The sequence below is a fragment of the Gallinula chloropus genome, assembly GCF_964237585.1.
Source record: "Gallinula chloropus genome assembly, chromosome: 3".
NCBI classification, from domain to species: domain Eukaryota; kingdom Metazoa; phylum Chordata; class Aves; order Gruiformes; family Rallidae; genus Gallinula; species Gallinula chloropus.
Window position 1 is genome coordinate 59,949,724 of NC_140087.1, and position 144,179 is coordinate 60,093,902.

The following is a 144,179-nucleotide window of genomic DNA, read 5'->3' on the forward strand; positions in this document are numbered from 1 at the left end:
CCAGCATTGCAACGAATACCAGCTTAATAGTAGGCTATTGAGTTCTGATTTTGGCTGTTAATGGCATCAGAGCTCAGTGGCCTAATGGCTTTTACAGCAAGCCTGGCCAGCATCTGATGCATTAGAAAATCGGAAGGGCCAAGCTTCAAAGTCCCTGACTTCAGGAAACACTTCTTTCCAAGGGCGAAACCTTGCCCAGACTTGAAACCTACTCAGCATCACTGGCCTTGGAGAATGCTGCTTGGGAACTCCTGAGCTGGAGAGACACCACACGCGGTCTTCTGATTTGGTTAACAGGAAGGAACTTTGCTTCAGAGTTTATGAGGCAGAATATCTGATCAGTCTATTATTATTATTCTCCCAGTCCTACAGAAACCACAAATAGGAAGTAGGCAATACAAAGAAGTAAGAGGAGGAAGGAGGGCAAATGACTTTCAACAGAATCCCTTTACCATGAGAAACACAAGGAAGCCTATGTAAATTGTCCACGATTGTACCATAACTTACATTTATTTCCCCTGAAGGATGTTTCAAAGCAACATCGGCAATAACCTTGCTAAGCAGCGACAGTACAAAACTGGAAGGAGAGCTAACATCTCTACAGTGAAACACCCTGAAGCGACTGGATTTCTCCAGACCTAGACAAGTCAGTGAGTTTAAGAAGGAAAACCCTTTACATTGTCACCAAGTGTACAAAATAAAACCAGAAGAACGCATTGTACCCTCCACAGAAGTAAATTTGCATATATTTCTATATTCACCATATCTGTTCAGAAACAAAACTGGCTCAGGTAGAAAGAGTTAAGAAAAAAGAATTGGATGTGACTTTATAGGTCAGATTGAAGTATGCACTTAAAGCAAAATTAATGTTACCTTTAATACTAGGAAATCTGAATGCAGCCTTCAGCTGTAGTGTTATCATTTTCTGGTGTACTACAGAATTTTTCTAGACCATATTTCTAAAGAAATACTGCTTTTTGCCATGAGGTGCTCATGCTTTTTTAAGATGATCACATGGTATTTCTGAACTGAGTATCATTGCCCCAGGAGGCCTCCCTCCTCCCCACTGCCTTACTGCATTAACACAAAAGAAACTAGTATGTCAAAATTCTTCTACCCCAAGGTCACCTGCCCAGAGCTGTCATCCTTAGAGTACTATTCTCCGTATTACATACAATGCACATCCAGTTGCTGTCTCTCCTTAGTTACCTCAATCACATTCATTCATTTTCTCATTCATTTTCCCATAGCAGCCTCAGAAGGAGTAAGGGGAAGTAAGAATGGGAAGCGAGGCAAGACCAGTGTCAAAAAGGAAAATGAGAAATATTTAGAAGACACTGGTGTCATAACTCTTAAGTACAGCTACTGGGAACATCCTCTCCACCCATCACACAACATAGTACTTGGCTATATTTTGACATCATCTGTCAAATTGTGACCATGCTATTTAACAGCTACCAGTCTTTATAGGTGTGCGAAGACAGCAAATGACATCTGGAGTGAGCTGAGATACAGAGCCCTGAAATGACAGATTGTGCAGCCGTGAAATCTAGGCTCAGATATGGAGTGAGAAAGTAAAGGGGTACAAAACATCCTCCCCATTCACTCTGTCTCCAGGTTTCTCCTAGATCAAATCACTTCATTGTTATCCAGACCATTTTTCCAGGTTTGCATCACAAGCATTCCAATCCTTGTGCAATGATAATTAGTATCCCATAAGAAGATCAAGCAGCAGCAGGTTCATGAGAGAATTTAAAGAATAAGATATCTGCATTAAAGAAATGAATTCCACAGTCATGCAAAGATTCTTACATGAATAGTCGTTTTGTAACCTCAAATCACTGCATCCTCTCAGAGGTATATTGACTGGAAAAGAATGCCATTTAGTCCCTGCAGCCTTGCTTTCCTCAGACTGAGCGCTTCTAGGTCTAGAGATGCCACTTCTTCCTCACAAAGTTCTTTACCTCCCATGGTTTAACCCAACAGGCACCTAAACCAACCACACGGCCATCTGCTCACTCACCCACCCAGTGGGATGGGTGGGGAGAGAAGCCGGGGTGGGGGAAGGGAGGCAGAGAAGTAAAACTCATGAGTTTATGTGACAGAAGAGAGTAATAATGAGAAACAAATATACAAAACAAGCAACGCACAGCGCCATTGCTCACCACCCACAGACCACTGTTGACACCCGTCTGGTTCCTGAGCTGCAGCATGAAACCCTGTCCAGCTTCCCCTCTAGTTATATACTGAATATGACATCATATGGTACAGAATAACCCTTTAGCCAGTTTGGGTCAGCTGTCTTGGCTGTGCTCCCAGCTTCTTGGGAACCCCCAGCCCCCTCACCAGTGGAGCAGTATAAGAAGCTGAGAAGTCCCTGACTTGATCTCAAGATTGACTAACAATGAAGTCTTTGTGTGTTAACATTATTCTCATCCTAAAGTCAAACATGGGACTATACCTGTTATAAGGATGAAAATTAACTCTATCTCGACCAACACCAGGATGCAGGTTTCCTGTGTCAGCTCAGCACCAGACACACCATTTATCCAACTACATACTGCTTTATTCATTACTAGTTTAGGTAAGAATAAATAACTCTAAACTTGAAGGCACAGAAACAAATAGGTCACCATTAAAAGATACAAGCAATAGAAAGGTAGAGGTTACAACACTTGAAAAGTAGGGCACTCAAATCCAGTGGCATGCAGGGACACAAGAACTTTATATTGGAACGTAAATGCAATATACCACAAGAAAAACTCTGATATCCATCTGAGCTGACAAATTTTCAGTAGTTGCCACTGATTCTTATATGACCCATCAGGAAAAAAAAATCCTAAACATTACAAATTTCAGCTAGATACTGTATCTTACACAAAACAGTACATACAAGACCAGGAGAATAACTGCATGGTGGAACTTATAAAGCTATATGACTCCACTATCAATCATCATACCAAATACAGGACTAACCAACCAATCCATATCTTAAGTAGTGATCAGTTAGGATGCAGGTGGTAAGAGAAGGCAACTAAGAATGAACCTCAGAAGAAAAAAATTGCACCAATACAAGAAGATAGACAGATTTCTATTGACTTGAGATGGTGTGAAGGTCAACAGAGCTGTTCTGTGATGAACAGATTTTAGAGAACTATGCTGCTAGGATACTCCCATGACATCCTGATAGCAAAGCTCAGAGAGCATGGGATAGATGAGTGGACAGTGAGGTGGGCTGAGAATTGGCTGTCGGACCGAGCTCAGAGAGTGGTGATCAGTGGAGCAGAGTCTGGCTGGAGACCTGTGACCAATGGTGTTCTCCAGGTCTCAGTGTTGAGTCCAGTCCTGTTTAATATCTTCATTGACGACCTTGATGAGGGAAGAGCATCCACCCTCAGCAAGTGCTGATGATACAAAGCTGGGAGGAGTGGCTGACACGCAGGAACACTGTGCTGCCATCCAGCGAGACCTGGACAGGCTGGAGAGCTGGGCAGGGAGAAACCAGATGAAATTCAAGAAAAGCAAGTGTAGAGTCTTGCACCTGGGAAGGAATAACCACTTGTATCAGTACAGGCTGGGGGATGACCTGCTGGAGAAGAGCTCAGTGGAGAAGGACCTGGGGGTCCTGGTTGATGACCGGTTGGCCATGAGCCAGCAGTGTGCCCTGGTGGCCAAGAGAGCCAATGGGATCCTGGGATGCATCAGGAGGAGCATGGCCAGCAGGTCCAAGGAGGTGATCCTCCCCCTCTACTCTGCCCTGGTCAGGCCCCACCTGGAGTATTGTGTCCAGTTCTGGGCTCCCTGGTATAAAAAAAGACAGGGATCTCCTGGAGAGAGTCCAGAGAAGGGCCACAAAGATGATTAAGGGCCTGGAGCATCTCCCCTATGAGGAAAGGCTGAGTAAGTTGGGACTGTTCAGCCTTGAGAAAAGACGACTGAGGGGGGACCTAATTAATGTTTATAAATATCTTAAGTATGGGATGCAGGGGGAATTGGCCAGCCCCTTTTCAGTGGTCTGTGGAGACAGGACAAGGGGCAATGGCTGCAAGTTGGGGCACAGGAAGTTCCGCACCAACATGCGGAAGAACTTTTTCACAGTGAGGGTGACAGAGCCCTGGGACAGGCTGCCCAGGGAGGTGGTGGAGTCTCCTTCTCTGGAGATATTCAAGACCCGTCTGGACACCTATCTGAGTGATATGTCCTAGGGAGCTGCTTTGGCAGGGGGGTTGGACCCGATGATCTCTCGAGGTCCCTTCCAACCCCTGTGATTCTGTGATTCTATGTGGTTCCGATGTATAAAAGACAAGTAAAACCAGAGAAAAATGTGGTGACTGGACCTCCCACAAACAAATGACCATGCAAAATTACTACTGGAACATCAGTTCAAGAATAACTGTGTCATATTCTTCAGCTTAGGGTACCTTAAAAAGGAGATTTAAGTTGGAAAGTTTAGTGTCTCTCACTTCCAACTTAGAATAACATTAAGATATTCAGCCTCTGGAAGAAAAACACCTCTGGAGACAGAACTTTACTACCGTATCTGGAGAAATAATTTTCAACTACCACCAACAAAATTTGTAGAATAAATTTAAGCTAAAAATTATGGCAGGAATTGGCTATAGTTTGTCTACAACTCATGGTATAGATATGCAGGAAAAAAATCAGGTAAGTAAGGATACAGAAATACATCAGAGCATATTAATAAGTAGATGCTTAAAAAATAAAGTAGTAATTAAACACAGCAGCCAGGCAATGAAGCTAACAAAAGGTCCATTCTGAATACAGCTGAGGGGCTGTGGATGATTAAAAAAATGAAATATTCATAGAGGGAACTGAAAGGGACATTATGAACAAAGCATCATCTAAGTCACAACTTTTGAGAAAGAATGGTTTTATTTGGGTATCTCTGGGCCCCTCCTAGAAACCAACTGAGTAAGATTTGGGTATGAATAAAGACTGCTGTACGGTAAGCCTTAATACTATCACTAGAAAGTGTATCAATATGAACAGAACAAATGCTAATAACAGGAGGCAGTCCTCCCTCAAATGATAACTGACAAGAGTTTTTTCATAGGATGAATAAAAGGCAATGTCGTGGGTTTGTGTGGGAAGGTTTTGAATGCAGAATGATCTCTCCCTGTCCTTATCTCGACCCCTAAGCCTCTCAATATATATATTCTCCCATGTCCAGCTGAAAAGAGGAGCAATAGAGTGACTTTGGTGGGCATCTGGCCTCCAGCCAAGGTCAAACCACCACAGGCAAAAAGAATACAAGTCTAGTTTTGTTAACTAATGAATATACAGGAAAGCTATCAGGGAGTCAGTAAACTTGGATTCAGTGACTTCAAATTAATCCTATTTACATTACTGAGACAATAAATGGAACATGCTTGTGAATTAAGATTCACACTTTCAAAACGGAAAACCCTGATATGCTATTAAACCTAGGTAGCCCACTGAACTAGCTAGTCCAATAACAGAGTTTTCTGAAATGCCTCAGAATAAGTTAAAAAAAAAAGGTAAAAGCATCCAAAGTCTAAAATGAAGCACTGAAAAAACCCAAAAACACCAATCTCATAGGAACTCCAGAACTAATAGAATAACTACCTCAAAGGGAGAGTCCATAAGACAGCAGCTGTAGTTTAAATACTTGTTCTTTGGAATTTAACTCATGTCAATTAGCAAGGTAGGATTCTAAATATCATGTAGCAGCTAGGCCTGGACCCAACTTAAGTACTCTTCTGGTTTTGAGCTTTTTGTGTTTGGCATATTTGGGCCTTGCTTTGTTAATCTTGAAGCGCCTCTTGTCATAAAATGTTATTATGCTTTGAAGTCTGTTGCTGATTTTGGAGGATAACTCATTTTCATAGAAATTAATTTTTCCTTCCACCTTTGGCATTGGGAATGCCTCAGAAGGGACCAGCTCAGACTTGCTTCAAAACAAGTGCACCTTGACTGGTTGGAATATAATTAGTGTCTTAAGCATTCCCAAGGATTACATTTCAAAGCTTCCACATTACTCACAGCAATTAAGGTGCACCAAGTAAGTTTTATAGTTTTAGGTCTCTCTAATTAGTGATTTAAAAGCATACAGATTTTACATTGCCTTGCCTTTCCATATGGCCAATGGAAAAATTATTAACTGCACAACATTTTACTCAAAACAAAAGCTTTTTTTTTAAAGAAATCAGTATGTCAAACATAATGTTAAAGGAATTCGTGGGGGTATTTTCCCAGAGAAGAACACAGAGATACAGTGACTCGACAGTCCATTTAACTGAAACACCCATCCCACTGTGAAAACTCTACAGTCTACAGTATCTTAAATGAATCATAATAAAGCTTACATCTTCAATGCTTGATCACAATGCCAGAGGAGTTCAAAGAGGCTTTCCTAAAACCGGCAGTAGAATAAGATGGCTGCACAAGCCACTGAAGCACATACTCTGCAGCCAGAAGTAATTATGTTCATCTGCTAATCTCTTCTGGAGAAACTCAAATCTAACAGGCAGAGATCACATCTATCAGATAAGAACTTCATGCAAGACATAAGGGCAGCTGCTTTTCTTGAAAACACAGATAAAATACAAAATTGCATATTTGTGCGTGTGACGGTGTATCACACCCCTCTGAATAAAAAAGTCAGTGTTGGGAAGGCATACCAACGATAAGGAATAACTCTATTTACTTCCCTACTCTGCTTCAGAGAGCGCAAACCTACACCTCAAGATCACACCACAAGTGAGGTTCTTGACTCTCACAAGCTCGAGAACCTCAAGTTTAAGAATTCTTTATTATGAGGCCAGACATCCAGTTTCCTCTGTGGATCCCCCTTTTACTTCCCTGTCCTCTTAAAACAGCGATGAGACAGAATCTTGAACCTTCACCCGAGCCATGCAATACATCTCACTTCAAAAGGTTATGAGTGTGTTGTTGAGCTGGATGCAGTCAGTACAAAACATCTCAGGTAGATATAGCATTCAAGAGCTATAACCACGTGATACAGACTGAAACCTAAAAGCATCCACAACGGAGCTCACATGTTGGAGTTTCACAGCGCTCAATTCAAGTAAGCATGTGCAACCTGCAACTTGGTGTAAGACAAGTAACACTGTATTGTCCCAGCAACAATGAAAGGCCTTACTGCAATGACTACATCTACTTTCAAACCAGAGAGAAAATAAACTCACACAGCTAAACTGCTTACCAAAATGAGTCCAAGACTGAGCTAGAAGGTTTGTATTTTACTCAGGTGGTTACTGTTTGGGAGATCGTAAGCCCTCTGTTCTCTATGGGTTGTAATGAGCATGCTAAGCAGCCTTAAAGCTTAGAGGTGGTTGCCAGGAAAACCAGGGAGAAAATTGTCAGTCTTTGTATTACCACAACAAAAATATACATACCAGTATCAGTTATACTAAAACCTCAAAGTTTAAGCGTGTGAAGTAAATTTGGAACATTAAGATGATATGGTTAGAAGAACTCTACTGCTCCCTTTTTGATTTTTCATCATGGTCATATGATTCATCTCCTTGTACCTGGGTCATTTTGCTTCTAGACCCAAAATAATTTCTGCACGTTAGCCAGGTGAAAAGATTCGTCTCTCCCAGAAGCTCCTACGCATATTTGTTCTTCAGTAGTTTAAACCTCAAATCACCTCTAGAAAATCAATTTAGAATGCCTAGCTAAGACCTCAGATGTAATAAAAAGTAATCATTAGACCGCAGCACAAAATATTTCATATTTATTTTGAGCTGTATGCATTAGTGTATTACCCACACTGGTGGGAGCATAGGGCAAAAAACCCTGCTATGTAAAATAAAACTTATGTATCTTTCTCATGAAAGAGGATGGAAACAAGGATTATATTTTTTCTTGAAGTGGACTAATTGCACCACATTCGTGCCTAATGGAACATTACAGTAGGAGTGGATTGCACCTATTAGCAAAAATGCCTAGGACTTAATGCATCATTTAAACACATTGGCATGGAAAAACAATAAACAAGTGATAGCCTTTCAAGATTTCCTTCTCTTTTTCTTCGCCAAGCACTCTCCCTTTCTACAGGACAACAGTTTTCCCTTTTTAAGGCTCAAATCTCATTTTTCAGAAACAAAACTTTGGACACATTAACACTGCAGTGTTGCGACAGTTAAAGGCTGTAATGCATTAATCACTACGTTACCCATCCTGCTGCCCCTCATACAACCCGTTCCACAATGCTAGTGTTATGCAACAATTTCTTGCTACCCCTTGATGTTATATTTTAACAACAGTAAGGAAAGAATGTTCTCTGTTGTAGTGCAAGTCCTTGATGCATTACAATGCATTTTTCAGCTTTTTCTTCTATCATCCTAAGCAGGCTGACATTATTTTATCAGGTCTAGGTATTCCCTACCTTCTATGTTGGGTCTAACACAAAAATTAAACCATGTTTCTCCGGAAACAGAAAACTAGAACTATTTTCAGGCTAAGACTACTTTCAAACAGCACAATTATCACAAAAATCTATATTCCCTAACCAGGAGCACTAGACAAAAAACCCTCACCTTTTCACCAAGTACAGGTCAGTAAATTCAGAATATTCTGGGTTTACATTTTTGTTTTAATGGGTAGCTTGAGAGCCTATGCTAGCTTAGTAGAGGTAACTTTGAAGTACAAAAGGGCAGGGGATATTTGTAAAACCAGACTGGAGTTCAGTTTATTTTCGTATGTTTCTAGAAGAATGCTTTGTGCTAACTTACGTTGCAAAAAAACCCCAACATTCCATGAAACAGAAATGCATTTCTCAAAAGAATACATCAGAACGATGGCCACTTTTCTACTGTGATCCCAGGTGTACTCCAGTCCCAGTTCCTGCTGCAAGTTCACGTAAAACACATCCCCCAGTTACAGAACACCGAGTTTTCCTTGCCACATTTCTGCGTGGGGCCCGGTGAGTTTCACACCCAGACCTCCCTGTAGGGCACGGCAATCTACAGGCAACCACTCTCACCTTCTCCTTCAAGAACTGAGCTCTCTTCTCCAACGCTCAAGAAATCGAATCAGCAGCTAAGAGGCAGGCCGTTTGGCAGCCCCTCTGCAGCTACCTGCAAGCCGTTAACAGCCGCTTGCGTAACTACCTCACTGCCGAAGAGGAAACGGCAGGGACGGCTCGTTACCCCACTGCTTACAGAGCCTCCCAAAACCAGCGGCCCCGCGAAGCAGCCAGCCCACCCCGGGCCCGTGGCTCCGCGCCCACAGGGCGCAGGGAACGCTCCCGCCAGGTACCGCACTCGGCCACAGGCCGGCCTGGCACCTACCAAAACCCCCCCACGACCGGCCCAGCCAAGCCCGGAGCGGCCAGCGCGGCCTGACTTTATTCTTAACGGCAGGTGGAGAGCCGCCGCCGCAGGCAGCGCGGATGAGGCCCTCAGCCACCCTGCCCGCCCCTCCCGGGCCCCGCAGCGGAGCTGCCCTCCCCCGAGCCCCGCGGCAGGGAGAAGACGCCCCCGTCCCCCTCCGCCGCCCGCAGGAAGGGCCGCGGGGTACCAGCAGCCGGGGCCGCCCCCGCGCCAAAGGCCGCCGGCCCAACGGCCGCCGCGCTCCGTGTCGCGGGCGCGGCCTGGGAAGGGGAAGCGCAGCTGGGGGAGGCAGGGTGGGAAGGAGCGGGCACTTACACGCGCGCGCACAGAGGGGGAGGGCAGAGGGTTATTTATAGCCCGGCTGCTAATTTGGGAAGCGGGATAACGCGCCCCGCGGAGCGCGGCACCTGCCGCCAGGACTCACCCCATCCCGCAGAGAGGCGCCGGCCCCTTTAAAACCACAGGAGACCCCTCCCTCTCGCCCTCCTCTCCTCCCGTCGGGAGCTTTCCGGTCCGCCAATCAGCGGCGGCAGCGCAAGCGAGGCTGTGGGCAGCCAATCAGCGGGCCGCTTGGTGACCGGAGGGAAGGCGAAGAGGCAAGATGGAGGCAGTGGGAGCGGGTGCGGCGGTGTCTGATGAGGAGCTGCGGGCCCCGGCTGCCTTCATGGCTTCCCTGCAGCCTGAGGTGGCCGCTGCCACTGCCGTGGTGCTGCCGGAGCGGCTGCAGCGGCGGGAAGCGGAGCGGCAGCAAGGCGTGGAGCGGCAGCGGCAGAAGAAGGAGGCGCAAGTGGTGAAGGAGGAGCAGAGCGAGTTCTTCGTGGCCGCTTTCGCCCGGGAGCGAGAGGCCGTGGAGGCGCTCCTGGCGGCGGGGCCGCTGGAGGAGGCGGCCGTCCGCCTGCAGGGGCTGCAGAAGCTGCTGACCGAGAGCGTGCGGTTCCTGGCGCCCTACGAGGTGCGGCAGGGGCAGGAGGCCGTGTCGCGGCTCCAGGGGGACCTGGCGGCCCGGCGCCAGCAGCTGCAGCCCAAGAAGAAATTCGCTTTCCGGACCCTCAAGAAAGAAGCGGCTCCGGGTAGCGAACCGCGCCCAGCGGAGCCCTCCCGGCCTGCGGCCGCCCCGCCGGCCCCCGGCCACGGCCCCGCCGAAGGGGAGTCGAGCGGCCCACCGCTGTGTGGGTTTAGCGGCGCTGAGGACGAGGAGCTGGAGCTCGGGCCAGCGGAGCTGCTGCAGCGCGACGTGGTGCTGTCCGAGCTGCGCGGCTGCCGGGTGCGGCTCCGCGGCAATGCCAACACGTTGCGGGTGAGGGACTGCCGGGGCTGCACCGTGCTCTGCGGGCCCGTTTCCACCTCCGTGCTGGTGGATGGCTGCAGCGATTGCCTCCTCGTGCTGGCCTGCCAGCAGCTCCGCACGCATCGCACCCGTGACAGCCGGTTCTATGTGCAGGTGACCAGCCGAGCTGTAATAGAGGACTGCGCTAAAGTCTTCTTTGCCCCCTATACCTGGAGCTACCCCGGTGTCGAGAGAGATTTTGAGTCCTCTGGGCTGGACAGAAACAGAAACAACTGGAACCTGGTGGACGACTTTGACTGGCTGGCAACTGACAAGCCTTCACCCAACTGGAGCCTGATCCCTGAGCAAGAAAGAATCACCTGCTGGGACTGACTGCAGAAGCAGCTCAGTGCTGAACAACAAATGCTAGTGTAAATGCATCTATTCAAACTGTGGGGCTTCATCCCTGTTATGCCATTAAATGATTCCATTTGGTATTTAAATTGTGAGTTGTAGTGTATGACTGGATTGCTTTTTTTTTTTTTTGGCTGAAGAATACCAGTCAAATATAGTTTACTGTTCTTGCACAAGTTGCTGCTATAATCTTCATGTATCACTGTGGAATACTGCCAACTACTGCAGTACCTCATGCCTTGAGTTTCTAGTTGAGATGAGGCGGTGAGCCTCTCTTAGAGCTGTTGTGCAGATTTTGCTCACCCAGACAGAAGCTAGATTATCTGCAAGTAGTACAAGCTGTACTGGAAGGGAAAGCTCACATACTAGTTTTTTCATGGTTTGTGGCTCTCAAGTTGCAGACATTACACTATCTCTTACAGGGACTATGGGAGAAGTTAGGGGAACAAGAGATTAATTTGAAGGAAGAGCTTGTAACTTGAGTTGTAGCAGATGAAGATAAATCCTAGGCTATGATAGGTTCTGTTGATGTAGTTGAAATGTGTAGGTCATCTTTATGCTTTTTTTCAAGTGAGATAAGTCAAAAGGAAAAGAATCTTATAATGCACGTTAATGCTTTCCTAATACATTAATGATGGCTTGAAAATTACAAACCTAGAGACACTGTATAAACACTAAGTCTTCACAATCTGAAAATACTATGTGAAAGAATGTTCTTGTAAACAGTTTCAACCTGAAATGGATAAAATTAATTCTTTGAATGCCTTTTTGGGGGCATGCGGCATGTGCTGATTATCATAACAGAAGCTAAACTGCTCTGCTACAGGTGGAAACATGAAGGGAGAGATGTTCAGGTATTGTCCTATGAGTTGTTTCATCTGCCTACCAGATGATGGGCTTTCTGGTACTGTAAGCCTAATTTACAGCACCCTGCTACTGCATAAGCACAGTGTAATAGAGGAAGTCTAAAAGATGATGTGCTATAGTCTAGTTCCAAAATTGCATGTTATCATGCATAAAGTGCATGGTAACTCAGTCCCATTTCTTCATTCCTGCTAAATAAAACATAGGAGCATTATGGAATACATTTTTTTATAATGCACTGTTAGTGGTGAAGTTACCACTATCCCTACATAAAGTATAGTAGCTCTAGTTTTGTAAAGTCACTCCTTACGGCATTTCATAAGAAATAGGTTTGTTATGTCTAACAGTCAACTTAGAGTTGTATTTAAAAACCTCAGTTATGCTGCCCTACTGTCATATATGTGCCTCTAACAAAATGAGTGCTAGCTGAACCATCACAAGGTGCATCATTGCAATGGGTTGATTGAGTGCAATTGAGTATTTGACTAGTTTTGGTCAGAGAACCTTTTTCTTGCAGTAGTTTTCAGCATATTTAAAGGGGAGGGTGAAAAAAGGGATTTTTATATATTTTTCACAACTTCAATTTTTGTTAACCTGTAATATATACTTTTTTCACTGAATTGGATTTTGCATTTCAAATATATTTAGATCTGCTGTTTTCAGTTGTCGCTTTACTAATGGTTCTTTGCGTAGACAGCATCATAAAATGATCTAAAGAAAACTCCCTTGGCCTTGCTTTAGTGTATGTAATGTTTAATGTCTGTTGTTAAAGGGATGTGGGCAGATGAGACACTCAAGTATCTTAATTTTAACGCATCCATCTTAGCGTGGAGCCTGATTTTACAGTTAAATCTTTCTTCCCCACACATTCTCAAAGTACCAAATCAGTCCCCTTAACACCTTCTAGCCCAGGGACTACAAATTGGCCTGAAGAACTACAGAACTGCATTTGCTCTGCTAGCCAGAAGCAATAAGCATTTGCACTTCCTTACTGTGTTGATGGACACTGTCAAATACAGAAATGGCAGGAGTACCCCTGGGTTGTAGCAGGTCCTGGAGATGTGCCCTTCTCAGTACACGTCGAACAGCCGTGTAAGTGTGTTCCTGTGTTAGCTGTTGGTCCACAGCATGCAGTATTACCTGAATAAACAGCACAAGTCAAAACAAGGAAACTTAAAGGCTTCAGTTGTAGTCTGACAAGGTTTGCTTCGTGACATTTGCCAGAGGTTGGTTAATTGACATCCTCATTCCTAACATTTTTCTTTCCTCCAAGAACTTAAGTTTTGTCAAACCAAAATTGGTAGTAGTCCTCTTCAGGAACATGTGTTTGGAGGTGGGAGCTAATGACACTCCAGGCAATTACTTAGAGTTAAAGATCTAGCTTCACCATCATAACACAAAGCAAGTAACTGAAATCTTGGTCTCAAGCATGACATGAAACAAGAAAATTAAATTTGAGAACAGTGAGTCTGAAAAAATCTGGTCAGGCAAATACTTTGATGTAATTTATAGTCCTAAGTATGTCCCTTTGTGTATAGACACACAGACTTAGACGTTTCCATGCACCTTTTTTAAAGTTTCCTAAGAATGATATGAGGAGAAACTGGGAACTATTTGGAACCAGAAGTGTGTCACATTAATAGTAATGTAGTGTGCAAGCACAAGGGTTGCTAGCGTATCCATCAGCCTGTCAGTATGGAAATTGCAACTTTTTCAGGTTTGGAAGAAAATGAAACAACTGAGCATTTCTATCTAGTTATTTTAACTTTTTTTAAAATTAAAACTACATAAGGAAAAGGAAGTCACAGTTAGCATAAGCACTAGCAGGCTGTCATCTGTGTGTCCCAGCGTAATGCCCGACAACACTAGTGCAGACAGGGCAGGTGTGTTACCTGCACTGTAAGTCCCAGCATTCTGCAAGCCCTGGCAGGTAGGAAAAACAGTAAAATGCCCCCCCAAGTGAGAGTACTAGCTGGTATCCCAGAATCTGAGCCTCCATTCAAATCTAGTGGAAAGCGGTAACTCAGACATATTGAGAATTATATACTCATTACATTTTTACAAAAGTACTTAAAAGTGTGTTAGGAGTAAGTAAGTGCATGTATATATAAAATTTTTAACTGGTTATATGTATATAATCTAGTTAAAATTTCAGCTATTAACTAACTTCTTAACATCTATTTGCTTAGATGGAAAATAAATCTTTTTATGTTAACACTGAAAATGATGTGGAAATAAGACCTTGTTGATACTTTGGCAGGTCTAGACTACAGAATTACCTGGATTATTTTATTGGAACTATTTACAGAGTAAATCCTAAACACAGAAAGACTAAATTCTCATCCACAGTGTTTGTAGCTTCATTGTATTTCTTCACTTTTTGCCTCAATCAGGAAAATACTCTTCTCTATGGAAGCCCTGGAACAAGTCACCCAGAGAAGTTGTAGATACCCTCCTCCTGGACGTGTTCAAGACCAGGCTGGATGGGGCTTTGACCAGCCTGATCCAATCCGGTCTAGTGGAGGGTGTCCCTGTGTTGGAACTCAAAGATCTTTAATGTCCATTCCAACCCAAACCATTCTATGATTCAATGAACTGAGAAGGCATCAGAAAAAGTGCTTCCCGTCTGCCGGTATGCCTTAAGTTTGTTCAAGAGGTTAAAACCATAGCTTAAGGATGGCAGCGATGAAATAGGTACGCTGAGAGTGCCTAGTTTCCAGGAGTGAGGAATTCTGTGCTATCCTTAGTATTTTTGTGGCGCATCTCTTACATCACACTGAAGCAAGCCTTCTTCAAAGAGAGAAAGGACTGTGTCATGACAAGCCCTGGGCTGCCAGCAGCAAGTGGCCAGGCTCCTGAGCTTCCCTTCTTGCAGCTAAGAAATATTGGGAAGGCAGGGTGGGCAGAGTTTGTGCAGCAGCTGGTTCGAGGAGATGTGCTAGGCTGTCTTCATTCTCCTGGGTCAAGGAGACTCACGATGCCAGCCTTAGTCAGAGCCGCTTTGTCTCTCTGCTAATCGCAGCTTGGAGAAAGGAGGGCGGCACACGCTCAGTTTCAGAGCGATAAGCAATGCTGACATGAAGAAAATGCCTGGCAGCCTCTGCGAGGCTGGAAGCCAGAACTGCTTTGTGTCTAACCCACTAGGGAGAGCTCGCGAAATTCCCCTTCCCCGGATCCCCACAGGGGGAAAAGAGGTACTTTGTTCATGAGGCTTTGTGCAAGCTGAGCAACGTTCCGTGGCTGAGCAGACAGCAGGTAGCATCAGGCTCACAGCTGTGCTACGGGGAGGGCAGCAGCAGTCGGAACTGCTGTGAAAACAAGCTGTTTTCAAGCTACATTGCCTAGTAGGAAGGTAGAAGGCTAAAAACGTTGTGCAAGGGAGAAAACTGTTCAAAGGAGTCCGTTGAACAAGCATGCTCAGGGATGGTGATGCCCCCACCAGCCAAGAGCAGCACCTGCACTGCTGCTTTGCCCCTGTCTGCAGCCGTTTGTCAGCATGACCCACACCATAAGGCAAAACTGAAGCAAGGAAAGCCTCCTCCAGAACACAAGAGGTTGAAAATTGCCTGCCAGGGGCACGGCTGAGAAGAGGGTAATAGAAACATCAGCACCATCAGCTAGGTGTAATGGGCCCTGAGCAGAGTGCTAACTGACAGAAAGCTTACAGAAACAGTGCAGGGAGTTGAGGTGCAGAACCCTTTCCCCATAGGGAGTCCGGAGAGCAAACTCTTGGTTTTAACATTTTTAGAAAGACAGCCTGGTTGTACAGCCCACTTCCAGTCTGAATCTTTGAAGCCAGTGAAATATCCTTTGCTCACCACAGCACTGCTACTCAACTTTTTAAAGCTCATACGGGTCTGTAATTGAAATAAACTAATTCTATGCAAAAATACACAACAACGAGCCTATAGAAGAAAGCTGAGACTGTTTTTCAGTACCACACAGAGCTCCAAGTATTAGCATTTGTTGAGGCTGTGAGAGCTCAAGCTTACCTCCAGAGAAGCATCAGGGAACTGGTGCCGCTTCCAGCAAGGCACCTGGAGGTCCGTGCCAGGAGGGGCAGGCCCACTTAGTTCCTGATGGACTCCAGGCATTTCCCTCTGTCTGCACCTGCTTCTCCAGATACCAGGAACAAAGTTATCCACATTCTCTCCTTCTCCAGCCCTCATTTGTTTAAATAGGTTCTGCTGTGAGCTCTGATGCAAAAAGGCAAAACAACCCAACCAAACAACAACAACAACAAACCCCAACAAAAAAAAAACCACTGACAAAAAAAGTAAGAAATTTGTGCATAAAACCATGTCTTACACACTTTTCTGCATTATATTTTTGAGAACTTGGATTATTTATTTTTTGGGGGTTTTAGGTTTCATCCTATTTCAGCAATAGCTATGTGTAGGATCAAACCCCAGTGGCTTTACGTGGAATTGCTTCAGGTGTTACAAAATGCTTAGCAATTCCTCAGTAGAAGTTTTTGTGCAAACACAGAATCCTTCCTTCCCTACCCACCCTTCATCTACATCCTACTTCTTTCAAAGTGGACTTCTCCTGGTGAATAGGAGTGGTATCTGAGGGCAGACTTGTTGCATTTAAGAACTGTATGCAGACATGGACGTTTCTTTACCCTCTCCACGCGTCGCCCTTTTGCTGCTCAGCTCTCCCCCCTCACCTCCTCCTTCCCACCCAGCTCTTCCAGCCTCTTGTGACTGTGGCATCTCTTCCATGCAGCTTTCCAGCTATGGCCATCAGATCTGCACAAGGGAGCTCATAGCCTGTACTGTACCAAAAAAGCCAATTTCTTCAAGTGCAAGGGAAGATACCAAAAAAACCCCTATACGACTTGTGGAATTTCGGCATTTCCATCCAATTTATCTGACTAACTTGAGGATCCATCTGTTGTGCTGAGATGTTTTCCAGCAGTAATGACTATCATGAGCCTTTTGTAAGCTTCTTTCGCTTCCCCACATGTTTCTCTCCCATTTCTGCAAGTGCAAACATCGATTTGTAACTCCTTTCAGCAGTGAGCACCGCACCCTGGGCATCATCTAGTGCGAATAAATATTTGTAATGAGCATCTCGGGGTGCAAAGAAAAACCTTTGTGTTTTCTGAATGTTACCCACATTGTGGGTAAGGGCAGCCAAAATGTGTCCCTCTACATACCACAGTTACAAATGGAAGCCAAACCCTAAACTACACTGCGTAAAGCAACCTCTTATCTCCACACAGTACCGTTCTGTCATAGGTAAAAACAGGCATCTTCATGCTGGCAATGGAATCTAACCACTTCTGAGGGAAGAAAATGAAAAAAACACTCCAAGAAAGCCACATGCTTCATGTCACAGAGGAGCGTGAAAGAAAGATTGGGACAGGAAATTATTATTGTCACCAAGAGTATTCCCATAGTTTAGGCACATGAGATATACCTATATAAAGGGAATTTTATAGAATTATATCATAAAATGGGGGGGACACACCCTCCACTAGACCAGGCTGCCAAAAGACCCATCCAGCCTGGCCTTGAACACTGCCAGGGAGGGGGCAGCTACAGCTTCTCTGGGCAGCCTGTGCCAGAGCCTCACCACCCTCACAGGGAAGGTGAACACAGTACTTAAATTCCTGAAGGCGGAAGGAGCACAGTTGGTCCAGGATTGGGCAGCAGACTGTATAGTAAATACCAGATTGAATTGTCTGCATTTAAAACCAACTTTTCCCTCGCTCCTGGAATTAGCTGGTAAATTTGTGGCTTATATTTAGGTTAGCAGACAGCCTTTTGGAAAGATATCAATATTGTTTGTTATCCATGGAGACTGTAATTTTAAAAAATATTTTGAATCTGAACACATTCCTTTTGAGGTCTAGCAGATCAATATCCATTTGAATGTTTTATCCTACCAGTTGGGGTTTTTTTTTCCAAAATGGCGTATCAGTCATACATTTGAGATTATATGCAATATTTGAGGGTACCATTAACTCAGATATCCTCACTGCAATTAGTTTTTATCTGCTATGGATCAGTTTCAATATTTTCTGTTTGGATTAACAAGCAGCAGTAAGCCTGCCCAATTAAAGGCGAATCCCAGCCAAGGTAAAGATTTGTAAGAAAAGCACGTGCCAGGCAAAAACTGGGTTTGCTGGGGTTTTTTTTTTTTGGTACTATCCACACACCAAAACACTTCTCTGTGATCCCCTGTAACCTTCCTCTTCCTCAGATCGCTTTGCTTGAGGCATCCCTCAGCCAATCAGTTTGCCCCAAAGCTCGGGCAGGGTTTGGCAAGCTCTGTGTCTGGGGTAAGTGGGAACCACTAACATCCCACTTTTTAAAAAGCATCAGAATACATAGCACACAATCTACTGTCACTAATCCCTTTTAACTCTTCCAAGCATGGCGAGTTAACTTGATAGGTGGGGAGTTTTTGCCGCTGCAAGTCCCCAGCTGAACTACTGAAACTGATTAAACACACAGCAGATTCCTCATCTGGGTTGTTTTGCCTTTGCTCCTTGCTCTCTGCAAGGATTTTAAAGGTACCTCCTGAAGTCTTACAGATCTAGTTAGTACACGGGCGTCCCTTCCTGAGCATGAAAGGCCAGCTTGGGTGGGATTTGGAGCAACCTGCTGTAGTGGATGGTGTCCCTGCCCATGGCAGGGGTGGGAGGAGTGGAACTGTTTGATCTTTAAATGTTCCTTCAAATATAAACCATTCTGTGATGGTGAACCACTGATCATTTCCCAAAAAACACTATTTAGGAGTTGTTTGGCAGGACCCCTCCTGTTGCCTTTGTTTAAGGAGAAGAGTAGGTTTGGAGGGATCAGTGAGCCCTGAAGCATATACCACATGTTCCACTTCACTGTTTTTATTCCTAAGTAACAGGAAACACCCGTGTGTATACAGTGACATGGTTCTGCTGCATCACATTTATCACGGGCATACGAATGTTAAATTATTAAAGTAGTTGGTATTCAGATTGTCATCTGTGCTCCTGAATACAAACTTCCCCATACCCAGAGCAGCACCAGGCTTACATCTCCTGTGGGCAGGCTTACAGCTTAGTGTCCTGTTAACTGCGCTGCAGAACATAAAGGATAGGATATGGGTTCAAGTCCATCTAGCTAGAGCTAGCTTCAGGCTGTCAGATGAATACATCCTCCAAACAATCCGGTGTTTCCTACCTGAGCCCAGGAGGGATCAGTGAAACATTCTAACACACACTGCACGGTTATGGGATGTTTCACCAAGAAGCCAGGAGAGATGTTACTTCAGTGGTGTGGCTTATTGCACAAAAATATTTAACAGTCTCTCCCCAGAAGCAGAGCCTTTCACTCACTTTGTGGCAGTAGCCCCGATGAATAATTGCTGCCTTCCTTTCCCCTTACAACCCCCGCCCCCTTTACCTGCAAGGGCAGCAGCAATACCAAAACCCAGGGCTGCTTTAGGAAGACCCCAGCTAACAGCTGCTCTCCAGATCACTGCAATAGCACCTGCATGGGCCAGCAAAGATCCATCACAAAAACCTCCTATCAGCACAGGAGAAAGTAGCAGCTCCATAGCCTTTGTTCTCACTGGAGAGACTTCCAGCCTGCTAGGATCTCAGATGGGAACTGAGCAGCACCCACGGTCCCACACAGGAGCAGACTACCAAAATGCTACCTTTCAGAGCGGGGCTTGGTTGGGGTTTTTTTAAATTATTGTTACTTTTTTTCACACTTGCCTTCCTCCTGGGCAGGTCCCTTATCCCATCCCTCCAGGCCAGCAGGCCATGCTGCTGGCAGCCACTAGAGGCTGTCCCCAGGGCACAGGGTTGGCAGCGGGCCTGATTGGCTGGGTCAGAGCAGAACCTCCTCACCCCTCTCCCAGGGCTGCTCCTTTCTCACCTGTGGCGTTAGCGCCCACACTCCCACACACCTGTAGTTAATTTTGCATTGCATGTGGTTCCCTGAGGTTAATTTTACTTCTCCATGGCAGGCGGTGAGTGAATGTAGGAGTTTTCCAATAGCTCTGAACCTCTCTGGATCAAGGGGGGAGCAGAGGGGCTATTTCAAAGCAAGTAAAACTCCTAAAGCACCAGAAGGAGCAAAAGCTCAGCATCTGTGCTTCCCTGAAATGGCTCTGAGGCATGAGGAGGAAGGCCATGAGGAGGAATGCCACTGCTGAAGGAAAGGGTTGCGTGAAAACAGAGTCAGTCAGGCTGCAAGTCCCTTGGCAGACCCTGTGGAACCCCCGGGGGTTCCCCCTCTCCTGCACTGGCTAGTGGCAATGACCCAAAGGTCCCTCCCCAGCCTCTGGGTCAAATTCCTCTCTGGGGTGAGCTCCCGGGTCTCCTTGGGCAGTCCTGCTCCCTTCCTGGCCCAGTGATTATCCAGTAAGCCACCTGTGTCAGCTCACCTTTTATAAAAGCACCTCTAGATTTCAGGCTGGGGCTTATTTATTGAGTTTCTCTGAACTTTTCCTTTCTCTGTCCCTCCTGCCAAGGCCCAGAGATGGTACAAGCCATGGAAGTAAATAGAAAATGCCAAGCTTAGGTTTTTTAGGTCACTGTAAACTACACACTTATCTGCTTCCAGAACACATAAGCCATAGGATGTCATCTTGGGTCAATGCAGAAGGATAAGGACTAGAAAGGTGGGTTTGGCTGTAGATATGAATAAATCAGGATCACGTAGGGGAAGTATATATTTTTTATAAAAGCAGCCTTTTTTTTTTTAATCTCAGAGCCCTCTTCATTTTTCCTCAAAGGATCCATATTCCTCTGGCAACAAAGTTCTTTTTATATCTCTGGGTTTTCACGTTCTGCCCAGCAGCCTATCGTAAGAAAGCACAAATCTACTAAATAGTAAAATGAGGGATTATTTCCACTCATCTGTTGACAGACATTTCTCCAAATTGGATCAAACGATTAAAGGCATTAGAATGACGTCTTGCAGATCCAGATCAAATCATTCGAAACCTTGAGACCGTTTCTCCTTTGCTTGGGAGGAACCACCAGAAATAGTTGTAGGTGCTAATTGCCCATTATTCTCACTAATGTGAAACTGTTAATTTGGATCTTTGAACATTTTACTTGCTTGAGTCCTAACCAGGGGAGCTTAAGATGGAAGGACCGTGCAGTGTCCCGCTTCCCACCGTGCCGTTCGGGGTTTCTTCCAACGCCTGAATGGTTCTTCCTCGAGTCGCTTACACCGAGAAGAGGGGTGCAGGCTGCAAAACCTTCCCACATCTCACGTTGCGAAGATGGCACTGCTGAAAGTCAAATTCAACCAGAAGAAACGGGTAAAACTAGCGCAGGGACTATGGCTCATGAACTGGTTTTCAGTGTTTGCCGGAATCCTTGTTTTTAGCATGGGGTTGTTCCTCAAAATTGAACTCCGGAAGCGAAGCGAAGTGATGGACAATTCTGAAAGCCACTTTGTGCCCAATTCTTTGATACTGATGGGTATATTATCCTGCGCCTTCAATGGTTTTGCTGGAAAAATTTGTTACGATTCTCTGGATCCCGCTAAATTTGCCAGGTGGAAGCCTTTGCTGAAACCTTACCTGGCACTATGTTTCTTCTTTAACATACTAATTTTTTTCGTTGCTCTGATTTGCTTTCTCATGCGGGGCTCTCTGGACAGCACACTGGCCCAGGGGCTCAAGAACGGCATGAAGTTCTACCGGGACACAGACACCCCGGGAAGATGCTTCATGAAGAAGACCATCGACATGCTCCAAATTGAGTTCAAATGCTGTGGGAACAATGGCTTCAAAGATTGGTTCGAAATCCAGTGGATCAGCAACAGATACCTGGACTTCAGCTCCAAAGAAGTGAAAGAGTAAGTGACTTTGTGGGGTTTTTATCATGCAGTATAGTTCTTTGATCAGTATTGTATTAAAGAAATGAACATCACAACAGGTGCTGTCTGGAGAGGGCTTTGCATGGAAAGGGTATTTTCTCTGCTCTTGCTCAATAAGCATCCCAGATGTTCAGCTAGATTGCTCTTCCCCTGACAAATTCCTCCAATGTTATCCAGAATATAAAATACGAAGGACCAGAATACATTTCTCAGTGCCATGTAAACAAGCTAAAAATACTATTTTGGATGTCTTTTACCTCTTTATAAACCCGTTTACTACTCCACACAGACCCACTCCCAAAATCAACGGGGAAGTATTGGAATTTTGCTTTTTCTAAAGCAGATTTCAGTGCGACTTCCAAAAAAAAGACTTCCCTGGATAGATACTGCCAACGCCACTTTTAAAGCCCCACTTTGGATATTGGCTACTAATCAATCTCATGGGAAGATATAGAAACAGTAACGGTTTACTGATAACTCCTGTATGTGTTTTAAATCCTTAAGATGTGGGATTTTAATTTCACATTCCCTCAGTGGGGGACTTCTTCGGGACTGTGACAATATTGAGCTGTCGACACCCACTGACTCCCTGGCTTTACACAGTGCCCCTTGTAGCCAAATGCATTTTAAATTCTCTCCTGCATACAAGCATGTTCGAGGGATAGATACAGATGTGGAAACCTCACATGAAAACAGCGCTAGTTTCCCCTGTGCAAACCTGAACAGACTGTTGACCAGAAACACCTTAATGGCTCTGATGTCAGTGTCCAAAGAGGCGGTAATCTCACAATCAGGTTAGGCACACTAAGCGCGGTTTAAAAACCGGCATAAGAGCAAGTGAACTTTTGAAATGAAAAAAACGAGCATTGAGCATAAATACCCACAACCCTTTAAACAATTGTTGGGAATTTGGTTATTTGGAGTCCTTTAGAGACGTCCCTTGTAAACGTTGATGCTCTGGGGTTGCACGTAAGGCCTTGTAGACTGGAAGCAATCTGCCCTTTAAATATACTGCCTGACCATGTAAGCAGCGTTTCACTCCTGTGTGTCCCTGTGTATGGATTTGACTCTGTGGGTTGTCGGGTCCTTTTTGCAGTTAGTTAGGAATTAGGCCTTCGTAGTGGGAAACGTTACAGGCTTTACCCATTGCACTGCTTGGTGACAGTAAATGCACCCATTGTTGAATGAGGGGGTGTTTGCGTTGCAAAGGTATGCCCAAGGGTATAAATAACTACTTGAAAATGTAACAAGTTCACCTTGCCAGTATTATATGGAGATTTGGGAGCTGTAACTTAATCCAGCAGTGGAAGGGCAAAGCACAACGGGAAAGCAAGGTTATATTGTCCTTAATAAACACTGTCTTGTTTGGGCCTGAGACTCAGAGCAATTTCTTTGCTGCTACTAAGGCAAGAAATAGGCCATTAAAATCCCACAAGTGGATGTTTATGAGTGAATTTGAGTTTTGAACTATGTGGTGGTATGCAATCTCTGCTCACACGGTGGGATATTCTGGACCCTTTGAAGCCAATAGCAAAGTTCTAAATTCCAGGGAAGGTGAGAGTCCCTCCCCTGCAATGGGATTTTTATATTATTTGTAAAATGAAGGCCTGATCCAATCTCTCTGGAGCTGGAGGAGCATTTCCACCTTGGTGGGAATTAGACCCAAGGCAGAGCATGCTTTATATCTAGAGATAAATCCCAAACTGTATGTGGTGTTCAGATGTATTTAGGTCGTGACTGCAAAGTGGAATTTTGCTTCACCAGGCTGTTGCAATCACCTCTCTCTGTGACACAACTTTAAAATATCCACAGAGAAAGCTACAAGCAACTCTCAGTTTTTGGGTTGTTTTTTTTTTTCAGCTCTCTAGATGGCTGGGGCTCTCCATTCTGTCATTTTCTATGCACAGTGCCATTTGTTAGAGCTGCAGTCCTTTTATTATAGTCATCTTCTGCAGTGCCAGAAGAACAATCCTTCCTCTAAGTCTCTGTCATCTAAACGTCTCGTAGGGCACCAGACTAAATGTCTGTTTATGGAGACCAACCACAGTCTCAGATGGAGAGTGGCTGGGGAGATCCTTCAGAAACTTTCCAACACCTTTCTGCTGAAGCATATTTCGTGTTCTAAATACTGTCTGCCTTCCCAAGCCAGAAATAAATGCATGACCCCTTCCTTGAGCTATTATCATCAAAGAGAAGCTATCAGGCTTGCTGGACCAGATTTGCTGGTCTAGCTGGATATGGTGGGTCCTAAGGCTGTTGTGGGTCCTTTTTCAAGCTCAGGACACCTCCGACATCTCCCTTCTGCCCTAACTATGCTGAGTACTCTTTTTTGACTGCCCCTCCTGAAATCTCTCTCTGCCACCATTTACTTTTATTTAAAATTAATTTCTTTGAAGAAGTGACCCAAGAGGGCGCATTTCCATCATGGAGAGTTAATTATAGACTCAGTGTAGCCTTGATATAGGAGAGAATTTTAGAGAGGAAACACACACAGAACAAACACCGCTGCATGAACTGGGAATGCGAAGAAATGGCATGGCCAGGAAGCACCCTGGAACGTCTGCATTGCTTTAGCTTTCCCTTCTCGTGCAAGTTTGCTCTACTCTGTGTGTGTTTGTGTGTATGTGTGTGTGTGTGTGTTTGTATGTGTGTGTGTTTGTATGTGTATGTGTGTGTGTGTGTGTGTGTTGCTCATGCTTTCTTCTGCCCTTGCCCATAGTCGGATCAAGAGCAATGTGGATGGAAGGTACTTGGTGGACGGCGTCCCTTTCAGCTGCTGCAACCCCAGCTCCCCGAGACCCTGCATCCAGTACCAGGTCACCAACAACTCTGCTCACTACAGCTACGACTACCAAACGGAGGAGCTGAACCTCTGGCGCCGTGGCTGCCGGGAAGCCCTCCTGCACTACTACAGCAGCATGATGAGCTCCATGGGCGCTGTCGTCCTCCTCGTCTGGCTTTTTGAGGTAACCCTCCTCTCCTCAGCTCCGCTTTGCTGAAGCACCAGCTCCGGAGGGGCAGAACATTTTTTGGTGTGGACCTTTTAGATCAAATCTAAACTGTCCACTGCTGTTCTTCAGCTGACAAAAGGTCTAATGGTGAACATCTGCATAAGGCCTGAAAGGTCTCAGGCTGGAGGCAAAGCTGGGAGGTATGGGGTGAGGGTTAGATTGAAGACACACCCCCCCCCACCTTCAAAACAAGGGGCCAAAGCATCAAGTATTCCACAGCAAGGGGGAGAAAGGGGCTGATTTTGTGGCAGATGCAGGGTGCTAGGCAGGAAGGAGCACAGGAGGGCTCAGCCCCCCAGATGCATTACTTTTACACACCGTTAGTGGGACAGGGAGTGCAATGAGGGAGTTTATGTGCTGAGAAAACGAGACCTCAAGCCATGCACAGAGTGCAGCTTGAGGGCAGCGTTTGGTTTAAGGTCCTTCATCAGCTCCTCCAATGGTTATGGCCATGAGAAGCAGTTTAGGTGGAGCAGATGGATTCATTTTATTCTGTTCTGCTTCCTGAACCGCCCCCTGCACATACAAACAGGTGCCAGTGCTGCCCAGTGCAGATGTGTGTGGGCACCGTAACCCCAAGTGCAGCTTTTTGGCTAAAGCACTGTTCGGTCGGTGTGAGGAAGAGATGTCCATCTGCCCCTGGGAGGTGCCCAGGTTTCTCACCGGGGTGTTTAGTCCATACTAATGCTCAGGGAGCGTGGGCAGGCGGCGGCACGTGGGCTGGCGTGTGAGGTGCTGGATGTGGAGGTAGGGCAGGACCGGATGGCAAACAGGCAGGGTGCAGCTCACTGTGCTTCGTGGACCCTTTCTAAACCCTTGAAGTGGCTGCTGCAGATGGCATTGCCTGTGTGAAATGGCTCAGGTGGCTTCTAAAAAATTTAGATAAATGCATCTTTAAAAAAAAAGAGACACATTATATTTTGATATGAGCACTGGCCTACACCCTTCCAGGAATGAAGACACTTTTTAGAAAATAAAGAGCTACACAAATAATCCGTGAGCTGGGGGGAAAAAATAAATCCTAAAGTTACTTGATGTTGTGTTATTTTAAACATAACTGCTCAGTGCAGCTGAGAGGCATACTGCCTCCTCCCAGCACTGCTGCTTCTGTAAGAAAAGAAAGACAAGCTTATGTCTCAGCCTGGATTCTAATGGAGAGAGCTTGAAGAGAGGGGGAATTTCGGCTGTGTTATGAAAATCAGACAGGAATTCAAAAACTCAGGGGAAAAATGCACAGAAATACCAACACCAGCTGCAAAATGTCATGTAGCATACCTCTGCTGCCTTGTAGGAGATTAATGACAGTGACACATTAACATTAATAGCAGCTATAAAAAAGCAGCAGTTTATTTCTAACTGTTCAAAGTGCACCCGTGTGGCTTTTTTGACCCGTGGTGTAGTGAGAAATCCAACCTTCTCTTTTTTTCTCCTTCTTTTTCAAAATGTAAGGTGAGGGGGTGGCTTTTTTCCGGCAGTCAGAGGACTCTTGGGGCAAAGCTTTACAGATATGTCACAATCCCGGCTTACATTAATTTGCCCTCCTGAATATTTATGAGTTGCCCAATATTCTACCACAAAGGGCCCAGATTTGGGTCTCACGCTACCTCTGCTTTTAAGGCAAACGTTGACAGGGAGGAATCAAAGGAGGAAGCAGACGTTAATTTAGCCCCCCCCTGTAATATAACCACATTTTTTAAATCCCAGTCTGGGTAGGAAACATTTTTATACTGCAAAGGAGTGCAGCAGAGGTCCCGACTCCCGGCCAAGGCAAGATGTCAGACTGACCAGGGTGCGGCCCAGCGGGCGGTTAACGTGCTGACTCCGCGCTGCTCATTTTCCCTGTGACCGGCTCACTGAGAAGTTACGGAGAAGGGCGAAGAAAAGGGGCATTGTGGTTTGTTTTGGAGCTGCTGGAAGATCAGGCCAGCAGCACGGACACAGGACCTCCCCAGCAAAGCCCCCCTGGGGCCAGTGGAGGACTCTTCCAGCTGGGTTGGTGGTATTGAGGTGTGGGAAGGGGGACAGAGGACAGAGGGAAGCACTAATCACAGCTATTACTTTGAGGTGTAGAAAAACATAACGTGCCAAACAGGTGTAGTGTAGGGGCCTCAGGGAAGGACATTTAGGTTTAACGTTTCTTTATTAGGGGCAAGTAAGAATGAAGCTATTGTGAAGTATCAAGCCTTCTATTGGCAAATAAAACCCACGTAGCCTGTCATATTTTCTGGAAATATGTTATTATCTGCAGGCTGCTTGTTCCAGCAAAAGCTGTAGGCTGCCCAGGAGCTACAACGGGTCATGAGGGTGACAAAAAAAGATCACACCCTGCTCTAGCTAAGCCGCCTCAGGCTAAACCCTGGCAAACAGATGGGCTTCATTGCAGAAGGTCAAGTAGAGCAAGCCAGGCTGTCTACTTGACCTGCCCCAGGCAGGGAAGAGGAAATGCAGGGCTCGAGGGTGCCCCGAGGAGAGCGTTTCAAAAGGAAGGGAGGGCAGTAGCTGTTTCCTGAGATGCTCCAGGTCCTTTACCTGTATGAGCACGTGGCTCTTGATAGGTCGCAGCTACTGCGGTGGCCAAGACCTTGAGATTCATCTTGCATGTGGTGCCACGGAAGGAGCCCAGCGCCGAGCTCCAGGAGGTGGGAAACCAGGGAAGAATGAAACGCAAGCAGGAAGTGCTTTGCACATCCCATGCTGGCGAGTAAGCTCTCTGATGGGTTGAACACCAGGACTGAACTCTGGATAATCTGCAGAGCCAGCCCACAGGCAGCAGGGACCCTCCAGAAGGGCCCAGTTTGCTCTGCTAGCACGGATTGAGGGGCTGAGCCTGCTGCAGTGCAGGGGGATGCACTGGCCCAGCCTGCCTATATGTAGTGCTGGAGAAACACTGTGGCCTTGTTCTTTCTGTCACTTTAAATTTGCTGTAAAATGTCAAGAGTCTTCACATCAGTTTGTGCTTTGGCCAGGAAAATAGTCACTCAGCAAGACTGGGGTAGCTTTGGGACCCTGGTGCCCAGGCCTTCCCTGGTGGATTAAGCAGGTATTTGTATACATTGATACAACTCCCCTGAGCCTTCTTTTCTCCAGGCTGAACATTCCCAGCTTGCTCAGCCTCTCCTCACAGGCGAGATGCTTCAGTGCCTTCAGCATCTCAGTCATCTTTTGTTCAACTCTTTCCAGTACACCCATATCTCTCTTGTACTGAGGAGCCCAGTGGTGGAAACAGCATGCCAGCTGTGGCCTCACCAGTGCCAAGTAGAGGAGAAGGGTCCCCTCCCTCCTTCTGCTGCCAGTGCTTTGTCTAATGCAGCCCATGATACCATTTTTTGCCAGGACAGTCTTCTTTGGTGCAGGGGCACGTTGCTGGCTCATGTTCAACTTGTCACCCAGGAGGACTCCCAGGCCCTTCACCGCTCCTGGCCAGTCACCACCCAGCACATACTGACACAAGGGTTTGTTCCTTCCTTTGTGTGGGACTTTCCACTTCTCCTTTTTGAAATTTATGAGGTTTCTGTCACAGAAGTTACTTCAGAAAAACTGATGGTCCAAGGGTCTCTGCTATCATATAGGAGAGAGACCAATTTATCACATAGTTGTCTCCAATGTCCTGGACTCTCTTCTCATCTGGCAGAGAAGGCCAAGATGGTGGCCAAGAGGTGTCAAGAGCCCAAACATTTTATGCTGCTTTTAGGACCCAAAGTCTTTCTGAGCAAGATTTTTAAGAAGCTAAAGTCTTCAACTGAGAGCAAATATCACAGAATCTCATCCGAGGGCAGGTCAGCCCTTCCCATCTGCACAAATACCATCCTTTTTTAAAGCACAACCATGTTTAGCGACTTAGAGCCATTCAGGAAGCCTGTAAGTACAGCTAACTTTGCTGTCAGGTAGTGGGATGTAGTAGGTCAGTCACAAAAAGAAAGCAAGCTGCTAACAGACAGTGAGGTAGCAAAAGTAGAGAGCAACATGGAGACCACCCTTTGGGTCCAGTCCTATTAACCTTTACTTGCAACAGCCATTAATAGGAAAGATTAGTCCCATGAGTGAGAGCAGCAAAACTGGGGCTCAGATCAAAAGGAAGTCAAACTTTAAACCTCAAGACTAGTGTGATGTGATTTGTCATTTCTTGTGGCCTTTATAAAAGAGTGTTTCAACTGATTTAAGTCATCACAGTATTGAGTAGATTCACAGCAAAATGAGACTACTTCTAAATTCAGGACCATTAGATCCTTCTTTGAGGATGAAGGTTTCGCGATTTGTGTGTCCCTATGTTGAACAGGCTGAAAGCTTGCCTTTTAGATATGGAAATATTAGATGAAGCTTGTTTGTTTGACCCTTTCTGGTCTTGAGTGAAGGCAGAGAAACATCAACATCTGAAAATGGTGAAGATAACCAAGGGTTACCCTTTAGTCTTCTAGAAGTTTGGAGATACTGATTGTAGACAAGCAGAATGACCAGGGTAGATAGACTAATGAAGAGCCCATAGAAGCATGTGCTTGAGCAGTGTCCAACTAGTCCCGAAGACAGATGTGAATTTTGAAATTGGCCGTGTTATGTGGCTGAATCCCAACTTCAAACCTGCCCAGCTACCCAACACTGTAACCATCCATGACAGTTCGAAAGCTTCCTCCACTTCTAGTTCAAAAGCCCCAACAGAGAGCACCACCTTGTCCAGGGCACCTTTCCATGGGCCTCAGCTCTGCTACCAGGTAGGCAACACAGGGGGATGCCAACCTCTTTATCCATCAGGGTTTAGGAAGAGCAGAGGTAATCACTTCCTTGGGAATTTGAATAGTATCACAGAGGCATCACCCTTCCCTTATAGAACAAGTCCTGTGAGGTTATTACCAACAATAAGTGGTCTCAGTCTTAGCTGTACCTAGCACATGAAAGACTAAACTAGTCTTACTGCTGCCCCATCCTGACCCCCTGCTTTGCCACCTCATCAAGGCGGCTTTTCTGGGCCCTGCCTTTTCTTTCTTTCTCTACTTCACAGATCAATCACTTTTATTCCTAAACACCACAACAGTGGAAGTCAGATTTTCTCAGTGGTGTCAGAAGGCAGGAGACTGGCTGAAAACATCATCTCTGGAGTCAGGTTTGGGGTGTGTGCTAGCATCAGGGGTGTTACACCAGCACAGTATAGCTGGGACCAGGAAGTATTTTATCAGAAATAGAAATCTGATTTAGATGGAACCAGTGAGAGAGACAGACCACCTTCTGCCTTGGTTTCCTTACTTGCACACATCCATATAAAATCAAACCCAGAATTTGAAGTAGACAAGCCAATGGTCCAAATCTGCTGCTCTGCTCAGATGCTGATTCATTGATATCTCCTTGAGCTGATTAATATTCTTGCCAAACATATTAAGGTCAATATGAAGTACAAATATTGAGCATTAAAGCGGCTGGTGGCAGAGCATGTTGTTGCAGATATAAACAGCTTTATGTACATCTAGTGCATAAGGAGCAGATGTTTCATTAAAACCCCTCAGGAGGCATCTACCCTGTGACAGGGTCCATGGAAAGCCCCCTTGTGCACATGGCCACACAAAGCTGCCATTGAGCAGCAGCCAGTGCCTGTGCTTCCTTCAGAAGTTGATGCAGCCACCCATGGCTTATCAACTATTCCTCTTCTCAAGGCACTCAGTGATTTCAGACCTCCACCCTCTCCATTCCTACTTGTGAGGGAGCAGTTTACAGCTGTCAGCTCCCCGTCACCTCTCCTGGCCATCCAAAGGGGAAGGCCGCTCAAGATCTCCTCATGTGGGTAGCAGATTCCTTCAGATGTAGGTGGTGCCCTCGGGGGGTTTGTTCACACCCACCAGCCTGGGATGCTGGTAGGGCGGCAAGGACAGGAGTGAGGGCACAGAGGCTTGCCTGACGCTCTCTGTCTTTCCTGTTGCATGGCACAGATGTCCGTGATGGTTGGCTTGCGCCTCCTGCACACCTCTCTAGAAAGCATCCCAAATCCTGAAGACCCTGAGTGTGAAAGCGAAGGCTGGATCCTAGAGAACAGCCTGAAGGACACCTTGAAGTCTGCGCTGGAGAATTTGAAAAAGATCGGTAAGTTCAATCAAGTGGAAGCAGATGCCGAAGGGGCCGGAGGAGAGGAAGGTGGGAAGACTCCAGCCATCGCAACGGTCAGTTGAGTTTCTAATTGATGTGGACTTTTTATCAGAGAGGAATAAAAACACCTGAGAATTGTGAATATCTATGTTTTAAGAGCTATGTATCAGCCACCAGAATACGCATTTCTACTCATGCTTTTTTGGTTTTATACATGGGAGTATGCAGCATAGGGCACCTTGGGATAACCCATTTATCCACGATGTGAGTACACCATATTCATAACTTCTGGGGGAGGTGACCCCACTAGGACTTGCAACATTTACGTGGTCCCTTATCAGGGACAGGTAGCTAAAGAAACAACACATAAACCACACAAAAAACCCCTCACTAGCATCACACGGTGATCCATTCCATCTCCTATTGAAACTAAAAATGGAATTTCGAAAGTTAATTTTTCTTCTCAAGTTGTTTTATCAGCGTACTTCATGTATTTCAACTTTTAAGGACAAACAGATTGGTTTTCTGGGGAGTAACATGCTAGAAGTCAAAGGAAGAGGGAATTCCAGAATTGTATATAACTTAGTATGCAGGTATTTTGACAAACTTCTCATATAATGTGATTTTTTTTTTGTTTATGTGCTAAGCAAAGGTATTTTCTGCTGTATTCTTGAGACATACATAGAACAAAATGCAAATTTACGCTGAGGATTTATGTACCAAGCAAAAACTGTAATTTAATGAAACAGCACAAGGGTCATGAAAGAAACACTAAGGTAAGATCTGAGTTTTGTTGCTCAGGGATGGGGTTTTTTTTCCAGTCAGTACATCTTGAATGAGCGTATCATAGATTTATTCTTCCCCTTGTGTTTGAACAAGCGGAGCTTAGAAGATTCCTCTACTAGAAGAGTGGAATCAATGCTATGAGTGTGTGCCAGTTATGGTTATTCTGGACACTTTAAAAATTATGTAATCTCAGAGTTTGCTCCAGAACATTCAAGCTCAACTATTTTTAAAATAAGTTTAAAAAAAGAAAAAAAAAAGACAAAAAATAAAAGCCAAAAAAAAAAAAAGGCTACTTATGGCTACTTAGAACTAACACTTTAATGTTTTCCAGGGTCCTAGCAAATGGATACTGTTGGTTGGCCAGCATTTCAAGCCTCAGACTTTGAGGCCAGGGAAATCAGCCCCAAATTATTAGCAAGCTTTATTTTTCCTTCCCAGTGATAGGGTGCCCTTCATTCTATCCTTGAAGTCAGAGAGGTCTTGCATACGCTGCATCCCTCCAAACCTACCATCACAGCTGGCGGTCCTTATTCTCCCACACAAAGCTGGGAGGGGACGTGGAGGGTCTGCTGCGGTGCGCGGGCTCTAGTAAGGGAGCAGAGTGTCATCTTGAGTTTACCCACAGCTGCCAGATAAATCCAGCTACAGGGATAGAAACCAGAGAGGGCAAACCCCAGCACCCTGCCCAAACAACTGCAGGCACCTCAGCCCCTCAGCTACAAGCCAGGCACCACGCTTACCTATACCCCAGCCAAGCAAAACCTCTACTTCCCTGCAGCATACTGGGGAGAGTTTTCTCAGCAGGTCCCTTCCACCTGGCCGGTGGCCCCTCTTCAAACAAAGCTGTGTTTGCAGCTGCCCAATCATGGCAGAGCCCGTTAGCTTTCATTGATAATCACTCCTGTGCTTGTCCCAGCAGCACTCAGCTCCTCCAGCTGTTGTTCAAACCCCTGCTGGGATGGACAGAGCGGGTCACAGCCAGACAAGGAGGGACATGTCTGTACAGCTAGATGTGGTCTCTACATCAGTGGCCAGGCTGTTTCAGGCCCTCTGCACAGAAGGTTGGGTTCTGACAGGTACTTGTGGCATCCTTTCACTTTTTCAAAGCCGGTCAAAGCTTTTCACTGCAGTTACAACAACGAATGAAAGAGTCAACACTGTTCTTTTGTGTGTTAAGACTGACTAGGAAAAGGGGAACCAACATAAAAGCCAACTTGCTATTCACCACAGCCTATCATCTACTGCTTTGCTGAGGGATACCCTGCATGGCAGAACCATACAAACCAGGCCAACTCCTTCCTTCTCAGTAAGGCATCGCTGTGACCAGCTGGTCTTCTCAGCTGGTCTGTTAGAGAGCAACAGGATCATGGATGGTGCATGATGTGGTCACATATATCAGAGAAGAGCTTTTTGGGGGGAGTCACACAAGGATAGGAGCTGCATTACAAGGATTAATTACAGATTTTCCTTGTGAGGCTTTGGTGTGCTGTGATCTACACCAGTTCCTTGACTAGACATCTGATTTTTCAGAGAGATCGAGATGTAATTTACTGCCCTAGAAATCTGACTTAGGCCAATTGCTTTAGACAGGAATCTCCAATTATTTGTAGTCTTTTTTTTTTTTTTATCCCCCGTTTGTTGCTAGCATGACACAAAGAATTGTCCAATTCTTCTTTCAACACCACACTGGAGAAGCCAGTTCCCAGAGCTGAGGTGTCACAGTATTAGGCAGATAGAGACAGCATCTAATTGGGTCTGTAAAAACCAGGACTGGAATTGGGGGTTTCATACAAATAAGAACAAAGAGCTTATCTGCTAATGCTGTTGAAAATAAAGCCTCCCAGTTAATGAAGGTCTTTGTAACCTCTTATGATTACAAGAAGATTGTAACACGACTGCTTTGTAAAATATTACATGTAATATATCATTCGTCCAGTCTTAAATATACTTTCTTGTGACAATGCAAACGCTGTTCTAGTTAAAGATATTTCTGCTGCCTGCAAATGTAAATTTAGGTATTAAAAATTATACTGCAAGTAAAGAACTCTTTAAAGAAAATGTTTAAATACATACAATTTAATACACGTTTCTTTCATTTGCATTGCTGCTGACTTTTTGTTTCTGAATTCATTTTTTGGACCTGTTTCATGTGTTCCTATAGGTGGGACGTTTCCCCCCCCCACACACACACACGCTTTATACAATGCTCTGAGAGAAAAAACACCCTCCTCTTCTTACATGCCCAGCTAAGCTCAGGATGTACAAACAAACCCCTAAAACCACTTGCCTCTTCCTAGGAACAGAATCTGCCCGACCATTTCAGTAGCATCCCCTTGGAGCACACAGGGATGACATCATCTTCACTGGCCTTAGCTTCTAGAAGCGCTCAACAAGTGAAACCACCGGCATCCTCAGGATCTTTGGCTAAAGTCTTTTTCCCTCATTCAAACCTAGCCTGCAACAGCCATTGAGAAGAAATCCTTGCTGTTAGTTGGAATTTTGGTGCTGAAGCTCAGGTAGCCAAAGCTGCCAGCAGCAACCCAACAGCTCCCAGAGCCGTGCCCTGATTTTCAAACCAATACACTTCAGAAGGACGTGAGCTTAATTCACACAAACCAGGCCGCCTCTTTTTAGGTGCTTCCATACAGAGGACAGGCTTCAATGCAGGTACCCAGACCTGGGAGCCAGCCCGAGCCCTTGGAGTGCCAACTTTTAAGAACTGTAATTCATTTTGTAAAACAAGAGGTAACAAAAAGCGCACTATTTTACCGGTGACATTTATCTGAAGGGACACAGAACATCCACGAAAGTGCTTTGAAGGAGGAAATATAAACAGCTTCCTTAAAGCTATTAATTCCTAAGTAGCCTTAATACAATTGATAAGATTAGCCTCCATGCATTACACGAGCTTGGACATTTCATAATACCGGCCGAATGCATGTGTGCAGCTTAGCAGAGAGCATGGGAATGCTATATTGGGCTGGCCAGCACTTCCAGCTAATGGGCAAGGAAGATTTTTCAAGGCTGATGTAAAGAAAAAGGGATCCCAGCAACTTATTTCCACGTGGCTTGTTTGTCTTGATAAAACAAACCCCAAACACTGCTCTTTGCCACAAGATGCATAAAACACAAAATGGGGGCGGATCACAGATGCTTATTAAAAAAAAAAAAAATAAAGAGCTTTATTAGAGATTAGTTAATTAAGAGATAAGGCCAGAAAAATAGAATGGTGCCATGTGATAACAGCGCCCTGCCGGGAGACGAGGGCTTAGGCAGGTTTATTTCTGGTAACAGGAATGCCATTCTCTCAACAGCATCTGAAGTAACACACACATGAAACCCTTTCTTCTTTATTTTCCATTTTGTAAATTATATCAGACCTGTAGTGTTGGCTGATTGACTGAAACAGGCTCAGCGTGCCTACGTTTGCTGATCCCCTGTCATTTTACAGATATTAAAGAATTTTGACCCAAAGCACATTTGAGAGCTGTGAAAGCTGGAGGAAACCCTGTCCCGGGGCTCAGTGTAGTGGGCAGCACCACCACAGCACCCTTCTTGGGGAACGGGCCTGTGTTTCGCAGCCTCCTCATCACACATGCTATGGGAGGAAGGGCAGAGCAGGGCTCCCACCTCCCTTCCCACTGACCCCTTCTAAAGTAACACACATGGAACAAGTGTTGCCTGATTAACCTGTTTCTACAAAAAAAAGAGTTGTCCATAAGCCTGAGCCAACTGTTAAGTTCGCTGAGACACACATTTCCACAGTTTTTCAAAGCAATTTTTTCCAGAGCAAAGGGTGGTGAGGGGATCAGGTGTGCCAGGCAAATGAGGCAACCACACCTCCACACCTTTTACATCATGTTCCCAGGAAGAACAGGGTCAAGCACTGCAAATCAGAAATGGGGACACTGAAGCATGTGAAACTCAGTAAGGTACAATGATATCTGGGAGGGGGATGAAAGGAAGAGACCAAACCATCAGCTCCCTGCAGCAAAGTCTGAGGCACATGATTTGAACCTAAAGGAGGGAAGGTTTAGATTAGGTATTAGAGGGGAGTTTTTTACATAGAGAGTGGTGAGGTGCTGGAACAGGCTGCCCAGAGAGGTGGTGGATGCCCCATCCCTGGGGGTGTTCAAGGCCAGGTTGGATGGAGCCCTGAGGAACCTTGTCTAGATCCAGGTTGGTGGCCCTGCCTGTGGCAGGGAACTCTATGATCCTTGAGGTCCCTTCCAACCGAGACCATTCTGTGATTCCCCAGACTGACAGTCTTGTTACGAGGGTGAAAGTGAAGCTCTGCCTCAAACACACACTTTTTCAAGTGGCTGTGAGCTTTCCCATTTACACATGTGATCACTGACACAAATAAGGGGGAAAATACAAAGACAGATGAGGTGAATTCACAAGTTCACATGAAAGAGTTGTTCATTAATTATATAAATTAATTGAGAGCAGAAGTAGCTTTGATTTTGTAATGTTGCTGTAGACGTGTTTTAAGTAAATCACAGCCGCATTTCTTGTTTTCATCCCAAAATTTTAAGTGTATCATTCTTGAGCTTAGGCAATGTTAAAAGTGGACTAAATTCATTTCAGGAAGTATTTTATCAGGGAATGATTTTACTCAGGAAGAGACCTCCAAGGGTATATCATATCTAGATTTCAAATAATCACTACCACAGCATGTCCCCAACTCCAGTGGGGCAAAACAAGTTTGCCTCCTCCCTCTTTTTAAGATGGCACTCAACCTGGCAAGCTGCTCGTTCCTGCACACCCTCCTTAAGTATTTCACAACTAGGTCTCTGCCTCTGCTGAAGACATACAGGTGGATGCTGAAGCTCCAAGAGCAGGAAAGAATCCTCCTTCCATCCTCCTTCCACCGTGATCCCTACCCCCACAGCCCTAGGAAATGGTGGGGACCTCGCCAGTCATGCCTGGAGCAGGGCTCCCCACCCTGCAGTGTTTTATTTCTGTCTCTCACACGTGTTGAAATTAACAGCAGCTACCCCCCCAGCCCAACACCTGTGCTTCCACACGCTCTAAGCACCACACACATTGCTGCCACACAGCATTCAGCTCGACATTAAATAAATTTAACCCCCCCCCCAAAACCACTCAAATTTTCTTTTCAGCTCCACCCTGTTTGAGCTGGGAGCAGGGACAGAGGGGAGCTGAACGCTGACACTGAGTACACAGAAAAAGAACACACAACACACAACGCTTTGCTCCAGAGTTCCCACAACCAGTAGCTTTGGGCTACTACGGCCCTTTCCGAATTAGCAAAGCCTGACACGGTTCGAGCTCAGACACACAGAGGAGCCGCCCGCGGGGAGCAGCAGCCTGAAACAGATGCCAAACAGTTTCTGCAGAGTTTTTTCTCCTCCTTCGAGCGCGCCTGGTGCCAACTCACACGTTCGAGCCGAGCGCTTCCGATCCAATCACCACGAGGGAACGCAGGCCCCTTGGAGCTGTCTCTATGGGGAGCAAACATTACCCCCTACGCAGGCATCTCTGGTTAGAGGACACCGGTGAATCGCTTGAGGGAACACATTGCCCATCTCCTTGCCTTCGTTATTTTTGTGTAACCTTTTCCCCGATGATTTGTTAACACAACCCTTGCGCTTAGAGCACCACAAGCACAGAAATACGTTCCACACATCATTCCTTAGATACGTGGTTGATTTTAAATCAACACTCTGGGTTTATAAGCCAGCAAAACACCCCACAGCAGCCTGTGGAGATGCCATCGCAAACCTGACCTCAGCTGTCCCACCCTGCCCGAGGTCACCAGCCGGTCTTGGCTTTCCTTCCAGGATCCCACGCAAAGAACAAGCTGGAAAACTTACCACCTCCGAGCGCACGCTGCCTGGAAAGCCTCTGAAAATACACATCCACAAGCTGATGGAACAGTAACATTTAATCACTGCTGTCATGGAGACAAAGATCAGTACTTGCCACTTCTTGGCTCCTACACCTGTCGTGCTGCAGAAACTCCCTGTGCTCTCCCTCTTCTCTCCAAGAGAGGAGTGTTTGACAAATCTCTGTGTCAAAACATAAAGACAGAAGATTTGGGCATCTAATGTTTGCATGGCGGCAGCAGAGGGGGAGAGGTGGCAGAAGCAGCAGGACACCGAGACAAAACGGGGCACCGCAGTTTAGTGCTGAATGCCAGTGAGTACAAAAAAAACCCAAAACCTTTCGAAAAGCCAGCATACCATCACCAACCAAGGGGGATGTAGAGGACACAGCAGCCACCAATCCTGCCCTCCATGGCACAGTCCTGGCCAGAACAGTGGGACACACACGTCTGACTGTGGGTGTAAGTGCACGGCTAGATACAGTGAAGTTAAGATGAAGTCACTGTGCCCTTCCAGAAGGCCTCGAGCTGAATCAAGAGGATGTTTTAGTAAGAGGGTTCCACCTATTGCCACAAATCCATGGCCGCTTCTTAGGGCCAGCGGGTGATAAGGTGTGCTGAACGGCATCGAAACACACCCTGCGGCATCAGGAGGCCTAACAGCACCCATTGTGTGTCATAGTCCCAGTCCCTGCTTTGTAAACACCAGAGCTACTTCACTGCAGCACATCCTGTACCAGCCTGAAACAGGTATTGAGCAGGTGGAGGTAAACAATAACAATGACAAAAGTAACAACCGTGACAAAACAAGCTCAGTGCAGTTACACAAGAGATGCACCCGTGTTAGCCATCGGACACTGAGCTGACTCTTCCAAAACACATCCAGGAACTGGTATTTCTCCTGACCATCATTAGCCTTGGAATAAAATAAAGAAAATAATAAAACCCCTTCTCCCTCTCCGGAGCACCAAACTGCATAGGCACTGCTGGCAAGGAGAGACAGGGAGACTCCAATGCCTTCTGGACATGTCTCCATGCTCTAGAGCTGCCTGCAGCAGGAGATCTCGCTGATGTCCTTCCCAGCAGCCAAGCAGGCAGCTCCAGGCTATCCCAGGCTGGTAGCAATGCCCTTCAACCAGTTGTTGCTGGTTCTCCAAACTAAGAAATGACACACTGACAAGTTGAAACCACTCCCTGGTAACTAGAAGGTATGGAGAAGTGGTAAGGTGTGCTACCCACCATGCGCATGACTTTCAACAGGCACTACAATGATGGAGACTTTGGCCTCAGCAATACCTGTTTGCAATGTTCTTACTGTGGGACTCTTCCCACCTTTGCTCGAACGTAGCCTAAAGGATGTCAACTCTACTCCTTCCCATTCTTCTAGACATTCAAATCTCACAAGAGAAATAACAATAAAAGGCATTCACGGTAAGGACAGAGACTCCCATAAAAACAACTCATCTTGTGGACTTTCCACCATCGGTAAACAAGGTTTCTGTGCCTGTCACGCTGCCTTTACACCATGACCCCTGAACCAGGAAACCAGAGGAAACAGTCAGGCAGTGCCATGCTGGCGCTGCACACAGAGGTGTGGTTGGCAGGCCCCCTGGCTCTCTGCCCTCCTTGAGTGCCTGGAAGCATTCCTGTGTAAGGCAAGCCTTGATAACAACAACTGCACCCAGTCTTGTTCCCATGAAACCTCTGACCTTCTCCAGGCAGGGTCAAGCAGGACTCTGGGACACTCACTGTCAGCAGCTGAGGAACAGAAGAGCTGACAGTAGAGAAGCAGGTGCCTTCCTAAGAACGTTTTCTTTTAGTGTCAGTTAAGGTACAGAGAGCACCATCCCATTCCCAAGATGGGGGATTGGCAAGGGAAAGGTCCTGGCTCACCAAAAGCAGAGCAGGATGCAATACAGAAATACAAAGAGCAGGAGACAGAGAGAAGCCCCCCAGAGATCAATGCACCAGCTCCCACTGTTAGCAGAGGCGGCCTTCCTGCTGGTCGTGCACAAAGTCATTCAACCCTTGGGTTAAGGGCCAGCTCCTTTCTTGTTTCTTAGCGAAATAAAGTTGCTGTAAAAGCCCTTTCTCCATACAGCAGATGCCTGTGCAGCCAAACTACTGCACACTGTCAGATTTCACTAGGTACTTGCTAATCCCAACAGCGGGGTGGAAATACTGAGCCATTGCTGCTTGGCAGAGCTGATTCCTAGAAAGGAGGTGCAAAGGGGAGCCCAGGGCCGAGGGGAGCAGACCCCATGCCCAGTTGGATTGCAACAGGACTTCGCAACATCCCTTACATAATTTAAGCTCCCCAAAGGAGAGCAGCCAGGGCTGGAGCCTGAGAGCTGGTAAGGCTTCACATCAGAAGGACAGAAGGTCCATGCAGCCACACTCAGACCAAGTGTGAGCCTCCTGTAGTACCCTGGGGAAGAGTACAGCCTGTCATCTTGCAGTACAAACACAGTGGGAAACTTCACCCGTGTAAGTTGCATTTCACACAGGGATGGGGGGTTAAGGTTCACAATCCTTTAAAAGGACGATTAGACTTTTTGGCAGAGGTCAAGAAAGGTTTAGCTGACTGAAGCAAGTGGCACTAATAATATAATCATCTTACACTTTTAGCCGGGGAATTGCAGATGTTGCACATCCAGGTATTTCTGTTGGCTTGTGATTAACAGGGTGACACGCTTGAAGGAACAAGCTCAGCGCGACTCTGAAAACAATGTTTTCAAAGTACTTCTTTAATGTCAACAGCAAAAGCATTTACTTGATGCTTTCAGCCTTGTTTTGTTTGCTGGGGTAAGGGTTTCTGCTTTGGGGGCTTCAGGGGGAGAAGGGGTGGTTGGTTTTTTCCTCCCCCCAAACAGGTAACAACATTGCAGACTGTACACGTAACCCGCAAATATTAAAGTTAGAGCCAATTTATTACAGATTATTTCCCTGATACTGAAACAATGTTTATATATATATATAAATATGTCTACATTAATATAAATACAGGCAAACGAAATCAGAAAATAGAAGTCTGGAGTAAAGAATGACTAAATTTGCAAAAAGAAAGATAAACTGTGTACTTTGCAATTATCTGTGGTCATAATTTCAGCAACCTGCAGTCTCCAACTCTGATCCCAGAGGGGAAAAACCACAAACACAAACCTTCTTGCTGTCAACGTTTTGCTTTGCACAGAGAAATCTCTCTGTATGAACCACCCCTGTAACATTACGTGCTTACAGTGAAAGAGGAGCTTGTCAGTGTGGTTACACAGTATGTGAAACTGCGGCACAACTGCGGCTTAGGAAGCAAAACTCTCTGCAAAGGACTAGTAACACCACCAAAGTGTGATTTTTGAGTACCATGCACAGAAAATTCTTGATGTATCAACCAGTTTAAGTAGGGGGAGGCAGAAATGAAGCATTCATGTCTTTTTTCTGCAACTTCTACATGTGTCTTTGACCAAAGGGACAGCAGTATATAAATCATAACTACAACAGGTAGTAGAGTCAAGAGTGGTTTGTACTGGTTTTAAGAAAAGGAAATCAACGTTGGCCAAGTTTCTTTATTTCGTATTTCACATCTTCACTCAATACTGTAACTGAATGCTTGAAAAATTGTCCTGTACAACATGAATATACAAAATTTCTCTGAAGCATTAAGTCTGTAAAAATAGAAACAATTCGGTCAGACCAAGTGTAACTGAAGACACAGCAGACAGTAAAGGGATTGCTTATCTGGGCTGAAGACGTAGTCAGAAAGTAAGACTTAACTACAGCTTTTTAAAGAAACAGAACTAAGTAAATTAAGATTTTACTACTTTGTCAGAAGATAAGAGAGAGAAAGGTGATGGATTTTATTTTAAAATCAATAAGCATAATGTCAGTTAGAGACACCTTGGCGGTCTAATTACATACAACTAGAAAACTCACTGCCTTCAGGCACCCTCATATCAAGTGCAAATCTGTGCAGTTATAGAATATATTTATAAAATATACTATATTGAAATATCTTTACAGAGCTTTAAATCAAGCCAAAAAGAAAATATACTTAATGGGACAACAGAAAAAAAAAAAGAATCAATGCAAAAACTGTGGGCAATGTGATTGTGGCCCTTCAAAGCCAGAGGAAACCATTCAGCTTGTCTGTCTGCAACAAAAAGATGGGATTTGCACTTTAAAAGTCGACTGTTACCAAAAATGAAAAAAACATCCTCTGTGCTCCTGCAAATGAAGATAAAAGTAGCTTGCATGACATTTTATGTATTGGCATTTTCTTAAAATATCTTCTAAAGCACAACGTCAACCCTTGGATACCAATAACCAACCACACAGAGAGTAAGAGTGTTTCCCAGCTAAATTCAAATTACAAACTACATAATTCTAAGGAGTGCAACGCTCTGGAAATAAGCTTTAAATTAAATTATTTTACTTGTAAAGCTAGTGTTAGGGGGTTTTAGTTAAACTGGAAGCAAGAAAGCTGCAAGAGTACAAATGACAAAATCGTTTTAGATACATCAAGTGAAGAAGTGAATTATCCACTGATGCAGACAGAAACATCCATTTGCTACATTAGTTGCTTCCTTACTTCATTCCATTGCATGTACACACAGCTTAAGTATTAAAATGCAGAATAATAAATAAAACGGCTCAGATTACTAGCAAGGGGCAAAACACAATCCGTAGTTGTGCTCTATCTAGTCTCTGTTTCAGCAGTCATCTTCTCTTGCAGTTTATAAGAAAAATCAGTCAGACTTCCAAAAAGAGTCTTTTTTTTTTTTTTTATCAGAAACTCAAGTTCATTTGCCCAGGTTTATAACCTAAGACATGTCTGTGAAGGAAGCACAGTGCAAATTATATGACTAATAAAACTTGCCTACATAGAAATAAGTTTACTTGATTAATGTTAACTGGTATCTTTATGAAATACAAAGATTAAATAACGGGACTGGGTTTGGCTTTTCTCACCCCCAGACTTTTTTTTCCTAATTCCTCCTTTGAAAAGCTTTCTGAGTTACAAAAATCTTTATTAAGTTCCAGTCTTCAGCAGATAACCATTATAAATGCTGCCAATCGATGCCAACTAGCGTTTGATTTGCTTCTTGTGCATGTCCAATTTCCTCTGTGATACTGTGCTGTTGCCAGAGTTTTTGAATCTTTTTAAATCGTTCTTTGCACAGATGTAAGGGATTCCCACGTCTGAAAAGGAGAGAAGACTGATCAGCAACAATAAAATACTGCAACTAAGCACAAACAATCAGGTGTCACATTGTAAATATTAGATAACCCCTTAAAACATTGAAGTATTTAGATAACCATTTATCAGTATTGTCTTATCAAGGTATCTGTTGATTTCTTTTGACAAGTGGAGTGCAACCCTCTCTAGTCCACATTATCCCCTGTCCCCCACCCTTGGGATTCTCATGCACAGCCCACCCAAGTCTGAACATCAGTGTTCAGCATCTTCCCATGCTGAACCAGCTCACAGGCTAAGGTTTAGACTGGTTTCAGAAGTAACAAACATTAACAATATCAAGTCCCCACGGTATTCTCATAGGAAGCAAAGACAAGAGTTACAACAAAGAACTACCGTATCAAGTAAGGTCATCTTATAGTAAATTAACACAGACTATACAAATAAATGCACTATTTATAAATAAAAATTTCTACTGTCTAGGCAGCTTCACAGATGCTAAGACGACTTAAGCTTTTACACCTCAAGTGTTTACTTCTATTAAGTATTTTTAACCTAACCCCACATCGTAACATTAAAACGTTTGAAGATACTATATACAACAGTAATGTCAAAAGACAGTATTACCTATGTAATTAAAACAAGAAGGTAACATAGGAAGTATACTTCACAAACCAGATAGGAATTCTATAACTATCCATAACAGATTATTAGTAAAAATACTTACCGGAGTCCCTGGTCTGTCTCTCCATAGTCATCGAGATACGGAGGTGGATAAAAGCAGCCCTTTGTTTTTCCAGCTAAAAATAGCACCTGGCATTCTCGTACTCTAGAGAGCATCACAGAGAGTATTTTAGCTATTGATTTTTAGGTGAACAGTTTCCCATTTTTTCCATATTCCCTGCTCTTCCAGTTCCTGCCCCCTTCACTCTTATCATCTGCACGGACAGATTTTTTTAAAGGCACTTTTGTTTTTTAAATTAGAGATCATCGTCTCTTCCTGTTGTAACTCCTCAGTAGCAGTTAGAAACCATGTACTTCCACATCATATTATTTGCAGTCTGAGCAAATACAAGACAGCCACAAAGAAAAACAATTTCATCTCTCACTAATCTCTGCCAAGGTGAGAACAGACTCTATCTACCCTTTCCTTGGACACAGGATGTTCACGTTTTCAACAGCAGCAGCAACAAAATCAAGGTATCTACCTTCACTGTTCTGTAATACTTGAGTGAAAATAAAGACACAGAGAAAACAATTTCACTTTAAAATGGAAGTCAAGTTTTGGATGACATCTTAATTTCAAGGAATCAACCTCTGAACCTTATAGCGAGGTGTAAGGAAGATGAACCACCGCCCGGACAAGCCACCCCCACAGTCACATTTATAGGCTACTCATTTCACCCACACACACCACCTAACCCAGCAGTGTAAGCAGGGGGTGTTGAGTTCCTTACCTAAGGAATATGCCCACTCCAGAACCACAACTGTATGTATGTGCAGTACAGGCTCCAACATCTTCTCCCTCTAATTCAGTCTGACAACAGTAACTCTGAGAACACAGCATGGTCCCACACACAAGGCACAATGTTGGGGCTCTGCTTTTGTCACCACCTGATTTCGGACACCTTTTGTTAAGCAGAAAAAGAAGCAATCATAATCCACCGTATGCATTAACTCTAGATGGTAAAAAGATTCAAGAAGTATTTTTAAACATTTATACAGCTAACAGTTCCACAGTTCCAGCCAATTTTCTGTCTGAAATACCTGGCAGTTTTGCTGGAAGAGATGGCAATCGATGAGTGCCACTAACATTATGATTTTACAAGCACCTTTCTGAGGCTTTTGGGTTAAAGCTTTCACAGCTCATCAAAAGGAGCAAAAGACTTTAGGAGCCCTCACTGTATCTCTGTACAACTTACGAGAAATTGGATGCTTGGTTAATGAGGCAGCTGTAGTCATCCGGAAGGTCTATTAATTTGTTGGATTCTCTTGCATAGCTAGAATAAAGCAAATTAACCACTCACATTTCAGTGAACACACATTTCAAACTCATTCATGTTTTCCTGACTCATCTAAACAGCATCTGTGAATAACTAAATTTTTAACGTTTTCCTCTTCTCTGCCATGCAGAGAGTAAAATGGCAGCACACAAAGAAGTAACCCCCAACATTTTCCCCCTAGACCACCTCCAGTTCTCCTACTTACATTTTTCATGCACCTGAGAAAGTGCACAGGCAGAAGAAAGCCAGAAAAATCTGTGTTTATGGATGCTTTTAGCAAAGTCTACAGGCTTAACCACATTATCTGCTCTACTCCCTTGCCAGTTTGCTTTGTACTTTCTTTTTGTCATTAATATTGACTGAAAAATAGCCTGACACCCAGTATCCTGAAGGGAGTGAAATAGTCACACAATGAAAAGGACCCATTTAATAACAAATACCTGTAACTTTAGAACTAACAGTTAAAAGGTAATTTTTTTTGCAGATGCTGTATTTTAATAACCTTCAACTCTAGGAACAGTACATATTAGACTGTGAAATGCAAATACAGGTTTGTAACAGAAGCAATGTACAACAGAGAAAAACAAACCAAAAAAAAAATCACTGTCAAGTCCGACATAATCTTGGGAAGAGCCATTAAACAGCAAAAGGAACACATGGAAAAAAATCCAAACAATCACACATAACAGGAAATCCATTACACATTCCATATACCTTCACTGTATAAGATGTTCTGTTAATAGCCTGGTATTTAACAGTTGAATCAGTTGATTTTTGTTTTGATCTCTTAACCTTATTGTATGTATGTTGAAACACTGACTTTATGTCTTTAGCACAGGAGATCAAAATGCAGGTGTTTATATATTTATTTGACAGCACCGTGGATATCAGATACATTTAAAATTATTTGGATAATTGACAGTCGCTATTTTGAGCCAACCTTCATGAAAAAAAAAATCCCAAAAAGCTTTTCTATACCCACTACGTATTAGATCTGTTCTGAATTCAAAACAATTGCTTCGCAAGCAGAAATGTATGAAAAGCAAATTTTCTTTTTTAGGAGCTGACTTGGTGTTGATTTCAGTGAAGAATTTGGATTCTTTAAAAAGCACTTCAGCACCTGGCATTTTTAAACAGAGGTTATGTATGTCTTTTAGCAACAGCTTACACTTTGAATCAGAAGGTATAAGCCTACTATAGGAAATATAAGCAGCGTTATGGCTTCTGATTACCTTCAATAAATCTAATTAAAACTAATATTTAACTTTGCCTTTTAAATCTACCAATTTAAGCAACACTTCCCTTGTCTTAGAAAACTAAAGAAACCTCTTTGCCTATCCCTTAGTATCTGTGTCATTCAAGAAGCAGAATTGATACTGTGTTATTACAGACACCCTTTAGAGTAGATATTTAGAGAAAACCAAAACGCCAGCATATATCTCTCATCTCCTTAAAATTTCCCCATGCTTACCTGATAGCATGTCTCTTGCCTTCAAGATACCTTTTTACTTCATTGTTACTACACCAACTAGAAGAAAAAAAAAGGCTTTTAACCTCAATGGATGATACTTTCCAAAAATAAATAATAAAAATTCCAAAGTACATCTATGCAATAATATCTATCACCAAAAATATTTAGTTCAGAGCACTTCCTTTACAAATGTTTTTCAAAGTCTACTGTTAATTTCCACAGATGCACCCCTGGGACCATACTGACATTACTGTCTTGTGCAGAATTCCTGATTATATTTCAACTAGGTATAAAAACTACTTACCTTTCTATTAATGTGTTCAGAATCTCACTGTTCTCTTCAAAAAGGCAAGTGAGGTTGTTTGGCAAGGAAAGATAGCTACATAAGTGTTCAAACTGGTTTGCTCCATTTACTGTAAAGAAATAAAAGTATAATTCTCATAATTGCATTTTTTAAAATTGCATTAACTACAACAAACATATTCCCCTGTACCCAAAATGTGGTACAAAGCATGAAAGTGCTGGGAAAGGCACCTGACAACTATGTTGGAAAACTGCCAGGAATGAGAAGCATCTTTCCTTCCCCTCTCCTAACAGCCAGCTCCAAAGGCCCAAAGACCTATTGTCTGGAAGCACAGCTGCACTTTGTACCTTATTGCTACAGCACCTGTAACAAAGGACTCCAGCAGTCACTTCTGGTACAGACTATGAATTTGAGAAAACTTGTTACAGAAAATCAACAGGTTTCTTCCTCACCCTTCCCCTCCCCCCTCGAAATCCTTAATTAATGCCATTATAAAATGAAAATATTCTACATTTTAAACACTATTTGTCAATAAGATATTCTACAAGTTCTGTAACTGTTCTGTCAGCTCAGCACCACTTATCATATGTTGTTTTAATCATGGGAATCCTGAAACAGCATGGACTTATGGCTATTATAGGTAATATTTTCATATTTACACTCATACTATACGTACACCATATGTGGTAGACACATAAGACAGTTTAAATGTAATTTTTTTTGGCTCAACGTTTGCATCTTTTCAAAAAGCTGACTTACTACAAAGCAGACAATACCTTGAATTTCTGAGGGTGCTGGGACTCCATTTAAGTAATGGAAAAACAAAGCAGAACATCTCAGGAAAGGCATGATTCCAGCTTTTAGATTCCTCCACAGGTGCCAGCCTGAGGAAACTTCTTTCAAGGCACTTAAGAGAAGACAAAAAAATTTGCTTTTATTTAATAATTTCAGCCTGAGAACCATATTTAGTAATCTTCAGGCACCACATTAAATTACTGACTTCAGTTGAAGCAAGCATGATGCAAAGTATTTATTTCAAAGCTAATTCCAAGAACAGCAACACAGAGATTCAATAAAAGCACAACCAACTGGGAGAGTAAATTAAAGAAAATTTTGTGTACACATTGCAGATCTTTAGATGTTTTCTGTACACAGACACTCCCATCTACACATCTGCAAGCTGACTACAAAAAACCTGTTTCAGAAATTAATCTTCAGGAGCACCAAGGAATTTATAGGAGTAGTTACCTGAAAACTTTATCTAGTGGTGGATAAGAAACAAGATGCGCAAAGAAGAGTTTCCAAGTTAAAAGCCATGTCATCTTTAACAGCATTAGTAACTAGAATTCACGGCATAGTTGAGTCAAGAAGGGAGAAAATGTTATAACTTTTATCAAAAAGATGGCCCTTTTACCTTCCTGTACACTGGCAGAGAAATTTATACAGTGTAAGCACAGCTACTTCCTCTTCACTGTTAGCATTTTCTTGATCCATGCCATTTTCTTCTGAAGATGAAAGAAATAAACTAATTACTTCATCTATACATGCTTACACAGCAACAACATAATTTTTCAAGTTTTAAGAGAAGGCCAAAACCAATTGAAGCATCCCACTGTACTACAGAACTACAAAGAAAATACACTGGTTTGGAAAAAAGGTTTCTGCCACGCATCATCTGGTTTAAGTTTATGCTACTGTCAGCTCCAGTGAGGTGTTGGTTTTACTTGTTTGGTTGAGTTTCTCCATATACTTACTGAAGCTCTTCGCTTTTGCCACACTATGCCTTACCCGGGTCCCCTTGCCAGAAGATACATTAATTCCTTGCTTTGCAAACTGCAACATTCACTGTGCAACACCTAAGCCAAGTCTCCCAAATAAACACTTCAAGGCACTGCTACATCAGCTAGGAAGCCAGGATTTGTGACTAGCTATGCTCCAAGAAACCTATAAAGTTAAGTAATAACGACAAGAGACTGACCTTTCATGAGTACAACTTCTCACGACTTCCTATGGGCTGAAAGCACCCCTCAGCAATTTTAATTTGCAGCTGTAAGCTGCGTACATTTGCCAGTAGTGCCACAGTGGTTTCCAAGTACAGATTTGAGGAATCATTTCAATAGAAGATCAAAGAAAGCAGCATTACCTGTTGATGAGGTAAGTAAAATTTGTACTATGTGTGCCATAGTGACAAGGTGAAACAGGTGAAGATCTCCAGTGCCAAGACTAACCCCTGAAAAATCCTGACAATGTATGGCAGGGAAAGAGAGCACCAAGCTTACCTGTAAAAGAAAAAAAGCTGGTATAATTCCTTTTCTTTTTTTTTTACCTTCCCATTTTCTCTGCTCATGCTGCAACTATACTCTTCGAAGATGATGTAACTCATAAGACTAACTTTTAAGAGCACAATGATTAACTATCAGGTGATTTTGAGAGAGGTCTGATTGTTTAAGGTGGTTTTTCTGGTTGGTTGGTTTTTGTGGAGGCATTTGGTTTTGATATTTTGTTTGGTTTTTCTTTTAGCACCCAAAGTGCATATATTCTGCCTCATCTTTTTTCTATTTATAAGAAAAGTTGAAATAAAAAAACTCTTTAAATAGAGAAAAACACTAAAGACCTGAACATTTTTAAATGTTCTTAACTCAGACTAAAGAGAGTTTTCAATGACGTTTTGACACAGTACCTACTGCATCAAAGCATTCTTAATATGCATTTTGGAATACTTACCAATAAATGAAACATGTCAATATCAAGTATGCAGGGAAGATTTCCATTTTTTTCATTAGGCACCAGTGCTGAGTATTGTAGAGAGGAAAGTGAATTTATTAAATTGAACACATATGTAAGAAAAGTTCTAGTGTATTTCATTTACAAAATGAAAGATATCTCCTTGGTTTATAGACTTCACGGACTTAAAAAAAACATACCTGTTTGGGCCAGAAAAGTGTGAATTCAAGGGCTGTTCAACAGTACTGGAAGAGGCTCTTGCCTACTTCACTATATTGTGTTGAAAGGAAACAAAGCCAAAGCACCTATAATGAAGTACAGGCTGCCATTCGCTACTCCCACATTGACTTTCTTTCACTGCTTCCCTTTCCAGTGTGAGGTGAAGTGAGACAGTGTCTCAAGCTCTGATCCAGAAACAAGCTCAAACACCAGTGCCTAACAGAAGTACTATATTGCTGTCTGTTGGACAGCTGTTCAAAGGCAACTTCTGCAATTCACTTAGCTTTACAAGGTTCCCCAAATTTGCCTCACATATCTCATTTGCCTTAGGGACTCAAAAACACATTGCTAAAGAGTCTCTGAAATTAACTGTTTATCCCTAATTAAGACAGACCTAGGTATTGGTCTCTCCGTCTGTACTATTTGTATTCACTGTAACCACAAAGCATTAAGCAGAGCACTCCAGCTAGGAGCAGAAATTCACACTAAAACCATTCCAATTAAAGTCCATCTAAAAGCAAAACAAAGTGTCTTCAAAATGTTACAATGTGTTTAAGAGAACAATCAAGGAACAGTTGCAAACTTTACTGCAAGCAGTAAGATCTGATTTACTGCAAGAGTATAAACTGCAGCTCATGAGAAGTTTTACAATGTAGCTACAAGAATTAAGCTGTAGTGTTTAAACCACTGCTACAGTAAAAAAACCAAAACCCTCTCCTCTTAGTAACTTAAAAATACTTCAGTTGAAGACTGCTGCCTTGCTGGCCAGAAAACTAGCAGCTGAAGATCTGCGACATTTTGAAGCTATTTCTATCACCAAACATTTCACCATCACTCAGATTTCAAATACTTTTACTTTTCTAAGCATACAGCTGCAAAACTCCATCCAAAAGTCTGAAATATGCTTCTATCAGAAATGTGACCAGAGCAAGGGACTTCCAAAGCCAAACTCTGATTAAGTTATCTCTATTTACAAATAGTGCTCAGAATACTGACAGATCAAAGGCTAATAATTTGCCTTACTCCCACCCTTGAAAAATAAAATAGCAAAACACTTTCCTTTCATAAAAATAAAAGCAGTACAGTTACTCCTTTCAGCTGGAGGAAAGAGCTTTGAGAAAACAGCGATTCAGTTTTCAAGAAAGCCCAAAGCATGCAGAACACTGTACACTACCAAGTTCCAGTCAAATACCTAGCAAAATTCTCTCTTCTGCCTCACACAGAACATGGCTCAGTCTCTGTTGCTACACACTGATGTCCTTAAGAAGAACTTAAGTTCTTCCCCATACGCTGCCAACTGTTTGCTGAAGTAGGTGGTAACAATTCTACCATTAATTTCACTTAGTTCCCTGCTTATTTACCCTTTCAGAATAGACCCCTCATGGACAACTACTTTAACAGTAATAATTTCTTCCTCTTTCAAGTTCCAGCGTATCACTTTTCTTTTGTTAAGGACGACACATGCATCTCCTTTGCTCTAGGTACCTTTCTAAAAGCAGCAATGTAAGTGCTGGGAACAACCAACAGAACTCCATCTTCAGAGTGAAGTGTCAATGCTTCTCTTGAAATGCATCTTGGAACTGCAGGCCAAAAGAAATTCCTCCCTGTCCCCCTCCCCATGGTGAAATACATGTGGGTACCCGTGTGAAAATACCGGCTTTTGGTTTACTACTTAAAACCACCACATAAAGCAACGTTCTCTTAAGCATCTTTCCACATCTGCATATTTGTAAAAAAGCGAGTAAGGGGCAAACTTACATGCTAAGAGAGTACAAAAGTGACCCTGTATTGCCGAAAGAGACGAAACTGTCCAGTGAGCTGCTGCGAATCTCGTCAATGATTTAAGACAGTCATCCTTCAAAAACAAAGGGAGACACCGCCACAGTTAAAATCCCTCAATGCAAAGAGATCTTGACTTCCAGCACTCTTTTCAGGACCCTCAGTGGCACTTTATGTGAGCAGTTTGAGAGCCTACACACATGACAAAAGTATTTACATTTATACAACTATACAAGTTCCCTTTCCTATTCTTGACTGCCACCATGAGAAACCATGGCCTTCCTAACTATGCATTTATGTACGAAAAAAAACCCCAACATCACAAGTTTTTGCTGTATTTGATCTTTACATAGGTTAATAATCAGATACTGATTAACTGAATAGTGGGGTCTAATGAATAAACCTATCAATAAACGTAACTTCAAATTAGATAGTCTGCATTAAATAAGCACGATTGCCTCTTTTTCCATTGATTCAGAACTGTTACTTGATCCTTACCTGTCGACAAGGTAGATGACCAAACAATGGTTTATCTTCATCAGCTAGAATTCGTTCTGGAAAAAAAACAACACCCAGAAACATTTCAACACTGTAAATTTAACTAGATTTTCAAATTGAAGTATAAAAGGAGCAAAATTAATATGTTAGTACCTATAGTCTGTATTGTGTAAGCACAGCTTCCCCAGCACATTATGGGCACACGTGGATCTTCTTCATTTGGATGAACCTTCAAGCCTACTTTGTATGTTGCTGTACCAAAAGTTGTCAACATCTCTTTAATGCTCTCTGAATAAGGATTCCTAAACGAAAGAAAACAGTATTACTAACTAATTTTTTCTCCACTGGCAGCACAGTACTTTTAATGATGAGCATTTGCTCCACAGCCAAACACACAAATTTTTAAATTTTAAGTGAGAACTCCAGTATTTTTCTTTGGATCAAGTATTCCATATCTACTTTTCTGTGACAGATACACTCCCAATTATTTTATTATTATTTGATTGGAACTCATTTCATTTTTCAGTGTTAAGAATATCCAGTCTTCAAAGATAATGCAGTTAAGACTTAATTAAAGGATGTGTGAGTGATGGCAAAATCAGGTCTCTTGCTTCTTGTGGACAGTTGGCAGATAAATGTCTGTACCATGAAATGAATTTCATTACTTTCTCCCCAAGTGAAGATGGGGTAGATTCAAATACAAACATACCATAGTAGCTGAAATTTCATATTAACATACATTTCATATTCTTCCTTGACGTTCTACTATGAGCTATGATGAGGAGTCCTTCACCCAGTTACAGGTAGTAGGAAAAGAAAATTTAATCCTGATGCTGAAATTCATACAACAGCAGTGCCTTCTCTGCATATGCATGCATCACATCTGCCTCTCGAATTCTACTGCACTATTTGCTACTTCTGAGTTGGACTTCAATGGACTTCATCATAGGACCAATTTCTCTAAGGCAAAATTAATACTTTTGCCTTAATCAGTGAGGCACTACAGTGCAAAAATCACATTGTTTCATGATGATTTTGAAATGATTCATTAAGATGGAAATACGTACTTCGGTTTGAAATCTGGTCTAAATCCTTCAGGTAGCTGCAGCTGATCCATTTTTTCTGAATTACCAGAACTGCCTGTACAAACAAGAATCAATAAATCACCAGTAAGTCATTTAAACATAATTTTTATGTTATAATAAAGGTGCAGAAGCACATGACCAGAAGCTGAAATTCCAAGCTCAATGCTGCTGTGGTAGAACCATATTACTTAGTCTTTTTCATGACATGAGGTTGGCTGTCCTAGAGAAATGGAGGCTGAGGGGAGACCTGATCACACTCCACAACCAACTGAAAGGAGATTACTAACAAGGTGGATGCTGGTCTTTTTTCATGAGTAGTAACTGATAGGACAAGAGGAAATGGCCTCCAAGGAGGATTAGACTGGATATTAGGAAAGAATTCTTCACCAGAAAGGTTATCAAGCATTGGAACAAGCTGCCTAGGGAAGCAGATGAGTCACCATCCCCGGAGGTATTAAAAAGGCCATAGATGCAGTGCTTAGGGACACAGTTTAGCTCCATGGCTAAACCATGGCAGTGTTAGAGTAACAGTTTGTAAAGGTCTTCTCCAACCTGACTTCACATACAAATAAATGCATTTCTTCAGACTTACTTGCACAGTCCTCATCTCGAAGTAAATACAGTGCTTTTATTTGCTGGGATACTGTTTTGACCCACTGAGCTAGGTTTGGTTGGCCTGAGAAGTCTAACCTGTCCAAAAACATATAAAACAGAATGCACTCATTAGAGAAGAGGAAATACATACAGAATTACTAATTCACAAGCATTCCATGTTGCTCTGTTTCTCAACAAACATTTCCCCTGTTGCCCACACATTTCTGCCTTCAGTTCCTTCCCTACAGGTACTACACTTCACTGACCTTCCATGCAGTAACCAAGGAAGGTCCATAAACCAAAACAAGCAGGCAGACAATCCACGGAAGATCAGCAAAACAGAGTACAATAAGCATTTTCAAAGGGGATACTGAGGTGGTGTTTTGGGGTTTTTTTACATGTATTGAGGACATGCATAAAGCAAACTAACCTGTTAAACAAAACTCTTGGTGGAGGAAGTAGAGGAATAACGGTGTTGCTTAAGCACTCACAGAGTGGGCAAAGGAATTCACCATTTTCTACATCGTAACTCGTGTGTACTCGTAATCTTTGTTGTCTTCGTTGCTCTTTTGCTTGGACAGCATCAAAATACCTTTAAAAAACCCAAAATATTCGTGGCAAATTATTACAACATTACTTTGAGACATAAATTCATGTATTCTCATGAAGACAGTGTTTTACCACTTCCCAGATACACATAAGAGAATTATCTGAAAGAGAAAACTATTACCAACTGCAGGCTATCCCCAGTTTTTGCAGCCAAAATTGTCTAAAGAGCTGAAGTTCATTAGACTGTTAATATCATGTTTCTTTCTGAACCTTAGTAATTTCCATTTAGAAAAAAAGGGTGAGGGGGAAAGGCAAAGAGAATGTTGAAGGATTAAAAAAGTAATTATGTCTTTGCATAAAATTTTAAGGGAGATGCCATGACTGCTATTTACATGCATATTCCATTACAGACCACAACAGAACAGCAATGGGGAAAAACGGTGGCCAACCTCTGAATCCTGCATGAAAAGAAACTAAATTCACCACTTTGCTAAACGTATCTGCTATTCCAGAAGGCTCCAGAGGGTTTAGAGCATGCCCAAGAATGTTCCAAAATGGTCTGAATAAAGGCATCTAAGGACACTTCCAGGAGTTAAAGGCAACCACATAGCACTCTACGTGAGCTACACAAAATGAAGAACACATCTTCAGCAAGCAGCGATACCAAAGACTACAAACGAATCCTGCATTAAGACCACCACGTGGTTATGACCACAGAAACTCTGGGAGCTCTTACATGTCTTCAGACACGGCAGAATTTGAAACCAGGGACTCCAGAAGCCAGGCCAAGGACCAAAGCACGGATCTAATCAAATCAGAGGCTTAAATGGTTTGCATTTGTCACATGGCATTGGCACAACATAGCACTAAGCACTTTCATCAACCTCCAAAAAACAAATAATAAAAAATAACTGGAAAAGGTTTTTCTACAAAAAAGCACCTAAGAACAAAGGATAAAATTGAGTTTATGGTGCAGATGAGTTTGACCTAGGTCACAGATGTTTCTACTTCAAATTAAACACAATGAAGGAATTAAGAGTGCAAAGGACGCACTGTCATTTCCAATTTTAGCAGAGTGCAAGATGCAGCAGGAGAAAGTCTGTTATCAAACTGCAAAAAAAGCCCAAAAATCTGAGCTTCAGCCTTCAGATACATGTGCACCATAGGGGATTACACACAGGGATAAACAACCAAAGGAACAAAAGCTGCCACGTGGGGCTTTGGATTCTTCTTTACCAAGAGGACAAATAGTAAATGAAAATGATTTTAAACACGTTTTAGAGCATTTATTATAATGACTTCTATTTCCCCCACCCCAGCAGAAAGCTGATTTAATTGTTTCATGATGTTTCTTTCAGTTTACTACACGGTAGTAGTTTTGCCATTGAAAATAATGCCCTTCAGCAAGCACAGGGCATGACATGCTTTTTTGGACTAAAGACTTCAGTATAGATCTTTACCTTTGCCAACAATGTGCGTGCATAATATGTCCACAGCTACCTGTGTGCGTTCCACAGGACAGATCTGGATGCATGAATAACGGGTCGTATTTTTCTGTGTTTGAAGTAAAACAAAGCAACTTTGAAATAAACATTTATCAAAAGACTTAACTGCAGATAAATGTCACCACATCTGCACTATTATTAAAGTTAATCACAACTCATTTGATGAAGCTTAAAACATACTATTAAACCAAACACACTTAAACTGTTTACATGATTTACGAGCATCATGTCACTTTGTTTTAAGCACGTATCCTGATGCCAAACCAAGCTTTCAGAGGTGCTGGGCCCTACTAAAAGCCTCCAAGATCTACCTGCAGTTGCGGTGGTTCAGCACCATCGGACAAGGAGTCTGAGAACACTTATTTTCAGAGTGAGAGGGCAAACTGATTCCGTGCAGAAATTTTCCGCATGTGTACATATACAGAATCCAGAGAAACCTTGGTAACCACACCACTCACCACTGTGATCTGTTTCACACCAGCCTAAAGCAAAGCAGCCTTTTTTTATTGCTAAGAGACATTTCAGATCATACAACTGAGAGGAAGGAAATGTGTATCTTGTGCTTTTACAGCACTACATCAACACCTCCTCTGTCTATAATGTTCCCACCTCCTCTCTAATGTTACAGGCATAGTTTAAGAACAAACACTTCAGATTTTAAAGGGTTTTTTAATAGTTACAAATCATTTGCCATAAATGTCTGGCAGAACACTTAGATAATGTTCTGCAGTGATTTTACACATACATTTCTACCTCAGTAGAATGCCAGAGTCTTGTCAGTGATTACAAGGAAGTCATTCACAATCATACAGTTAACATAAGGTGATGCTACTGTCTCAAAAGAAAGAATGCAGCTGTTACAGTGACTCCAACAGTCATTAATATTAAATGCTACTTACCAGGGTCTGGAATAATTTTGTTTCTATTTTTAGACAACACAGTTGATCGCTGAATAAATGCTGCCAAGACCATGGCCCTGCTGTCCACTTTAACTTCTTGTTCCTCCTGACACAATATACACATAACAACCTGTCTGTGTTCAGCTACTCTAGTTTGCTCTGGTCCCAAGGCTGTGAGTTTTGCATCTGAAATTACAGGGCTGGAATATTCAAAGAATACTAGTGAGCAAATTATTTGAAAACCATTACAAAACAGAGTAAGATTTAAATGTGATTGATGAGCTTTCTAGATTTATAAATGTCCTGTGACAAAAATAGTTTGGGCATTTATACAATTCCCATGTCCCCAGAAACAGAACACAGTTTAGAGGAAAAAATCATACATCACCACCACCACTCCCAAAAGTAATACCCACTCCAGTTTAATACAGAAATTTTATCCATGACCCACCATCTCCACCATCCTTTATGTATCTGGCATAAACTCTGAAAACATTCTCTACCTCCCCATAAAATCATTCACATGCTTCAATTCATATTTCCAACTACAAACAGATTATTTTTTTCCCCAGATCAATATCATACACATTAATCCGCTATTTCTGACTTACTACATTTAACAGCGTTGTCCCTTCAGTACTGTTAACAATTTACTGGATGCCTTTTTATGTTGAGCACTACAAGGATAGGATGAGGGAAGAAACCATATTTAACCCATCACCTTGACAGAATGGAGGAAAGCATTCCATTTTCTGATGCTTTTTTGGTCCCAAAACCCTCTGAACAGTTTTCCACCAAGACTAAAAAAGCACCTTAAGTAGTACTGACAGGAAAATTTATGTAAAAATTGAAGGGGAAAAAATTAAAATGACATTCCTTTACCTGTTTTCATGTACCCTGGAGGTTGAGCTATCTAGCTCCTCCAAAGTCTGCTGAAAGAGTTCTTTGTTTTCATTGATGAAGTGCCTTTGCATCTCAGACATCTGGGCCATGATCTTTTCCCTGCGCAGTCTGGCAATCTCAGCTTTTCGCTTCCTTTCAGCTTTGTCTTTATCCCGTGAGCTCTGAAATCGTATTGTTTACTTGGTCATTTTTAAAGATTTGTTGCAACAGACAATTTATTTTAGCTACTGCTATGTATAGCTTGTACTACAAGACAAAATAGAAGTCTGCAACAAAGTAATTTTGTGCCCTCTCTTCTTAAATTTATGTTCAATGCCAGGTACAACCGCAGATCCAGAAGGGTACCTCTTCCCCTCAACCTTAACTGTATTTTGTAAGTTTCTTCCCTTTTGAGCATTCATAAAATAAAAAGCTACATGGGGGTCTCTTGTGCCCCAAGGGCTCTGTGTATTATCTAGAACATCACATCAAGCTAAATGAATCAAGGAGGAGTTTGTCTGGAACCGCCTGCTTGATAAAAATACACAGATACCATTCCTTTCAACACCTTCGCAAGGAGTCTGGCATTACAGGAAGAGCACATCATCAAATGCTCTGATCAGTGCTACAAATGGCTACTGCTACTCTAAGCAATAAACTTGCAAAAGGTTTGGAGACTACAATATATAAAACAAGGAAAAATTTCCAGGGACTCTCTCAATAGTACTTTCAAGCAAACAGGTTTAATCCATAAGGTGGAACAGAATCTCAGAAATCCCTGATGTTTCCCATCTTAGATTTAGAGCTGCAACTAGAGATAGAGTCCTTCGATAGTCACAACCCAGACCTGTTCCAGACCAGCTGTTACAGCTTGCTTTTACCTCCTCCATAATGTTTCCTTCTGTCTCAGCCACAGGACTTGAAGAAGAGCTTTCTCTCAGTTTCTTAATAGCATTAAAAGTCTGTAAGAAAAAAAAACAAAACACCAACACTTGATTTTTTTTGTGACATGTGAATACAACTGTGTATACTACACTGCTGGCCAGATAACACAGTGTTTGATTCCAGAAGAAGAAAAGAATAGGTACAACAGATCAACATGGGAAACAAGGAAGCCATTACAATGTAATTAAGAAAGTTTCAAAATTCTTCTTTGCATGATTTTCAGCAGTTACATAAAAACACACGTACCTTCAATATCCATCTGATCATGTCCTTATGCACTTCCAGATGAGGTGCGTTTTGCAGCGTTTCCAGCATGGCCAGTATACTAGGGGAATTATTGGGTGCCTCACCTGGTCCTGCGAAAAAATATGCTAACAATTGATTATACTGTTACCCAACAAATTAATGGTTCACTACTACTAACAAAAGAAAAAACAACACTCACATATGTTTAGCAGATGAAAATTCTTTCAACAAATAGGCACAACATATAACTTCCTTTCCCCCTCCATCCCATTTTCATTGATACCCTCTAATTCCTTCAAAGTTAGTTGAAATAGTCTTTCTTACTGACTATATTTTCTTACTTACTGACTATATTTTCTTACAAGATAAATACACTGTATGTGCTCCCTGGATGTTTTCAGCTTGGGAGCTACCCTGCAGAATTTCCAATATTTTATTTCCCACCTATTTTGAATTGAAGAGCCATAGGAACCCCCATGTCTTAGCAAAACTAAGGCATCAGAAGATCCAAAGGGGAGTCAAGATTAAAAGACCATTTAAGAATACAACTACAGACTTTGCAGTCGCAGCATCTCACAATATAAAACAATCATTGCTGAAACACTACTTAAAGATATTAAGAATCAGACAGTGAGAATTATTCTACCTCTGTCTTTCTCCTCCAGAAAAGCCCTTTAGTATGTCTACTATCATGGAAGCTACACGTATGTAAAGCATATTTGGTAAAGCTTCCATGGATAAACAAATACATTCTTCTGGTAAACAGTGTTTCAGAAAAATAAAATATGAGGTACTAGCATTTTCAGTTATTTAAGATTTGCTATAAATTTGAAAAGAAAGGCATACTTGATATTTTCTGAGTGAAGGTAAATGTTACAACATTCTCATCGCTGAGGTTCTCCAGATGTTGTTTTTCTTCTTGTAGTGCCATTCCAAGCAAATGCAAGACCTAGGTAAAATAATGCCTATAATTACCCACAGTTTAGGAAATGCATCAAGACACAAGGAAGTCATATAGGAAAATTATATAAAACCGAATAAATTTTATATTATTCCTACATATGTAATTCCAAAGCTATTTTAGACAGGAGAAAGTGTTTGTTTACACATTCTTGAAACTCTGCCAAATAAAAACCCTGTTACACCACTTGTATCTTTCTGTTTGCTGTCCTGCCTAGGAGAAGTCAGTGTTTCCTTGATTTCTCCCTAGTAATCGCATGTTCCATCACAAATCTGTAGACATCAGCATGATGCACACTAAATCCTTCCTACGTAAAAAATTTAATTGACAAAAAGTTGAAGTAAATTGAGTTTAATAAATTTAACACTGTAAAAACACATTTTTAAAAAAGTTAGCTTTTAGGTCAGTAAAAAGGTATTATTTCCTGGAACTTAGAAACTGAAATCACCCTATTTGGCACTAAAATAACCTGACTGACATTTTAAAACTAAAAGACTTAAGTCTTGGTGGTGAACTCTGTTCCTCTGTGCAGCTGAATTAAACCACTTTTGCCACCCCATATAAAGTGCCAGGATGCTCTAGACAAAAATTGTTACTGAATGCCTGGAATCAACACCAAAACCTGTGTAAGGAAAATATAATCACTGAAAAATCTGTAGCAGAACTGTAGTGCAACAGTCTCAGTTAACTAAAGTATTGACAGAAAAAGTGGAAAAACCTGATTTGAGTCTTCAAGTTTTGTAAAATTGGTTTAATAAGCAACAATCAATTTTCCCTCAGTCTGTCACATCTATCTAACAAGGGGCCACCTCTTACAGATGGTTCATATCAAACTTTGTATGGTGCTTCCAAGATGGGAGCTGGTACCTTGGAAAAGGTTCAATCCAACCGCACAGCACCACTGAATACAAAGCACTGGCCAAGCAAGTGAGAGGTCCCTAACGAACCTCACTTTTTGGAGGAAAGAGAGGTACTCAGTTGGCTGATCATGTTTTAGTTGAGCTTCAAAAAAAAAACCAAAACAATTTTTCTGTTCTGTTATTCCAAAGCCTAGCATTCTCATGCCACCTAAACTTAAACTCTTCCAATTATTGTTGTGATTTACTATACCGATATAGTGTTCTATTTTCAACTTTTTTATGGGCGTGACACAGTACTGCCTCTGTGAATTTAAACTTAGCCATGAAGGTAACGCACACTCAGTAAGACTGAATGTAAAAACATTAACACTTCATTTCAGGGCTGGGGTTGCATTTCAAAATGTTAATTAAAAAAAAATGTATCAGTATTTTTGAAAAGCTTGGGATTGGACAACACGCCAACAAAACCTGACCAATATAAATAGCCCTTTTATAGCAGATCATCCCTTATCTCTGCACACCTCAGAGGTGGTATGGTACTTTCCAAATTGATTTAACCTAAACTGAAAATAAGCAAAGGAAAGTCAAGAAGAAGTCAGTGTTCTACTCAATACGCAACAACCCAGACAAACTGGTCCTCTACCACAATGAACACTATTTTGACTGATTCAAGAAGAATTTTTCTCTCTCGTGTGCATCCCATTAGAAATGCACTTCTCTCTTCCATAGACGCTTAAAATTAAATTGCATCGGAGGCAGAGGGGTTTCTTTAGTCCTTTATATCAGAAAATACATGTAGTGATAGGACAAGGTGTAATAGGGTTAAGCTGAAGGAGGGGAGATTTAGATTAGATATTAGGAAGAAATTCTTCCCTGTGAGGGTGGTGAGTCCCTGGCACAGGCTGCGGAGAGGAGCTGTGGCTGCCCCCTCCCTGGCAGTGTTCAAGGGCAGGTTGGATGGGGATTTGGGCAGCCTGGGCTAGTGGAAGGTGTCCCTGCTCATGGCAGGGAGGATGGAACAATATGGTCCTGGAGGTGCCTGTCAACCCAATCCAGTCTGTGATTCTATGAAAACACCATTTATTTCTCAAAAATACCAAATAAGCAACCCAAATCCATAAACATGTGTAAAACTGCTAATATTCATATTCCTTCCTTTAGTGTAAGCACAATTTTAAGTAAGGAGACATACCCTTTGCAGCATGGACTCTGACCAGGCATAGCCATTGTGTTCTACTGCCCACTGCAGTATAGTTCCCATAATGCACAGCATGACATCAGACTGCAGAATATTAACCAGACTTGCAAAAAGTGGGCAGAAAGGAGGAAGAGCTGGTGGTGGAAGTGCTGAAAGGGAAGTTTGTATATTTAACATTTTGGCAGCTCTAATAATTGCTACACCCACATAAAATGTCTGACTTCCAAAGAGCTTAACACCTTAACCCAAGACAGCATACAGCTGCTTGATAAACACTAATACAGATAATGGGCTGTAACACTCAGCGTGGCTTGCATGTAACAGAAGAGCCAAAGGAATAAGCTGTTCAGAAGGCCAGATCCACGACAGATTAGATTCTTGTCTCTAACCAGGGAGATGTAACAATTTCCCTTACGTTTTCAACTGATTTTTGTCTAGCCCAAGAACAGGATGTTAGCCTAAGTGTCAGGGCAATACACAGGTTGATCGGTACTTCCCTCTTCTCCCATTTTCTCTCAAAGAGAAATACCTGTATCTTCTCTGTTCTGTCTTTTCAGCTTTCTTTGTGCTTCCTCTGCCTGAAATAGAAGAGTGATGTCAATATTACTCAAGACCTGTACAAATATAAAATGCATAAAAAAGCATTTGTGCTTTATTACATTGTTACTGGTTTTTCCCCTTTTCCCCAGCCCTAAATAAAACAAGCAAGCTTCTGTGTCATCAGTTTGTCTTACACTCTACTTGTAAAGAAAGCACATATCTTCAAAATTAATCTTCCATCTTGAGTCAGCCTGGATTATTCTTCTAGCTTACAATTGTAAAACAAGGCTGAGCTGAAATGGTCATTTCCATGAAGGCAAGCAAAAATACTGACTGTTTATATACTTCCAGTAAGGTAACATGTAAGTGAATCCACAGCCTGAAGGCCCACTGAGCTCTGCAGCTCTGTATAAGGCACAGGATCTGGTGGCACAAAAATCACTGCAAAATCTTGGGCAAGTTTTGTTAACGTTCTCAAATAAATTTATTTTTCTAAGTTAATTTTTAACCAGCTGATAATACTTCTTCACAGAATAAAGCTTCAGGAAAAAGCAAACAAAGAAGAGAGAAAATAAAACCTAGAAAGTTAGATTAATATTTACCTTTGACTGCTCTGCCCTTGAAAAGTGATAGAAATACAGATTAAAATTCCTGGCGCATTCTGGTTTTAACTCATACAGCCCTCTCCCTGTTAATCCAGGTTTCCTAAAATATATATAAATAAAATATACAATGATGTTAATTAGTTATTAACATCTGAGCATAGACGTAACTAGAACAGCTAAAAAAAACACTACTCAATAGGCATTACAGAAATCAATTAAGTCACATTATTAAGAATGATGTCCATGAGTCATGGGAAAATACCATGGCCCAGCTTCCTTTCTTCTATTCTTTCATTGTGACTAATTTTGACATTCCATTTTTACAGTTGAAATATTAGAATCAAGGGAAACATACTTGAAACATGCTACTTCTTCAATCACACTTTCCATTCCGGTCTCTCTGTTCTCCTACATGAAGTGAAAAGGCAAGGCAGTGTGTTACTGTAGTTCTTGAGTTAAACACATTCAAATATCATACAACACTACATAAGGATGGAAAACAGAAGTTGTACAAAGTAATTTGCTGGCAGTCAAGGGAATGCTAAAGCCCTTCATATGAAAATACATTGAGGAATACCATCTCTGCAATAAGTACTTCAATAAAAAAAATCATGCCATATTAAATGCTTAATTTTTACTCTTTGTCCCTGTCATAATACTCAGGTTAAATTGGTTGGAATCTGAAAACTCAGATTAAACTCAGTAACAGCTGAAAACTCTAAATCAGCTTAGTCAGTTTAGCTTAGGAATATACTGTCAGTATATCTGCCTTCTAGGCCTTTAAAATGAAATAAAGGAAAGCTAAAAAGTCAAGTCACTGAAAATTGGTAAACAACCACAGAAGTCAGCAGGAGAAATCAGATCAAATATATATCACTGCTTCATACACAAATTACCTTTTCTTATTGCCATTGCTTTCCTGCAATACATATTCACAGGCCAGGGAAAAAGTATTTAAGACTGACAATACAATTTGGAACTCCAGGTTCCACCCTAGTTTGCTCTTTCATCCAACCTTAAATTACTTTAAAAAAAATCATGCTACCTAAAATTTTATTTTTTCAAATTGTTAAATTTCAGAATATTCAGAAGAATGAAATATGTTTCAGAAATTATGATTAGAAGCACTACCACTGAAGTAAAACACAAACTGTTGAATTCTGACTGCCTCTGGAAATCACGTTTAAAAAGATTCTTTGAAAAATATTCTTAAAAAAGCTTTGCTACAGAAACACCCATACCAAAACTCAAGACAAATGCTTCTGTCCATGCAAATGAAACATTTGTATCACACAAGTCATTATATTGTGTCTGATTCCATGTCTTCTCAAGAATTGTTAAGCTTTAAAATACAACAGCTTGTATTTCTGGATGGCTTCAACAACCCACTTCCATACATCTAATCAGGGTTTAGAAGCAGACTGCAGAGACTGCTGGCCAGATGGCCTAGTAAGCAACAGCATTAAAAAGAGAAAAGCTGAAGAAGTTCTCAGGCTCCTGACTTTCATATGCTGTTTTTTCTTCTGTAGTTCTTTCCTACCTTCTCCATGACAACTACTAATCTGTATCTATATTAACCTTACTCTTAGCATAATCGTCCTGCTGTTCCCATTCCATCTATTCCACATTAAGTGGCATAAACTTGTGTAAGAAAAATTTTCAGCAGACAAAGTTGAAGTTACTTTTCTGTCCCTCCAAATTACTTACATCTTCAGGCAATGCCTTCACTAATTCACTGTGAGCCATTGGCCTGATGCTCAGCTGATGGATGATCTCACGTTTGATTTCATCTGTTGCACTGACCTGTCCTATTCCAGGACTGAATCTTTCACCTGTAAAAATGAAATTACACCCTTTTAAGTAGGACTTTAAACATTTATTTCTCTTCTTTTGCAACTTAAAGTAAAAGACTGGAAAATACATCTCCTCCACGAAATCTTGTGTTCACCCACTAGTGTTCAAAAATCCATTATGTTAATTTAAGCTAGTTTCAAGGATTTTCTCCTGGGAAAGAAGTCAGAACCAAGGGAAATTCAAAATAGAACTGAGCTCGAGATGACAATGAAGAATGCTAATTCCAGACCATTAAAGAGCCTGAATTTTAAAAATTCATTAAATGTATTCTGAACTTACCAACAATCATTATAATGAGGTATAGCATCTCTTCTATAAGAGTGTTATTCTGTTGAACAACATCCTGAATTAAAACAAACAAACAAAAAAAAGTATATTTGTCAAGTAAGGGTAAAAAAAATATTATTCTATATGCTGAAAATTTTTTGGCCTTCAAAACAGTGTCTGTTTTCACCCTTCGCGCTCCCAAATCAAGCTACGCTGAAACACAATCATAACTACCGTAAACTTGCAAGCAATGCAAAAACTATGCATCAGTTTCTGACATTCACCAGTTTGACAGGAAAAGGTATTTATGCATATTTCCAACTGATCAAAATAAATTACAATAGGTTAAGTTTTGGTTTTTTATCAACAAATTGCACAGCCTCTGTAGTACAGTCTCTGCTATGCTTCATACACAAATTATCACAAAAATCACAATTTCTCTGCTGCAGCAGTCCATAAATACCTTGTTAGTATTTTCTGTGCTAAATCTTTTGCCGTAGTCTGGAGTACTGAATATCTGATAAAGTTCAAAGCGACTCAGCATTATCATCAAGAAGTGATTTGGATCCATCATAGACACACCTGTCTATTAAAGAAAAAGGATTATGAAAAGGAAGTGGTTATAGCATGCTAGAATATTTATATACTATGGTCATAGTACATTCTTCATGCAATTAATCCCTCTATCCTCGGCCTGAAGATTTAATAATTAAAGTTTACTCTCTTAGGACTCCAATAACATGACTGACAGCACATTTGACAAGCAGGATCCTATGTTTTATCACTGATTTCTGATGCCCTTTAAAATGTAAGTATTCAGGGTTATTTTTTCGATCTCGAATACTCAAAAAAAAAAATCAATTAGACTTGGTTGGTTGTGTGTCTACAATCCTTTTCCTGTTGGCTCAACTTTTAGAAGGTATAATATTCACTTAGTATATAGCACAAAGATTTTAAAAACCTGTTCCAATCCCCAAAACGAAGGCTGAAAAATTTAGCAAGGCTTGCCAAACCTTCCTGGAAAGAAGAATACAAAGTTTCAATGTAGCCACAAACATTCACTTCCACTTTTCAAAAGTACTGGCCTAAGTATTTTCTGTTTATTAAACAATGTATCTAAATCAGCTAATTATAAATATTTCTCATTAGTTTACTATTGCTAACAGGACTATCTCTAAGCCAGCAAAATTTCCAACAAAACTGAAGGATATGTACCCAAATGGGCAGCTGCAAGTGATGACCAGAAATCAGGGTCAGGTCAAGCCTCAGGGAAACATGTCTGAAAGCAGAAGTAACTCCGGACATAGGCATTATACCATGGTATTGTTAACTCTAGGGAAGACTTCAGCGACTTCCTGAGGTAGGATTTGCTGCCTATGTGAACTGAGCACCCTGAGCTGCAAATTTCAGCTTGTGCCATTCTCAGTGTAGGAGCACTGCATCAAAACTGTTTGTGTCTGTGCTAAGTAGACTGCTAGATTTGTACAATCTCTTCTGAAGGAAAAAGAATCACAGGCTTCTACTCTATGGGGTTCCACTTTCTATCCAGCATTTTAGATGCCAACTTAGAAGTGAGGGAGAGGAGTCACCATACATTGAGTATATTACTGAAGACCTACAGACTCTCACAACTGCCAGTACAGCACAACCTGTTAGTTAACATAATATATTCTTGAACATGACGCATTATATACGTTACACAGAAAATTCTGCACTTACCACAGTATACTTAAAAACCCCCTTTACAAGTTCTCATAATGACAGAGAATAAACCAAAAACCAAACAGAAGACCTTCCACAAAAAATTACTTTTTTCTTTGTCATTAAAGCTTCTGATGGAGCTAAGCATAAATGCACACATAACCTAAAAATGCAAACCAGTACATGTGGTTACCTGAAGCATTACTATGTCCTTGTCAAACATCTCCCTCCTGCACTTCACATTGTGATAGTAATAAATCTGAAACAGACAAAGCATCATAATTAACAAACATCCTATTTAATCTTAACTTACTCTCACTCTGGAAAAATAATCTTTGTTATACAGTATCAGTAAACAAAAATAACGTTTGATTTTTAAAAAAAATACAACTGCATTTGTTCACAAAAAGCATTTGTATATAGCACAAAGCAAGTTTAGTTGCTGGCTGGGTTGTATTATCTAACATCTAGACTGCACACACTGAGAAGGAAAAAATCTTGTGGACCTCTTTGGGCTATGTTTTAGTATATCTACTTGTTTAGTAATTAACTGTTAGAAATTCACAGGAGAGAAAGCCTTGCAGTTGGAGAAGGGTGCTTTCCTTGCTCCATGAACTGCTCTTTAATTGTCCAAGTTACAATCTTTCAGTACCGGGTGGAGCAGCAGCACCACCACAATCACTGCATGGCAGCAGCATGAAAGGTTGATTCTACCACAATTAAGAGAAAATAAAGAGGCTGACAACTTTTCACCCAGGACCGATCGTGCCAACCTTTCCTTTAGGGACATGTTACTTCTCACCAAAATCCCATGAAAGAGAGCGAGGCACACCTTCTCTCTTCTCCATTCTAGTAATCCGCACACAGACACCCATCCTACCTTCAGGGAAAACAGCCAAAAGGAGTTGGCTGAACATGACCTCTCCACAGCCACAATAGAGAGAAAGGACAACCCCCCCTCCCCCCCCCCCCCCAGATTGTGGGAGCCATATTACCTAACCAAAACCAGGTTCTTAAATTCAAGGTGCTGCCAAACCAAGGGAAATTAAACCAGACACTTATTTCTCCTTCATAAGCTATGCTGAAATTTCAGATTTGATGTGTCTTTACAATAACATAGGCACTGCTATAATTGTACATGACTAGAGTTCTTTTTGTTTTAACAATAACAATAAAAGATAACCTAAAGAATCTTTATAAGGTGGTAAGAGGCAAGAAGTGTTAGAATACAATACATTTGAGCAGCTTAATTCAGCCTCCTCATACACGTGCATTGCAATTATCCAGTGAAGATGATGGGGGCTCGTGGGAGGGAAAGAAGTTTCTTGTAAACAGATCAAGTTAACACCTCACAGAACTAAATCCTCTTTCTGTTCTAATCTATATCTTGCTGAGAAAAATCACTTTAGACCATCACCCTTGCAGGTAGCACTGACACTACAGTACCGATTTTATAGCTGTTACACTTGATACACCTAAGACCCAATTCATAGAAACACAGAGAACAGAAGTTTAGAAATGGATGGAGCTAATCTCCAGAAGCACAAAAGATGTATGAGAAAAATCAGGAAATGCTCAGTTCTGCACTGGTTCTAATGCTTCTGTGTGGTCTTTGAACTTCAATTACTTAATAGAGAAAAATAGTAATATCTTACTAGCGAGTATTTTTATATTTGAGTCACTTACAAGTGCAGATGCACAGATCTAATTCTGCACTCCACACGACTGTTGGACAGCATACAGTAAAAACACCTAAGTTAAGGTTTTGAGGTCTCAAATTATCTTGGGGGAGTTAGCAGAAAACAGCGATTCTACAGCTACTATGTACTTACCTGGTTAACAAGGGAGAACCCGTTTCTTCTCCACATCCCTGCGTGCACTTGGGCACACAGGACTAGGCATCGCAGAGGATGTTCTATTAACATCGGTGGGCTAAGTTCACTCTGCGTTAAGAAAATGCAATGTTTTGATATATACAAAGACAAGAAAACAGGACTGAAATGGAGGGTGATATTTGTGATCATTAAAATACTTTAGCAATACAAAAAGAGAACCAAATCCAACACACATCTTATAAAGGTCTGAGGAGCCTATTCACACTTCCCCCAATTGCTGTTAAGCAGCCTCACATTCTGCCTTTGCTCTACAAGGGTTTTTATCTGTTCTTGAAGACAGCAAATTTCATATTTTAAAACATCAACACTATGACTTTAGTAACATCACCCTTGGCTTTCTTTCATTCAAAGGTGGTTGCAAAAGACAGAAAGAGTTCTTCTCCCAGTTACATTTTCTTCTCTTTCAAATTCCCTTGTTCTTTTTAACTTCCCCTTCAAGAAACAATTTATCAATAAGGGCATGCAGGAAGCAAGAAACAGCTGGGGAAAAAAAATCAGCACCTAGGCTAAATAGAAAAATCACATCCTGCCAGCAGCTCCTAAAGACAATTCTGACTAAAAAAAGAAGGTAGTACTGAAGAACAAAAACCAAACCATTAACCAAGGTCTTAAGTTCTTTAAGAGAGCAATATTAATTGCTTACTCTCCTGTCATAAACATCTAGATGCTGATCTTCTAAGAGGTAATTTTATCTACTAAAGATAGTCTCTCTGAACAGAACTCTTAGCAAAAGGTATTTTGTTTTATTTAATAATATCCTAAACTTACGTGACCAATTTCACCTTCAGTATTAATTATATTTAATGAATATGCTACATTTAATTACATACCAGGGGTAGCAGCTCTGGAAACTTATATGCCACTTCAGTTTTACTCAGCAAAACATGCAAGCCTACATAAATACATGAAACAAATACATACATAATATTACACACAGTCATTTACATATTCAAAGAGGACAAAAAAGTCATCTAATTTACTATCAGACCATTTTCTAGACACAGCTACAAGTCAGCAGATTTATCACCCTGGAGCTACAGAGCTATTTCCTGGGAAACACGTTACAATGTATACATTTTAGGACAATTAAAGTTTTCCCATTGTATTTGTATAAACTTGTGTTGCAAGGGAGATTTTTGCCATTCTTTTGATTCTGTCACATACCCTCATCGAAAAGAGTCCTTGGTCTATCAGGACAAATTATCAACAACAGATACCTCATCCTTATTATCAGTCTTTAGATATTTATGAAACACCCCAGAACTATAACGAGGCCCCTAAAAAGGGTCTACTGGTTTCTTTGTTTTACAGTTACTAGAGCTCTGTTTGAATTTCAAACTTATTTGACCATGAACTGCGCAGTATTTTACCCAAGAATCATCTTTTTTACTTCATTACCTGTGAATTTATTTTTATCATATGACACTGATTCTGTAAATTAAAATTTATCAGCCTTTTTTCAACACAACTTGAACAAGAGAAGCACAACACATGGAGAAAGACACTTGATTTTCTGGTGACAAGTCTGTATGATATATCTGCTCTCTAAGAATGCTGATTAGCCTATTCAATCTGACAGCTAAGGAGGTTTCAAAAAAGTCAGCTACAGTCCATGTTTTGCTGCATTTCTCATGCATCACTCAAGTGGCAAAAGCAGCAGCATTTGTTTACAACACACACCCCACTCACATATCCAGAGGCATAAGACAACCCCCTCCCAGATCTAAAACTAACTTCTCCAGTGTTTGGGAACATGTTACCTAAAGGCTATCAAACACCTAGAAAACGGTCACACTACATACTGTTCAGGCATTGAACAACTGTTGTGTGGCTCCTTACGTACACGCAAATCACATTGATACAACACTTAATTTCCCAAAATATTTTTTAAACTAGTTCATACCTGCAAGCAAACGAGAAACTGGGAGATGAATGCTAACTTTTTCCTGAGAAACACAGTATCTGATGGTCTCAACTGAATGTCCACACATACTGAGAACAATAGGCTGTTCTCCATCAGTAAAACCACTATGACACTGCATCAACACAGTCAGGCATTTCTTGTAAGCTTCAATTAACACTTTTTCCTGAAAGAAAGAGATCATGAAAAAATAATTACAGAGCTCTGGAAAATAACACAACCAAAAAAAAAAAAAAGTCTGATGGGTTTGGCCTTTTTACCTTTATTAATAGTCCTGCAAAAATTAAATAAGGAATCCAACAAAAGGAGTTGAATAAAGGGGAGGCACAGATTGCAAAACTCATTAGAAAAAACACTCACTAGTTTGGGGGTGTTTTTTGGTAACTGATATTAAGGGAACTTTGAGGAATTATCATGCTAGAATAGTAAAACCTGCACATTAACTGACACATTAAAGCCAGCCAGCTTGACTCTTCAAATACTTTAGGATCACGTGTTCCACAGCCATATTTTACCATACTGAAGTTCTGTACTCCTAAAACTTGAAACAGTTATGGAGCAGACACCTGACATAATTGGGCAGCCTCTGGTAGATTCAGGGCCTACTCCTCTGTACCCTCTTCTCTGAAACTATAACCTGATAGCACTGTGACGATCACGACTTTCAGACATGTGACATTAACTCCTCTGTGATACTTTTAAAAAGGCTTAACCACATTCTTAAAAATTTGTCAATTCAAACCATAAAAGATGTGTTGAAATACAGAAAAGATTTGCACTTGCTCAGAGAAGATAATCTTGGCTTATGGTGCAGTTAGGTTTTTAGCTCAATTGTTATGCACATTAAATGTTATGGGGTTTTCCACCTTGAAGTATTCACATGGAAAAACAATTCAGAAGGAACTTACATCTAATGCACACCAGTCCTGCATCATTGAAATAACAAGTGTTAATTTCATTTGCAATGTAAATGCTGCTTCCCACTCTGGTTCCATTTCGATGTGTTGTCCTACTTGTCGAGTTATTGGATCCATACCCTAGAACAAAGAGAATTACTGCTTCAATTTATCACTGAAATATGCCAACAAGATTAACATGAGGGTGAGACAGTGGTTACCTGCCCTTACAAAGATACTGTTCTCACAGTGGGGAAAAGAAAGCTTGGAACTGTCTGTAAAGGAATTAAGCACATCTAAGTAATAAGAAAATGAAGCAGGAGCTGGAAGAAAAGAATACTGGGACAAGAAAGGGTTTGGATAGGAGTGCTATTTATTATTGACATCTGAATAGATTTCAGTGTTTAAGCAGTAGAACGAGGTTTGCACACATACATTATCTGACATAAACATTCTGCTCTTTGAATGCATTACCTAGGGATGTACTACTAAACACAGTTAAGTACCAACTAAACACAAGTACTGCAGTACCTAATCAGCTCTTGGTGCAAGAATTAATAACCCCAGCATGATCTGAGGATTACAATATATTCAAGAGACCAACACAAACAGCTAACAATAGCTAATGGTGAGAAAGATAGGCTACCAAAGTACTGAAGAACGAGAGGGATTTTAATTTATACCTTACTGACCATCACAGAATCACAGAATTGTAGGGGTTGGAAGGGACCACAAGAGATCATCGGGTCCAACCCAATTATCATGCAGATAATTTGCTCTCATAAAAGCTGCACTGCTTTTAAAATACTCCTCTTAAGGTAACATAGCTCATGAAAAGGCTGGGGGGGTGGAAAAAGAACACAGTGAAGAGGTCCATATGTCAGGAAGTAAATATTCCTCAATATGAGGAGCAACTCTGCTGACACTTTAGTAACTGGTGCTCTCATGTTGAGGGAAAGTTGGTTAAGATGGACCAGATCTCAGTCATACAAATTAACTGTATCTTGTCTGCTTCTGAACTGCAAAACACCAAAAACTATAATTATTTTTTAATTGCTCTTCCTTTTTACAGCTCCCTACAACAAGCTGAATAAAAAAAAAAAAACCCATCAGGTGAGATGTTTCAGGAAAACATGACTCCAAATGCTATGCTGCACTGAAGTTACAAAATGAAGAGTATGTAAAACGTCCTCCATTTTTGTATCACAATAGCTAACTTCCTGATTTCATTTCACAGAATTTTGTAACTCACAGATTTACATACCTGCATACATTTAAGCAACTCTAAGAAGGCATCAAATCCCTCTAGGAACTTGTGCCTCAAGTCATCTGACCACTCAGTTGGCTTACTTATCAGCACATACCTGCATGCATTAGAAAAAGGCGATAGTTAGTTTTACTTTCCTCCCCAATTGATCAAATCAGCACATAGTTAATATACTTACTTGAGATCCAAAATAAGGCTCTGAACACGCCTGAATTTGAAAGCCTGCAGAGCAGTGTAACGTTCAAACTGAAACCTGCCTTGGATGTCACGGTGCCTTAAGTGGTCCATGAAAGTTTTGATGATAGTGGTCATGAGATTTTCTTCCGTTATTAACATTCGAGCCTATGCCAAAGTACATTGAAATTTGCTGTAACTAACATAGACAGCTAAGAAAGGTTTCATATTGCATCACAAAGTTTATAAAAATACACGAATTTTAATCCGAAATGGGTACATCAAAATGAAAACAGAAAAAATCCTCCAAACATTCACAGAAGAAAAAAGTAAACTAGCCAGAAATTATCCTAGTCCAGATCTTACTCTTCAGATCCCTTCTGTACATAATTTTGGCTATGGTTAGGATCCTGCTAACCTATATAATTATGATGCAAGATATATGTTATTATGCACCTTATAATTAACTTGTGCCTCCCTTTAAGTATGTGTTGTGCCCTCTCATGTAATTTAACTATAAACCCTTCAGGGGAGTGACTGCAATTCTGCCTTCTGTCTACAAACTGCCAAGCACTGTGGTGAAGAGCCCATCTTCAAAACTGCTAAGGCAGTGTGGAGTGAATTTCCACATGGAAATTACGCCAAATGACTCCTCTCAAGGGCTACAAATCAACAGGCACTACAAAGTCCAACACCCAAACCAACCTAACCCAACCCCAAAACAGAGTAGACAGCACTGAGAAGCTACTGCCATCTCCTACTTGTAAGCTGTTGCAGAACTCCCCCATCCTGTTGGTTCTCCCAGGTAAATGGGATGAGTCCTGCAGTTCTTGGATCCCATGAGAATCTTATGTGGCTGGTAGGTTCAAGAAGATCGGCTACTCTGATCTATCTCAACAGCACTGTGGTTTCTGCCCAGAGCTTCTGGGTTCTACAGTTGTTAGTGATACTCCAAAACACAGTTTCTAAAATGCTACTGCAGGGTGCGGGATGGGGGGGTGATGGGGGAAAAGAAAAACCTAATAGTTAACATTTCCCCAAAAAATAATCTCCATCAACACAACCAACCACTCCCATCTTCCCTCAAACCAAACATCCTCATTTACTTCAGAGTTTAAACTCTTAAATTGCTAAGATTAATTTGAAAATGTTATTGGGGAGCAGTGAGGTGCTTTTACATTAAACTTACTCATTCAGTTAAGAATGAATCCAAATGGCTCTAAATATACTAAAAAAAATTGTCATGTCTATTCTACACTTCTAAAAAGTTAAAACAGTTTTATTTTTTGCTGGTTTTTGAAATAGAAAACATGTAAAAGGGACACTGCAACTAGTTTCTTCTATAGAAATGTTTAAAATTCCTTTAGAAAGAAGTGTTAATACACATATCCCCATCTGCCAAAGGGAAAAAATACCTCAATTTGAATAGTACTGGCTGGTTAAATCTAACTGCAAATCTAAATACTGACAACATTCTTAGAACAGACAATATTAATTTAAGTGTGAGATAGTGGTTACAGAATCAAAATTAAGCAGAAACACAATATTGCCCTGAACCATGGAAACAAAATCCTGAGGTCCTGTTGAATTTCCATAACACCCCGTCCTAACAAACTGAAAAATAACTTTGCTTAGTATCATAACTGCCATGCTAACTGAGCTCTAAAATTCAATAGTAAGTTGATTAAATTTGGAAGGATTCAGAAGCATTCACTTTTTAAACAATTCTAGCTATGAAAAGCAGACTTATTTGTACAGCTCCAAAGTTTAATTTGTCTATAACGTAACACAAGTGAAGATAAACTTATTTTGAGACTAGAGCCAAAAAATAAAACCAAACCCCAAACAAACCAAAACCAAACTACCAAACAAAAAGACATTTCCCAAACAAGCATAAGATGGTGAAAAAACAGCAGAGTTAGTAAGCTGCAAGAAGTAACAGTGCCTGAAGCGCCATAACAAAAATTAACGGGAAACCTGAAAGAAGGCATTGCTCCAGTCTGGAAGTGCCAAAGGAAGTAGGGAGTATCATGAGACAATTCTTGCCTGTGCTTGTTGATTGGAAAAATTAAAGTGGATCATTTATAAAACTGCCCAGAATGGTATGCTCTGAATCTGTGATATGCAAACCTTAATGTAGTTTTCCACAAACAGAAACTGTGGCTCAGTATGATGATGAGGAATAAACTGTGTTGTGTGTCTCTCTAAATAAGCATTTATGTGCCTTTCAAAAAAAAAAAAAAAACAAGAAAAATGTAAAAAGGAAAACGAAAAATACCCAGCCCACTCTGGGAAGTCAGACTCAAACTATGCAATGCTGAATGCTTTAACTTTTAAACCCATAGCAACGTATGTAAACAGCCTGCCTGCTGTGCAGCAGCAGTGCCATGCATTTCCACAGTCATATCAAATGAAATCTGCAGTCTTGATTCAAGAACCTCGAGTTGCTTTTATCAAATAAAGATTTCCTTTTTTTGGTCTTTTAGTACTTACAAGAGAAGGCACTGTGAATATCTGTATCGAGAGGTCAGCAATTGAGAACTCTCTGTCGTGGTCATCTTTCATAAAATCACTCTGCAATCGCTCATAGTTCTATTAAGAAGGAGGCAAAAAAAGGCAAGGAGTGCCAACTATCAGTTTTTAAAAGAAAGACAGGCACTACTCACCAGAGTAGGTACAGTGAAGAGTTGGACAGACAGAGCAGCCACCGATACTGCCCGTTCGTGATCATCCTCCATATAATCTCTCTGCAACTGCCGGTAATTCTAAACAACAAGGGGAAATTCACCTCTAATCCACACTGACCTGTTTTTTTAAATTTAAATGTCTGGTCTGGGAAACTTTAATGCCATGATAAAGGGAAAAGTAGCTCTTAGATTATTACAGACATATTTTGTACAAAGAACACAACAACTTAATCTGCTCACGTGAGATCTACTCACTCATTTGCACAATGAAGTGTAATGTTTTATTTTCTGTTTGTCTTCAGCAGAGTGAGCAGAGTTTCACAGGGCTTATTTAAAGTATTTCAAATACTAGTTACTGCAGAAATACTCATCAGCATAACTGAATTTCAGCACTATTTCCAAGCAGTGCTGTAACAGCTTACACCTCAACAATGAGAGGTGATTAGCTCTTAAGAAGTGATAGCCTGCACAGTTGACGGTGAAGACAAAGACATCTGAACTGCTTTAGCTCTGGGGAGCCTGGAAAGCCCATTTCCTTCCCAGGAGAGGAGATGCCATTATAACTAATATTTTGAAGACAGAAATAAGGTAGTCAGCATTTCATTTCAAGCTTTCATTTCTGAAAACAATTCTGTGTAGCAGATCATCTGAAGCACTGTATGCTAACTAAACTCTCTTTGCTAGACAGCTTAAGCATTTAATGGTTCTTTGTGAGAAAGATACTTACTCTCGCAAAGCGTATAGCGAAAAGTTTCTTGTATTTCAAATCCATAAGTAGACTGCTCATGAATAACTGGTGATACACATTTCTAGCTCCTGTCAAGAAAAATGAATGAAACGTTGCACATCACTGTTTTCTATCAACTTATTGTGGAAAAATTTAAGAGAAGTAAGCTTTTACAGAATGAGGTAAATGTGCAGAAGCTGCTTTGATTAAGCCTGTCAGGTGGTAAGGAAGAGTAGAATACACAAAACAAAATTCTTCAAGTGGCAGTATTTATTACTCCTGCATAAGGTAACACTGAGCTGTGGAATGGGAACATAAACTTTCAAATATAAGGCAAGCCAGTCAAGCAAGAATGGAACTCTATTCCTCCTCAGGATAAACAGAGGGTTTGGATGGCCCAGGAAAAAAAAAAAAAAGGAGAAAAAAAGGTGTAGGCTATTATGAGAAGTCCTGGGAACTGCAATAAATTGTTAGTTATGAAGAACTCCGCAAAATAATCAACTTAGCTGTCTCTGAATTTCTAGCCTGTCTGAGCAGCACCCCAGAGAATATTAGCAATATAAACAAACATAAAGTGTATGCAGTTTGGAAATACAGGCACATATGTACCATTTCTTTTGTGAGTCACTTAAGTCAAAAACCATCATGTTATTTTTCCTCATGCAGAGTAACTATGGAAAAAATTAAAAAATAGAGAAATACTGATGTTGAAATAGAAATGGAAAAGTTACTCCTCGATTAGAAGAAAGATGTTATCCTAACAAAGCCTGCATTAAAAATGTTATAGTGTCCACAGAAGTATTACCTTTCAGATCACAAAATGTGAATAGTCAAAAAAAACCAACCAAAGCTCTGAGTGCCAGGAATTCATTCACACAAGATAAAAGTATTGGATAAATTCTAAAATAATGACTTTCTCCGTATTACATCCACTTTCTACTTTTCTTCTTATTTCACTGCTGGTCCAAAAAGTTTCCAAGAGAGTGGACAAAGAGATGTTAATAACCTCTAAGATATCTGTACCTCAGAAATGAAGAACAACAAAAGACACTGGGGGGGAGAGTAGTAATCTTCAAAATACTAGAATCATGTTTAAATAAGGACAGATACATTACATCATTTTCTACCTTCTCTGTGCTTCTTTCTTACCCTCAGCCCCACGTGCCCTTTCAGGATATCAAATCAGATACAGAATACATGATGGAAAAGAAATTAGTTATCTTCACTTCCTCAAAATTACAGCTTTCTAGCTGATCCCATTATATCAGACTTGTAAATGTTTAAGGGCTGTAAAATAATGGAATCATAGTTTTCACTGCATGTTCTCAGAATGCTTAAGAAAACCTCACGAACACAAACACAAGTCAAAGCAGAAACCCTCTGCCCTTTTCCCTAAAGAAAGGCATTTTCGTAGATATGACACACATGCTGAGATCCTATAAAGCAGAAAAACCCCAAGCCATGGTTTGCTCAATTTCCCTTAACTATCACTGTCATTTGCCTATTCAAGACAGGATTCATTTCTGTCCAACATTGAAAAATTAGATGTAAAATCAACCCCATCTCCAAATGGTCTCCTCCTATTCATGTCTTCAATCTATTTGGAATGCATCTCAAAGAGACAGATTACCACAAATCAGGAAATTTAATCTAAGTAAAAAATATCAAACATTAGCAGATCTGGTGAAAACAGTTATGTGTAGCATTGTGTAACTAACCTTTCCAGAGTTTAGAATCATACAGCATCAGCTTATCCACAAGAGAAGAATTTTCACCATCTGGCCCCTCCTGTAAACCAACTTGACACAGTATTCGACGAAGGCCATCTTAATGAAGAAAAATTATGTAAGTTAGTTATAGATTAAACACATCCTTGTGTATTATTCCAACATACTGGAATTCTCCTAAGACATAGAAGTCATACAACCCTCTTATGCTTGACAACTGAGTAACACTGCTCATGTTTTCCTGACAGAAACACACATATTTCATACCTTGAAAGTTTCACACTAGCCTTAGGGAACATTAAGAACCTTGCAAAAATTGCCAAACAATGATTTATTTCAAAGTTGTAACATCAAAAAGTGCTGCTGGCTTAATAATATATGGAATAATTAGACAGCAGGCCAGCTTTTTAAGTTACATTTTTCCTGTTTAGAGTCCAACCAAAAGGAAACATAATTTATATATGAAATGACTCATATGCTCATGACTTTTGTTTACACTTAGTAGCTGCTATCATTTTAAAGCTTCTCTACTTTCTTTTTTTCTAATGGGAAGCAGTAATAATTATTATTATATGAATAAGCTATTATATGCTTGCAGACACGCCTGTACCTGCAACAGAATACAACACAGACACGCTCACATTAACGATGTTCAACCTAGGTTTGCACTGTAGGTAATGCATATTCACTAACATGACTTCCATGTGTTAGACCTTACTTCTGCATGCTGCTTTGCTATTTCAGCTTCTCAGGTAGAGCTGGCAGCAGCTTAGTGCCATGTATACTGTACCACATGCAGCATGGTGCATGTCTATTCAGTTCATGAACCCCACAGCAGTTTGGGAGGGGAGGTGGGGGGTGGTGGGAAGGATGTGCCTTGCAGAGTTCTAATAGAACTACTTTATGAAGGGTAACAAATTAACAGAAACTGCTTCATTGTTCAACAAGGTGTAAAGAGATGCTTATTCCTGAAGTACCGACACTTGCTGGAAAGGACACGGCAGTGACCAAGTTCCACAGTAAGGTTTTTCCCTATATTCATTGAGAAGAGCTTGACACTCATTTCAGAGCAACCAGCCAACCTGACTTGGCAGCATAGCAGAAGACCCTTTCACCTGCCAGTCTTCCTTCGGTCACAGACATTTAAGTGTAACCAGCTAAGAGGTGCAATTCTGTCACCCCAATTACATACAAACAATCACAGGCTGCTTAAAAGATGAAGCAGAATCTAGGTGCTTGGGGAGGGATGTTAAAAAGCTAAGGGAAACCAACTTCTTCAAAAAGTGCGTGTCACAAAACCAGGCGCCAGAGTACCCTGCAGGGCTGCACCCCACGGAGTGTCAGGGACAAAACGTACACATCCTGCTTACCACCAGTCACTCTTTCTGCCCTTCTGATTCATAAAGGACACCGCATTTAGCGAAGAGAACTCCACAGAATTTCAGAGCCAGCACACACAAACTCAACACTTTTTCATCTGTATTTAGACACTCCATTAACATACTGAAGGTACTTTTCTGTAGCTGTAATTTAGTGCTGAAAATTAGTGACTTCGGTACATGGTGCAAATGACATGGCGCAAAACTTGGTCAAAGAATATGAGACAGACAGTCTCTGCCTACGTGCTACAATGAAAGGAAAAATGTATTGTGGAGTTAATAGGTATTAATAGAGAGGCACGAAGAGATTTATTTCTTCAACTATTTGCCAGTGCTGTTGGCAACCTGCTACCACAACTTTTCAAAAATTCAATTTACGTATCTTTAAATAGTAACTTATGCAAACAAACGATTTATTTCAAAGAGACATGAGAGATCCTGTGCCTGAAATCTTGGCCAGTTTTTCCACTATCAGTAAATGTCATCCAGAGGGACCTCAACAGGTTGGAGAAGTTGGCCCACGTGAACCTCATGAGGTTCAACAAAGCTAAGTGCAGAACAATCCCCACTATCCATACAGGTTATGAGATGTCCTTAAAAGCAGCCCTGAGGAAAAGGACTTGGGAGTACTCATGGATGAGAAGCTGGACATAAGCTGATGTGCATCTGCAGCCCAGAAGGCCAAGTGCATCCTGGGCTGTATTGCAAGTGTGGCCAGCAGATTGAGCGAGCTGATTCTGCCCCTCTACTCTGCCCTGGTGAGACCTCACCTGGAGTGATGTGTCCAGCTTTGGAGCCCTCAACACAAGAAGGACACGGAGCTGTTGGAGCAGCTCACCATCCAGAGGAGGGCCACAAAAATGATCAAAGAGCTGGAGTACCTCTCCTATGAAGACAGGCTGATAGAGTTGGGCTTGTTCAGCCTGCAGAAGAGAAGGCTCTGGGGGGACCTTATAATGTCCTTCCAATACCTGAAAGGTGCCTTTAAGAAAGCTGAGGAAGAACTGTTCATGAGGGCATGTTGCAATAGAATGAGGGGTAATGGTTTTAAACTAGAAAAGGGGAGACTTAGGTTGGATATTGGGAAAAAGTTCTTCAATTGAGGTTGGTAGATCACTGGAACAGGTTACCCAGAGAGGTAGTGGAGGCCCCATTCCTGGAGATATTCAAGGTCAGGCTTGATGGGGCTCTGAGCAACCTGATCTAGTGAAAATGCCCTTGCTTACTGCAGGGGGGTTGAACAAGATGATCTTTAAAGGTTCCTTCCAATCTAACACATTCTGTGATTCTAATAAAACATACAAAAGAAATCACACACCCAGACAGAACATATGTGCAGTATTACAGCTGAATGTGCTTTGCTAGTAATTCTTAGCACTCAGGCATAGAACACAAAGTACACTGGTGACAGTATCTACATTTCTATGTATCAGCAGCTTGACACATTTTCTTTTTATCTCCTCTCATGCTCCACATCTTCACAACCTTATGATTCATCAGGACAAAGAAGGAACCAAGAGCCAAAACAAACAAAGCCTTCCCATAAAAAATGATACTGCGCATCTTGTTTCCTTTGAAGAAACCTCCTTCTAAATATCTGATTAATACTATGATGGCTTCTATACTTGCCCCAAAACCTCCAGACATCCTTGCATTTTCTCTGTTCTATTTAGCAAAAAAAAACCTGAAGCAACTGCTTTCATCATCATTCATCAAATTACTCCTGAATAATTTCATTTTATCTAATCAGACAGGTTATTTTCAGCTTACTGAAGTCATTTAAAAAGAACTAGGGATTGCAAAATAGCTTGTTGGCATACAGTATCTGACACATTTTCTCAGCCTCCTGTCAACAGCAACAGAACAGAAAACAGCATCACGAAAACTATGTAAGACTGGCAACACTTTCATAGGATCACAGGCTGCTTTGGGTTGGAAGGGACCTCAGAGACCATTTAGTTCCAAACCACCCTGCCCATGGGCAGGGACACGCTCCACTAGCCCAGGCTGCCCAAAGTCCCATCCAACCTGGCCTTGAACACTGCCAGGAAGGGGGGCAGCCACAGCTTCTCTGGGCAGCCTGTGCCAGGGCCTCACTACCCTCACAGGGAAGAATGTCTTCTTTATATCTCATCTAAATCTACCCTCTTTTAGTTTAAATCCATTGCCCTTTTTCCTACCACTGCACTCCCAGCTGTCCTGCAGGTTCCCTTTCCGGTGTTGAAAGTCTGGAAGGTCTCCCTGAAGCCTTCTCTTCCGCAGGCTGAACAAGCCCAGCTCTCTCAGCCTGTCCTCAAAGGACAGGTTCACCAGCCCTCTGATAATCTTCATGGCCTCCTCTGGACTTGCTCCAACAGCTCCACATCATTCTTGTACTGGGGACCCCAGAACTACAAAAAGTAGTCCAGGTAGGGTGCTTCATATGGAAGTTACAACTCAAAACAGCACTTCAAGAGACAAAACAGAATCAAGTCTCACAAGTTATTAATAGCTTTTCCATATATACTGCAGATCTGAAACAAGCAGACAGCACTGCTTCAGAAATTCAGCTTGCCTCAAAATATTCTCTAATTTATCTCTAAAACATTCAAGTTTGCCCACCTGAATATCCAATAACACTTCCAAGCCAAGTGAGAAGCTTCAAACCAAAGCTCTGATGGGCAACAATCGATGAATGCATAACTTGTACTTTCAGTGGTTTTGTCTGACGACTGGTGTTTCTCTTAAAAAGAAAAGGAAAAAGCAAATAATGCACATTTAAGTGAGGACTAGCATTATTTCTTTACAGAAACACATCATTCCCATGAATAATTTCAGTAATTTACACTATTAATACATATTCTAATTGGTAACACCTACATAGGGGAGAAATAAACCCAAAAAAAAGAGTCTGAACTTTGTTTACCCTATTAATATTTGAAGGACCTTATTATGCAATATCAACATATTTAGGCCAATCCATTTTCCAGTCTTGGCCTCTTATCAGTGTACACACTGATCTGCTGCAGGTTACTGATAAGCAGTCGCACACACAACCTAAGACAGCCACGCACGTTTGCTCCTCACAACACGATACGCACAGCAGCCCACCAAGGAAACAAACTGATTGTCCCTGGACTATTTTCAAGAATACAAATTAAACAGTTTCAGTATTTCTCCTCATCTCTGCATTAGTAACTGTAATAGCTAGACATTACACCTAACAGCCATTTGCTCTTTGACTGCATAGCCTGCAAGTTAAAAATATTGCACAACTTTATCTTTTAAGATATGCTAATCTTTTCAAAATACCTTAAATAGTTTAAGGCCAGTAACTCTAGTTGCAGCATTTGTTTTTCAGTGGTGGCAGTATTATAGATAAACTATTTATTTCATGTGATTAAGTACTGCACTGCAGCAGTTAAAGGAGAATTAAATAGAAAACATTACCACATTCTCACATGAAAGAATCCTGTAATATATAGACATCATAAATACTTATATACATCTAAATGCACACAGGCAAAATGAAACTACAAATACACTTTCAAACTTGGATTCAATCAGGATCAATTTCCATAGCTGTGGCTGTGAAAGAGGCAAACATCTTCATAGTACAAGAGAAAATTTAAAATACAGTTTCATTTCACCAGCCTGAACTAACATGCAATTCTAAAAAGACTACATCTGAAGTTCCTGATCAAACTGTTTTCTGAAGGGAAAAGTTGTCTGGGAACTTGTTTTAGGAAGTTATTTTAGATGCAAGGCAGACAACAGCAGAGAAAACAAAACCAGAAAATAAAGCTGTATGTTGATACCTCTACTGGAACATAAGCAGGTAAAAAAGTAGCTAATGTTACTCACCACTATTACTGATTTGGCTTGGTCGCAGTACTGGAAGTCTCCGTATCGAACAGACCTGCGGCCCTTGAAATTTGTGAAGAAGTAACATTACCACCAGCTTCTACACAAGCAGCTCAAATGCCGCCTTTCACGTGAGTATCAAAGATACAGCACAATATCACAACAACAGATTAGTGATAACAGTGAACTAGATTTTGATTTTTGTGTTAAGTAATTCAAAGTGGGTCTACTTCCTGTTCCATTGACCTTCATGAAGCACTTCAATAACCCAAACCAACACTTTCATTGCCATTTGAAAGAGACGTAGCCCACTCCAACACCAATCCTCACAAAAAAAAGGCACAACCCAACAAAGCAACATAAAAGGGGACTCATTTTCACAGCAACTACTTACAAGCTCACAGCAAAACCATCAAGATGCAGTTGTCCCTACAAAACGTCCCTGTCTTAAAACATGCACACAAACCAGAACACAAAGACAGCTGGCAGAATGCTTCTGAGACAGAGATACTAGTTAAAATTATATGCAGCATGCACAGCACTCCTGAACTCATTGTTCTTCCTAAATGCCGTATGACATGCTTTACTTCTTCCTGTCATTATCACCTGACAGTTATGAAGAAAATTAAATTACAAGAGCCCCACAAGTAGTTCTGTGAGCAATGAACAAAAGCAGTCAATGATGCATTTTATCTCTCACAGCTGCCTGGTGTTACACTGAGAAGTATTTCCCCCCACTTGGAGCACATATAGGGGCTATTTCAATGTCAGCTCCCTGGTATACAGTAAGGGATGAGCTAAAGCTGCTGCCCGCCCATCCTTGAGAGAGGAAAGACAGACACCCTATCTACACTCACAAGACTTACTGGAACACAGTTTACACTGAAAATATATATTGAATATTAGGTCTGGTTTGGACATTTAAGACATTTTAAGGTTGCTCGACAGAGCTCAATCACATTAACCACACTCTTTGGGAAAACAAACTGTAGTGTGGTCATATAAATAAACATTAGGGTAAGTATAACAAAAAGTCCCAACAATTAGTTTACTTACATCTCTATCTACTGTTGTTGCAAAACCAATCGCTTCCTTCTGCGTGCAGTTGACAGCCTTCTGAAGAGTATAAATAACTTGTTCATAGGTATGGACTTCATCGTTAAACAGCATGCAGTAGTAGGTGTCACTCTTCTCTCTTCAAAACAAGGATTGAATTTGTGTAATTTGAAGTAATGTAATTAAAAAAAAACCAAAACCAAACAACAACAGGTTTAACAACATTTTCCACCCAGCAGACAACCCAAGCCTGAGCTTCCTTTGCTATATCAGAACATGTATCAACAATTTATCTGAAAAGGACTGACCACTGCTAACTTTTACAGGAACGTGCATCTTTTCTACAGAATTAAATCCAAAATGAACAAAATCGCAAGAAAATACTTAAATATCAATATTATTTTTGACCATTTGTTGATTATGAATTGGTAGCTTTCTTCTAAGGAAGCCACATTTCTATCCAGCTCAGCTGTGCTAAATATATTTCCCCATAGCTTCTTCGGAGATTTCACCAGTCTTGGCATTATTTGCCAGACCTTTTTCCCTAATACTGCATAAAGGTATAACAGAGAACAAAACTTGACAGTCTCCTAAAAACTCCAACCTCCACAACCCCCAAAACCACAACTTAAGCTTACACAGATTCAGTTCACTCTTTTGATTCCCAGCATTTGCACAGGATTCTTACCCACACCAACACAAAGTGCAAGTTACTAACAAGATGTGACAAATTAATTCACAGTAACTATGATGCTACAGTACACTTAAAATTTTCAGTAATGCTTTAGGATTTGTAACAAATGGATCACCAAAAAGTATAAAATACTTGCGCTATCAGAATTTCAGTAACTCGTATCATAAGAACTTAACCCACCGCTTGTTTTAGGGTATTTTACCAATACTCCCTTTTCAAAATTAGGAAAAGTGTCATAGATGTTTTTTACCATTGCAATGCAGAGATTGGCTGTATAATAACAATAGTTTAAAAATGAGAAAACATAAGTATTAAAATTATTCTAGTCTATTGTCTATAAATAATCCTGACGGTTTTACAAAAGGCAGAAAATGTACTTAAAAGCAGAATTTGCATTTTCTATTGTAAAAATCTGCAAACCTTTAAAAGGCAGAAGACAAATACTACACTTACATCATTTCTAGGCCAGGCAATTCATTTTCCTTCTCCCAGGTTAATATATCTACTGCATATTTAAATGCGATGGCAAAAATATTATAAGCTCTTGCTACCATATCTTCTGGTAAGTGCACAAGAGGATCCTGGAAAACAAAAACAAATAAAAATTGAACAACCAAATGACATTTAAAACAGAAGTTGTCAAATTCTGTCTTTGCCATTAATTATGCAAGCATTGTTATTTCTGTCTTTCATTAAATGACTTGACATTTGTAAGGAACAGCGCCAATAATTGTACTGGTTTATTTTTCCAGTTCTTCACTGACAATCACCAAAGCAGTAACCTAACATTCAATACCTAAACGTTAACTTGCCTCTGATCACCCAACTCACACGCATACCTCTCCCTTTTCACTTTCATTGTTCCCACCTATATACACCTTCTATGTTAGGTCTTCTGAAGAACTTTTAACCTCAGATGTATTAGAAAATGCTTTTTCCATGATGCCTTCAAAAAGTTCATTTGAAGTGACTACATCTTTTGTCCCACTTAATACCAGCAAACTGCTGGTTACAAACAACTACATGTCTACTGCCTTGTTTGATACGTAGCACGTGCTTCCACACAGAAGTCTTACCTGTGCAACTTTATACAACACTGGTATCATGATTTATGATACACATTTCCTACATGTGACTGTACATAAACACTTACATGTAACTAGGTATTTTATACTGATCTCCCCGTGTCTCAGTCTTATTTACAGACAGCTGTTACCCTTGTGTAACACGTGGACCATGCACCCACTTGTGCCTACTCTCCAGGGTACCCTCCAGTGGACATCTGCAGCAGCCACTATAAACTCATCCTCCTCTCTCTGCCAGAGCAGAATGTAATGGTAAATGGACATTTGAAGGGTCAAGGGGAGATGACTAAATGAGGAGAGGGAGGAAGAGGAGCACTGTTTCAGTCTGCAAATAAACTATTTTCTGGAGCAGTAAATGTCATTTCCTTCCACTCCATTTAAAGAGTGCAAACAGAAATTATGAAAAAGTTCTTCTCCAAAAGGTTTCTTCTAGTACTACAAATTTTTGATGTTTATAACAACTAATCTGTCTTCCACAAAGCCCAAAAGGGAACACTGCATGCCCTGCAGGTCACTTGGACATATACTGTACACTGGGTCACTGACTCAATTCATCATTTGGTATTTTGAAGTATGCTTAATTGTTAACCAATTAAAATACTTAACAGTACCCCAACCTCTGCTTTAGTATTACCTAATACCAAAGTCTGTGTTTCACTAGAGTTTATGTTGAATACAATTGACCACAATAATCTTTACAGAACTTAAATCTGCAGTATCTACAGGATGCCACTGACAGACAGCAATTCACCAGTACTAGTAAAGTTTATCCATGCACACCTCCCAAGATTCTTTGGGAATATCTGGAAGCTTTAGAGGAGCATTAATGACTACTAGTTTTTCTTTTTTTGCTTCATTTAAAACTTATCTAGGCTGAAGAGAACTATCAGTCACCAACACCTTAAGTAACAATGCTGCCTCCATTCCCAGCACTTCCAACAACAACATCAGGGCAAGGCAAAAAACAAGCCCCAATAATGCTCAGCAAATGATCCCTTGGTCTACCTTGAATACAGCTTTGCAGAAGAGATCTCAATTCCCATCAGTCATAGGGAATAAACACAAAGCCTGCTCAATACCTTAATTTTTCACACTCCTGCTATGAGTCTCTTTGAACACAGAAGTAGCAATCCACTCAAGACTTCAGAATAAGTTTTCTAAAGTTGCTGACTAATGTACACTGACATACAAATCAAGCAGTGAGTCCATGCAGCAGTGTTGGAGTGATAGTGTTGAGACAGCCAGAACAAATTTTAGAAGGACCACTTTCACTGCAAACACAATTACAGTTGCCACACTTAAACTGTCAGACCAGAAAAACTACTACAGAAATTTGCCCTACATTCTCCCATAATTTCTCACAGAAACTCTATTACATAACAACAGATCTAAGTGGCTAGACCAGAAGCCCAACCAGCCACTCTTCTTCCTGAGATACAGTAACAGACGCTAAGGGAAGAGCGTAAGTACAGAATGCTCCTCTCATCCCCAGTAACTTGGCACTTAGAATAAGATGGTATCTGCATTTTTAAATGGCCACTGATAGTTTTTCCCCCTCCACAAACATGTTAAGCTTCCTTTTGAACATATCTAAACTTTTAACAACAATGGCATCTGTAACAGTCCAACAGCTGGAATTTATGCTGGTCATGGTTTAACCCAGCAGGCAGTTAGAACACCCACCCAGCCATTCACTCACTCCCCTCTGTGTAGGATGGGGGAAGAGAACTGAAAAGGAAAAAAAAAGGTAGAACTTGTACATTAAGATAAAGGCAGTTTAATAGGACAGAAAAGGAAGATAAATATAACAATAATAGAATATACAAAACAAGTGATGCACAGCACAGTCACTCAGTAACCAAAGCCAATACTCAGCTAGTTCTTGAGCCAGACTGCCTCCTGGCCCACCCATAGTTATATACTAAGCAAGACATCATAGAGTACAAACTACCCCTTTGGCCAGTTTGGGTCAGCTGTCCTGGCTGTGTCCCCTCACAACTTCTTCAGCACACCCTTCCCTTGCCTTTTCATTGGCAGGGCAGTCTGAGAAGCTGAAAAGACCCTAACTGCTTGGCAACAACTTAAAACATGAATGTTACCAACATTATTCTGATCCTAGATCTCAAATACAGCCTACACCAGCTGCTAGAAAGACAATTAACTCTGAGCTGAAACCAGGACAATAGTGTAAGAAGTAGCATGCCTTATTGCATTTATTATGTCCAAGCTGTTATGCTATGAGACATGGTGAAGATAGGTTCTCTATTTACCTTCTCCATACCAAACAAGCAGCTTTTCTAGACCTCTACCTTATCTCTCCATTACAGCTTTCCTGTAGCAGCAAGCTATTTTGATTTAAAAATGTGCACTTTGGTAAGAATCAGAACACATGCTGTACACACAGCTTCATTTTGCTTCTTCATGTACATGATTACATACAGATTACATGGCAGACTCCCTTCACCTTTCATAATAAAACAAAACACCAAAGAACTAAAGCTGCAGAGGTGACTCAGAACATACAAAATACAGCCTTCTAGTTGAAAACGTCTAACTTTAGGAGTTACTTAGAATGATGAGACATTAATTCTGTTCAACAGCATGGTTCATGTATTACTATTAGATCTCCTCCCATCTCACATGCATGGCATACAAGGCCAAAGTTAACCTCATATGAGTGATTTACATATATACACACACAGTTAGCCACGTTTTGAAACTCAACACTCAACTGTTATTACCTCTTCTTCTTCAGTCTCTGAAGTGTTAAGTTCATGCTTTTGACAGTAAGGACCTTCTTTCCAAGCTTCTGTATCTCCACAGTCACAGAAACCTCCCCCACCTGATGTTGTCATCTAAAATTAGTTGAAACAAAACCAGTTCATGTGACTATACATATACATACTTGCATATTAAGAAATGAGTAGTCACAGCTGACCTACAAAAGCACAATCACAACACCCAATAGCTTTAACCAGTACCCTGTTAAAATAGCCCAGTGAAACCATGTCTGCTTCTATGACAGCTGAAATCTTATCTATTTCATCAGCCTGCATATGCCAGAAGGAAGAAAACCCACACCCAAACAAAAAAACAACTTCAAACCACCCCATTCTGCCCCACCTGAAGGCTGTAGATTTTTATTCTGATTTACGTTTGTTCTGAATCTGTTACTTGCAGGGCTATCTATACTATCTCAGAGTCAGGATTTTTGATCTCAACAAAGCTAAATCACTTCCCATAGTGCTACTACACAATGAGAAAAAGACATGCTGTTTACAGTAACAAGAGTTTACACCCCAAAGCTTACAAACTGTTCACATAACTCTTCGTAAGCACAGAAAAAAGTATCTGAAAGCTGTAATGATATATTTACACTGTTCTACTAAAACTGATTGTCAAGTTAGGACCACCTCAAATTACTGAGTCTAATTTTTTTTTGAACCACAACTATTAACTGATTCACAGAAGAATTCTTCTTTCGCAGATTTCTGGCATACAGGCACATTCTGTACATACAGGTACATCCCACAGTATCAACAAAATTAGATGCACGTTTGGAAGGATATTTGCTTACAGCTTTGGACATCATGTAGACTTGTTAATTCACTAACTGAAAACCTACATAGAAAAAGCATGCCACTACCAGCAAATAAAATTGGTTTCTTAGAAAGGTTTTTCAGTACACTTTAAACACAGTCAAACATCAAGGTCAAAGCAGGTCAAAACCAACTCTAATGCTGCAAACATACACATACAAAATTATTAATCACTACATCATATATTCCAGCAGCATTACTCACTCTGTATCGATGTTCCCTATGAATACTTCCAAGAAAACACTCCATGCATAATACACAAGTTGGGTCAACTGCACAGTCTCTGAAAATGTCAAAAACGACAGGAAAGGGAAAAAAAAGCAGCATTAAACAAATGGGTTTGGCTTTAATTAAACATTTTATAACAGGTAATTTTCAAATATCACAAATTTGAAAGTTCTGACTAATTGCAAACATTAGCAATTCTTTATTCTGAAAGAGCAAAGGGACAGCTTCCAAGGAGGGGGAAAAAAAACAGAGGAAAAAAATAAATCTGAAGAGGCTTTAAAATATTGTCTGGATAGCATGTGTACTTAGGCAATATAGCCATTCCTCACAGTGGGCGAGACAAATATATAAGCAAGTGAACAGAACACAGTACAGACAGGCAAACAGTATAAACCCCAGAAAGTTCTCTCCAGTACAGAGTACAAGCATTAACAATCTCCAGAGATGTTTCTCTCCCTGAACACTGGAACAAAAGATAGCATGCAACAGATTAGATCAAACCTCTGCTTCTAAATTTAGCACGACAAGCTCACTGAAGAGGTCCAAGAACAGAGTTTCCTCAATCAGGAGATCAGAGACCATAATCAGGTCCTGCCTACAAACACTGCTGTTAGACATAAACAATTTTTCTAGCAAAAGGGACTAAATGGACAACACAATTCTGCATTACATTTAACCACCTCCCTGAGAAGCATTGCAAATACAGGAACCTATGTAATGGAACTGACTTCAAGGCACCTTGAGATTAAGGAAGTCATGTTTTGCAACCTAAGTATATTTACCAAGAGGACGAGTGTGTCTTATGGTCACTATTTAAACAAGAATCAAGAGAAACAAGTTGCTTTGTTCAAAAGAAAACACCAGAGATCCTATGAAATGTTATTATCAAACATTCTCTTAATTTAATTTCAATAAATAAATTGAGGTAATCATAAAAAGATAATCAGGCAACTATGGCTTACTATGCATAAAATACCATTTTCACATCTGTCTTCCCTAGAGAAGCCATTAAAGGGGATACAGTCAAAACAAAATTAAACGAAGCTGTTCTGTTTTAAAATAATTTATGCTTATGGCATTTATTTTTAATAAAAAAAATTAAAATCCTTACTGCAACAATGTACCTACAACATTAATTCCGGGTAGATTAGCTCTACAATATTTGGTATCAATTCTTTAGAGCCCTAAACTTGTGGCAATATACTTAGTCAGTACTATTTGCCAAGCGATTTCTTCAACAAGTAAGGGTGCTTATACCTGAAGCACTGGCAGACCTGTAACCTTTACAACTGGACAGAAAAACAAGTCCTTTTAATGTATTTCACTGACCCAGAAAACAATTTTTTTCTGTATCCCACAAAAATGTCATCTCTTACATTTTTGTAAGAGATTAATGATTTTGTAAATCATTAACACACAAGAGGAAATGTTAACAGTTTTAAATCCAGGTCCAGTACCTAATCAAAAGATCAGACTCTGTCTTAGCAGCAGCAACAGTAAAAATATTCTGTATACATTGCTAACCCTGGCTTGAGCAAAAGTTTGGATAAGACATCCTTTCTAACCTTAATGTTATGATTATATGGCCGTATTTAAATTTTCCTAATTGAAATGAAGACCTTGAGTACAAACCATACCTTCACTCATTCTCTAATTTCTACACCAATTGGCTGCATTACTGTTTTCATCCTAACTAACAGTATTCTCAAGGATACACTTCACATACTGAGTTGTTGGTCTTCAAAAAGCTATTGTTAAGAAGAAATTAACACAGGTCCCACAGTTTTCCTTAATCTGGGTGAAGAGCATTGGATCACCAAGTGTTCAACAGTGCTAGAAAGCACAGAAAACAAGAAGAATCTGCGACAGAGGGTACAAACTCAATTTAAACTACAGATGGTTCAGGAAAGAAAAGATAATGGATACCGAACCAGTAAATAACACACTGGCATGAGTATTTTTAAAGTACTTGGAATTGGTTGGTAACTTCCGCTCTTGTTTCAAGTAAAATGGTGGTTTTAGAGATCTAGAGATGCAGGTAAGGAAGGAACAAGAAGCTGGCATGCCTGCTTTAGCATCCAATAGATTTGTTTAACAAGTAATGGAAAGAAGTCTGAAATACAGGATCAACACTGACAGCTGGTATGGAACTCCTGAATTACACACACATTGACCTGCCTGCCTAGTTCTGATAAGTGACCTTAAATGTCCCTGACAACTCACCCCAACCTCTTAAAGTTTGCATTTCTTCTGCCCAGAAAACACTCTACATTACACTTAGTATTTTTCCACTAACAAACCTGTAGTGTGTTAATTTTCCCTTGGTCCCACCTGTCACGAAACACTTCAAAGTTACTTCAAATTTACATTCAGTATACAGTATGCTCTTGTTGAAAAATACTTCACAATGCTAAGTTGCAATACCTGCAAGAATAGGTAGGCTCTCCCACTTTAAAAACGCGGCCACAGAGGTGGGAAGGTTTGTTCGCTTGCTCAAGCTTTGGAAAACCAAACGCAGGATCTTCGCCACAAAGATACCACTCCATTGCTCCCAGCAAAACGTGTTGTGCCAGCATGTCTTCTCTCTGTGGGGCAGGGTTAGGACCCCTGCAGTAAATTTTTGGTACATAATAGGCCAGATGCTGGTATACTTCTTTCTGAAGGTCATTTGCTTGCAGCCATTTCTATTAAAAGGAAGAACATGAATTGTTCATTAATAAAAACATCAAACATAGTTGTATCCATCAAAATTACTGTATTTATAAATGAGAAATCTAAAATGGCATTACAAAGAAGGAAGTTAAGTGTTAAATCCAGATGACTGCAGAAGACACGCACTAGGAAAGAAATCACTTGTTTCCCTGATCACACATTTTATCCTTTTGACATACAAAATTCTCAGAGGTGGCAAGATAAAAAGTATAAGGAGAATGACAAACACAGCATTAGGTAACAGCCCCCCTCTGATTTAATTTCAACAAATTACCTATGAAAGTGAGTGGGTTTTAGTTTCTCCTACCACCAAAATAACTTGTCTGAATGACTATTTCAAGTGTGATGTTTGCTTAGTCAATCAATTGTAAAAAAAAAGTTGACAGATCTTAAAAGCCAAGCTACTGTACCTGCTACAAGCCACTGAAAAACTCACAGCTCATTCTAGCTCCCACACACACACACACATACACACAGAGAGTAAAAACATCCTCTAAGACAACATTTGGTTTATTTTCGCCTTGTGGACTACAATTTTATAATGGTTTAAAGTGTAAATTAAGTCTGCAAGGTTTTTATAATAAACAAATGTGAGCAAGCACATACTGCAAGTGTGCACTGATTAAATCCTGTGTTACATAAACAGCCTTAGTATGCCATTTCTCATTGTAAATATGACAACCAGATACCCCCTAGCAACTTCAGAAAAAGAAATCAGAATCAACGTAAAACTGTACATGAAAAGCAAGACTTAATTATACCAAAACAAATGGTTTTGGTAATCAAATGTTACAGCCTGATTTACTGCAAATTATTTATGGCTTACTCTAAAGAACTTATGTTTGAGACAGTACAGTTGTAGTAAGTTCTCCAGTGTACAATCAGCAAAGCATTTGTGCCATTTAATAATGGCTGCATTCTTTAGTATTTTTAACATATTATAGTATGCTTATTTATTAGACTATGTTTACGAAAGCAAAATTAATGTATTAAAAATCCCACTTATTTCTAAGCATAGCTCTCAGTAGAATAACATGCTTTCTTCACATCTTTCCCTTGTTTGACTTCTTAAAAACACAATCAGTCTACTAAATATTTCTGTATTGATCTAGCTTTGATGGTCAAAGCCCAGACTTTCTACAAGGGAGTCCATGGGAGAAGATTCTCAAAAAACAGCAATCCAGAGATTCACAGATAATCTCACCGTTCCCATCAGGATTCTGGGTATATCATACAAAAATGAAAAAAGTAAAGTTTGCATTACTAAAAATTTCCCCCTCCCTTGCTCATTAATCTTTTCCTTTCATCATTTCTTCCACCTTTCATCATTTGTACCAACTATCTACTACTGCCAGAACTGACCCATTCACAGTGAAACACTGTCTTCCATGATCTCCAACTAATAAGATAATTTTTAAATTATTTTCCAGACCATATATTAGTTATTAACGCCTGCTTTTTTTCCTCAGCAAAAAACCTGTAATTTCAGCCTTTTAATTCAGCACATTACTAACTTCTATCTAGAAAATACACAACACATAATAGCTACCCTACAAGCCCAGACAAACACCTAGCCAGAGAAAATTCTTGTTCCTCGAGTAAAAGGCTTTCCCATCCCAAAAATTCGGGGAGTAGTTGCCTGAAAGTTAGGTGTGGCAACACTGAATGTCATCACACCTAAATCTGTGGAGCCAGTTCTACACATGTAACTCTGCGAACAGTTTTGAAAATCAGATCCTGACTAAAAGAACATCAGAAGGAAGTACAGGCTTCGACAACAAGGAAACAGCTGTCACTCCAAGAGCTACCAGGAAGGCAAGTCAAATTACTGTAGTGCATGTATAACTCTTATTTGAAATATATATGTCTGCATGCATACGTTGTGCTGCTTTTACAAATCGCTACCTGGGAGGCACTGAACTCCAGCAGACCTTCTCAAAACTTTAAAATTTCTTCTTTACCGGAAGTATTTTGTATTTAGGCAAGTTTTTACTTAGTACTTGTCTACCTTCTAACCTGAAGTCACATGTAAGAAAAGCTAATGTTCTACGCTCCCAAGAGAGGCTTTTACTGAAAAGGGAAGCTTATTCCTCTTCACTTCCTCCCCCCTCAAACTCCTGCTGCAATTTTTGACTGCCCCCAAAAAAAAAAAATAAATCCAAACAAAACCCACCCAAAAGCACAGATCAAAATCGCATTTTATGCAAGTAAAACCTAATGGTCCATCAGGCTTCCTATTAAATTCACATCCAAGTAGGAGATACCAGTAGAACAAAATATGTAATACAAATCAGCCATAAACCAACTCCGTTTACGGTTTCGAAAGTTTAAAAGTATAATTTATGTTTTTCTTAGCTCTACAAATAAATATTTGCAATGTAGGCTCGTGTTCTGTTACAGATAATTTATGCTTTTGATCGTGAAGTTGTAACAATGAGAGACTAAAGCTTAAAGTGTTACAACGACTGCTTTGGGCTAGCATTTGTTTGTTGATAGCCCACTATCAACAAAGTAATGCTATCAGCAAAGGAAGGAGAAAAACAATGCTAAATCCCAAGTACGTTGTTTACATACGCTACTGAGGCAGTGCCAGCAGCATTTGGCTACTGGAACACTGTAGGTGAGATCTCAGCACTGTAGCTTTGTGCTGGCTATGACTGAGAATGAAAAGGAGAAAGAACCGACTAAATGTAAGCGGGCACTTGTATCGATAGCAAATTCCAAACCGTGTGCCACTTGGTGGTGCACGTCTGCCCCGGGTTCATCTGTGGTGTGACCCAAAAAAAGCCTACCTGCTCCCCAGACAGACAAGCAGTTTGCGCTCAGCTTGGACTACTTCATCAAGTGTTTGACAGAACTATTTATTAGGTTTGCGGTTGAGGGGAAGGAAGACTAATCCAGGAGTTAAACTAGCTAGGAAATAGCCAACTACCCATATTTGCCCATGTAATCGTACCTCCACGTAATCATACCAGTCTGCGCTGAAGGTGTACCAGCATAATCTGAGGATAATTTGAATTAGAACATTTTTATTTTATTTTGGAAAGCAGCCAATGCAATCCTCAGTGAAAGAGGCACCGACAGCTCTTCAAGGTCTTATGCTACAGACAAGTACTCAAGAAGTCCCAATATTTTAACGTATATATCCAGTCCCTCAAATGCACAAGCACTTATAAGATCCAGCACCTGCACCAAAACCAAAAGTTTCTTTAAAAACTTTACGCTCACTTCCCTTTTAACTACTCTTCATAAAAGCAGATGAAAATACATACAAAACCTAAATTATTTCAAATTAGACACTGACTTTACCAATATTTCCTTTACAGGCGACCCATTCTAACAGCCCTAAGCTTCACTAGAGCAAGCTTTTGTCAGAACCGCATCTCAAATACTGGGGAAGGGGGAAGGAAGAAACCTGTAACGAAACTTCAACGCTACAAAGCACATATGGGCTCAGGCATCCGCGTAAATTAACGGGGGGAAGGGGAACTTTCTCACGTCGAGGCACGACTGACGCTAGAAGAGACAGCCAACTAAGCAGGAGAACTAAACTTCTCGGCTGCTTGGAGAAGGCGAGGAAGCCATAAACGAAGGAGCGAGGTAGTGAGAAGCGGCCCCGGTCCCGCCGCCGCCGTTTGCGCTCGACAAAGCCCAGGAGCAGCGGGGAACGGCGGCCGCCCTCGGCTGGGGCTGACCACGTCTCGGCGGCTTGCGGGGAGCCACCTGCGCCAGCCAGAACAACAGGAAAAGCTGGCTGCTCCCTGCCATTGATTTCGGCTGCTGCAATAGCGACGCCGGCGACAACAGCAGGCGAAGGCCATAGGGACGCTGCTGCCAGCCAGGGGAGCCCTTACAGGCAGCTCAGGCAGCGACACCCCCTCACGGAAAGCCTGCGCGACCCCCGGGCACAGCCACGTCCCGGCCCCCGGCCTTGACGGCCCCGCCGCCGGCCGGGCAGGCCAGTGCCGCCCGCCGGCCTCGCAAGCCCCCTCTCCTTCCCCTCCCCAACCGCTCCTCCCCTCCCACTCCGGGCCCGCCGCCTCACCACGGCGATCTCCTCGGCAGAGCACTCCAGCAAGCTCTTGTCAATGGCCTGCACCTCCGGCTCCAAGTCCGCCGCCATCTTCTTCCCTCCCCCCACCCCCCGCGCCGCCGCTGCCGCCGAAGCAAGGATACTCGGAACCGGGCCCTGCCGGCCGCTCTGCCCGAGAACTCACTTCCGCCCCGCCTCCGCCCGAGACGTTATCACTACGACGCCACGCCGCCCGCGGGGCATCCTGGGAGTTGTAGTCTTTCCCCGGCGCCTGCCCCACCTCCTCGATCTCCCAGGAGACGGTGCCCATTGCCCGGGGCCGTGGTGCGGCGCTCGGCGAGGGCGCAGTCCGGCGCCGGGGAGGGCCTGCGGCTCGACCAGCCGCGCCACGGCTATCCTCACGCAGCTGTTTGCTTCCCCGAACGCGAAGCCATACCCGGGACTAGGAGCATCTCCGGTCTCGCTGGGTGGCCCCCCGCGGCAAAGCTCGCTCGGCCTCACGGGTCCGGCCTGCCAGCGCGGGCAAAGGCAATGGGCGAGGGGAAGAGTGCTTCCCGGGAGGCTGCTCCGCACCCCGCCTGGGCGAAATAAATACCAGTAAATTACTTGAATCTGGCAGCCTCGACTTTAGGACAAAGGCTACTAAATAGCAGAAGCTCTAAATCCTGCTGCTCTGCTGCCCTCCTTCCCCACCGCCCACAGAGGCCACACGCCACCCCAGCTGTGGCATCACACCCGGCCCTGCGCCTTCTGCTAAAGCTGCTTTAATAAAACCTCTTCAGTTTGCTACTTCAATGAAAAGGCAGCCCCAGCACAACCAGCAAGTAGTCACCCTCCATGGCTCTGTTTCATTCCAGTTAATACAGCCTTTGCTTCTCACTAGGTCTTTCCAAAACCTGTTGTACCACTGTCCTACCCGCGTCGGCTCCTCAGCACTGCAATTTACAGCCAGGCCACGAACCAAGCAGACGTGTCTGGCTTGGTGCGTATGGGCCAGCTGAGTGCCTGCGCCAGCCATGCTGAAGGCTTTGCACCACGCTTTGCTTTGCTGGCTGCGAATTTCTGCGGGGACTTACGTGTCATGCACAAACTAGATACTACTTCCACCTTGCACCCTCTAGTAGGCTTCATGGTAATAAGGACCCACCCTGCAGGAGCTGACACCGGTAAATCCTGCTGAGGAAGTCTCTGCTCTGGACAATTTGCACTCCCAAGTTGAGACAACACACAGGAGGGAAATAAACAGGCATGAAAGAGAAACTGTGTTACAGCTGTCTGAAGTACTTGCCAAAGGCAGCCATGAATGGCACCTTCTTACAACACAACTGTGCATTAAAAGTAAGTTCCAGTTTGCAGTTTATATTACTTAACATTTTTTAGACATGCTCACAATTTGTAAACCATTCTGCATAGTTGGTTTTTGGTTTTTTCCTTTTTTGTCTCATTTCTTTCTTTTTCCATCTCCTCATTTCCCCCTCAACTAATTTGAATATTGAGGTAGCCAAGGGAGAGACGTTATCTTTTTATATATATATATATATATATATTTATATTTATATTTATATATGTGTGTGTGTGTGTGTGTGTGTTTCCAAGCAGTAACAAATACATCTCTGGCCATATATTAATCTAAGACAGCAGGTGGGCTGTGTGGCATTGCCTGATTACTCTGAGAGATTTAGCATTCCCTGCATCAGGGGGCAGCAGTGCACGTTCACATATTAGTCATACTATATAAACACTTGTTTCTGAAACCCCAAGGGTTTATAAACCATCACATTTACTTACAAACTGTATTTGGGAGTTCTGGGGAATTTTGACATGAAGGGAACATACAATATCTGAAAAAGATGGGTTTAGCCAGTGCTGCACAGGAATCATGAAAGGGTGGCCTTTAGAATATTAACATCACCCCCTAATATTCTAAGAATAAGCTTAATTTCCCTTTGTCTGTGTGCTCTTACTATATGCAGGGTATGTATTTTTACTGTATTTATTTTTATATCCTTGACACTTTTTTGAATAATTGTTCTTAGAACACAGAAAACAATTATATTATCAGTAAAGCCCACGCTGTTTCTCATTCATGCACTGTGGATGCCTAAGAAATACAGAAAATGATGCTTCTTTGGAAGAAGGCAGAAGGAAAGCTGTATGATTTAATTGTCTCTCCTGGGCTGCATGAAGAAAACATTAGAAAAAACCTGGGGTTTAGTAATGTGAAAGTCATCTTATTTTACTTAGGTGGGCGACCCTAACAGAATTCCGACTGCAAAGCCATTATTTCAATATGAGCATTAACAACTTCCTGGGTATAATTTTTTATAACTTTGGGTAGAATTTTCCATAACTTTTAACCTGTGCTATTAACTTCATCAGCAAAGATATTCAAATTCAGGAACAATAATTAAGGTTGAGGAGACTGCCTTCTGCCAAAAAGCCTAACTCTTCCCAGGTCTATTATCGGAAACTGAAGAAAAGAACTCTAGAGAATTTAATGGTTTAACAGGGTTAAAGCATTGCAAATCTTGTGAGGAGCAGCTGAGGGAGCTGGGGTTGTTTAGTCTGGAGAAGAGAAGGCTGAGGGGAGACCTTATCACCAACTACAATTACCTGAAGGGAGGTTGTAGAGAGGTGGGCGATGGTCTCTTCAGCCAGGTGACATGAGATAGGACAAGGGGAAATGGCATGAAGCTGTGCCAGGGCAGGTTCAGATTAGATGTTGGGAAAAAATTCTTCACTGAAAAAGTTGTCAGGGCCTGGAACAGGCTGCCCAGGGAAGGGGTTGAGTTGCCATTCCCTGGATGTGTTTAAAAGACCAGTAGATCAGGTACTTAGGGATATGGTTTAGTATAGGGCAGGAACGGTTGGACTTGATGATCTTAAAGGTCTTTTCCAAGCTAGTGATGTTGTGGTTTAATAGTAAACCTTCGTAGCATTTCCCTGCTGTAGCTGATATGTTTCTGGGTCACACCTTGCTGTCAGCACACAAGGTGTCCCATAGAATATGGCTGTGATAGATGCAGATGTCATCTTGTGCTGGGGTGACCCTGGCTGGAGGCCAGGGGACCCCCAAAGCTGCTCTGTCACTCCCCTCCTCAACTGGTCAGGGGAGACAAAATACAACAAAAGGCTCAAGAGCTGAGATAAGGGCAGGGAGAGATCATTCACCAGTTACTGTCATGGGCAAAACAGACTCAATTTGAAGAAATTAGTTCAATTTATTACCAATCAAAACAGAGTTGATTAATGAGAAATAAGACCAAATCTTGAAACACCTTCCCCTACCCCTCTCTTCTCCCTGGGCTCAACATTACTCCCAAATTCTCTCCCTGCTATTACCCAGCAACACAGGGGGATGGGAAATGAGGGTTGGGGTAAGTTCATCACTCATTGTCTCTGCTGCTCCTTCCTCCTCAGGGAGAGGACTCATGCTCTTCCCCTATTCCAGAGTGGGGTCTCTCTTATGGGAGAGATTCCTCCATGAATTTCTCCAATGTGAGTCCCTCCCACGGGCTGTATTTCTTCATGAAATTCTCCAGTGTGGGCTCCTCGCTCCGTGGGGACACAGGTCCTGCTAAGAATCTGCTCCAGACAGGTTTCCCATAGGGTCCACGTCCTTCATGTGTCTCCACCTGCTATGACATAGCATTGTCCATGGGCTGCAGGTGGAATCTCTGTTTCCCATCGTCCTCCATGGACTGCAGGAGGACAGCCTGCCTCACCATGGCATTCACAGGCTGCAGGGGAATCTCTCTGTGCCTGGAAAGCATCTTCCTCCTCCTTTCATGACCTTGGTGCCTGCAGAGTTGTTCCTCTCACATCTTCTCACTACTCTCTCTGGCTGCAATTCTGCAGGTTTTTTCCCCTTTCTTAAATATGTTATCACAGAGGTGTTCCCACCATCACTTCCTGACTGTCTGTTTAGGCACTGCTTGCCTCTGCTATTAAAAAAACCCCCAACAACCAACCAAACAACCAAGTAACTAAATGGTTGACTGGGGGTCAACTTGATTAGGTTCTGGTATATTTAATAAATAAATGCTGCATGCATTTAAAAAAAAAAGAAAAGCTTAATAGGCACAAATGAGCAAATATTAATTATGACAGGGGAGGCTGTACTTTTAAAAAACTGTTTTAGAAGCCAATGAAACAGGATCTTCCACCCTAGAAGACCGTGTCTCCATGCAAGTCCAACAGAAGTCAGCAGTGGCCGCCAAGCTGAAGCTGAACTGTTTTGAAAGAGCAAGGGCCTCCAGTAGAGCATGCTCCAGAGAGGTGCTCTGCTTACAGGAATCATTGTCTTCTTGTCTGAGTACTGCTTGAATGCGATCATCTTCAGGGCCTGTTGCATTTGTGACCAAGAAAGGCCGAAATCACAGGGTAAAGTTGATGTTAGAGGGAATTTTCAAGTGGCTCGTCTGCCAGCGTGTTCATTGTACCTTAAATGCAGTCAATTTAATATCACTGTATTAGTCCGAATGCAAACAGAAAAATACTGCATGTCCAGACTGCAGGGATAGGTGTCTTCTTCATAGACTCAGAAAAATAGAATGCTATTTCATAATTTTCCCACATTGATGGAGTTTTCTGGCAATCATTATGACAGGCAAGTCTTGTGAGAAGGACTCAGAAATGTTTCTGTTCTCTGTGAAAGGTTCATTCCCCCATTACAGTTAAGAAACGTTTTGAAAGCATTTATTTCCTTGCCTGCTCTCTAAAGCAGTGCTGCAGTTGTAACTTAATTTTGAAGTTTAACTATTAAAGCAAATGATCAGCATTTTGTTGCATTAAGCTGATATTACGTCCCTACATCCAAGATCATCACCTTGTAAAGACTTTTGTATCTCTTTAATCTTCCTTAAGTGAGCAAGCCTTTCCACCAAATGAAGCATGTGTCTAAGCGTAGGATTCAGGTTTATATTTTCACTAACACTAATTTAGATAAAGCAGTTTGCTTAGCAGATACTGAATGACCGAAGTAGTGATTTTTACATTGCAAATATAATTTTTGAAGCCATTATCATTTACATGGTTTCCCTCCCTTCCTCCTCGGTGCCGGATGAGGTAGGTTTGTAGTCACCATCTCCTACAGCGTCTTCAGATAAATTCAGATGGTAATTCTTTTATTTCTGTACTGCCGATTCCAGTGACAAATTACGCTGACCAAAATAGAATTTTGCCTGTGATAATGTTAATTAAAAGATGAATTGTGAATGAGGTGAACAATGACACCCAGTACTCGGTGGATTGATAAGACCGAGTTCACTAAGCAAGACATTATTCAGAACAAAAGAGCACACGGTAATCTGCAAACACAGGTTATTTTAGGAATTCGGTTCAGAATTAGAGTATTAAAAATACTATCTGACAAACTGTAGGCGATTCTTTGTTCCTTGGAGGCACTACTGCTATAATATCAGCCCTTTTAGCAATACACCAGAATAAGCTTCTATCTTTTCCCTGCTCTGTCTTTGCATGATCTTAGATTATAGGTGTATAATATTCCAAACATGATGTCAAGAAAAATGCTTTAAAAAAGGACACAAAAAGCAGAGCATACCACATAATAACAGGGAGCACAAGACACATAATAGAAAGCACAAAGACACCGTGGCCATCTTCCCGTCTGGCGAATGCTCTCTGCAAGTCTAGCAAAGGCAGTTACATAACTGATTTTTATTGCATTAGGCAACTGCAATATTGCTAAGCAAACCGATGTGCAGAATTAGAAAGCTTCTTCCACGGTGGAAATGAAGAAAAAAGACAGAGGAAGGGTTCTCACTTAACATCCAGCAAGAGGGCAGGGCAAAAGGGTGTGCTTCTTCATTAGTGGATCATGTCAGGGTGACAACATGATTTATTCTCATCACGCAGCGCCTCAGAAAAAATACAGTGCAAACTCGGTCCATGATAATTTCGCTGCTTTCTGCAGTGTAACGTGTCAACAGTCGGGAGCTCAAGCTGGCAAGTTAAAATGCCAACCTCTAAAAGAGTTTTAACAGGAGCTAAGATAATAGTCAGTAATGAGTTGTATTGGGGCGGGGGGGGGGGGGGTAAAGAAGGGGGGAATAACATGGGAGCAAAGGGAAAAAACCCACATGCAAAAATGTGCCTGATCTCATTTGTTATCACTGTAAATTCAGAACACTGCTTGTGTATATTTAGACACAGCAGTTAATACAGAGGTCTGTGATCTGGTACCAAGGAAGCAAATGTTTGTGGCGCATGGGTGGTCCACTTTGACACCTAGGAAGGTGCAAGCACCACTTGAAATTTTTGCTGTAGCTAACGCCCTCCTCCCCCCACTTACCCACTGATGCTGATGAACATACTGGCTTATGTTGCAACCTTCCCCTTAGCAGGCCTTTCTTTGGTGTGGTTGACTATGTTTCAAGCTTGAGCAAACTTAATTATCCTTGAGACTTCTGCAACTTGCCTGTGTGGCAAACAGTGCTAGGAAGGAGGGTTCCCACACAAAACGTAGCGGCATATGCTGTCTCACCATTGGAGCAGACCTTTAAAAGCCCCTCACTAAGAAAGTGCATTGTGAAAGCTGAGAGACCTAAACCTGGTAGGATGGGTGCAGGCTATGGTAAAGCAGGCAGATTAAGCAGTGCTGGTACAACAAAAGAGGACCTTCAGGGTCATGCTCACATTGGTGGTTGCCTCAAGGAAGCCTTGGTCTTGAGCAGGACAGATCTTGCTTTTCCATGTTCGCAGCACTAGGTGGCAATACACCGCACAGTGCAGAAGTCCTCTTCTGCTGCTTCCACACCAAGCCCTCATCAGCTCCCACTCGCTCCAGTCTGCAACCGGAAGGGTGTGGGTGGTGGGACTGGAGGAGCCGTCCGACTTCAGGGTTTTTTTTTCCTCTCAAATCAGGCTTTAACTGCTTAGTGACTGGTATTTAAGACAATTCAAGGCATTTTTGGAATGAGTCAGGCGTTAGAAGACGAGAAAAGTGCTGTGCAATGTCTGAGCGCCATGGGTAGGGCCTTGGGTGGTAGGAGAGGCAGGAGAGGGAGAGAAGCAGGAGCGGCCAAGGAGTCACCCACAGAGGTGGACAGCAGGACGAGGGCAGATGCTGTCATCCTTCAGCAGAAGAGACTGGAGCAACCTCCTCTAGCAAGGCCTCCGCCTGCAGCCCTGCAGAGGAGTTTCTGGGTGTCACGAACAGCTGGACGCCGCTATGGTGACGTGTGACATTGCTTGTTCTCGGCTGATAGAGATGAGAACTGATACCGAACCACTGGAGGAAGATTTCTTGGCCCCGCCTGAAACCACGTTTGAGCGCAGTTGCGCGGGGGATGCACAGAGGAAATGGGAACATACAGCCCACAAGCATAAGACAGGGTGGATGAAAGATTTATCTGGGAATATGAAAATGCTTTGAACGAGTGAACCAACTCTTCTTTTCCCCTTCGTTGGCACAACGGAGCAATTTTAAATTAGAACAGGTTGTAACAGATTTAATTTAGATCACCATGGTGCCTAGTGTAATGCTACAGTGTTTTCTAGTTTATCTTTTTCCCTGATTTTAAAGGGCTAAACACTTTTAAAATTGTGAATTCCTTACAGAATGTATGGCTGCTACACAGTCCTGACCAATTAGATTTTTTTTTACTGCACCGTGATTAATTTTGTTAGATAAAACTACTGAAATACAACTGAAGGTAGAAATAAAAAGCATTTAAGTGCTGTAGAGCCATGATTTACTCTTCAGAGATGCATTTAATGCTGTCTCCAGCAGAACAGCTTCATCCATTTTCCAAACATTCATTTGTTTATTTCAAGATTAGTCTCAGTTATAAACAGACATTAAATCACCTCCAGGCCCTAATACATTGTAATGAAGTATTGTAAACCATGTAGTATGTTGGTTTAAACAATGTAATCAGAAAGCAACAAAACCATTTTCTCCTGGTTCTTGCTGGCTCCCTGACTTCTTCTGTCTGTTCAAAGAAAAGTTCTTCTTAGTCTGTAAATGTCAAGGTCAATCAGAGGTCAAGTTTGTGCTTTTGAGCCGTGGTTCCTTTCAGGTTATTGGCTTTGTTTTATTACTGAAAGGAACCATCCATTTTGGCATATAGAGCAAAGAAGTCATGTAATCCTATTAAATACAAAACCAACATGTACAAATAATGGTGAGGGTTTGACAATCACACAAAAGCCCCCTTTTTCTGCCCACGGTTAAGCCTGCGCTGAGTAATTAATGGTCCTCCTATGAGCCAGTCTATGCTGGGAAAACTGCCTAACTAGTTTTCAAAACACTCGCTCGCAAACTGGTTACAAGCACAGCCCAGAGCCCCTTTTAGGCAAGCTGGCCTCTCTCCACTGCGATGCTCAGGGGTGGGGGGGGGACAGCGACACAGAAGTGGCTACCTGTCACCTTCCATCTTGGAGCAGAGAATGGCACAGAGGGAGACCGGCACAATACTGGGCAGAGGATCCTTGGAAGCAGAGAGACTTGAATTAACAAGGAAGAAGGAGGGAAGTATCTGTAGAGAGTTAAGGAGAAAAGGAGGTACTTTAAGTTATTAGAAAATAAACTTGCCTCGTTGGCAGGAATGAAGAGAAGTGGAAAGCTGAGATTACAGCACACAAGTTGAGATGTAACTGGATCATTATGTACTGGGCACAAAATCTAAGACATAAAAAATTAACTACAAATATCTTCCTGATTTCCTTATAAGAATGTTTGTGCACAGTGCAAGGTCAGTGCAAGACAAAATTGGGAAGAGGAAACAAGGTATAATCAGAGGTTAAAATGGAGAAAAGAAAGCATAGGGTAATTTAAAGACAACTGTCCTCACAGTGGTATCTACATAGAGGTAACAGAGGGAAAATGCTGAGGATTTTTGTGTTCAGTTAGTTATGATCAGATGTAAACTATGGGCCATGCTGATAGTTCTACTCGCTGCTTCTTTGAGGACAGCCAACTGCAGTACGTGAAAACTACTGAAGCTGTGCAAAACCCCGTTTTCATAAACAACATTCATAACATTATTTTCACATCCCTCAGACTAGCATATAGGTTATCACAAGCTTAAAATCTCTGTCTGCTGGCAGGGCAAGACATTACCATCCTGGCGCATATACAAGCATACAAACTGAGTGGATCTATTACTAATAAAAAGAGATGAGCTGATTGAGAGTGCAGATAGCAATTTCAGATAAGATGAAGGACTTCATGAAACATAGGCAGGAGCTAACACCAAACCAGACATACAATTGAATGTAATAAACATTACAGAAGTGGAAATGGGAAGCAAAGAAATCTACATTACCCAGATTGTGAAACAAGCCTTACAAAAAGCCAGACAGTAAAAGTTTCCAGCCGATCATATTGCAAGGTCAGATAGACAACAAAGATGCTTGGAGTTTAAGTATGGAACGAATCCAAGATCTTCAGATAGCCTTGAAATAGGAAGGGAGAAACTCTGGCACGAGGCTAGGGAAGGACCTCCACGCAGGACCGATCCTTAAACACAGACTGGAGAGGTTTTTGGCAGGCACTGCAGTGAGAATGGCCTCTGATGGTGCAGTTTTAAGTCTAGAAGAAGCCTCACTCACCCCTGGGTTTGCTCCCTGCCTCAGAACATATTTTAAGAAGCTCAGGGGTTCGGTATGAATAATGGGGGCTGAATTTATTTTTTTTCTGTCCTCCTTCATTCACGGTGCATTGCTCAAGTAGTGCAAAGAAAGTGAAATACAGCCACAAGTCCCCATCTGGGGATTTCCTCAAGTTCTACACCACCAATGTATAATTAGCCCCTTTGCCGGTCTCTGGGGTGCAGAGAAATTATCAGTGTCTCTATCTGCAGCTATCACTAGCTGCTAGATTACTCAGCTGGCGTGGGACTCAAAACAAAAACCCATGGAGCTGTACCTGTCTTCCCAGGGGGGCTAGAGGAGAAGTTTACACGATAAGAGGACAAATACTCTGTAAAATACACCCCCGGAGAGACACAAATTATGCCTTGCCATTGTTAGAATTTCTGATTAAAGCAAAATGGATTCTGAAGACCAACACATCAACTGAAGAAAATGTCAATTTGAGAAACCTCTTCTGCTTCCCCAGATGTGACCCCCTGCATTTCTACAAGCTCTTCTAGCAAGCTGACAGTGCTGTGGGTACTGCAGACTGAGAGATGAGCCTTCCAGTCCCTAGGTTATCCTGCCATCACCGGTGGATTCCCAAGGAGCTCTCAGGTACATGAGGACAAGTTGGGATTACACATGGCTAGAAGAAAACTTTGGAGACTTTTATAGGAAAACTTCCCACTTCAGTGACTCAGAAGAGAGTAGTTTGCTTCCCACCCACCCCCCCACCCCCCTCCCCGAAAGCAATCTCATTCCCAGTTTGCACCATTAGCTCTCTTCTTAACAGAACAGACTCAAAAGTCTGAGACCTTCAGTCTCACAGACCTAAACTTGTGCCTGGAAGTTGTTTTGGGGTCCTTCTGTTTAATTTCCCAACTTCCCCTGTTTGTTCAGAGAGTCCCAGGCCACTCAAATGGGATGGAGGTAGTTTCTTCATCTCTAGAAACAACATTCGTCCATCAGAAAACATATAAACTATAAGACTGCACATATTTACCTACCTATCACTGGATTTACTTGCTATCTGCCACGCTTCTGCTGGCAGAACTGTCTCAGCTATAGAGGAAATTCTTTTTTTCTCTGAAGTTGTCAACTTTAGGCGTCCCTTGCAGTTCCCCACCTCACTGCAGCTATACAGTAACTCCATCACGTTTTCTGCTTTCTTCTTTTCAGCGCAGCCCTCACCTCTTTGAGTGTTTTGGGGCCACCAAACAAAAATACTGGCACAGAAATGTAAATGTGTGTGTCCTTCACTGCAAGTGCATTTCCATCACTATAAAACACGTGGCAGCTTATTTAAATTCGATGATGCGAAGAGCCTTACATCAATATAAACAGAATATATTGTATGTATATAGGATATATGAGGATAGCCATGCTAGTTAGTAGTGGGGTTTTTTTTAAATCCTGACAGCTGTATCCTTACAGTTTAAATGCATGTTTGCCCAGCGTCACAAATGAAAGAAACCAGCAAGCAAAACGCAGTGAGACCTAAAAGTGCCCGGTATATATGACTATAGCAGACTTGTATAAAGGTTCTGGTTATGGTTCTGAATGGGAAAGTTCAGAGCAGAAGATGTAGGTGGTTATTTCCTTTTAAACTCTTGCAACAAACCCTACAGAGATGACATTCAACTCTGCATAAAATCAGCAAAATTATTTGCTTCTGTGCTGAGGAATGTGAAGTAGAAGACAGAAACTACTGAAAAAAAGGTAGTATGAATACTGGGATACTTCTGATCAGAGAGATTGCCTGCCCGAGCAATTTCCATATGCGGAGTGATATTGCCAGTATCATATCCACTTCTGACAGACAAAATCCTGAAAAAGGATGGAAATTCACTATGGAAAAATTCACACTGGAAAATTTTAATCTTGATCTCAGTTGTCAGCGTGGACTTGGACTTGTTACACATTGTGGTAGGGAACCACGCTGACTTAATCATATCTGTATTTAGATATTATCTTTCTGTTACAGAAAATTATTTAGATTAACTGCAATTTAAAGTTAAGATGCCAGGCTTCCTTCTACTCTCATCACACATCTTTTCCATAACTGTTTACCATCTATCTTTAGAAATTTTTTTTGCATACAGTCCGCTTCATTTTTCCTTCCCATACTCAAAAGTACGATTTTCCTTGCTCAGCAAACACCTTAGAAATTAGTAGCGCTCTGCATAACGAGCTGTCCCAGAGCCTCTTTTAGTACGTCAACTTTACCACAGAACAAATTGTTAAAACCAAAGAAGAATCAACTAACAAAGATTGGTTGGGGCACTCAATGGAAGCCGTAGGAGACACTCCCTTAAATCTCTCACTGGATTTCACTGGATTTCAAGCTGACAGCAGTAAAGGCAGTTTCCACTTAATGCTCTAATTGAGGTGAATCTCTGCAAGCAGGTCTGTGTGTTTCTTTCCAAGAAGTAAGGTGTGCTTCTTCATGCAGCAGTTTTCAACTGTCACCACCAGGAATGCACACAAAGCCAGGAGGAAAAACTTTCTAATTCTTGCATGTCAGTCAAAGATCCAAACATTTCCAGTTGGGTGCAAGACTTACCTGAAAATACATATTTAAGACCTAACAAAGGGCAAAGACTTGAGAGACTTGGCTTCATACTTCACCTCTGCAGCTACTTTCCTGGAGGACGTTAAACCATCTCTGTTCCTGTTTATCTGTGTGAAACGGGGACAGTATTATTGGTCTCTGACTGTACGACTCTCTTGGATGTAATTCTACAAAAAGCTGTGACAAAGTGAGTGGTTTTAAAGTTTAGAATAGCTCAAACCACACCATCGAGTCAAAATCTGGAAATTACTCAAAAACCAGAAAGACGAGATTTTCACTTATGTTAGTTTTATAAAGACACGAGTTTTATATGTTTATGCATTCATAATTTACAAATGTGTGTAACATAATTTATAGAATATGTATACATTATGTGCATTTATAAATTTCTAAATGCATGTGTCAGTGTACTGTATTAAATAAAGCATTTCTTCTTCCCCAGCATATGAAAAAGCCACACAAACTGGAGCGTTTCTCACTAGGACGCGATCCTGTAAGATGGTCCATGTCACTGTATCTCTTGCACGCACATGTCCATGCCCACAGATTATTCCTGACAGCATGATAGCATAAGCGACTCTTCCAAGAGTAACGGGAACTGACACAAACAAATGAAGCAGGAATGTCCCCTTTAAATCTCTCTATGTCTCCAGGGCTCGCACACACTTGCAAAAACAGCTATAAAGTCACTGAAAAAAAATCTTCGAGTCGTTGCTATTTCTAACTTGCCTATCTGCAACTTCTTTACCAAAACATTCCTAAGCACTTTGTAGGCTTGATTTTGTTTCAGAGCATCCCTGCAAAAGCAGCATCGTATCTCCCATGTGCCCAACTGCAGGGAGACACGGGAAGGTCAATGCGGGGTCCCACTGAGAGCTGCCAGGAGGAGCCCCCATCCAGCAGCACCCCAGCTCCATCAGGGTCGGGCTGGAACCCCAGGGGCTCAGCAGCTTCCACAGGCTGCGCCGGAGGGGCACCTCAGTCACCAACTCGGAGACGGGCAGCTCTAAGCTTCATTAAAACATTCCCGAGGTTCAAGTTGAGAGAAAACCAGTGCTTGTAGACTTCCAGAGCTGACTGCAGTGCAAGCAGCCATGGGGATTTTACTTTTCCTTTCTTTTTGGGGGTCCACTGCCTGCACCAACCTTCTTAAAGAGCATCTTATTTGTGAAATGAGATAGCAGCCATGGCTCCATGATGATTCAAGGCAATTTAAACCGATGTGGTCACAAATCCCGCTTTTGGACAGACGACCCTGCCCCCTTTTCTTGCTGTTCATCCTGCTGACTCAGTGAAGCAATTCAGGGGAAAAATTACACAGGGTTTCTGGTGGCGCTGGGAGGTGATCTGGCTCACCGGGGAAGTGGTGAGTGTCAGCGTTGGGTGGAAACAGGAGGCAAAACCACGCAGCTGGAGGCAGCAGGACCTTAGCCATCGCAATTTAATGTGGTTTCAGCCTTTAAGGAAAGAGACCTGGTAGGCAGGGCTTTCACCAGCACTCTGAGTGACAGCAGCGTGCTTCCGTACTCCTCCTTAGGCACATTTTCTGCACCATTCCTTAATGCTCTGCAATCAGCAAACTGATCTGGCTGAAAGTGAAGAATAAGATAATAAAAAAAAGTCTTACTTCCAGTATTAGTTTTCAGTTGGCGGCGGCACGGTCTGAGATCAGATTAGGCTGCTGGTGAAATCCATTACTTCACCTCGTGTCTGGGATCACAGCAGCCATTTCACTAGGCAAGAGGCAACTCAGACCAGTAAGACTTGGGATGCTGCTTGTCTGACACAGGCCTGCCCCTCACCCAGGCAGGAGAAGCGCCCAAAGGGATATACCTGGTAGCTCACAGTGCATTTACACTGAAAAATACTCAGCTCTGTTTCAACCGTGACCTTTTTTCCTAACTTGCATCGGATGTGGCAAGAAGCAACACCAAGGAGCGCAAGCTGCTTTATCCTGGAAACTCTCAATGTCCCAAGCTTCCTGGAGAGAGGAGGTAAGAGGGAGAAATGTACTTGAACGTATACCAAGGCAAGGAGCACCAAGGTGAGAGAGTGGCTGGAAACATTGCCACCAAACAAAGCATGGATGTTGAGTTCCCTGACCGCAAGGATAACTGTAAAGATACTCTTCTTGGTCTCACAACAAGCCCATTGCTAACGGGCATTTATTTCTGTCATGTTCAGGTATGTAGGATGCTGTGGTGACCTCCCTTATAGTGCACAGGAAATACACGTTCAGCTTTTTAAACTATTCTTACCCTACAAGCGATACTGCTGTAAGGTCCCAGTGGTTTTTATTTATCTACAGCAAAGAGACAAAGGTAAATGACTGGTTAAATCCAAGGAATTCTGATTACACCAAACTAATTTAGCAGGGAAAGAACCAGTAATGTCATGCTGGAAAACTCACAATTTGAAATGAAAAATCAAGTCCAAACACTTAACCACATGCTGATCAGTCACTACACCAGAACAACTGGTAGCAGAGTCCACGTTTATAATTTCTAGAAATCTCCATATTGACTTTTTTTTTCTGGAAAATAAACTTTAACTAAGGAGGCCATAATCTCAATTACAAATACTACAGTACAGATTATGTAGGTTGTCAGATTCTGAGATGGAATTTGCTTCTAATTCCAAATCCCATGTTAGTACGCTGTGTGGTTCAAAAGCTCCATACGAAAAGAAAGCTAAGCCTGTTGTTAGTTTTGTCCAACCAACTCGACAATTAAGGTCTGATTATTATCTTCTTTTAAGGTAACATCCACAATTCAAAATTCGATCTGGAAATGGGCATCCAAACCAGTGACTGGGTGGATATCGGCATTTTGACTGCTGTGAATTTGGCCAGTAAGACACTTGCATAACAGTGATTCATTAAGGAGCCCTGAGGGGGTTATTGATCACAGGTACATTGCTTTCTACCACAGCCATACTAGGTTTCCTTTAGCTTTGTCTTTCTTGGGAAGCCCACAAATTCAAGGCAAAGCCACCTAATAAAAACTAAGGTGTTGGGGAAGATAATGACACAGCAATCCTGCGTCGGGAAGGGACAAACCGAGGAGGGTGATCAGAGACCTCTGTCACTTCTAAACTTCTGTAATTCTTTCATTTCTAAACTAGCCCCGCTTAGAGAAAAATAAAATTAATTAATCTCCTAACAAAATTCTGGCGGAGCGATGGGAGTTACCAGAAGACATTTTGCTGGTTTTCTGCCGTTTGTAAGCGGCAGGAGGTTTTGGGAGGCAGCTGAGCCACCCTGCCAGCTTTGCTGCTGCTCCCCCGGCCCTGCTCGACGGGACCCGCTGCTCCCCCACAGCATCCCCTGGTGCTGCATCCCCTTGTGCCGTCCCGGGCACCCCTCCAACCTCCCACGGAGCTCCCCAAAACAGCAGGAAATCTGCCCAGACAGAGAGGGAATAGTCTTGTGAAGCGGCTCGTCGAGGCAAGCCAGCGGGCAGGGAAGAGAGAGAGAGCAAGGTCTCCCTCTCCTGACAGCAGCCAGGCGGGCGGCGCGGCCGGCCAGCCCCTCACCCCGGCGTCAGAGCTCCCCGCACCCCCCGGGCTTGCCAGTTAGTTATCGCGGCCGAAATGATGCTAGACGTCAAGCCCGCAGAGTTACTGTAAATACTACTAGGATTTGTTATTTCAAACCGGGAAGCTTGATAGACAAAGCCTATAGAGATTAGAAGGCGGCTCAGGAAAACCGAGGGTGTAAATGAAGGCTTTGTGCTTTCGATGGAGACCGGTTCGGAACTTGTTCAAGGGTAATAAATTAGTTTGCCCCATTCAGAAGAGTTTTTTCGTGGCTAAACTTGTTATGGCAGAGTAACACGGGTCGAGCTGACAGAAAGCTGCTGGGGAATGATTATTCGGTCAAATCTGAATTACACATTTGCTTCTGTTTCGAGGGCTACAGCACCAACCCACGTGTTCCAGGTAAATCACGTAACACCTAGACGATTCAATACAGATTTGTTTGTATTGATTAGCTGAGCAAGTTGAGACAAACCTAGAAAGGCTGTGTTAAATTCCATTGCTTATTTTCAAAGGTCATTTTGGAAATCACAAGTAATATGGGCTATTCTGGGTTTCAGACTAGACACAAAAAACAAACAGAGGCAAGGCACATGTCGAGTTGTGGTTTTCATTCTATTTTCAACATAGTTTATATGACTTAGAACTCCAGCAAGCAAACAAGCCAGCCATTGAATCCAAAAGTCAGCGTACATTTTGCACAGCTCAGCACGGAGAAGTTACAATATCCAAATGGAGTAAAAACAAAATTCAAAAAAAATATAGCTGGCTGGGCAAAAAGAAAAAACAATTAAAAAAAAAAAAACCTTTCTCTTGACATTTTAAACAACCGAGACCTTTGTGTAGAGTAGAAAGGAGTTTAATAGTCAATGGGTGATATCACACTTTTTCACTCTTGCTCTAATCTGCACTGTAAATCAAAACAGAATCATAAAAGGTTAAATTATTAAGAACAGTGGCCCAATGTAAGTGTCATGCAACCAGGAAACCAGGATGACCATAAAAAGAAAATGAGGCTGCTAGTAACCATTATAATGTAAGCTGAATCACAAACGTTAACACCAAAGACCGTTTTCTGATCCATTTACAACCCTGGAGAGTTTTGTCTGTTGGGGTTTGGTTTTTTTTCCTCCTTTCTTTCCCTCTCTGAAGGCAGAAGTAGGCCCTATAACCACCCCCACTTCAGCTTCTCTCTTCCCAGCTACCGTTTCTTACAGTAACTTGTCTGTCATTGTCCATGAGCTTAAACAGAGCACTGCATAAGCCGTATGCATCACATATCCGTCCCCAAGATGCAAAATCCCTCCCTGCAAAGGAACATTTTGGTGCAATCGAATGCAAATTCTGAGCTACAGGGAGGCAGGACCAATCAAGTATTTCACCAAGACATTTCTACAAAATTAGAGGAAAAAAAAAAAAAAGAACAACAGCAGCAAAAAAAGAAATAAAAAAAAAGATGAATTAGGACTACCGGCAGCAAAGATCAGTGACCACAGGAGCAAGTCCCTACAAGGCTGGCTGTACTGGGGAATCAGCTTCCCACTTAACCCGAAGCGCCGGAGCCTCCCTGGAGCCGGCGGCAGCCCCGGCAGTCCTTCCCCGCACAGGGCAGGACACCTCCCCGGTGAGAGAGCGCCTTCACCGCAGCGACTTTCCCCCTCCGACGCCCCGGGGCTGAGGGAGGCCCGGCCGCAGCCCTTCCCACATGGCTCCCCCGGCTCCGCATGACTCCCCCACGGCGGCGGGGGAGGGGGGACAGCCCCCGCCCGCCCGCTCGCAACATCGGCGCCAGGGAAGATCCCCCCCAGGCCCAGGGCAGCGGGAAGACACACACACTACCCCCGTCCATCACCCCTCGGCGGCGGGACCCCCTCCCCTCGGCCCCGAGGCTGGCGCGGTGTCGGCCCACGGCGCCGCTGTCACCCCCCAGGCGCCGCCGCCCGGGCGGGAGCGGGAGCCGGCCCCGGCCCCACCGCCCTGCGGCATGCGGCGGCGCCGGGAGCCCGCGGCACCCGGTCGCCCATCTCCAGCCGATCCACGGCTCCGGCCGCGCCGCGCCGGCAGGAGCCGCTGACAGGTCGCCGCCGGTGGCCCCGGCACCTGCGCTGCGCTCGCCGCCCTGAGAGGAGGGGGTGCCGGGCAGACCGCGGCGGAGCGGGAGGCGGCGGCGGCGGCGCACGGCCGGCGGCGGGCCCCGGGGGCGGCGGGCGCCCCTCGCCCTCGCCCCGCCGCGGGGCCGGGCGGCCGTGGCCGCGGCGCCGCCGACACCTTACTTCCTGCTTCGCTACCCAGGGCCAGACCCATCGCGGCGGAGGGATCCTGCCGCCTCCCGCAGCCTCCTCCCCCTTCTGCTTCTGCTTCCCCCCCCCCCCCGCCCCGTTCCCTCTCCCCCTCTCTCTTCTGCAAGAAAATAATTTGACAGCGATTTGCTGACACCGGGAATTTTTATTCTTTTTTCTTTTTTTTTTGTCTTTTTTTTTTTTCCCCCTCTCGCATCACGGACTCGGCAAAGGCAGCGCGGCGAGCGGGGGAGGCCGTGCCGGAGGTAAGTGCCGGTGGCTGGAGCCTCCCCCGGCGCGGCGCGGGGCGGGCGGGGAGGGAGGGGGGGGGGTGCGGCGGGCCCCCGCCCCGCTCCGCTCCATGTGCCGCCGCCGCCGCCGGGGTGGGTGCTTGGCAGCGGGGCCGGGGCCGGGCCGGGGGGGAGTATGTTTCCTGGCGGAGCGATATTTGTTTACAGGATGAGCGCCGTACTGTAAGTGAAGTAGGACCGAGGCAGCTCCGTAATAAATTAATATCGCAATTGCTCCCTCCTCGCCGGCACCGACACGAGCCCCGCGCCCGGCCCCGCCGCTCCCCGCGCCCGGCCCCCGCGCCTGCACTTGTTGCAGACTTCACGCCAGGTAGGCGAACGCTTCGCAAGTTTCATTTTTGCGCGAGCTGGGGCTGCGCTGGAAGAGGGGAGAGAGAGAGAGAGAGAGAGAAAAAGGGAGGAAAAAAAAAGTTTGCAGTTTGCAGTTCACTTTCGGTCTGCAGCGCCGAGTAGGCGAGGCCCTGCTTGCCGCCGCCTCCCCCTCACCGATCGCCGCTCCCCGCCGGCCGGCCGCGGGCAGGGAAGGGAGGGCGGGAGGGGGGGCGCCCCGGGCGGCGGGAGCGGGCTGGGGGCGGGCGCGGCGGCGGGGCGCTGCCCCGTACCTGCCCGGCCCGCGAGGGATGGGCGCGGGGGGCAGCGGGCCGGTCCCGGGGCGCCCCTCCGCGGCGCTGCTGCCGGGTCCCAGGCGCCGTGCCGTGCCGCGCCGGGGCGGGCGTGGGGGGAGAGGCGGGGAAGGCCGTCTCGGCGGGGTTTGCCGCGGAAGTTACCGGAGCGGCGGGTACCCCCTGACACGAGTGGCCGGCCCACGCGCCAGCCCCCCCTTCCTCCGCGTGGCGCGGCCGCTGGCAGCGCGCGCGGCGCGGTCTCGGTCACCGTCGATGTTGGTGAAGCGACGAGGCGCTCCCGGGGCTCGGCTCCGGAGCCCTCCCCCGCGGCCGGGCGGCACCGCCGGCTGCGAACTTATTTTGGAGAAACGCAGATTTCTCCATCTTTTCCACGGGAGGGGAACGTGCGGCGGGCTGGGCGCTGCCGGGGCGCTGAAGTGCTTCAGTTTTCTGGCTCGCGAAAATACGGGAGGGGGGAAGCCGGGGGGGGGGGAGGCTAACGAACAGAAACTCTTAGCCAGATGTTTAAATACCAGAGAGGCGATTTGCAAGTAAAATTAATTGGCAGTTAACCAGTTAAGAAATGGATAATGCCTACTCATCCTTCTGCTGACTTTACAGAGCGGTTTTCGGCTCTGCCAGTCAACTGGCCAGGCTGGGCTCTTGGAGGTGTAAACTCGGTGGGGTTAATACCTCTGCCCAGGCAAGTCTGACCCGGCCTTGCTGTCCCGGTGCATCAGCGCTGGTTGTGATTCAGGGGCTTATGGGTGAGGTTATAAGATTTTTGCAGATGAGTATGATAGCAGCAAAATAAATACGGTGACCCATAACTAAATTATTTAAGGAAAACGTAGCAAAGTGGTTAACTGTGTGGTTAATGTTTTAAGCAGGTAATCACTGGGGGGGCACATGATGACGTTTTGTGTCTTTGACAGCTGTAATTCTGCTCTAAGTATCTGATGGGGAGAGGGGAGAGTTCGTCTGGCAAGCTTGGGCTTGGCCTGCTGGGCTGCTTGGCAGGGCCACCCCGCTGCCTGTATCCATCCTGCCCCGGGTACGAGCCCCCAGAGCCACCCCGTGGCCTGTACCTGTCCTGCCTGGGGTACTGGACCCCAGAGCCACCCCGTGGCCTGTACCTGTCCTGCCTGAGGTACTGGATCCCAGAGCCACCCCGCTGCCTGTATCCATCCTGCCCCGGGTACGAGCCCCCAGAGCCACCCCGCTGCCTGTACCCATCCTGCCTGGGGTACCAGCCCCCAGAGCCACCCTGCTGCCTGTACCCGTCCTGCCTGGGGTACTGGACCCCAGAGCCACCCCGCTGCCTGTAGCCATTCTGCCTGGGGTACTGGTCCCAGAGCCACCCTGCTGCCTGTACCCATTCTGCCCGGGGTACCAGACCCCCGAGCTCCTCCCAGGACCTGCCCCCAGCCCTTGTTCATGATGAAGTGGCCCGGACTTACACCGCTGGTGTATGCGTGAACTGCACGCGGTGTATGTGATTGCTTACCTACCGTGTGGCCTTGTTTGGACGTTAAATTGGATCAGAATGGAGCCATTTCCTTAATAAGATGCGTCTATCCAGAAATAACCCATTTCACTTTGTTACCCGCTGGGTGACGGGACGTGATGGGCCGTGGTTGGTATATCACTTTATTTCCTAAGGCTTGTCCAAGGCACGTATTTTACGATAAAAGTGCTGCTTCATCGGTGCTCCACGCATGCATGTGTGGCATGGAGGTTAACCTGTGCAGCTTTACTTAAAACAAATAGGTATATCTGTTCAGAATGCAGATAAGTGATTTTTCATATGAAGAAGACGTGTCGCATGCATTGTTCTTACATAACCAAGGGTGATATGCTTTGGGAAAAATTAAGGCTTGAATGTACCGTACCCAAAAGCTTTGGTGCAAGTTCATACTCTTACGCTGTGTCCCGCTACCCTTGAGAAGCAGCTTGTGTTTCTGGAGTTGGGAGACTCCACCAAGGAGCTGAGCAGCATTGTGAGCGTGGTAGTCAAACCAGTGTGTCTTGAAAAGCCAAGAAAGCTCAGATACAGCTAGTGGAAGCTGGCTTGGATGAAGAGCGGAGAATCAGCCTGTTGGTGAAACGCTAAGGCCGGAGCTTATTCATGCTGCTGTCAATGCATGTCCTGCCATGGGCATCCCTCTCCAGGGGAGAGGAATGAGGCCAAGGGGTAGCAAGGTAGGTATCCCGCCTCCAGTGTTTACATCACTCCCGTATGGGCCAACATTAGCGTAAATAAACCACAGCATGACTAACCTCTCTACCTAACGTTGACTCACGCTGTACTTGGATTGACTGAAAAAGTCTCCATGTCTTATCCATTTAGGTTTCTCGACCCATATGTTACTGGTGGTGACCTGTCTCTGATAATAGGCCACTAAGGATTTAAAACCATAAAGCGGGTCCTCGTTTCAGGTTTGTTTCGCTTTTGAATAGTGCTTAAGTAGGCCAGGTAGGAAAAAAGAATGCCTACATTTTAAACTCAAAACTCTTGTTACTTGTCTTCCTCTGGCCACTTTGATTCTTCCGCTTTAATTCCAGTGAGGCTTGCCATCATAAATTGAGCTTGTAACTTGGCATCTGGCAGGGAGCATGAGGAGAGTGTAAGAGGAGCGGGCCTGTGGTGTACTGTAGGTTTCCTTGCGCAGTAAGAGAACATTTTGCTGTTCAATATTTTTGACTTATTTTTGTGTTTGTTCCAATCAAGTGGGGAGTGTGTTGTCTAGAAACTTACTGGGTTCTTCCTTTCCCAATACTGGAAAGGAAGAACCCAGTGGGACAGTAGTAAACTAAAGAAGGGCCCTGGGATCTGTAACGTCATTGTGAGATTTTGGTGCTGGAAGGCCTTGTCTCCTTATGATGTGTTATAACAACTTGCAAGAGAAGGCAGTTTCATTTCAGCTTCCTTAGAAATACTTTTTGTGTTGGGTTTTGTTTTGTTTTTTTAAAGCAACCAGCGTTTGATAGATACAAAGTAATTGTTGATATGGAAACAATTTCTTCCCTCCTCTTGGAGGTTAGCTTGATTTTGTTTTCCTGGAGCCCTATACTTCCAATGAAAAATTCTCATCACAATTATGTTTCTTTCTGTCCCTAAAATTAACAGATCCTTTTCTCTGTCCTGTACCAGTAAGACGTAGGTAGAAGAACCTCTATAAATGCGTGTATGAATTCTGCTTGGCGTGGCTGCCACACACTTGGGTTTTTTCCCCTGTGAGGTGAGCAGCATGGAGCGCTTGTGCCAACTTCCATGGCACTGCTTACAGAAGTGGAGTTACAAGCGTGGAGTTACTGCGCCTGCGAGTATGTGTAGGGCAGGGGGTGAGGGGCCTGCACTCGAAACTAAAGAAAAAAAACCCGAAGGCTGCAAATTCCATACATTTTGCTGCATATGAAGTTATAAAACCTCTTCTTAACTTGTCCAGCTCTGAGAAACCTATTATTGTAATCAATTGCAGGGCTGTGAGGGGAAATCAGGCCTTCTAAGATAAAGACAAAAATAGCGCATTCAAATATATCTTAAGAAAGGCGGCTCTTCCTTCAAAGAGAAGGTCTGAGTGTGGTTCAAAGAAAGGTAGCAACAATTTTATCGGGTTTGGTTTGTTCTTTAACTCTTTGCTTGAAACCGGACAGGTTTAAGAGATCGGTTGAATTTGCTTGCGACCTGCATGTGTTTGTGCGCCAAGCTCTCTTGTAGAGCCTGGGGAGTATTGCCCCTTAGATCTGGAGGTGCCCAGAACACGGGCTCTTGCACCATCATCCTGCTGCTGCCATTGCATGTGTCTCTCCGGGTAGTGCGCGGTCCAGCCTGGCTGAGAGGACGAAGTAGGTAAAGTGGGTGGTCAGCGAGTCGTATCGATGCTGGTTCTTGTTGGATATTGGTTTCTGTGGGCAGAAGGAAGAGTATTTTTGACAGCGGTTCGTTTTACCTTGCTCTGGCTTGGCTGTGTCGCTTCATGGTACTGGGGATGCGGGCTCACCTGGCTTTGCTCAAAACAGCACCAAAAAAAAATTAAAAAAGACATTGATTTGTGCAGGGGAAAACTGGAAAACGTGCTCAGGTTACAACCCGCTGCCGCAGGAACGAGAAAGCAAATACATCATTTATGTTACTTTCTTCTTGAGAGGATAATGGTTTGGGGAACCCAGGGCATGCTTTTAATGTGTGCCCGATTACCCTCTTAATAGGGAATTTTTTTTTTTTTAAGTTTAAACTCTCCATATTACAATGGGGATGTTGCAGCGTTTTGTAGGAGTTGTGTAGCGTTGGCTGTATTTTGAGGTTCTGAGTGAAATGAGTCTTGTGGTTTCAGCTTACTCTGTAACAAAGAGTAATGTGTCTCACACAAACAGCCCACCTAAGTTTTCATAAGTCGACTGATCATTTGCTCTGGAAAGACCCAAGATGCTGATATGATGCAGACTCAAAAGGTAGTTGATTTTTGGGGTGGTTGGTTTTTTTTGTTTTCTTTTTTTCTCTTAGTGTTCTCTTTGGTTTGTCTTTCTCCAGTTTACAGCTCAAACTTTGTTAGGATTTTACATGAATTGCTGATCTTCAGCTTCCAATCTGCTGGTTAGCTGGGCTGGTGTTAGGTCCCTTTCCAGGCCCATGGCCGCGATGCTGAGTTTCCCTTTTCCCTGCCCTACCAATTCGGCCTTTCTAAAACAGCCTTATCACAAATTTCCTCCTGTCTTTTTAGTTCAGCAAGAAAATGGTTGCTGTCTTTTCCCCTCCCTCCCCTCATCAGCTGCTCATGGTAAGATTTTTGATACAGCCTGCATTGTGATATGTCCTTGAAAGTGCAGTGCTGCAAGGTTTTGTTTTGCTTTGCCTGTTTTAATCTTCGTGTTTAGACTTCATGCATCTGTAGCAAAGCAAAATTGCTGTACATGTGGGTTTTTTGGTTTTTTTTTTTTTTCATTTGTCAAAAATCCCATCTTCAGTAAGCGGAAAAGCTCGGACTCAGGTATTAAACCTCTAGCTAACCCTGGAGCATGAAGGCTGCAAAAATACATATTGGGCAAGTATTGCCCCTTCAAAACTGGTATAAGTTAAATGTTAAATTATCAGCAGCTCTTTTTTAACAGGTCCCTGCCAGTGAGATGCTTTTGTTCACAGTGTTTGGCTAGAACAAGGCTTACCAAGGCTCTTAATGGACAGGGTCAGTTTGAAGTGCAGAGTTTATATTGAGTACTTTCTCTTTAAGTGAATATCAAATCCTAAATAACTTCAGCATGGGACTGTGGGAACAACAACAAAGTACCCAACCCTTTGAAGCAAATGGCTATTAATTTTAAAATTTGAAAATGGCTGAAATTCTCTGTCTTTACATAAGAAGAAAAGTAATTTGACTCTTAGTTGGCCATAGAAGATGCTTTACAGACCCATTTTTGTCTTTGTTCTCCACTTCCTCCCCTCCCCCCCCCCCCCCGATTTTCATTGATGGGGAAGTTTCATTTCCTTTATTTATATATTTTTAGTGTATGTGTGTTTTGGGGGGTGTGGGGGAGGATAAGAGGGAAGTCTGTGTTCTAGTTTTTATATTTAAAAGAAAAAATTGCTGGTGCGTTTAGAAATGACCTTAAATACATTCTCCCCTTTAAACCAAAAATTCTGCTGATAAAATAGTGCCTATTAGGGGACTGAAGGGTTTTGCAACACTTTTCTGTGTGTAAGAGTCCCGTCTGAGTTCCAGTTGTACTAGCAGAAAAGTTTTTTTCCCAGTATTGTCATGTTTCACATGCCAGATCAGGACTAGAAATGCCTTTTCCTGGAAGGATCTCTATTTACACTTGGAGGGTTATGCCAATTACAGCTATATTGGTAAGGCTTTTTTCTTTCTTTTTTTTTTTTTTTTTTTTTTGTTAATTTTACACTTGACCTAAATAGCATCTTCTTTCATTTTCTTACCAGAACACACACTACAGTCCTGGCGTGTGGGTTCGGACCGGTCAGTAGGGTAAACCCTACTGTCCTGTGGGCCCTCTTGCAAGAGTCTGATCTTAACTGGGTCCTTGTGAAATGAATGCTCTTAGAGCTTTGCATACGTTGGAGTAGCCCTCTGCTCTGCATGTAGAACTGAACGCAGCTTATTGGTGAGCAGGAAATATGTTCTGAAGTATGTCGCTCTTATGTTGCGATGGTTTTTCTTCTCAGAGGGATCCCATGCGCTTGAATCTTGAATACGGTCTTTAAATCCTGCAGATTAGGAAATCCTGCATTGTAAATTTGTGCAAGTTTGGAGGCATAAAGGAGGATTCTATCAGCGCTCGTTTTGATCAGAGGCTAAAGATTATTTACTCCTTCAGACGGTGTAGCGGTGCGTGAAGAAGGAGCAGGTAAATGGGATCGCTTTGGAAGAGTCCATAGGTGTTGGGGTGGGACTGCTGCTGACGGTGCTGAGGCACCCCATCTCTCGGTCTGCTGCTGGGGAAGGTGTCCCAGTGGAAGATCCTGTTTGTACCAGAAAAAAAAAAGCAAAGCAACCAACAAACAACAGAGTAGTAAATAGTGTCATTACTCCAGAATGAAATCTAATAGTTATTTGCTCGTTTTATGGCGCTGAGATTCTCATTGTTAGAAACTGTAGCGGGGTACTAAATAAATAATAGGTACCGACCAGTCTTTACGTGGTTGAAATCTGCCACAAAAGTATGAATACTTAGAAGAATCCTACACAGACAAATGGAGCTTTCTTTTCCCCAAAATGTAGGCTGCCAGAGCCCTGCAATATTCAGGATACTTAGAGTTCCTTAAATATCTTCTCATTCACTTCATTTTGGCCTGCCTCCTTTATCTTTTGCTTTGCCCTGAGCATGAAAGCTGGGCTTACCTTGTGCAGCAGGGGAGGGTCTTCCTGGAGATGGCTCCATGCTCCGCACGTTGCGCTCTCTCTGGAAGGCCGGAAGCATCACCTTTGCGATGGTTCCTAAGGCACAGCGGGAGTTTTCAAGTAACCATGAGCTCTGTGGCCATTACCAAAGCTGTGTGTGCTGAGTGCGGGAGGCTTTGGGTCACCTGAACCGCAAGATGACGTCACGTGGAGCTCAGCATTGAGCGCAGCAGTTTTGCTACTGCTCGTGCCCCTAATGTATCTGGGGGAAATGGGTGGAAGCAGTTCGGATGATAACTCAACGTCTTGATTTTTGGGGGCTTTTTTTTATTTTTTCAAGCTACTTTTCTGAAGCTTGTATTTGTGGTTTCAAAGGAACCCCTCTGTATTTGTGATAAAACAAGAGCAATGGTTCATGTTAAACTGTGGATGAATGGCGTGGCTTTGCAGGAGTGTTGATGCTTCCAGCTGTCTCTTTGGCCTGCCATGCAATTCGAATTCAAGTGAAGGTCTCCCACGTGGTTATTTGCATGTGTCCTCCTATCTCAGTTTTGTATCTGCAACTTCGGTACATGCTTCCAGGATTATTTGTGTTCATTTCCAATCATTCTTCAAAGATAACTGGCAAAAACCAACAGGCTGGTTGTGATTTTACAGTAGTGGAAGGTAGACAACTTTGATCTTGTTAAATGAATTTTCTTCATGTGTGGGCTGGGCGTGTAGCGTGTTGATTTAGTTTTTATTGATCAGTGTAAAAACGTGAATTCAGCATCCCAGTAATGATAATAAACAAGTACTTGCAGTGATATTCTAATGAGTTCCTGGCAAAAATAGGGCAGAAAACCATCTCGGAGACTGACGTGCTTTGGCGGTGAGATGCTGAACCAGGATACTTTTATATAAAAGGACTGAGTCGAGCTGTTTGAAGTTCTAACTTTTTTTGGCAGCTCAGTTGCTGCGAGCAGGAGCACGCCAAGCAGGGCAGGCTGCACTCTTCTCTGTAGGCATCTGTGTCAGAAATGGCACACTCTTGTTTCTGTCTGCAAGGACTTTCACCCTCCTGATCAGGCCAAGACGGGGTGGATTGTAAGACTCAGGTACCTGCTTAGTTCGAAAGTGTCTCTGATCGCAAGTGGTGAAGCACTGATTAATTACCTTTCAGTCCTCATCTGTGGGGATGCCCTGCCAGCCATCCCCATGTGTTTCAGTAAGCCCGCATGGCAAAGCATCAGGTACAGAGCAGGGGGAGGAGGGGAGTGGAGGGAGGTTTCTAAATTAGCAGACAATTTATGTCTGGAAAAGTGAGATTCATATTCATAACTATACTAAACCCATAATTCGGAGTTTGGTAGGGACATATCTCCTTTTAAGGTGGCAATAATTCCTCTAAGCCAAAACGTTTGCAGAAGTGTGGGCAGGCAGCTTCTCCCTATTTTTATTTTTTTTACCATTGATGCTGTGTATTTCCAAGACTGGAAGAGGCTTCTCTGTGGTGGTGTTGAACAGCAATTCTCTGTATTTTTTTGTCAGATATGCTTGTTTTATGCTGTCAGAGTTCTGTAAATTGGTATCTGAGCTGCAGGATCATGATGAAAAAGTATTGCTGCTGCCTGCATGTGTTTGATAAAAGTAGAAAATGAGAAGCAAAATTTTTCTGAAGTGAGGAAAAGTGGGTTTTTTAGGCCTATGAAGTTTTGAAAGAGCTGGTTCATAATGAACTTTAATACTTTTCTAAAGTTGCTGCTATTATAATGAAAAAACATGAATGAGAGAATATGCCTTGCAGGTAAAACGAAAAAAGGCTTTGCCATTTATATGCTTGAAAACCAAAGATGCATTGCAGAGGATGAATTTTACCCTTCATTTTGCTTGTAGTAAAAAAATTAATCTTTGAAGTTAAAACCAGCTTTAGATTTAAAGAAATAAAGCGCCTGAAAAGGGAGGTGCACGAGGGAAAAAAAGTCATAGGGTTAAGTGCTGTTTTGTTAATGAAAAAGAGTGAGTTAAGCCCAGCGTGGCTGCCCGCATAGTAAGGCTCTCCTTAACATGAGTGGGGATGGTAAAATAAGGTCCTGGCAGACTTCTATTGCAACGATTTCCAACTTTCAGTTGAAATTTTAGTCAGGACGTCGAATGCACATACAGAAATGATAGATTAATCCCACAGAATTACAGTAATTTAAGAAAGGAGTGATACTTGCAGGCTGGAAGTCTGTCAGCATACCATCCCTAGGCTAACTGCTTGATCGTTAGTTAAAACTAGGGGTTCATTAAAATATCATGGGCTCATCTGGTTTTAAAGACTTGCTTTCAGCCAGTAGGCCGTGGTCCAAAGCTAATAAGGTTGCAGCACAGACTTTGTGGCAATGGCACATAGATTACTACGCAAAGCCGGTTGATGGAAAGGCTTCTGTTGGATTAAGTGTGCTCAGCGTCGGGCCAAATTTTTCGATTTTTAGTCATCTGTAGCAAGGCCTGCTCATGTAGTCGGTCGCACTACCTGTGTGGTTGGTTAAAAGAAGGTGCGAGGTCGGGTCTGCATACGCAGCTCTGCTGTAATTGTTTCACTCTGTAATAATGGTGGTGTTGTTGCTGAAGAATCCTAATTATGAAGTGGATGGTGGCCTTCACTTATGTAAAGAAAATCCTTACATTTAAGCCCCATACTATCCTTAGCATGAACAGCATGTTTTTTTTTTGATCCTCCCTCCCCCCCACCCCTTTTTTTTTTCTTTCAGGTAGAACTTTTACTTTCAGGTTATTTCTGGAAAATCCGTACTGCTAATTATGTAAATTGCAAGAAACGAAAAAAGAGAACAAAAGAGAGGGGCATCTTATTTTAGGCTGCAGCAAATGCAGTGTCATATGTGGCCGTTCCAGCTATCTATAGTATGTGCCTGTGCTCTGCTGCTGCTGCTTTTGTTACCAGTAAACCAGATCACTTAAACTGGGCATTTCTAGCAGGCTTGGTACCATCAGGTTGCTGAGTGTTGGAGCAGGGAAGATTCTTTTCCAGTGGCAGGGTCAGTTATTCTTGCTGGAGTCCCTTCTGCAGGGCTCCTTCCTTGCACATACAGAAGGTTCTTACTGAAAGAAAATGTGATGCCTTTTTTCTCTCTTCTCTTTTTTTTTTTTTTTTTTTTGTTTTTTTAGGTCTCTCTGTTTTTATGCTGGTGGGTAGGCAAGTCCGTGTTTTTTAGGTCAATCTCATACGACTAGCAGTAAGATTTTTTTTTTGTACCTGCACCAATTACCTATTAAGGCAATAAATAAGAAGCTCCCCTTGAATGAAGGGAAGGCAGATTTCAGATCTGCCTGCCGATCAGAGAGGAGGAGAATGGAAGAAGCGGTGTTCGAGTGAATGAACGAACTTTCAAGCTGACTCAGTGATACGTGTACAGTATACGCTGTAAAGATTAGTCACCGCTTACTGTAAGCCTTTCTTTATGCTGCTTGGTGGGCATGTGCCTGTTTTCAAGCTGCACTTAGTGAGCTTTCTAGACTGGGAATGCAGGTAAATGTTATTTCCACAGGATTTTCCTACTGAACAACAACAAAACCGAATGAAGCCTGAACACTTGTAAATGACTGAGCTGAAGGCGAAAGGAATCTTTTAGCTGTTTCATGGTGCTGCTATCTTAATCTGTGAAACCAGTAGGAAAGTGAATAAATTATGCAATGACTTTTTTTTTTTTTTATTATTATTATAAAAACCTGTGCTTACATGTTACTAGTGCTGCTCTGCCCTGTCCTGTGCAGGTTGGTTTGATATTTTTTTTTATTTCCCCCTAAATTTTTTTTTTTCATTAGGTAAATTTCAAGCTGCGTTTGTGTAAAACGCCAATTTACATGATGGTAAGAGAATAACAATTACAGGGAAGGATATTCATCTGTTGAAAACACTATTTTCATTTGCCAAGCAGAAACTTCAGGAAAATTACCCTCCAGGTTGAATTTTCTCATAAATGTTCTCAACTTCTAAAATTATTTGCTGGCATAATAGGTATGCATAGCACTTATGGCAAAGTTTGTATTAAGGGGTTACTCGGGGGGGGGGTGTGTGGGGTGTTTCTATTTAAGAAAAAAAAGTTTAGTATTTTTTAATAAATCGTAAAATTATTCTGCAACCTTTTCTGAGTTACCCAGTTCAGTAAATTGGGTTGGATTCTTTTGTGCTTTCAGACTTTTCTTTCGGTGGGTTCTTCTGTGTCTATTTTGTTGTTAAATTGGCTGGGCATCTTTTCCCATTCTTAGATGCCCTTTCTTCTCTGATCTTCACCTGTTTTCCTTGGCTTGTTCGATCTGTCCTTAAGAGAATTGTTAATTTGTTTAAAATGACTTCCGCCAAAAGAAATAAATAAAAAACCAACACAAAACCCAAACATCTTCTCCAAGAGTGAGAACCACTCTGCTGGCACTGCTGGGTGGGACGGCACTGGGGCGGCGTGCCTGTACAAGTGGTTTGGCTCTCTGCTCTCCTAGAGATCTGATCCTCTCACAGGCTTTGAGTCCTCTGAAGTGCAAGCACGAAGGCTGAGAACTTTATTAAGTTTTTGGGTTATCTTGCAGCGTTTATTTGAAATGGAGGCCAAACAATGTACATATCTCTGTATCTTGGATCTGGAGAGCAAAAAAAATGGATTTTTGTATTTTTTTTTCACTAACCTTTGTATGGAAATGACATCACATCTTATGTCAGCCATGCTAAATGCAGAGGGCTTTTTTCTTCCCCGTTGGGTTATTAGCTCTATGCTGTGAGTCTTCCCTTACTGACTGTGCCACATGGATAACTTTATTATAAGTGCTGTGAATGTTGTATGATGAAGAGAAATAAAGACCTGGCGTAAAGCCTTTTGAAATCACAAGGGACATAACTTATTTCATTGCTGTGCCCATGACCGGACTGGGTGACCCCTAATTCCATGTTGTTCCTGGCACCTTGCCTTTCTGCAGATCTGGTGACCAGGTCTGGAGTTTGCTGGGTCACGTCGTTGCATGGGTACATCCCCCTCAGCCTCACAGGTTAAAATCTCCTGCCCTTGTGAGATTGAGTAGGTGTTTGAACTAAGGTTGTGCTCTTAGGTTGTGCTGGAATGTCCCACATGCGAAGATCAGCTCTGTGGCAGGGAATATCTCCACCAGAAGTACCACGGTTGTGGGGCTGCCCTTCTGGGGTTGACGCTGTAGGACTGCAGCTGTGGCAAAGTGTGGTGTGGGAGTATGGGAGAGTCCTTTGAGGGCCTGAGGAGCCTGGGGGGGGCGGGGTGGGAGGAGAAATCGAAGTTGACATTTTGAAAAACTGATTGCTGCATTTTAAAATCATAAAGCAAAATTTTTTTTTTTTTAAGTAAGTCACTTTCCGGAGGAAAAATAAGTTCATTAAGAAGAGAAAAAGGGGAAATGAGATGTTGAATTTATGCATTTGAATGTAGCAGACTTGGTACTGTGGTGGTGGTGGTACCAAATGTGCACAGAGACAAAACAAAAGGATAACGATCATCTTGACTCTCCTCTTGTAGATTTGCCGCCATAATGTCCTATATGCCAAATTTTTTATCTGTCTTTACTATTTTGGGAGGTCTGAGACAGTGGGGAAGTGATCCTAGTTACCTATTAAAAAAAAATAAATTCAGCTAAACAAACAAAACCATCACCATTGTGGATGTGGAGAGACTTCCCTTCTCCTCCTGCCTCCTATCACCTGTACTCCACCCTGGGAGGAAGGTGAGGAGGCCTTGCAGGAACAGCTTTGGATCGGGCTCTTAGCACGTGAAGGCTGTGGGTAACCACTCACATGCTTTGTGTTTTAGTTTTTTGTAATTTCTCCTCTGGCTCTGCTCTTCTTCCATAGCAGCTGAGGAGGAGGGGATGGAGGGGAAGTGCTGAGGGATGCCCTGGCATGGTTTGCATTGGCATTACCCCATGTACGTGTGTTGGAGCTGTTGGTGCTTGCACATGCCATGTTGGTGACCCTTTGGAAAACTCTGATGAAATTACTTGTCCCTTTTAGAGCTTGCGAGGAGCCTTTCATTGCTGTAGTTGTTCGTATAGCCATATGCTATTCTTTTTTCTTACATATGTTCTCTGATAATTGTCAGCAGCAGGTGCCTGCAAGCCAAGGCAGAGTGGTATTTAAAAATCAGGCTCTTAATGGGGATGAAGAATTGTGGGAGTTTAGTGTGAGCAAAAAGGCCAGGTTGAAACTGTTGGCCTCTGAGGGTCATGTTCCTTGCAGAGCGATGGCATGGTTGATAGCAGTGCCAGCCCTTCAGCTCCATGCTTCAACTGCGGGGGTGTGACCTTAGAAAAGGAGGCAGTAGGTCTGGGTTTGGGTTTGTACCTTTGGTGACTTAGGTGCTGTGGGCTGGTGGGAGATGTGACATGAAACATCATGTGTATTACATCCTCATTGGATACTACAGTGATTGTAATTGTTGACCTTGCATGTCCTTCCATCACCTGAAGAACAACTGCTGAGGGGAAAACGTGGGAAGAATTGTAGTCGCTCTGGACTTGGAACAATGCAACTGTGTCCACTGAAAATCATTTTATGTGCCCAGAATCCCCCAGCATCCCGGATACTGCTGCGCATCGTCTTCACATCCTCACAGATAGCTCTCTGAATTACCATCTCTTCTGTATATCAGTTGAGGTGCTTATAGCCAGGTGTAACAATTCAGAAGTATTTTAGATTTCAAAGTACCAGGGCAGGCATTTTTTCCGTAATGGTTTGTTGTTTTTTGGGGGATGGTGGTGGTTTCTGTTTGGTTTGGTTTTTTTTTTTCATTTCTGGTAAAGAACTAGTAAAATACAGAGCACATATGGAAATGGCAGACGTTGTTGTTGGGTTTTTTGAATATATTTTTTTTTTGTCCATGTTTCTAAAATTAAGCACCCTGGAGTTTGCAAGATCCTGCAAAGAATTCAAACAATACTGCACAGTCATGTGTTCAAGGAATCTTTTCAATCTAGTCACAGATACACAGTGAACAGATCCAGATTTAATAAATATTAAGCTGCAGTAAGGAGAGACAAACCAAGTGGGATAAAGACAAAATACTGCTAAATATCTATGACTGTACTATTAAGTTTAGGGTTTGCTGCTGCCATTCTGTTGTGTTTCTTTTGTTCTTGTTGTCGTCGTCGTTGATGTTTTTGTCTTTCATATTCTTTCTGTCTGTACAAGTAACACGTGGTACCAGCCGCTCTGCTTGCCCCTTCCAAAATGTTGGTAGCTGAGAGTTGGATCACACGACCAAAGTAGGTCCCTCTGTGTGTCAGGAAACTAACAGTGTCTTTTTCTTGTGGGTGGGTTCAGGGTCCGTTTTACACTTGTGTCCACACACGTGGGTAGTAAGTTTTTATTCTGCCACTGCAGTGTGTTTCTGGGTTGGGTGATCTTACAGTGTGACCACAAATGCACTTGGTGATGTTCACGCAGGCAGAGCTGGGTACAGCATTTGGGTCAGTGGGACAGAATCCTGATGAGCTGTCTGGTGCAGGACCCTGTAAGACCATGTGACTGCATTCACTTAGCTAGCTTTAGCTAGATTTACCATAGAAACTTTTTCAAACCTCCAGAACCTAGACCTTGAACTATTCTAAGACAACATAGAGGGAATTTTTGTAGCCTGCCCCATACCATGGCGCAGCATGTGATATGGCTGTATATATAATATTCTTTTAATTGTTTCTGACGGTAAATTTAATAAAGCGGTCTTGAGATACAGACACAGGCAGAGTGCTGATCTGAAAAGCAATGAACACAGGCATATATGCATTATATTGCCAGTGTTTTCCCGTGAGGGCTTTGTTATTGTCCCTTTCACAAATTGTGAACCTGTAATTTTTCATGTGCTGTTCTTTGGCCCTCTCTGCCAGAGAGGCTCAATCTATCATGTTAAAAAAAATCAATATAAAGTCTAGAGGTTTATTTATAAAGTAAAGCATGGAGAGAAGGTGCAAAAATTCCATTAAAATGGCAGTTTAGCACTAGCTACATCTCTTTGGGACTAAGCTCCAATATTTTAAACTATTAAAATTGTTACAAGAGTGCTTTTAAAGTACCACAAATCACAGTAAAGCTTTCTAGTTGAAACTTGCCTTTATATAGTGCACTAGAATTCGGCTTATATATGTTTTTGGAATGTCTGATGCTGCCCTCAAACACCATTTTAGCATCCATTTTGGAGCTTTATTAGAGTTAATAATCTTACAGGCTTATGCTGAAGTGAAAATATGTGGATGTAAGAAGTCAGAATTTATTTTCCTTTAGGAGAATGAGTGTATGTATGTCTTTGTGCTGATGCTGCTCTGAGCAAATAAATTATTTCTGAGACGTCTATAGGCTTCTAATGTAATTCATCAGGATTGTCTGGCTTGGCACACACTACCTTGTTAGAGGGATGTAGAAATTCAGATAGCTGTAGGTTATTTCATGACATAACGGTTTTCACCAGTGATGTGATGGTCATCTACTCCATCATTCCTATTCTAGAAGTAAATGTGTCCCTCTGCTCATAAATGTGATGCTGAAGAGTTTATGGGAGAGTATCTATATTAAACCTCTCAAATACCAGAAGCAGTGTATCTCAAGTGTAAGCTTCACCTCCCCCGTGTCTCTTTCTGACCTGTTTTAATATCTGAAGAAGATTGATCTTGAAACCGTTGAGTTTTAAATACAAGTGGCTTCATACAGTTTTGTGTTGTATCATCTTTTATCCTGGGGCAAGAAGAATTGTTTCTAATGGAAATACATTTTACTTGCTTCCCAAAGATGTCCAGAAAAAACCGTGAACAATTCTTTGGGCAAGAAACGGTCTGCATGTTGTGGGGCTTGGTTTATGGTCTCTGGTGGAAGAGTGTATAACCTGAAAGACAAGAAAACTGTGGAACTGACCCAGAAGCAGGCTTTTCCATCTCCAGGAGACAGTGCAGGCCATCAAAGAGCATGACTTGGTGGAAGCCGCGGGAGCAGGGTACATAAATGATCGTGAGAAAAGGCAAAAGAGAAAGTCCAACTTGCCAAACCCTTGTGTGTGCTAGACATGTGCCCCATCACACAGTCATACCTTTGCATGCAACTGAATAACCAAATCCATTATTCCCGCATTATTCATCCATCAGTTTTTCTGTTTCTTACCAATTCACAGCCTAGTTCTACCTCGCTTCTTCCTGTCATTGCTTGTGTATGTTTTCCTTGTTCCTGGCTCTGTGAAGTTGGTGGAAAGTAATGGTCCCAGAAAGCTTAAAAAACCTCAAAGCTCTTAACACAGACCTTTCACTGTTAATTACCATTTGAAGTTTCAGAGAAATGGACCTTGCTTCTGTAATCACTGTGTGGTTAAAAAATCTGTAGAAAATTCATACCAATCCAGCAGAAACCAGGGTTGCAGGTGTGTTAATTGGGTTTGGCCAAATTGTGATTGTTGCCAGCTGAGGCTGGTGTCCCTGCTGGGCTTTTCTTCTGCTTGGGACCCCTCCTTCTCCTTTCTCTTGGGCTCACTGTAACTTGGGAGGGAGAAAATTGGGTCCCTTGTTTCTTGGTGCGGTGCCTGTGCCCAGCCTTACCTAAAAAGCTAGAAGGTGTGTGGGAGCTGTGGGAAGAGATAAATGAAAGTTAAGTGATGCAGGGTAGAGCATTAGATTGAGACCTTTGGAAGGCATGTTAGGTCAATGATGTAGGAGGTTGCTCAAGGGAATTTAGGAACTGTGGTGTCATTGGAGGAAAGTGAGGGTTCCTTCTCTAAAGGCTCCATCCTGCAGTCCTCAGAGCTGTTGTAGAAGGCTATGCCTCCACTGGCAGAGCAGCCATCCACCAAATTTTTAATGCTGTATGACAGTCTGCTTGTTTTCATTCTCCTGCTCCCAGAGGCAGGCATCTTCTTGGTCTAGTAGGAAGCATTCCTGCAGGTCTTCTCTCTTGTTTCCCAGGGAGTGTTTTTTTCTTCTTCGTGAGCAGTGTGGAAGTGTGGGGAAAAGTGGTTTTTAATCAAACTTTTCCAGTAGGATGCAACAGTTGGGTCCCATGTATGGCAAAGTGTGGTGCTTTGGGGGTGTGCTAGGGTCTTCTCTCTGTTGGAGCCTCTGCTTTGCTCAGCTCCTCATTTTTCAGCAGGCAGGGCTAGATCCAGGGTGGCTATCCCCCCGCATTTTGCTTCAGTGCCTGTGTTGGTAGCATCTCCTCTTGCCAGGGAGGACATGTGGTAAAGGATGTAGAGCCTTTTGGGTGCAGAGAGGCTCAGCAGCGTCCAGTGCCCAAAAGCCCACCATCTGCAAGGTATGGCTGCGTTGGAAAGCTGGATGGCCCTGGCAGGGTGCGACGACAGGCAAAATGGCCTCTGGAGGAAACCTTGATGTTTCCCTTCTTACCAGTTACTTTGATCTTTTGGAGTTAGTAGTAAAACTTCTTGTTGTATTTTGAGCATTAACCAGTTCTGACACTGCCCTTGAGGACAGCAGAGCTGCAAGGTGTGCCAAGGTGGCAACGCGAGCAGCTAGCATGTACTGTGTGTAACAGGTGAAATCTTATTAGGTTAGAGCAGAACAACTCTGACTTAGCTGTGGATAGTACCCAAAATAAAGCTGCTCAGGTTTGTGGAAGGGGTAGCTGCTGATTGCTTTAGCTTCTAAAATCAATTTGGGAAGAGCACTGCCTGTTGCTGGCTACCCGCAGGGTGAGTCAGGTTGGATGCTCTGCTGCGCAGTCTTAGTGCTGGGTTTGTGGCATGGAACAGCTCCTAAAGAACTTGCCTGTTCCACCTAGGGAGTGTTGCCTATTGTGGTGATTTGAGGAATGGTGGTGCACTCCTTTCCTTGTGTGTAGCTGTTAGTGACTGGAAAGGACTGTTCTTCTGGAAGCCTGATCCCTTACAGGTTTGTGGTCTTCGTAACAACTGCTCTCTAAGATGCCTCAGGAAGTCACCATTTAACCAAACTGGTGAAGCCACGTGCCTTTAGCTTCCCTACCTCATCTGTTTGTTGGTCTTGTCGCTTCTCTGGTCTGTGCATGATGGCCAGCATTGGCCCTCTTCTGTGCCTGGGGCTAAGCCCGCAGTAAGTGAGGAAGGACTGTCTCGCCTCTTCTAATTTTTTGGGGGGGCGGAAGGGAGGAAGTGGTAGATACCAATCTTCCCCTCTCACACATCCTTCCACGCGCATCTTGCTGGTGGCCACCCAAACTGTCCCCTAGAGGTGCTACTCTACCATGACTAATTTCCTGGCTTTTATTTTGAAAATGCAGTTATCGAAGTTGCTCAGATCTGCTGGGGCAAGTTCCAGCCTCTTCTCTATACAAAAACCTAGAAAGCATACCTCTGGGAAGAGGTGTTGGAGGTGGGTTAGGTCTTGGGTATATTGCTGTGATTTGAAGAAAGGAAGGGCAGTAGTGAACGTTGTGGATTTTAATAACTTAATTGGCATAACCTTGATTTGAAAATCTAGACTAAGTGCGTTGGAAGTAGTAGATGCAAACTCTGCCAGGTATGGAGGCTAACCAAAGCTGTGATCGTTAAAAATTTGTATGGTTAATTATAATGCCATAAAAGCTCCAAGTCTGGTTGGCAAGATGATGCACCTGTGTGATAAACCTCACCATGTCTTTCCTCTGCCACTTATGCAAGTATTTTTGTTGGTAGTATTTTTGTGGTCAGCACTACTTACGCGACCGTGTGTGTGTTAGATATAATTCTGTTGATTAAACTTCCTTCACAAGATGTTTTAACTAGTAGATGTACAGACACATGAATTTAGCCCGTTCTTTGCATGTTGTTTTCCCAGATAGAGGAAAAACATTACAGTGAAGGAAAAACTAACTTTTCTCAGCAAGTAAATGCTACTTTAGGGAAAGGATTTTGGTTTCTTGTGTTGTAGGGGTTTTCTTTGGGATGTCTTAAAGAAAAATGCTGACTAAAAAACATTGGATGAAGTATTGATGATTTGGTAATGTAGGGTCAGATAGTTACATTACTTATATTTACCGTTTACCACTTGTTTAAAAACAAATTCTAGTATGCATTCTGCGTGTGTATATACAACTCTGTGTGTTGTAAAATACAGAGCACAGAGTAGAACAATAAAAGTAAACTGTAATTGTAGTGGGTGTACTAACTTAATCAAGATGCCTGGGGAAGCACATTTAGAAAGATGGGAATTAAAGGAGGGACCTGTCTTATCTGAGCAACGCAAAAGCCAGAAATCAGCTAGAATTCCGTTTTTAAGGCTAGTACAGTTTCTGTATCTGAAACCCATTTTTACCAGATCTTACACTTATTGGAGGAGCTATAAATAAATGTCAGATAATTTTACTGAACTCCATGGAGTTTCTGCAGATCGGCATCAGCCCAGCAGCTCTTAGTCTGGCCTCGCTTCCTCCTCGTCTGGAAAAGCCAACCCAGTTCTTAAAAACTATGGGGAAACTGCTTGGGCATTAATCTTAGATAACTGGGTTCTGGGTAGTTGTTGAGGGGTTTTGTTCGTTGTTTGGGTTTTGTTAAAAATCTTCTCAAAACAGATTGTTTGCTAGGAATGCTGGGAGAAGTGGCTAAGGAGTTTCCTGTTACCAGTTTCAACCTTTTGACTCCAAAAAAGCAAAATACAGGACGCAGATCCCCTGCCCGCATCCCCACGCCCCCCTTCAGAAACTTTCGCTGTCCCGCAGGTACCCCAACCCAAGCGATCCTTATGGGAGTCTAGAGCTCAGAAGGTTTAGTGGTTGATAAACCAAGTAAGGGGGAAAGTCAAGTTCCCACCGTTTCAGTGTGGGGATCCAGGAGAGAAGCAGCAGGGTTGGCTGAATGTTAGTGTGAAGGCAGGGTTAGGAAGTTCCTTGGATGGTATGAATCCAGCTTTTTTTACAAAGAACTGCTTTTAGGTTGCCTAGCTTTTTAGGAATGGGTTGATACCATTTCATCTCAGGGAAGAGTGAGTTACCTAAAATAATGTTTCTGTTAAAGCACTGCCCCAGTGTACTTGAAGTTTTTTAAAAACAAACCCAAAAAACCAACCCCAACACCCAAACAAATCCAAACCCACTTTTTCCCACGTTCCTCCTTTGAAATGTCTCAAAAATCTGTCAGCAAGCTGTGGAATGGTTGTGGCACTCGTTATCTTGACTTAAGCCTGTATCAAGACTCCACTCCAGGGAGTGCAATCGCATGATAAGCAGACTAGTCAAACACTTAATTGCTGCATGCTGGATTTTAGATGCTTTCTGGGGCCTTCTACTAGTGGGTTTTGCAGGTTCAGGGCCATGAATGAGCTCCTCGGTACACTGCCAGGGACCCCTGCCTGAACAGGGGAAGGAAATAACAATGGCATGTAGAGCCATAGCGAGTAAGAGGCCTGTTCACCTGTTAGCTCCTGGCAGTGCAGGGTTTATTGAGGCTTGGTGAGACGTAAACTGGTGTTATCCCAACTTCCTGCGGTGATCCCAGCACTGAAGTGCTGAGGTGCCAGTCCTGGGTTTCTTGGGTTAAGAAAAGCGAAGCGAGACAGCAGGAAGTGAGGATGTAAACTCTGCTTACTTCTCAGAAGCGGCAGGAAAATAATGACATCACCGGTTTGGGTTTGGTTTGGGTTTGGTTTTTTGTTGGGTTTTTTTTTTTTTTTTTCAAATTTTGAGTAATCTTAAATTTATGTAGCTGTTTTCATCATAGCTGTTTCATGAAGAAAACATATATTCCATAGGGATTGATGTCGTATTCTTAACTTTGTACAGTGATGGCTCATGGAGACACCGTAACAGCTTTGAAATTGTTTGGTTTTTTACAGACCTGATTAACTGGTACTAACAAGTACTGGCAGTATCTTTTCTTTTTCCCCATCCATTTAAGTATCTACTCCTTTTATTTCACTTGATGTGAAATCTGTGCACGTTACCAACTGACATAGTGTACAAGGCAGTTGTAATTCAGCATTTTGTGCAGTAATCCATTTCAGGAAAAAAAAAAAAGGGCTGTGAAAATTCTTATTTTTTTATAAAAAATAAGTTCTAATAGTTCTGTCTCTGGAATCACACTGTTTTTCTTCCGAACTTTTTAATTGTTGGTGTAACTCTTTTCAAGAGGTTTTGCTGCTTTCAGAAAAAAAAAAAAAAAAGAGATGCTTGCTGAATATCATGGGATAATACAGAGGCCTCTATAGGATGTGCACTGACCTACCTAAGAAACCCAAGAGGGATAATTACAACCTTTCTTAGTGTACATGTAAATGCCCTTTACTAATGTTTTTCCATGCAAAGCATGTGAAGAAGTTATGTTTTGGAATCTATACCTATATGGAAAATGGACTGCAAGAGAGATGCCTATTTCAGGCAATTTTTGACAAGTTCCAGATTTTAAAAAAAGTAGCATATTAAATTATTAGGCATCTTTACTAGGGTGTAAGGAAGATTTATGCTGTAATGAAATACTGCTTCAACCCAATTTAGAACTTGACAAATCTGGTTTTATAGGGCTGAATTATAAGGGATACCTCATTATTTGAGGGGAAAACTGTTTTATTGTTATTTTTGGCACCCTGGTCTCTTCTTTGGTTGGGCTGTGCTCTGTAGGAACTGCTTTGGGCGAGATGTCTCAGCTGATCCTTTTTCAAGGTAGCTGTGCAGGATGAAGTCATAATGAAGGCTCAGATCCTGGCAAGCCTGTCTCGCCACATGTGGTCACTGATTTCAGGTTAAACTCTTGCAGTCCTTATTGCTCCTCTGTGTCAGAAATGTCAGAGTTGTTAAAATCACAGAGCTCTACTTTCTTGTCAGATACTCCTTGCTGATAGTATGCATATCAGATTCTGTGTATATGTAGTACCAGTAGCCACACAAAATTGTACATCTTTAAAACCAAAAAAAAAAAAAGCAAAGCCTCTATTCCCTCCTCCTGCAGACAGAGCTCTTGGTTGCCCCTCATTTTAAACTTCAAGCATGCCCTGGTGTAATTGGAGTGCACTATGGCTTGTGAGAGACAGAGAACCAAAAAAATTATTTGCTCACTTCATGAAGCTTACTTGAAATTTTGGATAGCAAGTACCTCTTTGACCATCTTTTGCAACTGCTTGTGGTGTTCTTATGTTGCTGTTCATAGGTTCATCCTCAGCTGAGAAACAAAACTGGGAAAAAAACCCCTGTTTATGTATTTGACTAAATTGAAGGGCAGATTTTTGGCTGGAAACAGTACTTCTTTATAATGTAATGAGTTTCTGTGTGCAGGGTTTCTGTTTCCCCTGCTGCCCTGGCATACGAAGCGATTGATCTTATACAGCAAATTATATACAGTAGTAACTACAGCCATATATGCACACATACGGGAGCATGTGACGAAGGAAAACAAAACCACAGGATTTGAGCTCAGCAGGCAAATCTTTGGGGAAACCTTTTCTCATTCCTGGGAGAAAGACGTCTCAGCCTCTCCCGATACCATCTGTGTGTTACCTGCCCTGTGGCTACACAGGCGCTCTTTCCGAGGTGTTATGCCTACCACACTGGAGGAGTAAGGCATTGCCGGATGGCTCATGTGGTCAGGTATAAGTGACAGATGGAGTGTTTACATGTAAGAGTATCTTATATGGACTATTTAAAGCTGTGCTTACCCCTAAGTCATTTTAAAAGTTTAAGAAGCTTTGTAGTTTGGTGTGTGTTGAATGTGCAGTTATGTTACGTGTTTAGCCTAACTATATAAACCACTTGCTGAGTTTTAGTGACTCTCATGTTTAGTCTTTCCCCCTCCCACCCCATTTAGACATCAGTAGCCAAGGGTTTTGCCCCTGTATGTAGCCTCAAGTTGCACTGTTTTGTGATGTAGTCATCAAATTATTTATAAAATGAGGACATCCTTTTGGACTTCATGTGTAAACAGTCTTAAATATGTGCACAGGCAGCGAGATTCTTCTCTGTTTATCCACAGTTGAAGCCCAAATATTAATAAATACTAATATTAAATAGCAGGGATTTCTCCTCCCCCTTCCTTTGGTCTTCATTTAAGTTTTCCCTTTAAGGTTCGTATTTCTTCACTAAATTAACCAGAGAAGAACTTTCACCTTGCCCTTGATCAAGTCACTAGCTGCAGTATGTCTCTGCTGCCATGATTTATCATGAGTTAGGGCAAGCAAGTGAACTCTTTCAGAGTGGTTCCTACTGGGTAGGTATTAGTGTAATCAAAAACATGGCCGCAATTGCTGCAGCATGTGTTTGAGGGTAGGCTGTCTTCGGGAAATACGATGACTCCAGGTCTGTTAATTTTGGAGTTAATGGTGAGAGCTGGAAGCCTGCTGCCAGCCCACCAAGGTGCCATTTAAAGTTTTCTGGGAGCCAAGTTGGAGTTGGACTTTGAGGCTTATTTGTAAGACATCTCAACAAAGAGCTTCTCTTGCTTCTCTTCTTTGGGAGTAGTGGGATGGGACTCTTCACATCAGAGGTGGCTGGGGTTGCCTTGGGCTCCTGAAGCACGGAGACATTCTTGTTGCTCTGCTGCATCTTTTTGCTGGAGACCTGGATGGTGCTCATCTGAGTGATGGCCTTCAGCTAGAGAAGACAGGGAAGCAAGCAGCAGGATGCTGTAAAATGCGGGCTGAGAAGGGTTCATCTCAATAGGTTTTACAGGTACTGACTGCTGCCAGGGCAACTTCATTTGTGTGTTTGTTTTAGCTTTCTGGCTTTTTCTAGGGGGGGGTGTATTTTTTTTTTTTTCCCCAAGACTTCAAACACTCTCCTAGCCAATGACAGCAAGGTTTGCAGAATCAAAACCAAATCTGAGCATAGCACTACACTTGAGTGAGCTGTGCTAATCTAAGACGAGCTTCTGTTTCCTGCTTCGAGCTTCTCCCCCGTGCTCTCGCTTGGCGCATGTACAGTGCTGCGCTGACAGGCACCTTTGAGGCAGATCGGTTACAGACGTGTGTGCGGTGGCAACTGCTCCGAGCTCCCTGTGCTCATTGGCTACCTACTCGTGGTGAGGAAGTAGGTGTTCGGAGTCATGCAGGCTAGAGAGGAGCCCTACGCTTATGAATTAACACCTAGAACGGAATGGTCCAGGGTCCTTTCTGTGTGTTCTTGTGATCAGACGAAATATGTAGTCTGCCGATAACAGTAATTAATCCCTGTAAGAAGTCATCCAGCACGAGCAGCGTGTGAGCATGTAATAAGCATGACGAAGTGGTACGATCCAGAGTAGTCCAGATCTGCAGACTTAAAGACCCCCTTAAAGACCCTGCAGTCTCATCTTCCACCAGCACCTCAATGACTGGCTTTCACTTTCTGTATGGTAAGAGAATAGAGAACAGAATTTCCCATTAGTTCTCTCTCTCTCTACATTTTTCCAGACAGTTTGGCCTCCACAAATTGTACAGCCTCCTTTTTCTCTGCGTGGGAGAGTACAGACTGCTGCTGGAGGCAAGGAGGAGAGATTAACATTCATCTGTTCTTTCTCTCTTTTCCATCCTGTGGGCACGGGGTGCTTACGAATGTGTCACTCTTTAGGGGAGTGTTTCTACCCATTGCCCTGATGAGAAGACCACAGAGATGGCAGTAAGGTTATATGAGTTTCACATCACTGATGAAGTAGGCACATGAAAAAGCTGAGTGCGGTGACTCACTTGAAGAGGTTGGAGAGGAAGATGGAAGGACTGGCATAAGCCTTAGGTCTCTCGCTTGCCAAGAGATCCCCTTTTCCAGAGTTGATACGGAATGAGGGCTTGATGCAAAGATTGCCTCCTCACTTGGGTCTTTCCTGAAAAGTGGTATGAGGTTATTGCACAAGAGCTTTGTTTTGAGGAGAGATAGTTAGTTCTTTGATTCATATTCTGTGTTTTAATGTTGGGTTGTAGCAGAAAATCTGATGGGAAATGGGGAAACAATCAGGATTTATTTGGAGGAATATTTTTTGGTTTTTTTTTTTTTTTAAAGTCTCTTCTGGTATGGAAGCCAATGCTGATACTGTACATGCAGATACAGTCATAGCAGTGGCTGGCAGCACTCAAATGCAGGATCAGGAGATTTAGTTTCACTTTGTAGCATTGGCGGGGCAGGAAAGATCTTGTAAACACCTATCTCCGAATTGCCCTGCTGCCAGGGGAGCTCTTGGCTGTTGCTGCCGTTTGGTACCCTTCACAGGAGACAGATGCTGAGGTGGGTGTGCATGGTGAGGGGCTGATGTATCTGCTCATGTCCTCTTCCTTCTGTGCGAGAACCAGCCTCAGGCTGCTGTGCAGAAACAGCCATCGCCTTGTCACTCTCAGCATCTGCCAAATTAGAGGATCTCTCTCAATTATCAGCCAGCCATTCTTTGTCCCCACTACCCTCATCCTAATGGGGAGCAGTTGATGGCTAAGAGTTACTAGTTTAGGATTGTGCAAGGTTTGTGGTCAACAAGATGCAACCAGGAGGTCTCCCTTCTCCTTTGGCTGGTATCCCCACAGGAAAGATGGCAGCGGGCCTTTCCCCATCCTTTCCAGCACCAGTCACTGCCTAACAGGATGTGATGAGCCAAGTGCCACCACCAGTGGCATGGAGGTGATGGAGCTGCTGGTATGGATGGTGGTTGTGAGAATTACAGGATCTGGGAAGTCTTATGAGTACATAACCAACATCTTGTATGAGGTGGTGGAAGAGTAAAAATGTAGAATTTTTGGAAAGAGATGGAGAGGATTTGACCTGGGGTAGCATGTGTATTGCTGGCAATTGCATGGAGTTTCTATGGAGCTGCTTTTTGAACTTCTGGAAGGATGTTGCAAACTGGCATCAAGTGTGGTGAGGTCAGTACAAGAGGAACAAAACCTCCCATTCAGATAAAAGCAGGGGAAAGGAAACTCTGCCACATGTGGGACTGACTTAGGCTAAACTGGTCCAAGCAGTAGTTTCTGCAGTTCTTCAGAAACATGCTATGGGGTTCAGCTTCCCATCTCAGACAGGTCTATGTTCACGTTCCAGTCAGGCTCTGGGAAAGCAGGAATGGCACCACCTGTGTCCCACTTCATTTGAAAAAGAAAATTAGAAAAAAAATCTTGCATGCCAGCCATCTGCTGATATCACATCCAAACCATATCCCCGTATCTGGGGGCAGAGGAGGGAGACAGTTTCTGCAGGGAGAAGCACCATTCAGAGTAGAATTGCTGCCTGCATCTGGGGGTGCTTTTGCATCCAGAAACCCCTGCAGGACCATGTACAGGATGGCTTGGCGTCTCTGCCCAGCCACCTTCTGTGGTACCAACATAGTCCTGCCCAGAAAGGGTGACAGTCCACTATGCTTGGTTTATGGATCATTAAGAGGAGACTGGAGTGTTTCTCTGAAGTGAATGCAGAGCGGTGGGGTGGTTAGGAGCTACCCCATTGATGGCTGAGGCAGAAAGATAGTCATCCCTTTTTCCTTCTAGCCTGGTCATCGGGTGTAATGTTGTTTTGGAAACAGATTGGGTTGTGGTTTTCTATTGAACGAGTTGGCTATTAAAATAGGCCCGCTATCTCGATGGGAACTAGCGCGAGCCCTCAGCCGGATGCAGGAAATGAGCAGGCTCCTTTTTCTTTATTTCTTCTCGTCCCAGATCTCCCTCAGCAATGCCCAGTGAATTTTGATTTGCTTATGTGGGTGCTTTTTCTGAAGTAATTTGTGTCATATTTCTCTCTTCTCCTCAATTACGGGAGTGCTGTGTCTGTCCCCATAGCTCTGTGTGAATGTGAACACGAGTAAGGCGATAGAGAGTTAAAAAAAAATCCATTAATTAAAATATTTACATTAGGAACTGCAAAACATTTACTCTTTGAGTAAAACAAACTTCCCCATTGTTCTTGTATGATTGCTGCAGTTTCTCTGAAAATAGCCAGGAAGGGGTTGTGCTCTGAGGAATTTTACTGGGTTGGCAGGGCGCTAGGAGGGTAGGGACACTCAAGTGGGCTCTTGATCAGTGGCTCTCTTTCGTTCAAATCTTTGTCACATGGACAAAAGGTCTCCTCTTCATTAAGAAAAACCCAAAAAGAATAAAAGCCTCTACCATATTGTTTGGAAGTAAGTTGTCATACTATTCTGGTAATGCCAAAAAAAATAAATTATCAGGAGATGATGAGAAAAATACATTCATTGGATGAAAGGTTTATTTTTAGCTCTGAAAGTGTACACTAATGTACACTTAAGGGGGGGGGAAGCATCCCAGAGCAGGTGGTTGGGACCCCAGCTCCCAGGCAGCCCACCTGGCTGGGGACCTGTGTGTCGCCATCCTGTTTTGCTGTCAGGGAAATGTCAGCATGGTGTGCTGAAGGATGGCACCTTGGCACTGAGCACCTCTGGCCCCTGCTGGGGTGTCTCAGTGTTGTGACTGCTTGGTGTCCAAGGAAAATGAAGAGAAGGAGAAGTTGGGGACTTGAGACGATTAGAACACAATGTTGCCTTTGCATCTAGCTTTGTACTTTAGGCATAGAGATGCTCTTAGTAGCACCATTACAGGAAAAGTAAACGAACACAAAAACTGTCTGCTTCAAATCCTTCCATTCCTGCTGCGTTTACCCCCGGATAAGTAGGCTGAAAAATTAAAGGTAAGAGGGGTTTTTTTGGTGTTTCAGTTTGGGGCTTTTTTGCGTTCTTAAAAAATACTCTTTCATACAGTATGCCATTTCATTCTTAGATGTTTCTGGACTTTTACAGCATGACACGGGACTATCAGGCTTCTAGGGCCTGTGAGCAGGACTCTGAAAAGGCTAAAAGGGTGTGAGGAGAGGTTGGTTTGTTTGGTTTTTTAGATCCTTGATTCACATTTCTCACTCTAAGAAGATTTGTACAATGTTCAAAGGTGCCAGACAGGAGGAGATCTCTCTTCTGCCTTAATGACTCATGGACTGGCTGGATTGCAGGTCATGTCTCCTTGTCTTAACAGTGCCACAGAAAAGTGTTTGTTCGAGTCTATCGTGACAGTAAATTTTATTGACAATTCCAAGGTTGTGGTTGTGGTTGTGTTGGTGAGGTGTGCGCCACTCTTTCTCCTCTGATCCCAGGTATGCCAGACTGCGTCATGTTTACCTATACTATAAAAACCATCTTTGTTGCATTGAAAGGTTGGTTTGTAAAGGTGTTAAGAAATTAAATGTACTTGTTCAGGGTAGGCGTCATTTACACTTGTGCTTGAGAGCTTTGTTCCATCCGTTTCTTGCCTTGCTGTATTTAAGAAAGGCTGCGTGCTGACAGTTTCTTGGCCTGGAGATAAAAGGTGCTGCGTACCCAGGTCTGATACACCGATGGAAAATTGTCTCCGTAACGTGTAACACCGCTGTGATTATTTCTGGCCGTTACCAGTGGTCTCATTTTACGTTCACGTTATGTAATTTGATGCTCATTTAATTTAATGAGAAGATGCTGCAGACTTATTTATGACTCGGCAACCTGTATGCTTAGGCCACCTCTGTTACCCTTTCTGCAGGAGGAAGAGCATGTTTCTTACAGAACATGTTATAACATCTTTAATGCCTTTATATCCAGGCTTCCCAGATTGCCGCAGACGGGAGGGCGACTTGCCTGGGGCATAGATTATACTGGAATGGCAGCAGAAGTTGAACTTCTTTTTTAACTGCTTATTAGCCTCTTGTTGTAAGGTTATCAGCAGGTATTAATGGACTTTTCCTTTTGTTACAGATGGAATTTTGTGACTCGCTGGATTCTGAATAGGACGAGGAGATGTGTCTAATAAGGTAAGAGAGAGGGTAAGGTAAACATATTCCTACACAAATCAGTCTCACAGGTTTCTTGTTTGGGTGGAATACGCTTTCTTTCCCCAACACAACCCTGCAAATAATTGAGATACTTATTTTTAAGTTACATCTGCCTCTGAGCAGAGACCATCTCTCCTCTGTACAGGTTTTATCACACCCCTTTCTCCTAGTGAACCGATCTACCAAGTCCAGAAGACAAAAACGTATGTCTTTGTAGACATGGGGGTTAGCAAGATAGGCTATACTTACCTTACTATTTTAGTAGGAATTGTATAAAGGAACAGGTGAGGTAGAAGAGGTTTTGTTCACTTTTGAGATAATGCCTGCTCCCCCCACCCTGCCATTTGAAAGGTAAACAGATCTTTGAGCTGTTTTAACTTCTATGCTTTAAAACTTGTTTTTCCTGTTGCTGTGTTTTCAAATTTGGACTGTTCTTATTTGGACAGAGTGTATGAGTAGAAAACCTCTTGGTTTGAGTTTGAAATGAGTATTTGCTCTCGCTAGTG

General features: G+C 42.6%; 3 protein-coding genes across 5 annotated transcripts; 2 read left to right on the top strand and 1 right to left on the bottom strand.

The window, feature by feature from the left end:
* Positions 1–9,942: 9,942 nt before the first annotated feature.
* On the top strand, positions 9,943–11,083 carry TBCC (tubulin folding cofactor C; the record flags this gene model as incomplete). The annotated part of the gene is made up of 1 exon (XM_084261477.1): positions 9,943–11,083. One exon carries the CDS (start codon positions 9,943–9,945, stop codon positions 10,999–11,001), a length of 1,059 nt encoding a protein of 352 aa, XP_084117603.1. The 3' UTR covers positions 11,002–11,083.
* Positions 11,084–21,114: 10,031 nt separating this feature from the next.
* PRPH2 (peripherin 2) lies at positions 21,115–30,876 on the top strand (the record flags this gene model as incomplete). The annotated part of the gene is made up of 3 exons (XM_084262602.1): positions 21,115–21,695; positions 24,436–24,682; positions 30,640–30,876. 3 exons carry the CDS (start codon positions 21,115–21,117, stop codon positions 30,874–30,876), a joined length of 1,065 nt encoding a protein of 354 aa, XP_084118728.1.
* A 9,471-nt stretch (positions 30,877–40,347) lies between these two features.
* UBR2 (ubiquitin protein ligase E3 component n-recognin 2) lies at positions 40,348–96,332 on the bottom strand. 3 transcript variants are annotated; one of them, XM_084261887.1, is made up of 47 exons: positions 96,246–96,332; positions 91,913–92,172; positions 89,465–89,543; positions 88,403–88,516; positions 85,030–85,157; positions 83,883–84,021; positions 82,827–82,889; positions 81,585–81,705; positions 77,596–77,703; positions 75,878–75,966; positions 74,957–75,055; positions 72,468–72,631; positions 72,287–72,386; positions 71,035–71,163; positions 70,109–70,292; positions 69,036–69,097; positions 68,143–68,253; positions 66,504–66,569; positions 65,073–65,195; positions 64,622–64,685; positions 64,196–64,320; positions 62,844–62,896; positions 62,486–62,588; positions 61,873–61,921; positions 61,338–61,492; positions 59,171–59,273; positions 58,325–58,434; positions 58,015–58,095; positions 57,134–57,315; positions 56,252–56,451; positions 55,308–55,401; positions 53,729–53,890; positions 53,303–53,394; positions 52,687–52,759; positions 51,773–51,921; positions 51,620–51,675; positions 51,101–51,197; positions 49,124–49,191; positions 48,543–48,678; positions 47,814–47,904; positions 47,176–47,306; positions 46,400–46,508; positions 46,096–46,152; positions 44,544–44,621; positions 44,079–44,249; positions 43,349–43,450; positions 40,348–42,626 (listed from the first exon to the last, which is right to left on the bottom strand). In XM_084261887.1, exons 1-47 carry the CDS (start codon positions 96,321–96,323, stop codon positions 42,485–42,487), a joined length of 5,250 nt encoding a protein of 1,749 aa, XP_084118013.1. In that variant the 5' UTR covers positions 96,324–96,332; the 3' UTR covers positions 40,348–42,484. The 3 variants fall into 3 exon arrangements, with proteins under 3 accessions (XP_084118013.1, XP_084118011.1, XP_084118012.1); XM_084261885.1 differs by having other exon boundaries at positions 53,297–53,394; XM_084261886.1 differs by lacking the exon at positions 74,957–75,055 and adding an exon at positions 75,130–75,228 and having other exon boundaries at positions 53,297–53,394.
* Between the last annotated feature and the right edge of the window lie 47,847 nt (positions 96,333–144,179).

Bases quoted from the DNA above. Each gene is read 5' to 3' on its own strand.
- UBR2 (XM_084261885.1), bottom strand. From the start codon at position 96,323: ATGGCGGCGGACTTGGAGCCGGAGGTGCAGGCCATTGACAAGAGCTTG. The intron at 81,706-82,826 runs GTGAGTAACATT...TTTCTTTTTAAG, and splicing joins AAGCCAAATCAGTAATAGTG to AGAAACACCAGTCGTCAGAC. The intron at 77,704-81,584 runs GTGGGCAAACTT...TTCTTCATTAAG, and splicing joins AAGTGTTATTGGATATTCAG to ATGGCCTTCGTCGAATACTG.